Here is a 144,179-nt window from a genome sequence, read left to right on the forward strand (position 1 = left end):
TGCAAAACTACACCTACTCTTACATCTCGAACAATGTACACGGCTGCCAACGGGCCCCGAATCCAGAAAGCTGCATGGGATATTTGGAGACTTCCGGAATATTCAAAAGATATCATGATGCGGAAAGTAACATCAATAATTATAATTTCTTTTGTATTAATATGTTTCTTTTACTTTTTCGTCCTGTAATTGTTAACATTCCAACAAAACGGTTCCTCGATTTTTTAAATTCTTCTACTCCAGTAATTCCATGCTCAGGCAGATAATTTATTCGTGTCTATAAATAAAATATCGTTAATTAAAAATATATAATCTCACTATTTTCGCTAAAAAGTTTTTTTAATACATCAAAAGCGGCTGTACCGTAACCGTTCTCCCGTTTTCATTATTCCATATAATGTTTCTTATCGTATTACGTTTTTCTAAATACATACATGCACCAATAGCCTGAGTGCGATATTTCTACGAGTAATTTCATGTCTTCCGTCAATCAAAACAAGCACATTTATCTCGCAAGAACTCATTAGGGTGTTTTTCTCACCTTATTACTCATAAACTTTCATAAATCATCCTAAATTAGCCATTTTCTTTTTGTTTATTTTCCGATATATGTCATATTGTATATCACCAACATACTTAATTGTGTTTACTTGTTTTACTATCGCGTTTTCTGAAATGTGTTTTAAATTATATAACAATGGATTTCCATCTAGTAGTTACCAACTTAGACTTTTACACTAAAATAAATATACTACTAAGAACGGTGTAAATACCTTCATCTTTTTTATATTTTTAATTATGATCTCGTAATCTGAAGTTTTTTCTTCCATCGAGAAACAATTTTTTTTATAAACATTATTAATATATACTGCGAAAAACTACACGTGATTCTTTTATTTATTCACTTAATTCGTATATTTTAAGAAGCGATGTCCAATGTTTATCAAACAAAATTGAAAACCAAGATGGTGGGCTAAACGGTTTATATTCTATTTGAACTGATATATTTCGCTCTATAATTCTGAAGATTAAGAAAAAATCGTTGTTCGACTTGTTTAATATCTAGAAAAACATTTGTTACTGAATTTGTGTGATAGTTCATTCTTTCTACATTATCCATTCCTAACGTTATCCTTGATCCCTTGCTCCGCATGGTTTTTATATGGCTGGACAATAATAAATTCATGCCGATATTTTAAATACCTGTTTGATTTACTTCGTTCTTAATATGTACTATTTTAATGAAAGCGGCTCTCTACAATGAATCCAAGGATTCTGTCCCTTATTTGATAGGTGTAAAGAAAGCGCAAAGAGGTCAAGTTAAAATCGAGTCGACTAATTTTAATAAATATATACAAAAGTTAAAAGTAGTACTGTTTTATTAATATTTCTTAAATACGAGTGTAAAAGTAAGGTAACATATAAAAGTAAGGTCTGCTTTTTAGTTATATATGGTCTTACATACATAGGCCTATCAAAAACTTAAGACCTTACTTTGTTATATCTATTTAGATTTTCAGCGTATCGTTAAGATTTACAAAATAAAAACACAAAATTTTAATATGTTATGTATACGAGTAAATGCGAAAGTTTGTGAATCTGTCTGTGTATTTTCAACAGTTTCACTCGAGAACCAACTAGCCGATTGCTTTCAAATTTTCAGGATACATATGTGTTTTCGCAGGAAAGGTTTAAGCCCTAGATCGAGGTCTTAGGCTCGTTGGGAGTTAAGATATTAAAGATATTCATAATTATAGTTCTGACACAATGGCAACAGAAATAATTATTATGAAGTAAAATGACTAATTTTTCTACTTTAATGAATATTTTTGAAGTATTTAATATTCTCACAACCTTGAGGATAACGAACGCATCGGAGTCGAAGGGAGCGGACCTTCCTGACGTGCGAGCAAACCGAGCCTTGACCGGCAATTATGTATATATTTTAATTTATCGGTGTTTTATCATCAGTTATAAAAAGTAACTGCATTAGAAATTTCACACGATTATAAATGCAAATAAATTTTTATCTGCAAATTTCGTTGAAAATTAAATAGCCAATTTCCTTTTAATAGACTGATCCTTCATTAATTAAAAAAAATAAACAGCTTAGAAGTTTTAAAAATAAAAAAAAATGAAATCGGTATATATACTTTTTGATTAACATTGTTACTTTTTAAATTTCTTTATCAGTTGCATAAAATATTTCTAAAAGGATAGACAAGAATTATGTTAATAAATTACGGGTATAAAAGCTATTAAATATTACATTTAATTTGTATTTCTGTTTTGGAAATTTTTACTTCTTAAAAATCTCCTCAAATTTACACGAGATGACTTTTCATTATATCACATTCGTGTTCTATCAACATACAAAGACAATACATGTACATAAATATTTGTGTATTTCTTGAGTCCGCAAAGCTTTAAGAACGCCGATCTCCGTGGTGGAGTAGCGCGGATTGCAATCCCGGTCAGGCGCGGCATATTTTCATACCCTACAAAGTTCAATTTCCATATCCCACGCACAAACTTCAACTTATGTGGCGATATCATCAAACAATAAAATCGAAAACGTTATAATTTTTGTTTTTTTAATTTTCTACACATTCAGCTATCTTTATTATTATCTTTTTTGCATATCCCTTTTGTTCAAATGTTATTTTTCCTTTGATCTTTCCTTTATCGTTAATCTTTATTTTGATTCGCTAATCAATCCGATTTGTATTTCTACTTTATTATTAATTCCTCTTCTCTCGTAAAATTTTCTAACTAATTGCTTTTCCTTCTCTGAATTGTTTTAATTAATCTTCTCTTCAATTCACCCTTTACAGTACTGCTTCATCTCTTATCGCGTATATACAACAAACTTTTTCCATTCCTTCATACCCGCATAAGTCTATCGAACGACTTTCAGTACCCCTACTGTTATCTAGTTTTTTCAGTATTTGGATTTTCATATCCGTGAAAAGTTGTATAAAACAACAAATGAACACCACATATCATGAGATTATCTTTAATAAATTACCGAATGAAATATTTTTTTCTTCTTCCTACATGTTACTATAATTACTTTTTTTAAGTTCACTATTTTATTTTCCCATTTAAAACGTTTCTTATAAATATAATTCTTATTAAAATAAAAAAATATTTTCTTTAAATATTTTTTGAAATACATTTTCTTGATGAAAAGATAAATTAACTAAAACATTTTAGTTTTTATTATTCGTAGTTTTTTCTCTAATTTACTTTTGTTTGTGTTTTAACTACGTATATCGTTAAATTTTAAATTGCACATTTGTTTGACTAAAACGTTACGGTGAATTTTTAATATTAACGTTTTTTCCTTCATTACTATCGTTAAATCCAGTTTTCATAACTCTCAGGATCACTTTTCTCTTCAATAAATCCTAGCAGCAAAAAAAGAGACGGAGTTTTTTTAAAATGGCGTCAGATATACTGGAATATTTAGCTTTACGGATTAACTTGCAGCAGCTTTGAAGTTTTTAAAAAAATCGCTTACTGGTTTTTTAACATTTTAATTTGTTACTCACTTTATTTCTTAATTTTTTAGTTTCAGATAGAGAAGACTAATATTATCATCACACACAATACACTTAAACAATTTATTTTGTTTTATTTATTTTTTTTTATTGTTAATTAATTTCTTCTTTTCAATTCATTTCAACATTTTGAAATTAAAAATGAGTTTTATGGTCAATAAAACTTTTCAATACAGTTTTGTTTTTATTACATTTATAAGAAATAACAATTTTATAAGAAAATAAGAATAACAGAAAGTTTCTTACGTAATATACCAACCCATACCAAACTACTAAACAATTTTAACATGTTTTCACGCTGATGAAAGAATTTGTTATTTTCTGTAATTAGAAATTTTCAAGTTATACCGTGTAGCAATAAAATGATTCTGGCTTTTTTTTTGCGATTACATTGCAACAAAACAGATTATAGCCCAAGTTACAGAAAATCTTTTGGTTTTTTTTTTATCTCTGGCCAATAATTCCTAGGAGAGAGAGAATTTAATAATACATAGACTTACAGAAATTTAACTAATGATTTTATTACAGTCATAATTATTTTATAATCCTTTAAGGTTGTAGAATTTACTTGTTATATCATCATTTCAGTCATTTTCGACTGCAGGATGAAGGTCTCTTCAACATATTTCCAACGAGTAAAGCTAACTGGTCTTTTTTTAGTACTACATAATAATGAATTTGCTCATATAAGGGTCGTGTTAAGTAAGGCATTACAACGCTAAAATAGGTTATACTAATATGTAAATATTATCTATTAATGTTGTGTAAATCAAATTAGGATATACATTAGCGGTTAGAACGATGCAAATGTATGCTAATATCATTAATGCTTATAAGAATCATTATCGATGGCCTTCTTTATTGATTAAAATTTTCTTTAACGTTGTATTTCAATAGTTTTGTCTTTGTTTTTAGTTTAGAGGTAAAATTAGATGGCAATGTTAGGACGTAGTTTAAATATGCATTTATTGAATTACTTTAATATTAAATCCATTTACATAATAGATTTATTGTTTAATTCATTTTAAGGGATTAATTCGGAATACATATTCAGTGTACGTACTAACTTGAATATTGTAGGAGGAAAATATATATATATATATATATATATATATTTACTTCTCTTGTCTGTAAACAGAATTAAATATGATTCTTCTCCATTCATTTATGTCTTTTAAGTGGTCTGACTTACGGGCTCACGTATATGCTCTCACACTTCTCTTTTACGTTCATACTCATTTAAATGACCTCATCCTCATCCCTGCACCGTATCTCTTTCTATTTCTCTCTTTATCTTTTATACTTGAAGGTAGAAATTTGCATAGTATTCGGTAGAAGTGGCCATTTTGTAGTAATCCATACCGATATAATAAGCTAGCCAGTTGCGGCTGCACTTTCTGAACAACCCGTATATATTGTGGAATATTACACCCCTTTTACCCATTTTTCATCCGTATAAAGGGGGATAAATCCCTTTATAATCCACTGTAAGGTGGTTTATAAAAATATTTAGTGCGTAGTTTACATTAGTAACCTTTATTACATAATAATTATGCGAAATATCAGCATTTTAAGTATTCAAACAGTTATATATCCAAAGATAAATTACTTAAGATTAAATCCCTTTTTAATCCTTTACGGTATTTAATCAAACTTCTGATCACAATTTGTTTCGTTAGTAACCCCTTTTAAGATTAGATAAGAGTATCAAATTTTATATTTATTATTTAAGCGTATTAGTTTGTACGTAAAGTGAAATGGAAAATATTAATTTGTTTTCTACTTTTGTTACATTAGCGCATTCAATATCCAAACACGACTTTCTTGAAATCTTTTTAAAAAAAATTATTTAAATCGCTTTAGAATAAAATAAATACAATTGTTCATACTTTTTTCACTTGTAAATATTGGTATTTATTTACATGAGTTCACCTCCGTAAATCTTTGACGTCCAAGTGAAAATTTCATCAAAACAAAATTTTCAGTCAGTTGCATTCTGAAAAACCAACGTTTAACACGATGTTTTCAGAACGAAATGGTCACTACACTCATTTTGCTAGACGTGACTTCATTTAGAAACTTTTTTGTTACAAAAAAATTAAAAATACAAACAAAATTAAAAACAAGGATATTCTTCATTGATATGTTTCTAAAGTTAAAAACTCTGATGTGGATACTACATTACTTCCTTGTACACCTATTAAATTACGTATATTTTTTATTATATATTTTTTTCGTTATTATTGAATTATTGTTTATTACAAATTTGTTTTTACAATCACAGGTTAATAATTATTAACAAAACAAAATTTATATAAATTAAAAAAAAGAAGTTAAAAAAAAGGAAATGAATTTGAGGCGATATGCCTTTCCCTTGTAAGATCCGAATATTTCATTAATGAAAGTTCTATTGGGCTATAACTCCGGAATCAATGAAAATAAGTACCACTTATCCCTCTCAATGAGGGATTATTACTGCAGCTAAGAAAAGTCCAAAATCCATTTTTTTTGGATTTTTGGCTTTTTTGGACACTTTTGGTCCAGTCGATTGCAATTAAAAGGGAAAATGCACAACTAGATGTTGCAACAGTACTAAATCCAAAATTTCAACATTCTACGGCTAATCTTTTTGAGTTATGCGAGATACATACGTACGTACAGACGTCACGCCGAAAATAGTCAAAATGGATTCAGGGGTAGTCAAAATGGATATTTCCGTTGAATCTGAAAAAGGAAATTTTTCCCGATTAATACACTACAAAGAAGTAAAAAAATACTTTCATCATACATCTTGCGTCACATAAATTCAAACATGTTCAGCTAGAGTTGCACTCTGTATGTGCCTTATCATTCTGTTTTGATTTTACTTCACTTTGGGCCATGTAGACTTTATTCGATTAGTACACGTACCTGTTGTTGGGACAACAAAAGTTTCTCGATAGTCGACAGTAACATGCATATATCCCGGGTCAGGATTGTTAACCCACCGGGTTTGGTGAACGCGTCTTCCCAAATCAACTGATTTGGAAGTCGAGAGTTCCAGCGTTCAAGTCCTAATAAAGGCAGTTACTTTTATACGGATTTGAATAGTAGATGGTGAATACCGGTGTTCTTTGGTGGTGGGTTTCAATTAACCATATACCTGAGACTGTAGAAGACTACACTTCATTTACACTCATACATATCATCCTCATTCATCATCTTAAGTACTATCTAAAAGATAATTACCGGAGGGTAAACAGGAAAAAGAAAGAAGGGTCAGGATTTTTAGTAGGTTGGCCTCCCCAGATCAGATACAACAACTGTCCCTCCCAAAACCTAACTTTTCAGCACAGATAAAAGTGTATCTGTTGACCGATCTTTCACTGACACTATGATACAACGATTAGTGCCGATTTCCATCCCCCAAATTCCCACTTCTGCTGCACAACACGACAAATATTATACCTCTGGCGCACTAATAAAAACTCATCGATTTCAATACGGATCCCAGGGCCCCAAATTATCAATAGATATCATCAGTAATTGCTACTCATAAATATCCCGAAAAAATGTCCAGTCGACTATAGTAGTACTGTTAAATTTAAATTGCGAATTTGAACGGTAAATTTTCATTTCCCAATTGAAACGGTAAAAACTTTATTTTATCGACCTCATGAGCTCAAAAAAAAGTAAACTGAAAAATCTGAGAAAGGTACTTTTTTCCTTTAAAAATATGTGGCCATCCTGAAATCACATATTTTGCGGCACTTCGAATAAAAACAAGATCAACGGAGACCATCAGAAGACTTGCGTTTTATCTAGCGCATTGGTTTTTACACGTTTCTATTTTGCATTTCCGTTTTTTTTACCTCCATATACAAAGTATTGTGATCGCGAAAATTTTTGAATTTTTATTACTGCAGTGATAATCCCTCATTGAAAGCTTTTCAACGATATACATAAGTGGTAATTTTTTTTATTGGTTCCAGAGTTATAGCCAAATAAAAGTTTAATTAATCAAATATTTGGATCTGACATGGGAAGGCACATCGCTTCGAATCAGTTTTCATCTCTTTTTGTATTTTTTTTTTGTCTTCAGTCATTTGGCTGGTTTGATGCAGCTCTCCAAGATTCCCTATCTAGTGCTAGTCGTTTCATTTCAGTATACCCTCTACATCCTACATCCCCAACAATTTGTTTTACATACTCCAAACGTGGCCTGCCTACACAATTTTTCCCTTCTACCTGTCCTTCCAATATTAAAGCGACTATTCCAGGATGCCTTAGTATGTGGCCTATAAGTCTGTCTCTTCTTTTAACTATATTTTTCCAAATGCTTCTTTCTTCATCTATTTGCCGCAATACCTCTTCATTTGTCACTTTATCCACCCATCTGATTTTTAACATTCTCCTATAGCACCACATTTCAAAAGCTTCTAATCTTTTCTTCTCAGATACTCCGATCGTCCAAGTTTCACTTCCATATAAAGCGACACTCCAAACATACACTTTCAAAAATCTTTTCCTGACATTTAAATTCATTTTTGATGTAAACACTCTTTTTGTATAGCTTTGTTTATTTAAATATACAGATTGTTAATAATCATTAATGTCTGATTGGAAAAAAAAATTACGATAAATAATATTCAATAATAACAATATTAAAAAAAATATGAAAAAATATCGGAAGTTATTAATGAATTAAATGTACTTTTCATTAAAAAAAAAAGTGTGTGTATGTAGTTTAATATGCGTACAAGGAAGTCATGTCGTGTCCACAACAGATGATTATAAATACGGTTTTGCAACCATTCCAAGCAGATTTCATCATTTTTGGTAATAATCATATCGATCCAGCTAATAATATTGTTTAAATTCATTATAAAAAAATCATTAAAAACTATACTCATTTTTGTAAAAAAACTGATCTAAAACGTATGATTTACAAGGAAATAATATACACAAAGAAATTACACGAAAAGATAGAGCGCAAAAATAGATAAGAAGTGATCATGAGGTACTGTTATAGTGTAACGTAGATAACGCAACTAAGCACGGTTTTCAGAAAAACTTTAGATGTACTCTTCTAAATAACTGCCTAAATATTTTTCATAAAGTAATTAAAAGAGAAAAAATTCTGTTTTAAACACTTCATTATTTTCGGTAATCGTTTTGTATAATATTGATCGCATTGACTTCATTCTGATGTAATATCGGGTTTTTATTAAAAAAAGATCGAATAATTACAAAAACCGAAATTTGCTTCAAAGAATAATTAAACTAATGAATGAATGTATACTTTATTACATGACTTATAAAAAATAAGTTCCGTCATATTGTACCTAATAACTTTGAAATTATTTACAAAAGTCCAGTTTTAGTAATTAAATTATTTTAATATGTTCAAACTTCTCTCGGATTTATTATAGATAAGAACTATGATATCCAATATTACCTATAGACATTGCATTTTGTGTAACTATCAAATAGGAAAAACGTCATGTAGGTCGTTTTATAGTTGTCCCTTAAAGAAAATTGTGAATTTTTTAATCCCTTTTGTATAATTTTTTATTTATTTTTTTGGATCTCTTTCAACACGTAATTTTCGTATTTTTTTTTGTAACTACTCTAGTTTGAACAACTTGTTTAGTTCTTTGTACGTTTACATCGATTTCCTTTTCAGCTTTTTTAAATTATATAAATATTTTTTTATAGTTCATCATTAGCGCAATATATCTTTCCCTGTTGTTTTAAAGTAATAACTATCTGCCAATCATAAAAGAAAAATTATAAAAATCTCTTCTTTTTTTGATGTTCGCTATTATGTGGTAATAGTTTGAATTACTCTTATTTAAAAAACTGTTGCAATTCCACTTGTTCGAGAAAGAATTTTTTTTGTTAAATGGAATCTTTTTTTTTTTTTTAAATATTATTATAATTTTTCCAAAATGTAAGAATTAATTCAAAAAATAATTACTATTTCTCTTCCTTTTTTGTCGTTGTCATATCATCATACATTATTGAAAAGACATCTTTTTTTTTCTGTTAAAACTGGGCGGAATACGAGGCTTTGGATTACACAAATATGAATATGTATATAGATATGTGTATCAAACGTCAAAACTGATGAAACAGTAAAAGCAAATATTTTGATAGTTTTCTGAGTATTGATTTCTCTTTTATACCTCGCAGACATTTCAAATCCACAACTGTTAAATCTCTGTCATATTGTGAATGAATATTGCTCACAAAGCGACAATTTGTTTTCTTTTAAATTTTCTCTTCCTCTTTTTTTTTTAATTGATACTTTGGTTTCTATATTTGAACAAACAGTGATAACATTTATTTTTCCTTGATTTTCCTGTATTATACGCACGATATATTTATTTTATGTAGTTAAATTTTATTTAACTTCTCTGAACGGTATTTATGGTAGATTCTACAAACTTGAAATGAATAAACTAATATTTATGTATAATATTGTGTGTGTTTGTTCACGCGCGCGCTCATGCGTATGCAAGAACGCGCACGCTTGTTTATATCAATAAGAGAAAGGATTTTGTAACTAAATAATTTTGGTATTAGATTTACAAATATATTTTATATATCTTCCCTCCCATTATTTGTTACTAATACTGGTATAAGAATAAGAGTAAGGTTAAAAAATTACAATTCATATTATCTGAGAATTCTTTTTCTCAGTTGATAACGAAACGGGTGGGATGACTGATTGGCTCAGATAAGTAACTGGCAGGTTAACTATGATTAAAAACGTGTTCGAAGATCATGTATCTGAAAATATTATCCGGACGTGTTAGAAAATAATTTATTATATCAGGTTTATCAGGTTATTACACAATAATCAAAAATTTATTAATATTAAAAAAAATCTACGATAAAAAATGTAAATTCTACCTTTCTTTTTTAAAAATTCTTTGTTTCTGTTTCTGAATTTTAAAGCTGTATGTTTTATTATCGAGTAAATCACAAAACTTTCCATCCATAGAGGATGATCGACCTTTTAAAAATGTTTTCTACAAAACATTATGCTAATTTTAGTCTGTTAAGATATTAAGTAGTAAACACAAATTTCTTTTTTTGTGTTTTTCAATGGATTTTTTTCTAAGAAAGAGTTTTTTCCTGTGTAGTGATACTTTCGGTATTTTTTGCGATAAGAAAAAATAAAATAAAAATAAATATAAATAAAAATTTTATTTTTCTTACAAAAAGAAGCTAAGAATAAAGTAATCAAAAATTATGTATAATGAAATCAAAAAACATTTGAACAAGAAATCCAACAGTGTGTATTCAAACGAGGACAAGCGCCAAAGATCAGAACCTCAAAAAGATGTAAGCAAAAAGAAAAGAAGCGGCAATAAAACAACTTACACGATTCGGAAATAAGAAGAACCGATTGCAAAATGGACTGGCCCAGAAATTGAACTATAGTGATCCTATGAGATCGTAAAAGCAAAAAAAAAAATCAACCATTTAATCTTTTCACTTATATAAAGCTATTAATAATACTACAAAAAATTTGGAAAGGTTAATTGACACGCAGATTGGAGATAGATTTAATAAACTGGTTTAGCCTCTTACCCTTTCCACCCACTGTACAATTAACAATAGTAACACTACTTCGGCCAGCAGAGGTAAAACTACTGCGCGTCATGTATTTAGGCTTTCTATACTTTGTGATAAATATCTTAGTTCGCAGTACCTATTTGCTCAGTTCATAATGGATATAAAATTTAAAAAAATGATTACCCGGTTGAGCTGGTTATTGCTTCATGCTCTGAAAAATTTTTACTCTTTACCCAAGAGTTTTGTTCGAATACAGTATAACATTGTCCCAATTAAAATATCTATTTTTTATTCAATTTAGAATTTATTAATTAAAATTGTTGAAATGAATACATTTTTCTCGTCTACATTTTGTCATAATATTTTATATAAGCTTAATTTAGAAAAAGGTTATTGTAAATGATTGAATATAATTTTTTATTAATATTCAGTAAATATCTATTGTAACTATTCTTATTCCTTATCTGACCAAGACTTTAACATTTTTTTTTTAAAGAAAAAAAAGTTAAAAGGGTAAGTTAAAAGGAAAAGGGTAATATAATACTTCAGCTTATTAATAATTTTAGATCAAAAAATATAATTATTTAAAAATCTGGATACGATTAAGTATAACCAACTTTAAAAATAATCCATTGAGAAATTAAAAATTGTTTCTCAATTAAGACATTAAGATTGAAATTTTGTAAAATTAATAGATTCAAGGGGACTGACTACTTTTACTTTTGATTTAGATGTTAGTTGTTTACTTGTAACTCTGTACGTTAGGATTTGTTTTTAATTTGTTTTTAAATTTTTGTAAATCTTTGTGACCTATTATGTATTACCTGTTCTTATTATATTAAATATATTTTTCCCACCATTTTCTTCTTCAACATACATTTATTTTTCAATTTATTTACAATAAAATTTAAAGTTCAGCGTAAAGTTATATAAACGTTTTGTAAGCAATCAATTAATTCAAGAAGTTTCGTTCTGGGAGTTAATAATAATTTATGTTGATATTTTACGTAACATTACTTGTTATTCACCTTTATTAATTATTTCCCCTAATATGTACGTTGCAATCTGTTAAGTAGTGAACAATAAGCAACCTTCCCCCAGCCCAATGAGATTAGGATGATAATTACGTAAATGAAGTCTACTTCGCAGACTGTAATCGAGCATACCTGAGATGTGTGGTTAATTAAACCCCGACCACCAAAACACAACCTTATCAAATATCTAGTATTCAAATTTGTGTAAAAACAACTAAAATTTACTGGGATTTGAACCTGAGAACCTTTGATTTAGAAAATCAACTGTTCAATTGTTAAACAATTGATTTGCGAAGATCAATTATCCAACTGACCAACTCGGTGGGGTATCTTTATTAATAAATTAGAACTTTTTTTAATGATTTTAATCTTGTTGTAGTATCTTTGTAGTTAATCTTTGTAGTAATCTTGTTGTAGTTAATCTTGTTGTTAATCTTTGTTGTAGTTAATCTTGTTGTTTACTTTGTTAATTTATTCCTCTCTCCTCATATTACTGAATATTATCGAGTTTTTATTAATAATTTAAGCATGTTAAGTAATAATCTTTTCTAAGTAAAGTTTTATCTTTGAGAAAAGTTTAATATTAATTTCTTTTTAATAAAATTATATGATATATGTAAATCTCTTTCTTCTTTTGTAAGATAATATATTTGTTATGATATTGATGTATTATTATTCCTAATAATAATAATCGAATTTACATTTTAATATTAGTTAACGTTTAGACTATTAGTTCTATTTTAAAAAATTAAAAATAAAATAAATATAAATAAAATAAAAATACGCCAATTATTTCTATGATTTACAAATACTTACTTTTAGTGAAATCACATTTATACAGTAAAAATCATACGGTAAGTCTATTTTACAAACAAAATAAAAAAAATAGTTATTTTTACTCACGAGGGAATGGAAACTGTATATGCGTTTGGGGTAAGCGGTTGTGCGTGTTGTGTCGATTTCGATGCGGCTTTTTTTTATTATATAGGTATCACTTCAGAGCGGATTCTTACATGCTTTCCGGCTGTAGGCTATCAGGCGACACTGCAGTAGATGTATTTCTCTAAAACGGTTGGGCCGATTTTGATGCGGTTTTTACATTATATAGGTATTACCTCATTGCATTGCATAGGTATCACGTCAGAACAGGTTCTTAGATTAGTTTTACGGTTACAAGCCACCAGGAGTCCTGCAGTGAATACTTTTTCAAAACGGCTTCGTGGGTTTTTAAAAATTTTTAATTTTATAGCTTGTTATACTAATTAACATTACATATTTGACAATGAGTTGGTAGTAATAAAACGTATACTATGAAGTATACGTTTTATCAAAATGAATAAATCATATTCCGTTAATTAAAAATTAACACTCTTCAAAAAGGTGTTAATAACAACCTTTATAAATTGCAAAATGGACAAATACGTTTAGGAATATTAGTAATACTTAGTAAAATAAAATTGCAATATTAGTTTTTCAGGTTTTTAAAATAGATTACATTAATGAAATTAATTAACAGTATTTTAATAAGAAGTAATACGAGGTTATTCTCGATTTTTAATTTTTAATTTTATGAGAGAAAATTAAAACGGTTGAATTCCAGGTATAGCTAACTTTATTGGTCGTTAGGCATTCCCACTTGTCGCTGTCCAACAAATTAGGCGATTCTAAAACCGATTTGGATGTATGGCATAGAATTACGGGGTACGATAGCAAAAGTAACATTGAGATATACACGTTTTTTTTAGAATATGTTGGCGAGATTCATTGCAGAGGCACTTTTGTTCACATGGAACGAAGAAATCTTCGTTCCATGGAACGATTATTTGGAGATCTTAATTTGACGAACAGGTCAAACGGTTGGTTCAAATTGTAGACAGTGGTTTGATAACCTGGTGTAATCTTTAGCAACTAATTTTCTAGACAACGACGAGAATGTTCGGCGACTGAAGCACCTATGTGTTAAAGTTAAGGGAATCTGAATGACTCGAGCTGGTTTTTTTTTTGTCTTCAGTCATTTGACTGGTTTGATGCAGCTCTCCAAGATTCCCTATCTAGTGCTAGTCGTTTCATTTCAGTATACCCTCTACATCCTACATCCCCAACAATTTGTTTTACATACTCCAAACGTGGCCTGCCTACACAATTTTTCCCTTCTACCTGTCCTTCCAATATTAAAGCGACTATTCCAGGATGCCTTAATATGTGGCCTATAAGTCTGTCTCTTCTTTTAACTATATTTTTCCAAATGCTTCTTTCTTCATCTATTTGCCGCAATACCTCTTCATTTGTCACTTTATCCACCCGTCTGATTTTTAACATTCTCCTATAGCACCGCCTTTCAAACGCTTCTAATCTTTTCTTCTCAGATACTCCGATCGTCCAAGTTTCACTTCCATATAAAGCGACACTCCAAACATACACTTTCAAAAATCTTTTCCTGACATTTAAATTAATTTTTGATGTAAACAAATTATATTTCTTACTGAAGGCTCGTTTAGCTTGTGCTATTCGGCATTTTATATCGCTCCTGCTTCGTCCATCTTTGGTAATTCTACTACCCAAATAAAATTCTTCTACCTCCATAATCTTTTCTCCTCCTATTTTCACATTCAGTGGTCCATCTTTGTTATTTCTACTACATTTCATTACTTTTGTTTTGTTCTTGTTTATTTTCATGCGATGGTTCTTGCGTAGGACTTCATCTATGCCGTTCATTGTTTGTTCTAAATCTTTTTTACTCTCGGCTAGAATTACTATATCATCAGCAAATCGTAGCATCTTTATCTTTTCACCTTGTACTGTTACTCCGAATCTAAATTGTTCTTTAACATCATTAACTGCTAGTTCCATGTAAAGAATAAAAAGTAACGGAGATAGGGAACATCCTTGTCGGACTCCCTTTCTTATTACGGCTTCTTTCTTATGTTCTTCAATCGTTACTGTTGCTCTTTGGTTCCTGTACATGTTAGCAATTGTTCTTCTATCTCTGTATTTGAACCCTAATTTTTTTTAAATGCTTAACATTTTATTCCAGTCTACGTTATCGAATGCCTTTTCTAGGTCTATAAACGCCAAGTATGTTGGTTTGTTTTTCTTTAATCTTCCTTCTACTATTAATCTGAGGCCTAAAATTGCTTCCCTTGTCCCTATACTTTTCCTGAAACCAAATTGGTCTACTCCTAACACTTCCTCCACTCTCCCCTCAATTCTTCTGTATAGAATTCTAGTTAAGATTTTTGATGCATGACTAGTTAAACTAATTGTTCTGTATTCTTCACATTTATCTACCCCTGCTTTCTTTGGTATCATTACTATAACACTTTTTTTGAAGTCTGACGGAAATTCCCCTTTTTCATAAATATTACACACCAGATTGTTTAATCTATCAATCGCTTCCTCACCTGCACTGCGCAGTAATTCTACAGGTATTCCGTCTACAGCCGTCTCGAGCTGGTTAAATATAACATATGTGATGAGCATTTTTCTATACCTAGATGAGGACTCTAGCCTCTTTCCATATATCTCCGCAAGCTAATTGTTTTACTATTCTTTTTTTTATCTTTGTCAGTTGTGTAATGATGTTATATGTTTTTGTTTGTTTATTTTTCATTAGATCTTTGTGAACTTTTTTACATATGTGATCTTAATTCAGTGCAAATGTGTTATATTTATATATGTATGTATGTACTTTATTTATATCTTTATGTCTATGTACGTTTCATTGAGGATGTTCGTTTGCAACCTCTCATCATCTGTTATTTATAATACAATTTACTTGAAGATACAGATTAATATAATCTGTAATATAATTACTCGAAACAGATTGTAAATAAACAAATATTGAAGCAAAAGAATAAAACTGATGAAGTAAATTTGAAACCATGTTACGATTCAGATCTACTGACATAGGCATAATGCTTATAGTATAGATGAATTTATTTGAAATGAAAATGTATTAGGAATTTTATAAATAAAAAAAAATGATGAGTTATTGTATTTTTTCTGATTTATTTTTTGTTTTAAAATCAAAGTATAATAATGTATTCAATAGTTAAATCAATATGAATTTAACTTACTGGATTCTTGTCTTCCTTCTTCTTACTCAATTATTTATTATAATAACTTTTTTTTATTTTCTAGTTGTTTTCAGCGATTTCGTTCACTAATTACAATTTGAAAAATAACACATTGCAACACTACTATTAAATTTGTTACAAGCTCATTCAATCATTTAATTTTATGTACGATATTTTATACTTTTTAATTAAAATACATGACATAGTTCAGGGGTACAAATTTAGTTGATTGTTTAAGAAAAATATAAGATAAGGCAGTGTTTTGTTGGAATAGAAACACATTACGACTTTACAACTTGATGTAATAGTCTGATTTAATGACTTCTCAACACTTTAATAAAATTCTGTATTTAATAGCACATAAAAACGGTTGAACACGTTAAAAAAATCTATTAATAGGTATGTATCTTTCGTTATACAGACAAAAATTTCTTTTCTCTTTTATCGGAAAAATTTCACTCGAATAAAATAGTATATTTTTTTCTTTTTAATTATATTATATATCTAATATGTACAAAATAAAAAAAAGAAAGATATAATATTTTTTTTTGTAATTTTAACCTAATTTACTGAGCTTTTTCTTTAGTTTTATAAGATTTAAAATAAAAACTTAAAAATAATGCAAAAAATACTACTGCTTGTGAAATACAAAACCAGTTATACATTTTATACGAAAATGGTACTTCACAACTCGTCGATAAATAAGTGAACCAAATAAGCATGCTGACAAACTGGATCTGAAAAAAAAAAAATTAATGTTATTTTTCATTATTATAGTTTTTTAAATGTTATTTAAACTAAGAAGAATGTTTTTCACTCACACAACACAAACACCAATGACAAGTCTCCAAAGGTTCTATAATTTCTGATTTGTGGATTATTCCTCCATTGAGAGTTTTACATTTGTAACAAACTTATTTTGCTATATTATGTATATATCCTTCCAAAAGTTGATATTTTTAACATAATTTTTATTTATTATAGGCTTTTAAGTTTAAATCATTACTTCTAGCTGTATTTAATATTTTTGTTGTTTTCTATATTTTTCCTTCTGTAATTATCTTCGCAAATTTTTGCGAATTGATAAATAAAATTATTCTTAAATAATAATTAACGAACAAAATAATTAACAAACGTGAACGGAGTCCAATTTTTTGATAAAAACTTGGGAATAACTTTATTCATTAAATAAAAAAATTGTTACATAAAATAATAAAAATATATTAGCAATATTAGTAATTTATTTTTATCAATATCGATTTGTAATACTTTTACTCCGGGTTGAACAAAATATGTTTCTTTTTCTACAATTATGAAATAATTGAATGCAGCATTAAATTAATTTATTAGGTTCTTAATAAATTTTTATCTTATAGATATATAAAAACTTAATAAATTAATAAAATTCTTAATAAAAAATTTCCGTCGACTTCTATCCTCACATCCTCCTTTGAAAACGTGTGATGGGTCTTGAGCTAAGAGTGGTGTTGTGTCATTTATAATTGCTAATAGAATAAATGTTTTACCAGCGATAATAACGTTGTACTACCACTGTTAATAACGTTAATGTTTTACCAGTAATAATATTATATTACTAGTGTGTAATTTTTGAGAAGTTTTGCTCAGGATTCCTTATCATGTGATCCAGTTTACTAAAGGTAAAAATAAACCCATTGTAAACAGCTTTGAAACAATAAAAAAAAGGTGATAATGGTTAGAAAAGACCGTGAAAAATCTTATAGGTATAAGATTGATTAAGATCGGTGATGAGTTTTTATAAAGAGACCTTGATGTATAATATATTTATAAATAAAAAAAAACGTACATTTAAAATCGTTTTGTTCCGTTCAACTGGATACTACTCTCATCCCTGACACGGACACGGTACGGTACCTTTGATTTTGTCTAGAACGTCGATTGACCTGAAAGAATCACTTCAGAGAGAAGAGGGGACAACTAAATGCTAAACTCGCACGAATGTACTGGCTCCTTGGTAGACGGTCTCATTTGTTCTAAACTAATAAACCGCTGTTGCCTTGGAGTTATGCACAGGTATCTGGGACTACTTGTAATAGTAACGTTGAAGTCATCAAACAGTCTCAAAAGAAGTGCTCAGGATGGTATCAGGGGCTCCGTGGTTTGCTAGGAACGATGAGGTGCATGGGTATGTTAGGGTGTCACGTGTTCATGAGGAGATACGGAGGACCATACGGACTACATATCTAAGCTAGATAAGCCTGTGAATTGTCTGGCGCTGAATCTATTTGACAATGGTGAGAAAGTAAGACGATTGAGGAGGCTACGTGTACTGCAGTTCGCTGATGTTTGAAAGCATGATGCTTTCAAACATCACCGAGATGCGATTGGGCATCATTAGAGTGCTATAATAAAGCGGGATGATACTGTTCCGATGGGTGGATAAAGTGACAAATGAAGAGGTATTGCGGCAAATAGATGAAGAAAGAAGCATTTGGAAAAATATAGTTAAAAGAAGAGACAGACTTATAGGCCACATACTAAGTCATCTTGGAATAGTCGCTTTAATATTGGAAGGACTGGTAGAAGGGAAAAATTGTGTAGGCAGGCCACGTTTGGAGTATGTAAAACAAATTGTTGGGGATGTAGGATGTAGAGGGTATACTGAAATGAAACGACTAGCACTAGATAGGGAATCTTGGGGAGCTGCATCAAACCAGTCAAATGACTGAAGACAAAAAAAAAAAAAAGATACTGTTCCGTTCCACGTCCAGCCATCCGGTGTTGCGTTCTAGTGGTTGCTGGCGCTAACCGGAAGGTGAGGCCTTACTAGCATTCTACGTTAGAGTCGCACCTAGTGCGGTCGTATTATTCATTTCGTCCGTATGGACGATTAGTGTTAGTTATATTCTACGTCAGGATCCCGCACAGTGCGATCGTGTTTTCATTTCAGTCCAAGGGGACTCATAGTTTCTTGATAATATTCAAGTTCAATTATGACTAAAGTGTCATATACACTCTTATGTTTAATGTAACTATTGTAATTCAATTAAAATGCAAAGGGTGACAAGAAATTAAATATAACGATTCAAGAAGAACATAGCGTTGCTTCATTTAATCGTCTACCATCTCATAAAAAAATACAGTCCAAACCAGCTCTAAAATCTAACAGATACACTGATTATTGTACAAAGGTAGTTCAAAATTTAAGAATCTACACTGGAATTTGACATATATTGAAGCTGGCAGTCTGATCTTTTGGCAATCTGATTCTTTGCTGAGAGTTTGGGGTATTTATTGTTTAGTGACTCTATTGTTTTTATCTGACTTTAATATTCGTGACTTTATTTGGATAACTTTAATGTTTTGTGACTTTATTATTTATCTGCCTTGATTATTTGCTGTATTTTATATTTGTTTTTGTTAACTTGGTGCTTTGTTTGCGGATTGAAAGATGATGCATATTATTATTGTTGTATTTGAGGTGAGCTATATTTGGATGGTCTCTTGACACGTTACTCTTAGCCATTCAATTTTATTTATGGTCGTAGGTCGCAATCCTTTTGACGACCATTTGTAAAAATAGATCGCTAAAAAAAATAAAATAAAAACATTTACTGAAAACAATACCTAAAATTAAATTACCATTTTGATGGTTATGCAATCATCATCACTAGATATTAACTGAATGTATAAATTATGTAGTCGTAATACATTGTAATAGGGAGACAACTCTGAGACTTCGTGGAGTCTAGACGTGTCTGCGACAACTCGCATTCGCTTTTTACTATTTTCTGTTTTTTCTTTCTTGTTTCCGTTTTATTGCTTTATGTTCATTTTCCTGTGTTTTGTTGTGTTATTCGTTTTATTTTTCGTTTTCCGTGTTATTCACATGTTATTTTCGAAGCCTCCTTAGGCTCTCTTTTTTTCCTGTTTAGCCTCCGGTAACTACCGTTTAGATAATTCTTCAGAGGATGAATGAGGATGATATGTATGAGTGTACATGAAGTGTAGTCTTGTACAGTCTCAGTTCGACCGTTCCTGAGATGTGCGGTTAATTGAAACCCAACCGCCAAAGAACACCGCTAGCCTCCTAGAACTAGGCTGATGTATCACCGCTGATGATAAGAACACCGCTGATGTATCTAGCTAGCCTCCTTAGGCTAGCTAGATACATCAGTTGCTCGCTGTTTCTTTATGTTTGGCCTCAGAAACGTTTTCGATTTCGTGAATTTTTTGATTTTTCTGGTGCGCTTTGCACACAATTTGTTCTGATCTACAGGTTATTACTTTATTTTAAAGTTTCTCTGTGGTTCTAGGAACTTTATTTCTGGTAATTGCATTTTTTTGTTTGCTTTACGAACTTCTGTTTATTTATTTATTTTTTTTGTTTTTTTTTGAGATATCTTGTTCTGGGCAAAGTGGTTCTGGCGGTGATCATAATCGGCCCCAGACTGGAGGTGGGAAGTCTACTTGGAGTAGTCAAAGAGTGTATCTTCACGCGGCAGTAAATCTGCATCGACTGGGAAAACTGTTGCTCAAGAGAGGATGACCTCTAGGATGGGATTACGGAGTAGCAGGTGCGGAGTGGTGATCGCCGAGTTTGTAGTCGATAGTTTATCAGAGCTTGAAGACGGCAGTGGGGATGATTTGGGGATTTTTGAGGATGATTTGAGTGTGCTACTCGCGAGTGACTTGCTGTCCTGGTGTTTACAGGCTTTGTGGAAGGTGGCTGTTGCCCAGTGTCTGGCTTTTCAGTTTCTTCTACGTTTTGGCGTTCCGGTTTATTTCAGTACCGTGAATGGTGGGGTAGCAATGGGGTGCGGTACAGCCACTTGTGGAGTGGGCGTCTGTCCACTGATAAGCTGATAAGACCGAGTCCCGGCAGGTGCGACCTGTGGGTCGCGCTTGTTAGAGGCAGGCGCTTAAAAGGCCGAGTCCTGGCGGAGTTGACCTTCGCGTTGCATCCGTTTCAGGCAGGCAATCCAAGACCGAGTCACGGCTCTTGGTGTGGGTCGCTGGACACGACTTTGTCGGATCTGGTGGCTTTGCACACCGGTGGTTAGTGGCAGGGCAAGAAAATTAAGATCCTACCGGCGGGGTTGCCTGTGATGCCGGACATACGTCCGTAAGGCGGGTAGGCTGATTAAAGTGATGGACACTTCCCCGGGCTGTGTTTATGCTTCACGTGGATCCGGCCCGGGGAAAGAGATGAAAAAAAATACATTGTAATAAATTTGTTTATACGAATTGTTGGTTTTATCTGTTAATTATAAATTATTTAAGGTTATCTTATTATTACTTGTTCAAATTTAAACAAACAAAATCATGCATTCATTGCCTTTTGAAGTTACAAACAGTATAATTTTTTAAAAGTAAACTTAGTGAATATTAGTAATAAATAGCATTAAGATTGTTTATAAATTTGGTTTGTTAGAAATGATTGGGAAAGTTCTTTTAAAACGTCTTTTAAAAGTTCTTTTATTGGTAGTTATCTAACACAAAAATTAAGCACATCTATTTCCTAAACTTGCTTTTTATCTCACGTTTTAGTTATGAAAGGAGATAAAACATATTTGTGAGGTTTGAACATTTAGAAATTGTTAGTATTTATCATACACAGTTCGCGGGCGCATAAATATACAACCTTTTTGTTTAACTTCACTAATACATGTAGAATTTTTTAATTTAATTTGTAAGTATAAGTTTTCTGTTATTGTTTAAATAACAATAAGTTTTACTATAATAATAAGTTTATATTTTTATTTGTTATACAATTTTCTTTTATTTCTTTTATATATACTAATGATTGCACTCCGCATATATAATCAGTTTAAATTTAAAAAAAAATATATAGAATACTTTATAATTATTTAAACTGTACTCGTATGTTTATTGTACATGTGGAAGTATATGAATAAATAATAGTATGGTTATACTGATAACTATATAACATCAGTTCGAGACTTTTTTTTTTTAATTTATACATTTTTCGAAACACAATTATGAAGAATTTTTCAATTAATTTTATTCACAATTATTTTTTATTTTCCTATGATTTTTATTCCCGATGACCGGTCCCGATGACCGTAGTAGTGAAGTGAAGAGACAGGAATTAGTGCAAAAAATCATCCGGCTGTAAGATGGCTCGTCGGTTGTAACCTAAAATACTTTTAATTACTGGTTGGATATGAATAGCAAACGCATGTTTTTCTAGGAGTAAAAAGGCCGAATACTTATTTTATATATAATTTAATAAAAGTTAACTGAATTTTAATTATTTAAATAAGTTGGTTAACGTTTTTCATATTATTAATAATTCCTAGGAATAGACTCCAAGTCTGTGACGTCGGATGACCTAGGAAGAGGTGGCGGATGAAATACCAATTAACTAATTACCAATTGATCAGCCCTATGCAAAATCATGCTGCATCCATTTTTTTTTTACATTGCATTTTCCAATGCAAATGTAAAATTAAGAAAATAGAACTATTTTCTGAAATTGAGATATCATTATAACAGACTTTACCTCTGCATCCATCATGGATATAACGGTTTTTTGCGACAGTAGTCTTTTATAATATTTGATAGTAAAGAGAATTGCGGAAAAAATTATAAAGAATCCAGCGGTACAAAAATCTATTTTATTTAATTATTTTAATATACTAGCCGGGTAGATACTAGCAGAATGTGTATATGTGTATAAAACACTCAATTACCGTTATGAATATAAGAGTGACACCGTTAAAAATTTCGATTATTATTTTCATATTGAAAATAATAAATTTATAAGCTGTTATAACTGCACAATTTCCTTTAATAGAAATTCAAATGCTTAAACAAAGTTTTTATTGAAACGGTTAATTATTTTATTAATATTTAATTTAGATTAATTTGTATTTTAAATTAATACTTCCTTTAAAATTCGAAAATTTTTTATCTTTATTAACATTAAAAATTTTAATACGTCTTGATATTAATGTTGACTTGTTCATTGGTTTTCCCTTAATGATTCAGTTTTTAAGTTGTCAGAGGAAAAATAATTTTTAAAAATGATTTATTTAAATCTTTTCTAGGTTAATACTTCAGAAAAAAAATTATATATTATTAAAGAGAAGGGCTACTTATTATTTTTCTCTCATTTATTTACGATAATTTCTTATCTATGTATAAAATTTCCGTTTATTGCTAAGAATATTAAGATTTCATATCTCTTATTACTACATAAACTTATTTGTATATTACTATTTCTCCATTTTTTATTGATGATTTATCACCTTTAGTTAATCAAAAAAGTAATATCTGTATGATTTAAACTCATTTTTAACACTCTACTGAATGAAAATAAAATTGTAATTTTCAATGTTTTGCGCTTTCAGTGCTGATTAAAACGATAATAAATTAGTATAACTATGCGTAACAGAAATGAAACTGACCAGTTGTAACTTAGTTAGGTAACGTTTCCACCAGAGGTATGGCTGTACAGATGGTCCCAGTGCGGCTAGAAGATAATATGTGTACATGACTGCGTGTACAAATGAATTTAAAAATCCTACTGCAACTGATTGCTCCCCTGAAACATATTATACGAATACAACATATGATTAATGTTTTATTATTAGGATACCTAATTATAAACTATTTCGTATCGAGTTGTGAAAATTAATATGAACCTAACTTTATAATTTAATTATAATAATTCATGTTATAATATTGTTATAATTCATAACTAGAAGAAATTTTAATAAAAGTTTCTAAAATGCTTTGGATTTAGCTTAAATATTACAAGACGTTATCATTAATCGATAATGGAAAATGGTAATTTCTTAAAATTTTTATTATTGTATAGTATAATTAAATTATTTTATTAACTTAAATATTTCGAGCTATAAAAACGTTTTTATGATAGATTCTCAAATAAATATAAGAGGTTTTTGAACATTGCATATCAGATCCTTTGCTGAAAATGGCCTAAAAATCTTCTCTTTTAAACCCCAAACTATTAAAAAACATATAAGAAAATAAAAAACGGTCCAAAATTTAGTGTTGTCAATTACTACTAAGAAAACAGATTAATAAAAAGTTTTATATTATTACAAAAAAATTTCAAGGTCACAAATCAAATGAACATTCATTTATTCACTGAATTCAGATTTATTCAGTGGATTAAATTAAATTCTAATTTAAGAGAACATTAAAGTAGTTTGCCGTATTTCTTCCAAATATAGAGACCGTCAGCATCAAACGTAGGATATTTCAACAGTTCACGGGAGTAAAATTATCTTGATAAAATACCAAGATGTAACCGTCTGTTATATTTCCGTGAAAGAAATAAGATCCCGGTACTTGCATTTTTGTGATCCTAAACCGAATATGAACTCTTCATACGTTTTATTTCTTCCTGATAATTTTCCAAAGATTTTTTTTAATAACATATTAAACATAATTACGACCATTTAATTTAACAATGCTTAATTAAATCATATCATTCAGGTAGAGAAATGAGGATGTTCTTCGCAATTAATAATAAATTCCGCACAAAATTCCATCCTTCTATCAAAATCATCAACAAAAAGTGCTTAGATTATTTTTATCGATAGTATTTAAACCTTCTTTTATGATGTTAGAACGCTGTTTATTAATATCCCTGAATTTAATGCTTTTCTTCCAATAAGGTTTTATGTACATCAAAGTTATGCGGTAAAAGTTATATTTAAACTTGCTATTTGATACATTCCAACGCTCATAATTTTGTTTTTGAATTATAATTAATAATAAATTCTTTCTGACAATCCAAAGTTACTAAAAAAATTCATTAAAAAAAACAGAAGGGATGTAACTTACAAGAAGCTCCAAATTAACATTCCTACAGTCTGCACAGGATATCTGAAGACTGCCAGAATATCATATAAAACAATCAATAGATTATAGAATATAGGTATTTCCTTAAAAAAATAAATGGGTTTTTTTATTATTTGCTGATAAATAAAATTATAAAAATTTTAATTATCGATATAATTTATTTTTAATTCGGTTCACATTTATCATTGAATTTTTAATTAAACAATATCTGTCTTTAGTGTTAAAATGATATGATTCATTGTAAAATTTAAGGAGTTTGTATGTTTCTTTTATATTCTATTTCCTGAGCTTTCCAATTTCAATTCACAAAATGTGTTCCAGCATATTATATAAATGAAGAATTTATCATTTATTTACTTATTAATAAGTAACGTTATACACCAATTTACACGTTAAAAATAATATTTTTTTTTTATAAACAGTACAGTAAATTTTACATTGTTAAATTAAGTTTATTTAATATAATAAAACGTATTATTTACCTCTTACATATTTTATGTGAAGCCACGTCGAAAGTACAACCGCTGCGTGATGATAAACATGTAAAAATGTAACTTGAGATTGTTTCTTTCGTAATATAAAAATTACCTGTAAAATAATTTTCCTGTTAAATTTTTATTTTAAATTAAAAATATTATTTAATGTTTTAAAATTATATCTTACTTTACTTCCTAATTTAAATAAAACAATAACGGGCGTATAAAAAAAAAATATTGGAGTTTTAATTTGTTATATCTCTTGGATGAGATGAACAGTATAGATTTAAGGCATAAAATTTCATAAAGGACAATTTCAGCTGCGCGCATGGCTGTATATTAACTGTCTATCTTTTCGCATGACAGCGCCTCTAGCAAAAATGGCGATTTACAGTTTTAATGGTGTTTTACAGTTTTCTTAATGTTAATCTGTAGCTGCTGTTCAACATCCGCAATAAAAAATTAAATTGCGTTCCTGTAATTGGTAATAACGTTAGTCGATGGAATAAACGGTTTGAAACGGCCGGATACCCCTGTAAAAGGAAGACTATGGGACAACCAAGTGTACCTGAAGAAAATGTCGGATGTGTCTGGGAGTTTTTCATAAGAGGTCCTAAAAATAATTATTAGGAAGGCCAGAATTAGAAGAATTATTAGAATGGTGGCAATTATGACAGCTTGGAATTTTTTAGGGGAATTCTTACGTATTTGTTGATGTGTTCTTACATATCTTTTTACACGCTTTGAAGCCTGTGGCTTGTTGTGCAAACCAACTTCAATATGAAAATGTTGCAGCATGATGATGACTCGACTATTGTGTTTAGTAATGAGTCAACATTTAATCGTAGAGGAAAACTTAACATGTATACTATCCGTATGGGGGGTAAGAAAATTCAACATGAACTCCTACAAACAGAAGTGGACTTCCCAAAATTAAATTTTTCTGTGGAATATCCCGACGGCTGTTTACGGGCCGTTTTTTCTTCCCTAAGCAAGCATAACAGGAGTAGGGGGTGACAGGATACTTCACTGACACAAAGATTCGTTAAATGACGTTTTTGTGAACCGTGGATCGGTCGGCATAGACCTGTAGAGCTTATTTGCGTTGGCCTCTAAGAATATCGGATCTGACCTCATGCGATTTTCTTTCCTTTGAGGTTTTATAAGTGATCCTATGTATGCCCCCATTCCTACTGATCTACTCGGTTTGAGGCTTAAAATTGAAGCAGGTGTCGCTTCTGTTACTGCAAACATGCTGGTTAATGTACGTGACGAACTCTCTAACCGATTGATGTGTAACGCGTGACGAAAGTGAATACTTGAATACTTTTAGGGAAAACTGTCAGAGTAAGAGTTTCATTTTATTTGCGATTCATTACTGTAAGTTGAACTTCAGAGATATTAAATGGTTTTGAATTCCCGATTTTATTTTTGTAGACCTGTATTTTATTTATCGTTATAAACCGTTCAATTTTTCTGTTATTATTGGAAAAATATAATGAACAATTTTATATCAGTAAAATGAAAGAAGGTAGGTAATATACATATGAAAATATGAATAGTCGGAAGATAATAGTAATTCGAAAGTCAATCCTGATGACGTGAATTAAAATAAATATCATTTATCAGGAATTTTTGATTAGATTTTACAATAATATAATTGTATTAAAATATTCAACCGCTAAAATACAATTAATCTTTATTATTATAATGAAGATTATCAGTATTATCTCTCATTATAATGAATATTATCAATATTATCGCTCATTACAACTAGATTTGCCAATTTGTATCAAATTGGCAAATGTAAAGAGTAAAATGGTTTTTGACGAACTAAATTTTTTGTATGAATTACACATTATCTTCTCATGAGACGATATTTTATACATGATAATCTTTGCACAATTTCTTATTTAATTTTTTATGCCAAACAATTTATTTTTGTTTTCCAGAAACATAACGCATTAATAACATTACATACAATTACATTTATTTTATTTTATTTCATTAATGTATACGATTCTCACAGTATTGTTTTTAAATATAATCTGTACTGTAATTTTTTTTTAAAATTATTGAAGATTTCAAATTAATAACTAAGTAAAGTTATAAAATTTTATAAATCGGTTCCTACAATTTTTCTGTATGTATGCAATAGAAAGTAACAGTACTATTCTTTACAAAAGTACCTCTCTCTTGCAGAATGTAAAAAAAAAAGCTAGTGGTACAATTTTCGATATGACTAACCCTTACGGCAAGGAATGTCCAAAATATTGGTGGAATTGTAAGATGATGGGGCTTATCATACGCTAAACATGTGAAACTTTATTTCACATGCAATCGTTGTCGTATTGAGTAAATTTGAACTTTTCTTAACTTCAAGGTGGAAATCTAAGGTGGAATTCTTTTTTATACTCTACTTAGCACGGGTGAAATCTACATCCGCCTTCCGGCGTGCCGAAATGGATTATATATATATATATATATATATATATGTAAGCGTTTGATACATGTAAATCTTTTATATATGTGCTTTAATGATAATAAAATAATATTTAGGATTTACTTATAAGGAACGGATATGTTTTTTCGAGATACAGATGTTTCCAAATTATATTAAAGAGTGGTCGAAAATATGCCATTGTTTAGAAACAAAAAAAAAAACGTTAAATACTGAGTGCGTGAATGAAATTTTTTCAGAATATTGATTGAACAAAATATAAATAAAAGAAATGATCTGTTAATCAGATGCTGTTAATTAAAAAAAAGGCTGTTAATTGCTGATAATTAAAATATGTATAGCTTATAATTTTTAATCACACCTTTCAACTAATTTTTATTTATTCACACAGCAATTAATAGGCTGACTCCTAATTTAATTGGCTGTTATGTTTGATAAACCATTTTTGTAGCGTGTAAAACAAAATGCCTGACGTACACTTGAACTAATTATATATATATATATATATATATATAAAACTAGATAAAGATAGAGAGAGTGATTTTGATAAAATATAAAATAAGAGATAAAAGTGTCACAAAATCGTCTTTCAATGAATAAAGGTGAACTCCACGAATAAAGGTGACTCCTTGTCAAGTAAAAAAAGAAATTGTAAACCAATCGGGTACAGTTCAAATCAAATTACTAAAAGTGTTTGTATGTACTTAATATTTTGTTTCATCAATATTTGAGTAAAATTCAAATTAATGGGAAAACGCCAATTTTTTTAGCGAGTCGAGTAATCTTAAGTGTATTTAAAATTCTATGAAACCTATCAGATCGGTTTGGTCTAGTGGTGAACACTTCTTCCCAAATCAGCTGATTCGGAAGTCGAGTTCCATCGTATAAGTCCTAGTAGTCAGTTATTTTTACACGGATTTGAATACTAGATGGTGGATACCGGTGTTCTTTGTTGATTGGGTTTCAATTAACCTCACATCTCAGGAATGGTCGAATTGAAACTGTAGAAGACTACACTTCATTCATACTCATACACATCATCCTCATTCATTCTCTGAAGTATTATCCGAACGGTAATTACCGGAGGCTAAACAGGAAAAAAAATAAAGAATAAAATTCCTATTAATGGTAACGCTAGTATTACTATTGCCCACAAAGCTAAACCTCTTTTAGTAACGATATCATTCTTCTATGACGTAATACCACATTAATTAGTCCGGTCACTCATTCTAATTATTCTACTCTGAGCAATTTATAAATTTGCTTTCTTTATAGATATCTTCAGACATTCATTAGTAATATGATTTTTATTCAAAATAAACCTTTACAAGTGTTTGGTCTTAACAGAGAAAATAAATCGTTTTAATTATTTTCATTTTTTACGAATGATAATTACAAATAAAAGTCCTTAGGACAAATTTTGAAGTTATAGTTGATTTCAATAAATTAGAATAAGCCAAAAGTTACTACGTAAAAAAAACTATTGTGTACGAATATTTATAATAAATAAATGAATTATGTATTTGTTTTGAAAGGTTAAGTAAGAAAACCTGTATTAACAAAAAATCAAAACAGTCATGTATACCGTTAAGAAAGTGTTACTACCGGTATAACTTATATTATTAGCATCTGTTCACTTTAGCAGCTATATAATCTGTAATATTATTTAATTTTTATAATACTTTTTCCTCCCAAACCAATGAATGAAACAGTAACAATTAATGAAAGGTTAATAAACTATGAATTTCGAAAACTCTACGCGTTTCTTTAATATATGTGTTTTGCAATAAAAAAATTATTAGATTTACACAAATATTAATTTTGCCTAACTTTTATTAGGCAAACTTAATTTGGCCGATCCCTACCTGCTTCATACGTTTACATGGCGCTTTTTCCTATGATTTATGTTTGAATGATTACAAACCTAAGGAAAAAATAAACAACCTTTCCTTATATTTATCAGATACAGGATTTTTCACATGGTGTTTCGTGTAAAAGAAACACCATGCTTTATACTGACTTTGCTTACATTGCTTTATACTGACAACATTCTCTATAAAGGTAAGAAAATACAAAATAGACTTAAAGAAATCTCATAGGAAAACTTTAAAAGATTACAGATATAAAAGTAGAAATAATTAACTTCACGTAATCTTTTTTAAGTCCCGAATTTTTGATTTCGTGAATCAATTAAACGTTGCAGATGGTGGGTTTTTAATATTTTACCGGGTTCATAATGTCAAAAATTTGAAACAAGTTTAAAAAACCGTTTAATCTTTTTTACAGTAGTATTCTTTTAAATATGGTTTATTTCTATTTTAATATTTATTTTTCTTTTGTTCTATGTAGGTGAGGGAATAAATTTTTATTCGCTTTTCCAGTTATAATGAATTCTTTATATAGATGTTGCAAATTTAAGGGTAAAGCCTATTTTAAAAGAAGTTTTACTTTACGATGAGAAAATTCAGATAAGAAAAACCGGCTTTTAGAAAATAGAAAGATAAGAACATTTCTTTAAAAGAAGATTATGAATTTATTTATTATAAAACCTTAGTTTCTATCGGTGAAATTTATAAAGGGTTTTTCTTTCTTATTCAAAGTTGTAAAAAACCAAACGTATATTACTTTTGAAATATTAAGTGATATAAAATAAGATAATTTTTTTCTTTTAATTTTAATAATCATTTAAAGAGAGTATATACTTTTCATTACATTTCTATGTAATACAGATTGTTACAAGGTGTTTTTAATTAAGAAAATGACATTCAGGTTTAAGTTAAACTACGTTTACGTACCGTATCGCAGAGGTCAATCACTTTTAACAGGAACCACATCCAAAGTCCTCTAAAAAACTGTAACAGATAAAAAATTTATTAATCATTAATAATATTACGTACTAATTCAGACACTTGCAGGTACGCTTGCAAATATCGGTGTATTTAAGTTACACACATAAAATACCGAATAATTCCCAAACTATTAGATTATTACTAAAGAGAATCTACTTCCAAAATTTGTGATCTGGTTATTATAAAACTGTAAATAAGTTTTTATTAAAAAAGAAATATCAAAATCCATTACGTTTCTATTTTTGTGTTCATCTGGAAATAAATATGTTTTTTTATGATCGGTACACAATTAAACATTTCGTAGATAACGTCAGGAACGGGTAAGATATGCAACTCTCTGAGTAAAAAAAAGTTAGTAATCAACATTTACCGGAACGGTTCAAGGAACCGTTGTAGAAACTCTATGTCTGCAGAGGATTGCCACAATATTTGCAATAAATTTAATATAAAATATCTGGAAAAAGGTTTGTCAAAAATTATTGGGTGTGTATAAAAAAAATTGCAAAGGGTAAGTTGTGCAATTTATTCGGCTTTGCAGATGACAGATTTGTATTTCCAATACGCCGTAAGGTTTTTAGATATTCATTAATTATACAATATTTAGAGTAAAACTGAAAAAAAATTCAAAATGTTTCAGTAAAAAGATTTGGGTGGTTTAATCTCTTGATCAAATGACTCGAATGAATTTTTAAGGTCAAAACCTTAAAAATTATAGATGATTACAAACCTAAGGAAAAAGAAAAAAAACTTATTCGTACGTTTATCTAACGTAAGATTTCTCCCATTATGTTTTTAAAAATATAAATGATAGGAAATCAGATTGTTTTGTAATTAATGTAAAATATTTTTAAACAAAAAATATAATCAATAATATATTTTTAGGAGAATGCAATAATCTTTAATACGTTATTGTTAGTTAATTTAAAAATTTCCCGTCAGCTAAATTGCATATTAAAACTAGCAAAATACTTAACGTAATTTTTTATCGCGTAAAATATTCTCAATAAAATAACTTGAAGCTTATAAAAAATTAAAAACGTTTTTTCATTTACAAATAATAATTTATTTTACCGAATGTTCAAAGAAAGTATTAATTATGGGATTCTTGAATATACGTTTTAAAAATTAAGTTTCTCGTTCGCTGGATTTAGTGAAAGATGCTGTTTTAAGGGTTGAATTGCATGAAACTGGATATCAACTAAATTAAATATAGAAGAACCAAATAAATTCACTTGTAAGCAAATTGTTAAAAAAAATCGGCTTAGATAAGCGTAATGCTGAAATATTACAACGAAATTGAATCAAAATTAACACAATAATTTGAATGTCGCTTATACGGTGCTTTATTGATTACTGTAGATAAACCTATTCATTGAGGCGTAACAGATATTGTGAAGGCATTATCACCCTAGTTATCGTTTGAGATAGTAATAGCGTTAGATGACAGACTTTTCTAAAAACTAAGTTGTACGGAAAGAATAGTTTTATAAATAAATAAATGTTCAACCTATGTTCGCTGTACATTTAAGAACTTTTGGGTAGATCTTAGTAGTAATTTTACTAATGCTTTTCAAATATATTTCATGCGGAAATCTATAAAAGTAACCCCATTTCTTGTGAAAAGTAAATATTAAACAGAAGCTAGCATCATATTTTATACTGTAATTTTTCTTTTCTTAAAATAATGTTGTCGGTAGCGATTACATATCTTTTGACTACGAGTAAATCAGTTTCTGAGAGACGTAGTTAAGTGATTCTTAGAAGTTAAATTTAGAAAAGAGATTTAATTTTACTTTGGTATTTCCTCTATTAAAATGCTATAAACTTTACTCGCGATAACGTTCATTAATTAGAAAATTTTAATGAGTCAAAATTTTCGTAGAAAGGCGAAATATTTAATATTCTATAGTAAGGGACATGTATGTACTAAATATATCTAATTAAGTTACGTCTATATAAAATTGCTTGTTGGTTTTTCTTTCATGTTTACATTCTGTACTAAACTAAAACAACAGAATTTTTTCTTCAAACGCCTTGATTTTTTTCGGCCAACTTTTTATCACGTTTACCACTTTTCTAAGCGCCCGTCTCCTTTTTCCTGCTAATTTCTTTTTAATTCTCTCATTGGCATGTCTGGTTTTGAAACTTCTGCTTTGTTTCCTCTTATTTCTGAGTTTTCTTTTTTTCTTGATTCATTCTCGATTTTGAAAGTACGGAGTTTTTTTTAACTGATTTATTCAGATCTTTCTGAACTATTTCAGAATGTACGCTTTTAATTTTTTTTCTAGTTAAAAGAGGAGGATTTTCTTTTTGGAAATCCTATTATCCGTAAACAGTGGCATGTGAAACCCATACATTATTACTATCATCCGTTATCTTTGTTATTTCTTTAAATTTCTGGTAAAACATTCTGGTGGATGGGAAGTTTATACGTTCTTCGTTGTCCTATGTAGGATCAAGTATTTTCCTTAAAAAATCTTTTTTCTTACTTGGGATTATTTTTAAAAAGATCTTCTTGATTACAGCAAACATTCTGAATCGTATAATACTTCCGGACGAATCCCCGTACTCAAATGCCTTATAATTTTACATTTAAAGAGATATTTTTGCACTTATTTTGCGTTGCACGACAAGCCCCGATTATAATTTGTCCGCTCGATTTCCTAATGATGTTTTTTATTCGTCATTTCATTCTACAGTTTCTTCAAGGTATGCAATTTATTTTACATTTTTTATTCTTCCGTAATTGATTCTTAAGAATGTTAGGACGATTCCCGATATTGGTTTTATATTCCTTTTTTTGCAAAACGTATTTGTAGGACTGTTCTTACAGCTGTTTCATGAAATATGACTATTTATTCTGTGCTGTTTTAGATTGTTTACATGTGCGAACAAAACATCTGCAAAAGGTAAACCGTGGATATATAACTGTGCGGCATCTTGCTATTCCGATTTTGACATAGGAAGCTGTTCTGGTTTATTTCTCCACTAGCGGATAACTTTGTCTAAAACACAGTTGAAAAATCAGTGAGAGTCTTATCATTCTGCCTTACTCCTCTTTTTATGAGGAACGATGAGAAATTTCGCCCATAATATTACAAGTTGTATTCCTTTGATTGTAACTTTAGTTTTATCAACCACACCTAACTCTTTTAGTATTTAAAAAATGGGTAGTCAGTCTATGTATATATATATATATGCCTTATTTAGATTAATTAGTGTATTTACCCATCTCGATTTGTGTTTAGTTTATTTTTTTTATGGGATTACAATGAGAAATATAAGTAACAGTTAGTGTAAATAATTGATGAACCGACTTATTTTTAATAAATAACGTACGTATATACTGGAACGGTATCCTAAGACGGCTTGTTAATTCTACGCCTGAAGTATTTATCAACGGGTGCTTCTTCTACAAAAATCATATTTTTGAGGTATTTAATTATCAGATACTTCTCAGAAAAAAAATAAACAAAAAATTAAAACAGGTTCCTTTAAATAAATTTGTGGAATCATTTTTGCAAAAAGTGTTTAAGCGATCAAGATTTAAAATAAAATATTTTGTAATATTCAATGTTTCAATAAAAACTATTTTACATTTCAGAGATTTTTTCTACATCTTTTGGGGAAATAATTTTGTGAATTCTGTTCTGTGAATAAATGCTAATAAAATATTTCAGGGGACAGAAATTAAACCTAATAAAATTTTGAACTAGATTCATACGAAATATTTTTATTGAATTTTGATCGATTTCACATCCGAGTAAAACTAAATAATCCGGTATTTGTGAGAACTCCGGCAGTTCAACTAGTTATAAATACATTTAAGGATTACCAAAGCTGTTTGATGACCAGGCTAACGGTAATGATGCTTTCTTACCTTGAAATCTCAGGATTTCACAGTTAAGGATTTGTGGTAGTATTGTTTCCATTTAAGTGCTTATGAATACTTTCAAGACGAAATTTTTGATTTCATTGGAAGCTTAGATATAAGTGTACATAAAATATGATATACCGCAAAAACATAATAAAAAACACAAAATTATTTTTAATGTCATTTATATAATATTGTATCATTAAAATGATAGCAAAATTGTGTATGAAAAAACAGCAAAGTAAAAGATTTTATTTTAATTAATTTAAAGAAAAATACAACAATTTTATTGAAGCACCGTGAAATTTGTTAAAAACCATTAAATAATTTAATAGTAACTACAGATAAAACAAAATTACCCACCGGGTTGGTCTAGCGGTAAACTCGATGTAATAAATCAGCTGATTTCGAAGTTGAAATTTTAAGGTTTGATTCCTTGTAAAGGTAAGTTGCTTTTATATGGATTTGAATATAGACTGTGAATACTAGTGTTCTTTGGTAACTGGTATCTGGATATTAACTACACGGCTCAGAAGTTGTTGACCTGAGTTTGTTCTACGAATTTACCGGTATAGTTACATTGCACTGATCAGTCGCTAATAACCTGAACTGCTGATGCGACTATAAAAAAAAACCTCTGAAAAGTGAGGAAAAACCTCTGAAAACTAAGCTTCCAAAAAGTATTTAAAAAAAAACCTCTGAAAAGTGAGGCAAATTTAAAAAAGAGAATAATCTTGAATAATAAATTTTGTTATTCGGTTTGTATTTTGTACATATTTATTTCATATTTCATATTTTTTTTGTACATATTTATTATACTGGTTTATTATCTCAAACATTTCATTCTTTTATTGATTATGTTAAGTAATTATTTTGCTGAAAGTGAATGTACAAACCAAAGCAGAATAAAAAAAATTAAATAACACAACATTCCAATTTAATAAATAACATAATTATATTCTTATATATGAGATAAGAAACCTTTTGTTTTATATATATATATATATATATATATATATATATATATATATATATATAATATATATATATATATATAATATATATATATATATTTGTAGTAATTTATTTTTAAACAACATTTTATCCTGTGTGTAGGTTGAGACTTAAAAAGGTAAATGGAAATTTTATATAAATACAGTGATAATATAACAAGTTCTGTAGTTTAGCATTTATTCTACTTCAGCTTAATTTAGTAAGCTTACGTAAAATGTAAAATGATACTAAACAGTTCCTGTATGTCGACCTACATTTGTTTATTTTATCATTTATTTTTACCATAAAATATAAAAGAAGATAAATCAGAAAACTTTATTTTATTGAGTAAAATATAATCGTTCAATATATAAAGGATATTTCTTTTTTTTCTTTGTACCGTACAATAATAAAATATGTGAAAAAATAACTATTAATTTCCGTATAAAATGAAAATATTATATAAATTAATTAATTCATAGTTATTATTCATACTCGTATTTAGAATACCGGGAATCCTGATCTTGTACAGTAGGTGAACAGAAATTTCAAAAATATGAATTCTATTATAAACTTAAATATAACACTTTTTAGACCCATCCTGGTATATTTCTCTATTATTTGAAATACTAGGAGGTTTCATTACTGATTTGATTGACTGTATTAACGCAAATCAGCCTGTTCCTCAAGTAAAAAGGATTTGTTGACTACACCGGTTATAGTTCATTTTCAGTTATTTACATTTTCAATAATTGTAGAAATGCGGTGATGCTGTATTTTAAATTGGGCTTAAAATCCCACTGCTATATTTAGAAAATTTGAGATTTTTCATTTTAATTAGTGCTTTGTACTCTCTCTTACTGCAAGTTTTATTAATATTGTCAATAAATTGAAGAATTGACTATTTTGGAGATAATGTATCAAAACTAAAAAAAAAATCCGTATATCGGGTGAGAGAAAACTATTTACAGATCAACTAATTTGAATTATTTAAATAGAAATGACCACCACGTATGACTTATTTTTTCAATTCTGTTTATATATATATATATATATATATATATATATATATATATATATATATATATATATATATATATGTAACCTCCATATATATGGAGGTTGTGAAAAGGTTTGATTCTTATCCTCTCTCGGTTTATGGCTTTAGCACTACATACCTAGTAATTAGTCAAATATGAGAACCCTTTGGTGCGTTTCAAAGGTCACACCTGAGTGTGAATATCACACTGATTTTTTTTTATGAAAGCTGCGATTATATTAGTTTATTAATTTAAAAGTTTTTTGCGTCTTTAAAATGAAAATAAGGAAGAAATTTGATATAGTAATTTGAAATTTTATTACCAAAAACTGGAAGAAAGTGAATCAGGCCGTTAAAAAATGTGTTGTTTACGAACATGATATAGTTTCGATACGTGCAGCACAAAGTTTATTCAACCGTTTTTGTTGTGGAAATTCTTTAGTAAATGATGCATCTCTGTTCGGTCAGAAACTGAAAAATTCGATGAGATGAAAATAAAAATTGAACAAAACCGGCACACTAACGCTCTGATAGCAACAAAAACCAGTTTTAACCATTTGAAGATTAGATAGAAAAAAAAATTAGATTTTCAGGTCCTATATGATATAACAGTAAAACATTTAATTGATTGAATTTCCACCTGAGAATTGCTGTTAAAACGGTATGAAATTGAATAGATTTTGAATCGGTAAATTACGAACGATGAAAATGCATATATATTATAATAATGTATGGAAAAGTTCGCGGTCGAACCAAGGTGAGCTCCACAAACCTGATGTCAAAGCCAAAATAAGCGATGCTGTGTATATAGTAGGATTTAAAAAGAAGTGTCCATTATGAGCTACTACCGCCCGATCAAACAATTGGTTGTAACCTCCACTGTCAACAACTAGAAAGCAGTCGAGATAAACCGACCAGAATTGATTAATCGAATAGGTGTCGTCTTCCATCGCCAGTCTCCGCACATTTTTAGTGACCTATCGAAAATTATTAAAAGCTTAGCCGGGAAGTTCTGATGCGTCTATCGCCTCACCGTCAGATTACCATTTGTTTTGGTTTACAGAACTTTCTTAACGGTAAGATTAAATTCACCGTGTAAGGTTTGAAGCCAACAAACTATTTTCTAAGTTGAAGAGCCTATGACAATCATTTGTCACAGTTTTTCGCTCAGAATACACAGATTTTCACCAGAGATAGGATTACGATTTTACCTCAAAAATGGCAAAAGGTAGTAGATCAAAACAGAGCATATTTGTTTTCATAAACTTCATTTCAGATATTAAAAAAATTCTGTTTTACTTCTGGAATAAATACGAAGAAACGTTTTTGCCAGTTCTTACGTTTATATATATGTAATATTTTTTCATTTGTTGAAATATATTTGTATAATAAAAACCAAACGCAATTTACAATTGTTAATCCTTGTTTTGTTGTATGGTTCTTTCTTTCAATCTTTATCTGGTCATAACCGTATGGATGGAACGGACGGTTGGACGGTTGTAGGAGTAAATGAAAAAACCCACCGAGTTGGTCTAGTGGTGAACGCGTCTTCCCAAATAAGCTGATTTAGAAGTCGACAGTTCCAGCGTTCAAGTCCTAGTAAAGCTAGTTGTTATTTTTACTCGGATTTGAATACTAGATCGTGGATACCGGTGTTCTTTGGTGGTTGGGTTTCTTCAATTAAACAAACATCATCTCAGGAATGGTCGTACTGAGAATGTACAAGATTATACTTTATTTACACTCATACACATCATCCTCAATCATCCTCTGAAGTATTATCTTAAAAGTAATTACCGGAGGCTAAACAGGAAAAAGAAATAAAGGAGTAAGTGAAAACCGGGAAAAAAATGTGTGTTTGTATTGTAGATTCAATTAAAGGACTAAACAAAAGTAAATTGTTCTGTATCATAACAAAACGTGGTAACTGAAATTTTTAAATTGGTACAATATAAATTAGTTTAAAAAATTTTTTTTTTTTCTCTGTTCTATCTTTTAATGATAAGAAATTAGTACTATCCGTACTGAAGAAAGTGTTGCTAATTAGGTCCAAATAGAATAAAATATAATCACGATTATTTAGAAAAATGAAAAATACTTACTATTAGACGTGACTGTAAATCAGCGTTCGGATCAGGATTACATGATTGTTTGATGAGAAACGGTAGTATACCTGATGTCGATAGCTGAAACAACAAATTGTAGCAATGCATATTTGTTACAAAATAATAGAATTCATTCTGCTTTTGTCAGTTTACTTCTTACTTACTACTTAACGGTCTACCCCGTTTTATTGAAAATTCTTTTTTTAGTTTCAATTCTCGGGATTTCTATTTTAAATTTTGATTGACCACTAAAACGGAATATTTAGTAGTTAACTAGTCAGTTGTCTGCGACCGTCAACTATCAAATTAACTAGTTAATTTGACAGTTGACATACCTATAATTATAAAACTCATTTGCTAATTCTTTTACGATCTTCTGCTATTTTCGACTTTACGTCGTTCCAGGTAACATCTCCGCATAGCAAATATTGTGCAGTTCTTTAGAATTTTCATTAAATAATTTATTTCTAAATGCTAAGAATAAAATTTATGTTCCTTGTACAGTCACTTATCAATTCATATCATTTACCTAAATAATCTTCATCGATTCTAATGCGCTGGAAGAGAATCCATAGGTTTGAACAAGATTAACCCGAAGCCATACCTCTAATTCCCACCTCCCTTAATTTTTTGTAATAGAATTCCGTGTTGGAGCGTATAAAATAAAAAGCTTCTTTTGCCGAAATATTTAATTAACAATCGGTTCCAATTTATTAGAACCAAAAGTAAATTTAGATTAAGAAATATGACATCAAAACTTTTAGATCATAAATAAATAATTAAGCAGTCTTGATTTCATGGCAGTCTCTACCATTTTGGGAAAAGCAAGTATAAGCGATACATGTCTATAATTTCCCACACCTCTGTGATCATTTTTTTCAGCAAAAAAAGAAACAAATAACAGGTTTCTTAACATTTTACGTGTTCAAAATGTTTTTAATTATATAGGAGATTATTGATTATATCCACCGATAATTTTTTTTTATAAAATTAGACCATTATCCTATTATTGTGTTTGTTTTGTTGGCAGAAAGTACGTTATACCTTTAACTTCCATTTTATCACTAGAAAACATGAAATGAAAATATTAAGGTAACTGAATTCCCTGACTATTTTATCATTAGGAATGGAAAAGTGTTTACTATCTCCATATTTATTAAGACCCTTTTCTCAGCTGTACCAGAGAAATGGTTATCAAAAGTATTAAAATTGTAAATTAAGTTTCGCTTTCATCCACATTAAATACACTTTTAAATCGTCTTATTTTATCTATTGCTTTCCCGTCACGTGTACCTTGAAATTACCACTTTTACTGTCAATTTTTTTTACCGACTTTTCGAAGAAAAGTACGATTCGCTTAGGTTAATTAAATTAAGGAAACATCAGTCTTCTTGCGCAGAATTGTGCAAGATTTTCAAATTTGTCTAAAAAATTGAATAATTGTTTTTCTTGAAATTGATTTTCAAATTCAAGATTAATTTACCATTCTAATGTTTTTACTATTTATTATTTGATTTGCCCTAAACCGTATCAAACGATCTCCGTTGTAATACGTTTAATATAAAGAGTTTTTCTTTGGTAGGGGAAACATTTAATATGCTTTCGATTATTCAGTGTTTAAGTGATTGTACTTTATTATTAGGTTACATTTTCTAGATATTTTCGTTTTATTCTTCGCCAGAATATTTTTTAACAAAATAATAAAATTATCTGCGTATATATACCTGCGTCATTTATCTAGTATAATATAGTCCGATTGATTCTTTCTTTATTCTAGTGTAGTTTAACATAATGTACGATTATAATAGACTGATATAAAAGGTGTCATGAAATTGTATAAATAATACGTGGAATTTTATTTTTATTAAAATTCCATATTTTATTATTTAATAAAAAAAATAATATTTTAATAAAGTTATTATCTTAAACAATTATTTTTAAGTGTCGTTTTTATTACTGAGGCGTTTGGATGCTTATTAACATTGCATTTATTTATTTAAATTTTTCAGAAAAAAAAATAATTTTTTTAAAATAACAATAGTAATGTTTACGTCTTAACTTGAATTAAGAGGGAACATAGAGGCTAGATCAAGAGAAAATAATATGAATTATGAAAATGATTATAGTAAAAAAAAAAAAAAAAAATACTAAGCTATTTAAATTCAAACCATACTTATTTATGTATTCCAGTATTCTATTCTGCATGTAGTTTACATTAATTTATTATTTAATCGTTAAATTTCATAGGTAGTAAAACTGCAATTAAATTTTCGTTTCGGAAATCGTAACTAGCGTTTGATAAATCTGTTAAAATATCAATTTGCTTTGGATATATGTTAACATGTTCAGCCCATTTTATTGAACTGAGGACAGAACCAGCTTCGTTTAGTACTCTATTAAAACAGTAGCATTTAAGTTCCACTTTTAATTTAAGGACTTTTCTCTTGCTTGCAGTTTTTCATTACCTGTTTTTATCACTATTTCTTATTTATTTATCCGTTTTAATTTACTTAACTCCATTTTAATAGCATTTATTTAAAAGAACACACGGTAAATTTTAGAGCAGTTAAATAAAGGCAAAGCAAAAGTATATTTTTAAAAATTAATTCAAAGTGATCGTTTTAATACTATAATTGTTTATTTATGTAAGATCTAGAATTTAACTCGGTCCGTGTTTGACATTACTTTCCTTTTTTCTTCTTTTTTACGTTCATGCTGTGTATCTTAACTATTATATTAAATGATGAACTTGCTTTACTTTACTGCGCTTTTCCTTATTCATCTTTGCTTTGTTGTATATTGTTCCTTTTCTTTTCATGCATTTGACAGTGTCTAACATCATTCTTTTTTGGGGACTTTATGACTCGTCTTTGTTTCTTCTCGTAAACTTAAACGTATTTCAAGATTCAGTTCGTACTGTTTAGATCTGTATCTTATAACGATGAATATTTTATGTCAAAAAATTATTGAAGTGAAGTACCAAATAGTAAATTCCCAAAAGCAAATGTTACGGTTTAAAAATCTAAAACTTGACGTACATTTCGATCATCATAATTACTTATAGAGGACCCACCGCGTTGGTCTAGTGGTGAACGCGTCTTTCTAAATCAGCAGATCTGGAAGTCGAGAGTTCCAGCATTTAAACTGACTACTAAAGTCAGTTATTTTTACACAGATTTGAACACTAGATCGTGGATACCGGTGTTCTTTGGTGGTTTGGTTTCAATTAACCACACATCTCAGGTACGGTCGAACCGAGAATGTACAAGACTACACTTCATTTACACTCATACATATCATCCTCATTCATCCTCTGAAGTATTATATGAACGGTAATTACCGGAGGCTAAACAGGAAAAAGAAAAAAAGTACTTATAGTGGAATTAAGAACATATATATGTATATATACATACAATCAAAAATAAATTTAAAATAAAATACCAGCAAAGATCAACAAAACTTTCCCGGCTATTTCCCCGAAAACAGTTAAGAGCAATTCACTGTTTTCTCTTTTTTTAAATATTCCGTATGGTTTCAAATATTATTGATATAATTATGTCATATTTAGAGCACAGTTATATTTAGAGTACTGTTGCGAAAATAACAGAATACTCAATAACAAATTTGATTCAAATTTGTCATTCTTGATGATGTGGTATTTGTACGTTAAAAATTATGCACTCATAAAGTATAATTAAGAAAAAAGTCTGAAGTCTTAGTAATATATTTTAGATTCCAATGACCCCTTTCCATGAGAGTTAGCTGATGTAATATTTTTAATAATATCCACAATATGGAAAACAGAGAACGTATCAAATTGAAAAGTTAGTTACTTTAATAAGTCGGTTCAACTTGGTGCACTATTGTTCAATAAAGGTAAATAAATTATAGGTAAATAAAAAATAGATATTTCGGTACTAAGATGATGCCTTCTCATCTGATGGAGGATCATTAACATATATATGTCGGAGAATAAAGTACAGTGGAGTATCTTCCGACAAAACGATGAGAATATTCTTTAGAATATCTGTATTTTTAGTAGTTTTAAGAAATGTGCTATTACTTGTAATATTTTGTAGAATAAGGTTTAAATTGTTTTATTGCGGTAGGCTTAGGCCCAGGTAGGCACATGGTTGTCAACGTAGTCGGGATCCCAGGACGATAGGGGTATCATAAAATTAATAAGGAAAGGGAAATATGCAGTAGGCATATTATTTGAGAATATTGAGAAAAGTCAGTCTTGCTTTGGAACCCAGATTGAACAGACGTCCTGGTGATCGCGAATTCGTTATTTCCCTGAGCCTCGGTCTATCGCAAGTTGTTTTAATATTATTTGAATTCTAAATTGAATTAATCTTATATTATAATTCGTGTACTACTGAGTTATTGATGAGTGATAATTATCATTTGTAATTATTTCATTGTACGAGTTATCTACTCATTTTTATTAATTGAACTTTATTATAATCTTATATATTCTCCACTTGTAATAATAAAAATGAGTGAAACACAAAACGTTGAATCCCTGACAAATCTCCTCGCCTCTCCGACATCAGAAGTGGGATCGTCTCTATCTGGTCCATCACCTGATCAGTGGAATACATTGTTTGAGTTTATGAAGTGTTGTATGCAAAAGCCATTATCGACAAAGAAAAGTGTTGCGTTACCACGATTTAATCCAGAGAGTGCGGGATCGGATTCTGTTGCTTGGTGCTCTGCAGCAGAACTGTGTCTATTAGAAAATCCTCTTCATCGCGCAATGTGACGTGTTTCAAATGTGGGGTAGCTGGTCATATTGCGCCAAACTGTACGGCTCCAGGTAGCAGCCGTAGCGGTCCAGGGAACAACAAGGAGACTGGTAGCGTCGAACGCCGTGTGAATCTTTGCACAGTTGCAGCTCCTACTGGTATTCTAAACCATCTTGATACACCCGAGGGCGTGTGATTGTCAGAATGGCCGTGTCGGAGAATAAAGTACAGTGGAGTATCTTCCGACAAAACGATGAGAATATTCTTTAGAATATCTGTATTTTTAGTAGTTTTAAGAAATGTACTATTACTTGTAATATTTTGTAGAATAAGGTTTAAATTGTTTTATTGCGGTAGGCTTAGGCCCAGGTAGGCACATGGTTGTCAACGTAGTCGGGATCCCAGGACGATAGGGGTATCATAAAATTAATAAGGAAAGGGAAATATGCAGTAGGCATATTATTTGAGAATATTGAGAAAAGGCAGTCTTGCTTTGGAACCCAGATCGAACAGACGTCCTGGTGATCGCGAATTCGTTATTTCCCTGAGCCTCGGTCTATCGCAAGTTGTTTTAATATTATTTGAATTCTAAATTGAATTAGTCTTATATTATGGTTCGTGTACTACTGAGTTATTGATGAGTGATGGTTATCATTTGTAATTGTTTCATTGTGCGAGTTGTCTGCTCATTTTTATTAATTGAACTTTATTATAATCTTATATATTCTCCACTTGTAATAATAAAAATGAGTGAAACACAAAACGTTGAATCCCTGACAATTCTCCTCGCCTCTCCGACATATATATATATATATATATATATATATATGTATATATATACCAATTTTTCGAAGAAAAGTACGATATTACTTTTTGTCGTATTGAGTTTTTTTTTTTGGGGTGGGGAGTGAAAATGAACTTTTTTTACGTTTTAAGGTATGAGAAGTGTGGAAGTAACATGTGTATGGGGAGAGATATAGAGGGAGCGATTGAGAGGACTATACATAATCGTTTTTGACTCGAAAATCTTCAAAACTACAAGATCAATTTCATTTAAATACTGTAGTAGTTTATCTAAAGTTGTGCATTTGAAAATGTGATAAATTGATATTAATTGAGTCGTTCTTGAGTTACGATCAATTAAGACCGACAAAAAATGAGCGGAACAAGTTAGAAACGTTGTTTTTTTATGATGTTGCAAGTTGTTGGTGGAACGTTGACGTTTGTTTATCTGTTGTTAGCAATATTGTTTGGCGTATTCGGATAGCTTTTCCTACTTTGTGGGTCATGAAAACTAGGCGTGTGTTTGAGTAAGATAAAAGGAAAGAATTAAATAACGAAAAGTTGATTTTCTTGCGAAAAACTGCACAAAAGGTTTTTGTAATTATTACCGCTTTCCAAAACCAAAGTTTTAAACGTCTTTTATTATGTATACTTTGTATAATATATGAGAAAATTTTACTGGATATATGTTGTGCTAATTTTACAAATTACTGTTGAAATATGCTTAGGAAAAGAAATTAAATTATAAAAATAAACACACGATAACAAATAAATGGAAAACATATAATTTTTATGTGTATATTGAAAAAAGAGCTTAAAGTGTTAATATTTATTTATGATTACATAATTAAAATATGTTTGAATATATTAACGAATTAGTAGTAAAAATTTGTTACTGGATGGTTATATTATAATTCATTTGCCTATACTAATTTATAATATTACTGACTTATTTCACTTTAATAAGATAATATGATGCTTTACTTACCCATGCAAAGAAAATAACATTGTAAAGAACTTGAATTAAATTATACAGCACCATAAATCCTTTTAAATCGTATGCCTTTCTATTTAACATATATTGTGGTCCTCGTTTTAATACAAAATATAGATAACTTACTAATATTACGCAGATTGGCCATGGACCTTCCATTAGAAAAAGGCTGTTGATTTCTGCTTCTGTAAAATTTATTATAAATTATTAATTTCGTAATCTAAAATTTACATTACTTTAAAATAAGAATTAATTTAGTTGTAAATTCCAAATTAACCAGTAATATACTATTTATTCACTTATGATGTTCGTAGCTGCCTTTAGAAAAATGAATTCATCTTTTTTACTCTATCCTTGAGTGGAATATTCATTTAAAATTTACTGCATTTATTTAGAAAAAATAGCGAATGAAATATATATTTATAAATCGTTCAGATCTGGTAGGAAATATATGCCCAACCCATAACCTTTGTTTGAAACGCACACCACTGAAATAAATTATTCTACATTGGCCGGGAAGTCTCAGTACCCCTAAAATTAACGAAAAATATGAGTTAGGATATGTGTTTAGAACATATCTTATTTTCGTTGTGGTCGGTTAGCAACAGTTTTTTAACACTCTGAAAAAAAAAAAACAGTTGTGCTAAAACAGCTGATACGAGTAGTTACAGCTTCGAAGAGCGGTTAGTGACAAGCAATATGCTGGGTTGATGAATGACAACATACGAATCAAACAATAAATCTAATTAGTGATATGTTTCGGCAGCGCTTTAATAAGCCGCCACCACAAAAAGCAACAGTATTGGCTTCCGAAAAAAAAACGTTTGAATTAGGCAGTGTTAAAGGTAGGTCGCGGAGTGTTCGAAAGTTATCGTAGTTAGATACATGGCAGTTTCCATTGAAAAATCCCCGAAAAAATCAACTCGTAAACGGTCAGCTAAACTTCGTATATCGCGGACGACAAGACAATGCAAGACCATATAAAAATGACGTGAAAGATAGGCCATTTTGTCAGATGTTCATGAATGAACTGTCAGATGCACACATGAAACGGCGTGCTGCATCCTGCGGGGCTTTATATGAAAAATTCCCCGTTGAAGTGCACCGTAGAAAGGTGCTTTCCACCGACGAATGTGCAATCTATCGCAGCTCGCATACCAGAAACTTATTATTTTTGGCGAAAGAAATTCCTTATTACGCGACAGAGTTGGAAAGAAATCCACCGCACGACATGTTATGGGCGGAATGACAGCTCGTCATTTGTTTGGTCCTTATTTTTTTTGACGGGCCAGTGAATACACACGCTTATTTAGAGATGTTGAAGGCATAGTTAATACCACAGCTTCAAGAGCTTCAACAGCTCGTGGAACAAGTATGGTTGCAGCAGGATGCTGCAGCTGTAGGTTTCGCTCTATCAGTCCTCGTTTTTCTGAATAAAAATTCCAGGAATTTGAATTGGCCGCGGTACTCTAGTGTTACCAGCTTCATTTCATGGCTACCAAGCTGTACCAAGAAGATAATTATTAAGGTACACCTCTCGTCATGTCGCTAGACCACAAATGACGCTGTGAGGGACGCCTTCCGCAACGAAACAAATCCGTTGCATATCACAGAGAACGTGGCGATGTATAGAATTGTGCTTGTAGCAGGTGGGTGAATACACGAATCTACTGGATCATTAAAATTAATACTATGTTTAATGTGATTAAATAAAATAATTCATTATTATATCGCATTTTTCATTTATAACTCATTATAAATTTTTAATTCAAAATTTAGGGCGTACGGTAACTTCCCGGCCAATCTATATTAAAGTAGATTCTTCCAGTAAATATTCATAAGAATTATCTGATTTTTTAAAAATATGTTTTATTTACTACATAATCTTATAAAGCCTGTTCGTTTGGATGTGGTATAGATTTTTTCATACGTAAAATGCATTCTATTCATGATTCCAATCGGCAATCAACCGAAGATAAGCTGATATATCTTACTGTTAAATAATACGTCACTTATTGTCAATACTATCCTGCAAACACGTAGAGAGTATTATTATACTTTGTAACAATACCTAAGTAGTACCGTATTCGTTTTATATTTCAAGGGTAGAATTAAGCTGGTTTTTATATTTCTGTAGATCACCTGATTGGTGGGTTATCAATGACGTGAATGGCTTAGACAAATAGATTCTGGAGGAAACTGATGACTTAATATCGTGTCTTAAGGTGGAGGGTACTACCTACTCATTTTGCCTATGTGTGTTGGTTTTGCGGTTAGCCAGTCCTGTTTGTTTGAATTTGTTTGTGTAGTTGTATGGAAATAAGTATATGCTCTCGAGAAAGCTTCTGGGTTTAGGTGAAACGTCGAGGAAACGTAATCAATTTTTGTTTGGCTCATTATTTTAAATGTATATTTTAACCTCCGTGTATTTTCTTTGTGTGTTTCTTCTTATATCGTTGTTAAAAGGATAAATAAATAATGAAGATAATACTGTAAAAAGTTGCCTTTTTTCCGTTTGGATTTTCTATAAAATCCATTAAAGTAAATTCACTTTACATTTATTTTAGCCTTAGATTTTAAGACAATATTTTTTCATTCTTTTTTACTTTTACTTCGTCGTTTGTTCTGTTTTAGGTTTGTTTTCTTTTGTTCTTGGTTTGTCTAGAAAACTCTGAAGATTTTTTTTCTAAAGATTTCTCTATTATACATTTCCTTTTCCTTGAGCAGTTCATTTAGTTTTTTCATTTCTCTAAATCAGTTTGGTTTGCTCGGACGTTTTAGGAAGTATTAAATATTTTTTTGGTTAATATGTTTTTTTAATTCTTTTTAAATTGTGAAGAAGCAATATTCCCTTTTTCATAATGTCCGTGCTTTTTTTAAAATATTTGGTATAGATCATCATTTAACGTTTTTTTATCTTTGCACTCTAGACCAAATATTTTTTTAAAAACTTTTCCATTCTTGATTTTTCTTCTAGCGTCATTATTTCAGCTGAGTATAAACATTTACGTTTTAATGTTGTGTTTTAGTGCACAAATTTAGCATTATAAGATAGTCTTTTTTTATTTGAAATGTTACTTAACAACCGATGTGCTAATAGCATTTTATTTGTTTTGCTTTTTACGTTTAGTTTTTCCTTAAGGTAGATTTTTAATATTTGTCCTAGATATTTATATTTCTATATTACTTTAATTTTACCATTTCTTCTTACTAAATACCTTGGATTATTATATATGTATGCCATGTAGTCCGTTTTTTCATAAGATATTGATTTTATGCGTACAATGTTTTTTTTAATTTTGGAAATCTAGTGCAATACGATAAATTTAGGATAGTAATAATTCAAATTAATTTAAAGTTTAATTATTTTTTTAATCGATTATGATTTTCTTTCTAGATTATTTTTTATTTATAAAATAAATAAAACAAGTAAATATATAAGTTAATAAATAAATAAAATATCAAATCAAGTAACTCTTATCTACAAGTAAAGTCATATTAGCGACTGGACTGTATAATATAAATGTAGCGGTAAACTAGTAGTCTTAGACTCAGGCCGAACATTCCTGAGACGTGTGGTTAATTGAACAACAACCACCAAAAAACATTAATATCCAAGATTTGGTATTCAAATCCTAATTAAAGCAACCTTTACTAGGATTTTCGACTTCAAAATTGGCTGATTTATAATGAGTTGTACACTGGACCAACCCGGTTGGTGACGGTTTTTATTTTCCTTATCGAATATGAAACTTCATTTTAATTAAAAAACTGTGGTAATTTTATCATTTACAACGTTCATAATTTCTCACAAAATTTTCTTTTTGTTGCATCTATTTTCAGTTTTGGCAATTTCACCAGTTAATAATATTATGAATCGTACCATCTAGGTGTGTTTATCTACGATACAACTAACTTGAAAATTGCAGCATGCAAAAAAAAGAAAAACGAATTACTAAGTCTTACATAAATACAATGCAACAAAGTTTAACTATTTCGACACCTAAATTAAACCGTACAATTCAAGCAAGTAATGGTTCCAATTAATTTTATTACGCTTATGTTTACATTTCTTTCCATAAGTATATTTATTTCTACCTTAATTTTAAATAGTTATTAGAATATAAATACCATTCGTAATAGCATGATAAATAAAAAATAAATAAATTGTTACGTATTTCAATTTGATTAACAATGGTTAATTAACCGATATTAGATTTTCCTGTGATAATTGGGATGATGTATCAATAGGATAATAGGATGAAATATAACAGAATGAAAGTAATGCTCTAGAATTGATTTTTCTTATTTTATTTTAAAGATAAGGTAACAGACTTAATTCAGTCAGCCTCTGCGTAGATATACAGAAAATAAAGGCATTAAAATGCTTAAAAATTCTAAATATTTATATATATATATATATATATATATATATATATATATACAGCTATTTTACTTCCAAAAGTTGAAAAAAAAAAATCGCCTAAAAATATTACAATACTCTAACATATAGCTGTGTATCGAAAGCAGTACTCCATGTTCTTGTTATAAAATTTATTTATCAGTAACTTTCAATTTATTTACAGATATGATGGCATAGGTTGATCAGACAGACGATAGATTTTCTAAACTGTATCGTTTAACGATACTAAAAATTATAAAAATTACACAGCTTTATTAAGATGTACCACATAATTACACCTTTTTTTTTATAATAGGCTGATATAATTTTCACTATAGTGTAATTAAAAAAAGTAAAATTTATTACCTTCAATTTCTAATTGTTCTTTTACAGTTATGTTTTCTCCCACATTGTAAGATCCAATTCGCAGCGCTCCAAACATTTTTCAGTTTATCTGGAAAAAAAATTATTTTTAAGTATATTGTATACCTTAGTAAAAAAAGTTTCACAACAAAAAAAAAAGGAAAAAAGGAACCTCATGTAGGGATGTAAAATCAGGTCTATATTAGAATTTTAATTACAATTTTTGTTCAGTAATCTCAGAATCTTTACCCACTTATTATAAAATCCTTTCTAAGTGGATTAGCTTATTAAAAAATGTAGTAATAAACAAAATCTATTTCTTTTATTACTTAATAATAATAATTTTGTTTATTCATTTGTTTATTTGTTTTGTTTGTGCAACAGAACAGTTACACAAAACCTTTGTATGCAGAATATTACATAAAATCACATAAGATTAGCCGCAAGTCAACAACCCATATATAAATTAAAAACACAATATTCAAAATACAATAATAATAAACAATCAAATACAAAAAAATAATAATTAGAACTTTAAATACGATAGCTATGGAGTGACAATAAAAACACATAGATGAAAACATACAAAATCAAAAACCCAATATTACTAATACATTCCAAATAAAACAAGTTAAAAGCAATAATCCTTAAAAATACAATAATAATTTTAAAATCATAAAAGTGAGCATTACACAAAGGATAATAATTCATCGCCACGTAACTCTCTCAAATTTTTAATGAAGGTCAACTCATCTTCCCAAAAGCTTAACTTATCCTGGAACTCCACGGCACTGGTACACCGCTCAACCGGAGACTCGGTGGAAGCAACCGGTGTCACAAATTGCCTAAAAGACCTCACTGATCTGGCCTGGTTTCGTAAGACAACATGGTAACGCGTCGGAAGTTTATTGTGCAGAGCTTTATAAAAGAAAACCAAGTCAAAGTACGTTCTTCTATCATATAACCTGGAAAGGTCTAATCGCCTCAACATAACCTCGCTACTAGCGCCAACAGAACAATCTCTAAACTTAAAACGCATCCAGTTCAAGAATCTATTTTGAACACCCTCAACCAGATCAGAGGCAAAAACTCGTGTACTATTCCACACCACGGTCGAGTACTCCAAGCGACTCCTCATTAAAGATTTGTACAGCAGGTTACAAGTGGAAATATTGTTAAACCGTCCACAAATCCAAAGGACAAGACCAAGGTCCCTGCATGCTTTATTGACAATCCGAGCAACATATTCGTGATAATACAACTTCGTGTCAAATAAAATCGCGAGGTCCTCAACCAATGTCTCAGCGACAATAGCGTGCGTACAACTCCTATAGCTGAAAACAGAGCTGGACGTCTTACGAGATAAAGTCAAATGTTTGGTCTTTCGAAAATTTAAGGGCATACAATTGCGGTCAGCCCACTCAACAACTTTGTTAATATTCAATTGTAGCAACAGGTGATCCATACCTGCTTCATTCATATCTGCTTCAATTGTGGAGGCAGAGACCACAAGATTGCTGAATACCGGGAGCATAGCAGCTGCCTGGATTGTGGGAGCCAAGAACACCGCACCAGTGGCTGGGGGTGCTCAAAACACTTAAATGCTTAGGGTGATAATGGTTAACGCAAACAGAAGCACCATGTCTCATGATTTGGTTAGTGAACTGGTCATAGAGCAAAGGGCTGATTTACTGATAATCACGGAGCCGAGCAAGTACCTTGTTGCTAGATCAGGCTGGATGGTGGATACAAATGGTGACGTGGCAATTATGGATGTAAGTGGCAGGATAGCATGGAGATTGACGTCCTGATCTGGAGGCATGTTGGCGGTGGAGTCGGATTCAACACTACCGATCGGTGCCTATGTGTCTCCAAACTGTGACATACATGAATTTACTAGAAGACTAGACATAATACAAGGAGTAGTAAATAACGCTAGGAAGAAAGTCATTATTCTAGGTGATTTCAATAGTAAAGCGATTGCAGCAGGGAGCACATACACCAATCGCAGAGGTGAGATACTTACGGATATGATGGGCGCAATTAGCTGTCATTGTGTAAATGATGGCACCCCTACATATGAGGCGAGAGGATACTCGTCAGTCTTGGACTTACCAATCATAGACGATAGATGGAGTAGGGAACACTGGGACTGGCGAGTGTTACCACATGATGTGGTGAGTGACCATCATGCCACTATGATTACCATAAAAGACTATGTGACTAGAGAGAAAATGCCCTATAGTAGTTTTACAACGGAACAGATCGTGATCATAATCGATAAAACTGCCGAAAGGACGCAAAGGCCACGCAGTTTTTTACAGGTCATGGCAATTTCAATGAGTACCTCCACCGTGTTGGAAGAAGGCCAGGTCCAGACTGTATGTACTGCGAGAGAATTGACAATGCAGAACACACATTTTTCTGCTGCGAGAGGTGGGCAATTAAAAGGAGGAACCTGTGGCATAATAGGTATGAGCCCAGCAGAGGTCCTAGAGCACATGTTGAGGAGTGAAATAAACTGGAAGAAGGTTACGGAATTTATAGTAGCAGTATTAACAGAGAAGGATATAGATGAAAGGCGACTAGGTTACTAGTGTAGAATAGGGTAGGGTGGACAGCCTCAGTGGTGAGAGATGGCACGCTGAGATGTGTCGTTCTCAATGATCCACTGAGGACTCCAAGGGTTTAGATAGGTTCTGATGAAGAAAAAGAGTAAGAAAAGACCCGGTACCACGTTACGGCTATTCGAGGTATGTCGTGGTTTCCAAATGGGCAAACAGAAAATCACTCAAAAGAGCTGACACCGGCGAGCCGACCTGCCATGCCGGACGTTCAGCCGGTAGGCGGAGAGGCTCGTTAGAGTTTACCAGACACTCCCCTGGGTGGCCCAATACCAACCAGTCGGACCAGCCCAGGGGAGTAGAGTGAAAAAAAAAAAAACAAAAAAAAAGGCGATCCATACTATTCCTAATCGGACAATATATTTTGACGTCATCCGCAAACATCTGAAAATTGCACGTCAAAAGATCCCCGATATCATTTATAAAAATAATAAAAAGAAGGGGACCCAAAAACAGAGCCTTGGGGCACTCCAGACTTAGCTAAGAAGGATCCCTTTAGACAACTGTCCACCAAAACGCACCGAAAAACGCCTGTCACGAAGATAAGAGGACAGCCAATCATTAAAACGATCGCTGAAGCCGAAGCCCTTGGTCTTTGATAACAACAAATGATGGGGCATCTTGTCAAAAGCTTTGGTAAAATCAAAATATATCACATCTACTTGACCCCTATGCTCAATTGCATTAACTGTTCATGCAAAAAGGTGGCCAAATTAGAAGCTGGTGAGCGACTTTTAATAAATCCATGCTGAAATGACGATAACATCGGGAGAACATGGTCATAAATATGTCCAAATAGAATCCTTTCGAAGACCTTGGAAAAGGTACCGAGGATAGAAATAGGCTTGAAATTATCCAGAGAAGGGACACCAGGCTTAGCTGTAGGAGTAATAACTGCGTGTTTCCATAGGGAAGGAAAAGAAAAAGACGACAAGCTCCAATTAAACAGGGAAGCCAGGATAGGAGAAACAATCTCATTTAAACCTTTGATAACAAACGCAGGAATCCGATCCAAACCGACCGCCGATCTAGCGTTAACAATGTTTATAGCACTGGATACGTCAGAAGATGAAACCATCGGAATGTCAAGAATCTGATCGTTGTCAATACAGGCGTCGCCAGATGTAGTCTGCGTAGGAAAGTCCTGGTATACTGATTGAAAATATTCACCAAAATGCTGACAACTCAACCGAGGATCAGAAATAGTCCGTCCATCGACAATAGGGGCTGGAGTCCTCATAGAGTTAGACTTCTGTCGAGAAATATATTTCCAAAAATTCCTGGGATTAGAACAAAGGTCAGATTCACACTTCCGAGCCCAAACCACTCTGGCATCCGCTATCGCGTACTTAACATCTCTACGCAGCCGAGATAATAAGAAATCATCTGACAGACCAGAAAATTTAAACCTGCAATGAGCAGCCTTCTTCCTCATCAGAAGATTAACAATGTTCCTATTGAACGAAGGTGGAAATTTGGTTGACTTAGGACAAAAGGCAGGAACATGTTTATCAATCGCTGCAGTAATTATTTTCTGTAACCCCAGAACCGATTCTTCCAAATCGACGGTTAAGAGAATACTACACCAATCAACAAACCTCACATCGTCATACAACGCACGATAGTCACTACGATCATAGCGAAAAACCAGGCCCGTTTACGCCACATCAAGCGACTTTAAGGAACCCAATTTCAAATGGAGGATGGACCTTATCAGGGCAAACAAGAGCCTCAGCATCTCTTGTAAAAATCCTGCAGTTAGTCAAAATTAAATCCAAACCATTATTGTAGAAGGAAGGATCCGTTGTTTCGTGTGTAAAAACGTCCAACTTCATCATGTCAACAAAATAAAAAACCAGTCGTGCCTTACATTCAGCATAAAACCCAATATTTGCAGGAAGACTTCTAGTAGACCAGCACACTCCAGATACATTAAAATCACCCACAATACAAATATCAAAACATAAATTATCTACGTGCCTATACAGAAAATCAAAATATTGGTCTAGGAGACTTGAAGCTAAAAACGGAGCAACATACATAATACAAACCAACAAATTCTTCATGCCTGGTCGAATTAGCTCAACCCACACAGCCTCAGGAAACGTCTCGAGGTCCTTCCTTCTCGTACACCTAATGATTGATTTTACAAAAATAGCCGAACCACCACCACGCTGAAGTAAAGAAGCAGCATAATCCCGGTCAGCCCCGAAAAACATGGTAACAGTCTGGAAACAGATTGACATCACAGTGCTCATCACTAAGCCAAGTCTCAGTCAAGGCAATCACGTAGAAGTGAAAATCAATCAAGGACGCGAAAATGTCATCCTGCTTAGTCCTCAAACCACGAACATTCTGGTAGATCATCCTCAATTTATCCATCGCTACCGAGCTGCAATCCATTCTCCCGTGAACCTTTTTCTACAAACACTGCATCAGGCCTCAACGGACCATAAAATGGAGCCAATAGCGTACCAACAGGCCGGACCTCAGGACGAACAAAGCTGTCAAAATCCGAACCACAAACTTCAATTCGAAACGAGTTATACGAATCTTACCTAGTCTTCAGACGAATACACTGAAGATGTTGAAAGTTGTGTTTCCCAAGCAACTTGGTGATATCACCAACCCTGGTTGAAGAGTTAAATCTCGAAACAAAAAGAGCTTTAGTCTTGGGCTTAACCAAATCGCAGCATACGTCGCCGTTCCCAAAAACAGCTTTTTGAGACCTCACCCTTTTCTTAGGGTTAGACGGAGCAATGGAACCCTCAAGAAGAGACTTTACTTTGGGGCCTTTACGCTTCTCAGAGCCAACAACAGTCCAAGCAGTCTTCTCAGCCACAGCATGGGAGGCTGCAGTCAAAACATCATTCACAGGGTTAGCGGATTTATTTACAGCGTCAACTGTAGCAGAAGTAAGCCATTCAGCATTTTTGAAATCCACATGCGAAGCGTTTCCGGAGCATCTCATTGCATCCTGAATACACCCAGTATCAAAACTCCGCACTCGTGTCATGTTGCCATTACACTTAGCCGCATTAACTACAGAAGTAGCACAGTGAGATGGCAAGGAGAAGTTAATATTATCGTCACCACAACGAGGTCTAACTGGATCAGGAATAAGGTTAGCAGGCAAAAGAGAAGAAGAACCAGAGGAAAGAACATCCTTGTGTAAATTCCTATTTTGAACAACCATGCCAGTCATGACTACACTTCTTATTTCGCTAATCGAAGACTTCAAATCAGAATTCTCATATCGAAGACGTTTAAGTTCAAACCTTATATCATTAAGTTCAGACTGGAGGGCACGAATTATTTCTATAACTCCTTCGTAAATAGAAGACCGCAGAGATTGAAGTAAATCCTTATTAGCAATGATATCGCTCTGCTTATAACAGCTATCACAAACCACCTCGGGAAGATTTATTGAAAGACTCTTATCATTCATAATAGATTCAACACCCTTAACAGACAGCATATCTCTCCAAATAGAACTACTAACAGTACCATTATCAGATTCAATGTTTTGTCCAACAGAAGTGTTATCATCGATATGACATGCTTCTTTATGCAAGAGCCGCATTTAAAATTCTTGCTCTGAGAATACAATTTAACCTCCTCCGCTGAAAGTCCTAAATATATTTGATGATACCGAATTCTGCACACCACACAACGAAAATACTTCTGTTTCCCAAAGAAAATCTCATCACATAGTGGACAACGATTCGCGCTGCCCGGCATCGTGAACAACGTACGAACCAGAGAATTAAAGAAAATCACTTAAAAGAGGTAAAAGGGTCCAGATTTTACACTTCCATACTTCTGTAAAATAATAAAGAGAAATATAAAAAAAAAAAAAAAAAAAAAAAATGTAAACAAACAGATAAACAGTCCTTAGCAACCAGCAAAACCATCAAAATATTGCAAAGAATGTGTTCTTAAATACATAAGATGACACAAATAATTAATCAAAGACTAGATAAAACTAATAGTCAAATAAACACCAGTAGTTAGATGAAAATGAGACTACATTTCCGAGGAAAACTAGGTTACTTGGCAGAGCTAACCTTGAACACACACCACTAACCAACACATCGGTTCGAATCAGAATAAAAAAGTAGAAACATATGTCGTAATTATAGGTTAATTATACATGAAATTTTATTTTATATATTATTTTATAAAACAAATATTTTGTTGTTAAGAACAATCTTATCTTTTTTCTCATAAATGTAGAACTAAAAAAACTTTTCTATCCGTGGAAAAAAAGAGAAAATATTAGACCTCTCTTATTTTTTATCGAGTTTAATAAATTGATTTCTTAACGAAGTTATATGAATAAGATTAGAACTAAAATGATATAATAATGAGAATTGTTATTGCGAATTTACTGTAGAAGGTTTAACCGGTACCAAACATAATATTATTATAATAGCAATACAAGTACAGATTCCAAGAACTAGGAGCAGAATAGAATAATAAATGTCAAAAAGGTACTGCTAATATAACCCAATTTTTTCTGTTATGCAAATATGGTATTGGAAATGAAAAGTATTAAAACATAAGTTCTAAAAATCCATGAAACCTACGTAAGTAAATTGTAAAATGTTACTTCGAATCAGAATACAAATCTGGAAACATATGTCGTAATTATAGGCAATTACAAAAGAAAAATTAAATTTACCTTAAGAATATGTCCGGATGTCTAAGTACACATTTCTTATAAATTTGTACTTATTTTATAATATAGAATTTAAAAAAATTTCTGACCACGAATAACTGATAAATTTATAAGAATACATTAGACTTCGCTGATTTTGTATGGAGTTAATAAATAAAATCCATTTTCCGAAGAAAAATTAATACTAGATGAACCTTAAAATAGAGAAAGAGATAATCCTATCCAATTAACAAAAGTCTAACGTAGAAGATAGTTCAATATTGATTGTTTGGACACTTTAATATTGAAGCTCTGGACTGGTTGTCAAATTTTAGCATTTCTATCTGATTGTGGATACTTTCGTGTATTTGTGTGTGTGTGAGTGTGTGTTTATATATATATATAGTTAAATATTAATTTTCCGATCATAAGATCAGGTCTTAAAGAGTATAGTTTTTGCTAGATTACTGACAAAGTGAGTTTTCCAAAGATGTAACTCCTGTTTATTACGTGGATTTTTTTTAAACCGTATTTTAATAAACTAGTTTTGCAACAGCTTTTAGACAGTAATAGATTACAGCCAATTTCTATGATCTAAATTTGTAATGAATCAAATGCTTGTCTATTTACAGATTTAATCTAGTAGTTTTCTGTAAGCCTGATTTTCAGTTATGGTTTTTAAAAGTGAATATATAATGTCACCATTCTTTCAATAGATTTAGTTTTCTCTTCAGCCTTTCCGAAACTAAACTCGCTGCTTTTTACGAGTGATTCAATAGTAACGATGGTTTAAACGAAAAAATTCATCGTTTTATTTTTATCAGAATCAAAATGTAGGTAAAATTTTAGCAGTACATTTTGACAGATTTTAGTTAAAATTTAATGGACAAATATAATCTGCCAAACTACTTTGGCAAGAGTAGTAATGTATTTTACACGATTTTAAAACAACTTAAAAAATAAAATACATTTATTTTAACGGTGTCAACCTGATTTTTCCCAATTTCTTCTTTCTTTCTTTTTGGAACAAATAAGGATGGTTAATCCCTTAATTTCAAAAGTAACGGTATGTGGTTGAGAAAGACGAGATATTGATAGGAGTTTCGTGACTTAGTTTTCCACTACCAGAAGCATATCTCTTCTTTTGATCAAATAGCCAATCGTACTCAAATATTTTAATACAAATGTACACGTTCTCCTTTATTTCTGTACAGTATTTCTGCACTCATATAATTGTAAGTTACAAGCTTATCCTGATTTTATGAATAAATAAATACTAACTTTTTCAGTTTCTGAATTATTAATCATTTCTGTAAATACTAAATATATATTTAATCAATATTTAAAAAAAATCCCATCAATTATATCAGTAAATTACGTAACTCTTAAATAATTTAAAAAAAAAAACATATTTGACATATAGGCAAGATGTCCATAAAAGAGATGTGACAGTGACGTGATGAGACTAAGCTATTAAACTTAATAATATTAAACTATAAAGTTCATTAAATAATAAATAAAGGAATAGCACTAATAGAAGCGATGAATATGGCGAATGAGTGGTACAGCAGTGACACACGTTTACCACTCAATTACAACGTACATTTTTGCTTGTTCCGTAACTTCTTGTCTAGTTTCAGTTTACTAAAAATTTGTCACTTTTTTGCACAAGTTTCTCATCTCATTATTTGTTATGTTAAATTTAAAATACGTTCTAATAGCGTTACAAAAAGTTTTCAATTTTTAATTTTATTATTAATTTCAGAATGTAAATTTTGAACTAAAATATTGAATGTTTATTTTTAAATATTATTTATAAATATACTCTTATAAGATTAATTCTTTAAAACTATTAAATGATCTGAAATTTTTTTACGCCCGCCGAAAGTGATGTAGGCTTACCCAAATTTGCGTTTTATTTGTTTTAAGTTATATACGTTTGTTAAGTGTACATAATAAAACATCTTTGTTCTGAGGAAGATGACATTGTGACTTAACTGCTTATAGGATTCTGTTGGCGTTAAAATACGCCAAAAGTACCCCGTTCCAGATTACAGTTACTTATTATATGAAGTTCAGCTTTTCCCCCTCCCGCTTCTATACAACACTATGCATTCGTCTCTGTAGGCGCCAGGCCTTATTGTACATTATACAAAAATACATACATATATATATGCATTATTTCTATACGTTTATAAACTCTGTTAATAACTTAAATGAAATTACTCGATAATACATTGACCGCAGATCAAAAGTTGATGATCGTTGAAAATAATAAATTAGATTACAAAAAAATGAACTAATAAATAATATTATACGTATAGTTGTTAGATAATTCATCAGTCATTTATTATTTTTAGTATTATTAATATTTATTTTTATGGCAACAAAAAATGTGTGAATGAATGAATCAAGAAAGAGATTAAATAGAAATTTGAATTCAAATATACATATATATATATATATATATACATTAAATAAAATTAATTCTTTTTGACTGGTAAAACTAATCAAATAGTCAAATAGAATAACTGACTAATAAACATGATTAGTTTTTATTATGACAAAGTAGTTAGTATAATTAGGTAATTTGTCCATTAAACATACATTTAAATTTATACTGATAATTAATGAGCGCAATTATATTTTCTTTTGTTGTTAAATTGACTTATAACAGCTGTATTTTAGAAGCTCCGTAATTATTACCAATATAAAATAATAACATCGGTATAATAAATAAGCATTTCTTTCTTATTACTGATGTCGATTACTCTTTAATATCGCCATTAAATTTGTATAAAAATGGTCAGATAATGAAAAATACATTATTGTTTTTAAATTTATTATTGAAAAAAAAAGGACAAATGCGTTCTTAAATCTAAAAAAATTATGTTTTATTTTAAGGTTATCAAAAAAAAAACGTAAGTTTGAGCCGTAAACGACTGCCAAAACGTAAAATTATAAAAATCACTATGTCCCTTAAATACGTTTTTTTTTTAAGTTGAAATTATTTTCTAGTTATGTTAAAATTATTTTATTAAAACATATTACAATTTTGTGTATATATATATATATATATATATATATATATATACTTTTTTTGTGACCGGCGACTATAAAACCATATTTAATTGTTTATCCCTGGCTGAATTCCTTTTCTCCCAACTCTCCTTCATTTTCAAACTATATTCTTCCTTACTTTCTTTTGCAATTTTGTCAAACATTTTTTCATCCTGACCACTGTAGGGGAAGATACCAGCTTTTTGACGATCCCGGTTGCTATATTACCCTCTCTGTTGCTAGCCCTGATGGGCTTTACGGAAGGTCGACTTTTAAACCCACTAAACCTGATAATATATCCCAGTCATCAGATTGGCATCTATCAGGATACCACCTACGCAAATGCCTCGGTAGATATTTGCATCAGTGTATTTAAATAACTTACTACACCTTCGTATAGCTTCTTCTAAACACGACCATCTACCGTAACTTAACTATCAAATTAACCAATTAGCGGAAGCGCGTCCCCGCGCCTTCCTCTAATACCGAAGGTTTTACACTAAACTCTTCCCATATCTATTTCAATTTACTTCATTACTTGATTGAATATTTAAACACAAAAAACACTATTAACCCGTCATTGCTGGATCAGAGAGCGTTGTGCTCACCCTACATGCTTTTTTTGTTATAGTTCTTAGAAATACGACTGACTATGTACCTCTTGTATTGGACATTTAGAAATATTAGTCATCATTATTTCTTATCATATTTTTTTACTGATGTATACAAAACAGTGAAAGTGAACAGTATACAGTTCGTTCACTGTCATATCGGTGAACGCAACGCTGAGTAACTAATTTCAAATTCAAATTCTTTTATTTCTTTCACATTTAATATATTAATAATTAATGGATTAATCCTAATACTAATTATAATTGTACTCTAAGGTTATCTATGCATAGTCTAGATCCAATATTAACATTGTTTTATAATACAATTTAATATTTATTATTTAACTCAACTTAATTTACATGATTTATAATCGGAAGTGAGTTTTGTAAAAGATGAAAGATTAGGTGTCCACAAGGGTCTTGCCCGTTTTGTGGCACCATCCCTTTTATATTAATCTGTTTAGTTAGAGTAAGGGGCCAAAAAAGAAACAGTTTTATCTTATATAGGAGAATTAGTTTTGGTTCAATTCATGATTTACTCTGGCGGAAACTTATCTTTTCTGCAATTTAGTATAGAGAAGATCAATCGTCGTCAAATATTTATGTATACTAATAAACCGTTCATCCAGTGCTACCCATGAAGTTATATATGTAAAATATCTATTACTATGTTTAGACCAATAATATAAAGCGTTATAATTAATTATATATGTAATCATAAATCATGTAATTACACGGAACAAACTTTCAGCGTCATCAATATTAATTAGCCATCGTCTTAATAGCTTTAAGAAAGTGTTAAGGTTCCTACTCGTCTTTATATGATTAGGAAGTATGTTATACAATCTAGGAGCAGTATTTGAAAAGAACTTCATATAACTCGTCTTATTTGCTCTGGGGACATACATTCCTTTTACTTCTAAGTTCGTACTCGGTTGTCGTACTTTCTCTATGACCACTTCTGATGAAGAAAGTTTTCATTACTTTATAAACATATAAATAACGTAGCGTTAATATAGACAATTCCCTAAATATTGGGAAAGAATGATCCGTAGTTCTTTTTTTACTTATCATTCTAACGAATCTTTTCTGGATTTTGATTATCGAATCTAAATTTGTAAGATAAGTTTCTCCCCAACAGCTGAGCCGTAGTCTAGTCGACTGTGCACAATAGCAAAATAAAGTTTTCTCGTGGTTATTTTTGGGGATAATTTGTTTAAAAAATAAAATATCCTAAGATAGCTTAATAGCTTTTGCTTTACTAGCGCGATATGATTCTTACAGGTTAGCCCAATATCTAACACAATGCCCAAGTATTTACAAATATCACGTTGTTCGATCTCAGACATTCTAAACAATCGTATTTATTTATCACACTAGTAATTGTATTAGGGAAAAAAATCAGTTTTTTCACGTGTATATTTATGCAGTTCTATATTTTCACGTTTTTATACAAGTTTGTGCGTAAAATGTCATTCTGCTATTTGTAAGGAGCATACAGTAACAATCTGAAGAATACCAAATAAAAAGAAGAGACCAAAAACCGAAAGCAATGATTAGCTAAAATATTACTCTATAATAATTGAACTATTTTAGCTTCATGGGGTACATTTTTTCAAAAATTTGTAAAGTTGATTCTTTTTTAGTTCTAGGAAACTTATTAGTTATTGGTAGCGTAAAAACAATTTTCTTATAATTTGTCGCAGTTGTCTATTATCTTTTAATTTTTAAACTGGAAACTTAAAAGTTTGGTTTTTTATATAATAAATAAAAATAAGTACAGAAATAAATTACGTTGTTACGCAAGCACGATCATAAGTGTATCTAAATTCTCCAGAAGCAACCCTAACAAAATACTTCATTTACCTAAGTAAATAATAGTTATTAAACAACACATATCAGAAAATTAATTTTGTATCATTAGTTAGTAATAACGAACAATAAGAAATACTTACTTGCGTAAAATTGACAATAATCTAACTATGGAAGTGAAAAAATCGAACGGTGAGCGGGGCCCTCACTAACCAGTAACGGAATAACATATGGCCTAGCCACCAATGCCGAATTAAAATATAAAAAAAAAACTCACTCGTTTATTTTCAAACAGTTATGAAACCTACTGAGTAGAATAAATTCGGCCTACATTATATTTCTACCTAGAGAAGCACGATTATCGATTTCTATTGTGTGTTCAGGTTCACCAATCCATAGCTTATTTAATAATTGAGGAATGAGCACAAACCTTCGGAAGATAACACTTCTAATCTCTGACTGCTTCCACTTTAATCTCGAATTTATCAGGGCAGAATTTTTTCGTGGCGTATTCCCTACACCAGCAATAAGTAATTGCTACTCCTTAGTGCCACCCAGGATCCCAAGCGTAGATTGATTTCCGTTCTACAAATTGTTCTTTGCATAGCCAATAATTGGACAGTGGACTGGAAATGCCAGAGCCTTTTGATCCCGTTCTGGAACATCTTTCCCTGATGTTGAATTCCGTAATGCTGAAAACACCGTACAGCATTCCTTTTGAGTTAAATTTCTCAGGAAGTTCAAACAAGGACATTCTATTTCTACCGTATTTCTATAAGTAAAGGCGAACAAAGCTAAAATACAACTAAAATACATAATAACGTTGTTAGCTACTATAAAAGAGATTAATCAGAAAAGATAAGATATAATTGAGTTTAAATTTTGTTTTGTTAGATGTTATAAATTATTTGTTTCTTCTTCCAGTAAATAATATTAATTTTGTTAGCTTGTTCCAATGTGTGCTTCGATCTAGTAACTTGTGCATTCATATTCATTACGTTTCTGTGTATTTTTTTTTTGTGCGTGCTAACTTCTTACGCCCTGTTTGTTTTTCACGTTATCTGCACGCTTCATAAAGATTCTGTTACTTTTATATTTCATTTTTTCGTTTCATTAGAGTTCTTCTTTACAATTTCCATTCATTTAAAAATGTCCTTATTCAAACGACATTAAATCTTCCTTTTCAGTTAATCCAAGTTTTTCTTATTTTATTTTTACTTCCTTGTTCGAAATAAAAGAAGTATTGTGACCGCGAAAAGTTTCAGTTTTGAGATTTCAACGGAAATATCCATTTTGACCATTCCTGAATCCATTTGAGCAGTTTCGGTGTGACGTCTGGACATACGTACAAAAAAAATCAAAAACGTTTTACTCAAAAAAAAAATTCGTACTCAAAAAATTTTTGAGTTATGCGTATCTCGCATAACTCAAAAACGGTTAGCCGTATAATGTTGAAATTTTGGATTATGGACTGTTGTAACATCTAGTTGTGCATCTCCCCTTTTTATTGCAATCGTCTGGACCAAAAGTGTTCAAATATGCCAACATCCAAAATAATTTGGATTTTGGAATTTTTTAACTGCAGTAATCAGCCCTCACTGGGAGCTTTTAAACGATATATCATAATTATTACTTATTTTCGTTGTTTCCATAGTTGTAATAAGAAATTATAATTTTAATTAATCAAATATCTGTATCGTATAAGGGGAAGGCACGTCGGTTCAAATCCGATTTTACTTCCTTTATTTTTTAACTTTTTTTTAATTTAAGTATATTTATTTGTTAACTATTAACCTCTGGTTGTAAAAAAATGTGTATATGTAATTTAACAGGCTTACAAGTAAGTCAGTGGTGTCCACATCAGATTTTTTTCTAAGTTTATATTCAAAATAGTACAAAAAGAGGGGTTTTAATTTGTTATAATATTTATTGTAGAGGCAATCTATTGGTTAAGGCTAGAATCAAAGAGCAAAAAGGATACTTTAAATTACACGCATGGCCGTAGATTGATTTCGTATCTTTACGCTTGACAGCGCCACTAGCAAAAATGGCGACTCTTAAACAGAAAGGCTACTGTGTTTATCAGTTTTCTAAATACGACTTTACAGAGTCGTATTTAGTTACAGTTCAGTTACTAAGTTACAGTTCAGGATACGTGCATAATCAGTTTGAAACGACCAAATGTCTGTGTAAAGGGAAAAATACGCGATGACCGAGATTGTCTAATCAAAATGTTGAACGGGCCAAGAAGTCTGTTAGGATGGCTGATAACGAACTAGCAATCCCGGTGATAACAATGTAGAATGTTTTACAGGAACGCTTACATATCTGTCCGTATCGTTTATGGCTGTTGCAGCGTTTGAAGCTTACCGACTAAGCTGTACGTGCCGATTTTGTGATCAAAATGTTGCAGCATGAAGATGATGACTTTTACGATCCTATTGTGTTTAGTGATGAGACAAAATTTTATGTTAGTCGAAAAATTAACACAAAACGCCTGCGTCTAGGGGATCAAAAAATCCCTATAAAAACTTATAATACGAAATGTTCTCCCCAAAATTAAATGTTTCTGCCCTATAACCCGTTATAAAATTTACAAACCATTCGTTTTCGTCGAAGAAAGCGTAACAGAAGTTGTTTATTTGGATGTCCTGCATGGCTCTTTCGTCGACTGCAAGGTGTACCAGAGAATTTCTTTTTTGGCAACAAGTTGGTGCTCCTTCTCATGTCAGCTCCTCTCCACGGGGTTAATTGAATGACATTTTCTCTAATCACTTGATAGGCCGGCATAGACCCAGTGTCAGAGCTTATTTACGGTGGTCTTTATGGTCATCCGATCTGACACCTTGTAACTTTTTCTTTCGGAATTTTATAAAGAATCTTGTGTATTTGCCTGGGCTATCTATCGATTCATCCAACCGGGGAAAACTGTAAGACGTATTCTTTCATTTTATTTGTGATTCATTACCTTTAAGTAAAAGTTAAGAGATATTAAATAGCTTTAAAACCCCGACATTATTTATTCTAAACCCTGTAAATAAATATATCATAGAGATTGCGAGGAAATCTTTTAAAATTAAAAATATAACCCACAAATAAAACATATTATATAAACTTATTATTTTTTTTAGATTCTAATGTACATTCTAGCCTTTAGAAGTGAATGGATGAAAAGTTGGTAACGCTTCAGGCATATCCTGTGATAATTTGTGTGGTGTATTTAAATCACGAATTATTGGAAATTTTACAGTTAAAATACAAAATAAAATTTAGTAATTAAATACTTAAAGCGAAGCAGAATTATTTTAAGTAGTATTATGAAATTCTCTAATGTAAATTTCATAATTGAATAATGTATATTACATATAATAACAATATAAAGAAAAAAATTAGTACCAAATATAAAAAAACGAAAAGAAATAAATATAAATCTATCGATAAATTTTGGGTTTAGAACTGTTGTAACTTCTAGTTGTGCACCTCCCTTTTTGTTGCAATCGTCTAATCAAAAGTGTCCAAAAAAGCCTAAAATCCATAAAATACGATTTTGGACTTTTCCTAGAATGCCGAAATAAGCCCTCATTGAGAACTTTCCAACGATATATCATAAGTAGTACTTATTTTCGTTGGTTCCAGAGTTAAACCAAATGAAATTTTAATTAATGAAATGTTTGGATCTTAGAAGGGGATGGCACATCGGTTCGAATCAGACTTCATGTACTTTTTTTTAACTTTATTTTTAATTTAAAAATATTGATTTATTAATAATTTTTATCCTCTGATTGTAAAAAAAATTACATAAATAATTCAATAATAATAAAAAACAAATATGAGAATAAAATATCAGAAGTTATTAATGAAATAAAATTTGATATACAATAAAAAAAATTATTCTGAAAACCTATTTCCAATCCTTCTGGGGGTTCTGCTGGACGGATTTCACTGATTTTTTTTTTATTCTGCTCTAAATGACTCACAGATGTGTCATCAATGACTCCTAACTTTTATCTCTTGTTGGAAAGTTATCAGAAAAACAAGTTTATTAGGGGGTGAGACGAGTTGTAAAAAGGAATAGGTTTTTAATAGATTTTTTAAATATATAATATTACTTCGTAATAATAAAACTGTCAAGCAGCACAGGTCCACCAGGTTTTTAGCCGATTTTTTAAAATATATATCCTTATTTTGTAATAACGTTACGGTACAGTAAGGGAACACTAGTCTTTTTATACAGTGTAAGGCCATTAAGTAACATTTCAACTTTTTTATGAATGTGTACATAATTTTTTTTTACAAACTGAGATAATTTGTAAATAAATTCTTGGATGAAAGTACGGAATTATGACATTTATTTAATGTTACACAGTTTGATTTAGGCATATACCTGGATCACAGAGCTAACGGTAAATAAAACAACACTAGCGTTGTTTTCACTAGTTTTATAAAAAGTTCAATTTTTTCGCAATTGCTTAAGTAATATTCTTTTAAGAGATAATACTAGAAATATAGAAATTATATCCACGTAGTAAGTAGCTCCGCAATATATTAATTCGTAGTCTAGACTACTCTGTATCGGGAAAAATATAAATTACTATTTATCTCTTTAGAACAAAGATTTGATAAGAAGTAAAACGAAATTTACGAGATTATTCCATATTTTCTTCAAGTTATCTGTGTGAATTTTCCAAGAAGGTTGCTTATCTATAAAAATGCGGAATATATTTCAGAAGTTTCTATAGAAAACAAATTTAATTAAATATGCTTCATTCTACATAAAGTATATTATTTTTCTATTTTTATTTATCGTTTATTATCAGAATTAAAGTTTCACGCACTGATTATTTTTATTTTTGATTTCATTCAACTTTTTTTTTGGTTTTCATACTTAAAATAGCATTTTAATCTTTAAATGTTGTAAACATATCTAAATCATATTTTATTTTTGTAAACTTATAAAATTAATTTATTGGCTTATTCTTCTTTATTATATTATGATCTAGTTACGAATTATAATTTTTTTGTATTTATTGTTACGAATTAATAATAAATGTTTTTGTTATTTATGATACTTGTGTTACTCAAAATTTCAGGAATTATTTTTATATCTAGATCGTAACTCGGTTCAGAGCAGTAAAATAATTTTAGTTTTTAATTTTTGGTTGGAAAGTCTAAATATACATAGCTTTAACATTTATTTATATTGTAAACAATTTTTTACAATTATTTTAAGAATCTTAGAGTATTTTATATGTAGTTCTTATCATCGTGGCGCCATTTCTACTTTTATTTAGTTGAAGCTACAACTTGGTCCAAGAATATAATAAATGTTAATAACATCGCTACTAAAAAAGAGAGAGAGAGAGAGTGATATGTCTGAAGAAAAATACATATATTAATATTACATATAATCCTTGTATATTGCAATAAAGGAGTATATGATATTACCTTACCGAGGTGGAATATATAGTTTAGTCTTATTAATTTGATCATGTTTATAGTAAGACTTAGGGGTGTTTTTGTCGAGCGGTACCGCGAGTTGTGGGGTGTTATGAAATATAGAGGCACTAATGTTCCTCCACTGTGCATACCCGATAAGAAAAGAGAAGATTTATTGCTCGCAGCGGGATATTAATAGTATCCATGAGGAAGTATTTTTAACGTGTAGAGACATGTCGTTTTCAACCCACTTGTGGATTTATCGCTGCTATGGAAAATAATGACGGCTCCTCTCTGCACTTTTCCAGAAATCATGGAGCCCATTAGAGGCCTGTAGTTCTATAATATTAATGTATTGTTCCCCTTTAACATCGCCGAGTTGTGTTACCTACATCATTTTAAATTTCTTTTCATAAAGAATTCTTTTACGTTCAAGAATATACATATATATAAAACATTCAAGATATGCAAAATTTTTCTATTTTCAAACAAGACGTTCAGTAAATATTTCCTATTATGCTTACTATTTTATACGTTACCTGAATATAGTGCTCAGTTGTTTAGGTATATTAGTAGCGTATGAAATCGTCAATTAATTACACATTTAAGTAGTGGTTGGTGGTTTGAGAAAATATTACTTCATTTACTTTCAGGAGAAACGGTCTAAAATATTCTTACAATAGAACCCTGGTAGAAAATGATGTAATATAATTAAACTGATATAAGTTGTGTAAGATGTAAAAGGTATAATTAAACATTTTAGCTAAAAATCAGATTAATTAAAAAAAAAAAAAAAAATTAATCATTTCATATACTACGCTTAATTAAAAAATGATAAAATGTAAAAACAAAACATGAAAATAATTAAAATTTCATTTAAAAATCGTTTTATTTAACTTGACTTTTTTTATTTGGCAAAATAAATATTAGTTTGTACCAAAAATACTTTGTGTAAATTTGTTTTATGAAAAACTTTGAATGAGATCAAATTCTATTTATTTTAATATTTATATACTAATAAAAGGAAATTATTTTTATTATTATTAAGTAAATTATTTTATTTCCGGTTTGAATAACAGACAGTGAAAACCGGTGTACTTTGATGGCTGAGGTTCAATTAACATCACATTTTCAGGAATAGTTGGTCTGAATCCGTAAAATATTATACCTTATTTACGTTATACACAACATCATCATCTCATTGAGCAATGGGATTGCTTATTTTTCACAAGTTGTATTTTTCAAAGTGTGCAGCGTACAAATAAGAACAGAAAACAACGATTTATCAATGTATAAACATGTATATAAACGTATATGATATAAATATTTTGTATTCGTATAAATTTTGATAAAATGTATAAATATATATATATATATATATATATATATATATATCAAAAAGTAATATTACTTCAATAAAAAATTAAAAAAAGTAACCAAATAAAAATTTAGGAAAGAGAAATGTCGTAAAATAATACTTGCAAAATTATATTCGTTTAAATTTGATGAAATCTTTTGACCCTTCATTTGATTGATACGCTTTTTCTATATATATATATATATATATATATATATATATATATATATAATAATAATAATAGTAATAATAACTAAACTCTATTCCTTGGTTAGACAGGTATAAAAATACAAAATAAGTTAGAAAATTATCCAAATTAATAGAAAACTTTCTAATGCAATTGATTAGGTCAACAACCAAACAAACAAAATAATAAAAACAAAAGCATAAAACTTTGACGTTTCGTCCAAGATGATGGACTTTATCAAGACAAACAACAAATGACAAAAAACAGCACCAGCAAACACTAATAAACCCCCCCACTACCAAATCTAAAAAAAAACAAAACCCCCACTACTAAAAATGTTAACATTTACTCCCTCCACAATTCCAATGATAACATTAAGTTACAACCCGAACAAGAAATACTAATCCTAAATTAAAAAACCAAACTACAAAAAAAAACTAAAACCAACAAATAACCAATAAGCACAACTCATACTTATGTATTAATTTAAAACCCATTAGCATATATAATACTTAAATCAGAAGCTAGTCTTCTAGGAAAAATCGAGGATTTATTGGGAGATGATTCACATTAAAAACGATGTAAATAAGAGAACGGTCATATTAGATTGGGAAAATCACTAAAACGGCCACCATCTTGAAACGTTAAAACATTTCGTAACGGTAATAGTCCAATGTTTTTATTACTAAAATTATTTTCATGCAAAATTTCAGCTCATTTGGTTGTTTCGTTTTTGCGTGAAGGAGTACCACCAGACTCAACAGACTCCACTTGATATTTAGGAATATAAATTATAAATAAAATTTATAAGATTGCTTTCCACGGCCTCTAATAGTATTTTTTGTCGTTATGTCGCTGAAAACATTCAAGAGTTGCTTTAGTTAAAATGATGATGCTCACTGTAAAGCCTTTCCCATTAGTGGAATAAAACTGAGTATTACCACCATTTTATTAGGCTAAGCATGATGATACGCAGACTTGTATCTAATTAAAGAAGAATATGAGGAGGTCATTTGACTTCTAGAATCTCTGAAATGGAAAAATTTTTAATCTTGAAAACGGTACGTCGTTTACAGAAGTGACTTGTGACTTAATGTCAGATAGCCTACAATGATACGGTCATGACATGTAAACTATAGAGTGTGTCAAATAGTAAAGGAAAGAATTTCAGAATATGACCTACAAACAAAAGAAAGAAAAAGGTTCATATCAAATTTGATCCGAAAAACTTTATTTCCGAGTTATAGTTTACAAAAAAAATTACCTTGATTTCTATTATAGGGTAAAATGAAGTTATACTGAAATTTTTGGTTACTTAGGCGGTATATATGATGTTTTTTTTATGGGTTTTAAAGTGAAAAGTAGATTAAAAACAGTCCTACAGTTGTATTACTTGTAATGTTTGAATGAATTATAGTCAAACACGAAAAACAATTGTATATCACAGTATCATTTTTAGATTTAATATAACATAACTTCTTAAAACTGCCAGTAAACAAATAAAATTAGAAAAAAAAATTAGAGAATTAATCTTGAGAAAATCTATGTAAGTAACATTAGCTAAACTTGAATAACTTGAATAATTATTAAAAAAATTTGGCTTTTAATAAAATCAAAACAGATCGAAAGGGGCAAGAGAAAATAGTGAAAAAATGAAGTCAGTTTTGGTATTGGAAAAAAAGGACAAACTTTTTTACAAACTATACCTTGAAAACGAAGCGTTCCTAACCTGTAAGAACAAGTTTTTTTCTTTATTTTCATTTAGAAAACATATCTTGAAATTCTTTCCGTTTCCTCGTTAGATACTCTGTATAATAAATTGATGTTATATATTGCACATAGTATTGTTTTATCTTTTAACTAAATTGTAATTATATCACTCACAAACATGAATACACGCGTGCGCGAGCATACACACACAAATATACAGGTGGACGTTCGTCTGTATGTACTGAATTAAATTGTATACTTCTTTTAAATTATCTGTCATGTAGTATTACGATAGACCACGAATATACTCGTAATATATTTAAATGAATGAATCATTTAGACCAGACTAACTATTATAAAAAACACGAGTGCCAAAAAAAATATCGCCGACAATCATTGCTCTTTAATGTAGGATAAAAAATACAGGACTAATATAGGACGATTAAAGAGTTTGCGGTGACAGTTTTCTATATGGTATTTGTGTATAGTATATTTAAGTATTGCTAACATGTACAGGAACCAAACAGCAACAGTAACAATTGAAGAACATAAGAAAGAAGCCGTAATAAGAAAGGGAGTCCGACAAGGGTATTCCCTGTCTCCGTTACTTTTTAATCTTTACATGGAACTAGCAGTTAATGATGTTAAAGAACAATTTAGATTCGGAGTAACAGTACAAGGTGAAAAGGTAAAGATGCTACGTTTTGCTGATGATATAGTAATTCTAGCCGAGAGTAAAAAGGATTTAGAACGGCATAGATGAAGTCCTACGCAAGAACTATCGCATGAAAATAAACAAGAACAAAACAAAAGTAATGAAATCTAGTAGAAATAACAAAGATGGACCGCTGAATGTGAAAATAGGAGGAGAAAAGATTACGGAGGTAGAAGAATTTTGTTATTTGGGAAGTAGAGTTACTAAAGATGGACGAAGCAGGAGCGATATAAAATGCCGAATAGCACAAGCGAAACGAGCCTTCAGTAAGAAATATAATTTGTTTACATCAAAAATTAATTTAAATGTCAGGAAAAGATTTTTGAAAGTATATGTTTGGAGTGTCGCTTTATATGGAAATGAAACTTGGACGGTCGGGGTATCTGAGAAGAAAAGGTTAGAAGCTTTTAAAATGCGGTGGTATAGGAGAATGTTAAAAATCAGATGGGTGGATAAAGTGACAAATGAAGAGGTATTGCGGCAAATAGATGAAGAAAGAAGCATTTGGAAAAATATAGTTAAAAGAAGAGACAGACTTATAGGCCACATACTAAGGCATCCTGGATTAGTCGCTTTAATATTGGAAGGACAGGTAGAAGGGAAAAATTGTGTAGGCCGGCCACGTTTGGAATCTGTAAAACAAATTGTTAGGGATGTAGGATGTAGAGGGTATACTGAAATGAAACGACTAGCACTAGATAGGGAATCTTGGAGAGCTGCATCAAGCCAGTCAAATGACTGAAGACAAAAAAAAATATTTAAGTATATTACATCTAAGTATACAGTTTTACCTAAGAATATGTTTCACATTAATTCCTTGTAACAAATGTAGCTTTGTAAATATTATGTTCGTATGTTGTGCAACGTTAAATTAGGTCCATTTCTGAGCACATCAGGTAATTTTTGTTCAAGTTTGTTCCATCGTGATTTTGTATTATACTAGCAAATACCTTTTGAATTTTTAAAATATGAATATCGGTTGCGAAGATGTAACAACATTTTTGAGTAACCGTGATCTGTTAGATTGAGAGTATACCTGATTCATGTGAAAGTTAGCCTTGAACTTACTAACAAACCCGTTTTGAATTTTGTAAATCGGACGATTGTTTGCAGACTTTATAAGAGCACTCTATTACACCTCCCAAAACAGCACCCCAGGGGCACCCGTTTGTTATCGGTTGATAGTGAGGAGGTGCTCGCATCACCTTACCGCTCTAGCCTCACCCGCAGTCCCCGCGGGAAGCCCATTATTGTTAAACGGGAATTTTTTAAATTTATTTAACATTACTTGATTTAATATAAATTTATTTTTATTATTTTTTTAAAAACCATTCGTTCGATTGATTCGAATCATTCAGTTCAAACCCAGCTAGTACAGTGATAGTGGCTCACAGTTCACAGTCCGTTAATTTAAATCGATAAATTTTGTGCTTCAACCGACAAATCTTTATTATTACATATATCTATCCACATCTATACTCTATACAATGATAAATAGGAACAGGGTTTTGGTATGTTCCGGATAAACAAAAAAACTATTCGATCAACGCAATCAAAGTTTTACCCGTGTTTCTTGACGTAAGTGAAAACGTGTTTAGATATATTTCATCTCAAAAAATTTCGAAAATATATATGCATTTGTATTTATATAAATGTATTTTATTTTTAGAAATATATTTTTAATTAGCTGTATTCAATATATACATTTTTTTAATCAACTTACACAAATTTTAAATGAAAGTTTTTTTTTAATTGAAACAAAGTTTTCTTTAAATACGGAAGCTTAAAATTAAATACGTTTTATTTTTCTCGTTCTTTACTGATTTAGTTAGACGTAAGGTCTGTTTAGATTCTAATTTACCTCTTTTGTAAAGTAGACATTTCATTAATAATAAGTTTCGTTGCCAATCTACCGTTTCTCTGTTTATTGATTATTCATTCACGCAAAAGTGTTTTTGTTTGTTAATGTGTATGTGTTTGTGTTTATTTATAAGTTAGTTGGCTGTAAGGAAACTTTGATTAATTGTGTTAATATAATTTCCATATTTCATTCATTAGATTTCGTTGCTGATGGAAAATTCAGACTTAATTTTTTATCATCATATTTTATGCATCTTTTTTTTATACAATATCTAAAAGAAATATTATTCTTTATGCTTTTGTAATTTTTTTGACGTTATCTCATTCTTCATTGTTATATGTAAACAATGGACCTTGTTTGTTTGACAGACAAACGTTGCTTTCATTAGGCATTGTCAATCGGTAAAAAAATATGTACATCTTGAAAATAGATAGTAAGTAAGTATACTGTACTTCGTTCAAAGTAAAAAGGAAGCAGCTTTAAAGTATTACGCTTTACAATATTCTTCGTTCTTTTTCTAATTTACATGATGCATTGCCGACCCCTTTGTAACAACAGTATTGCTTTATACATATCTTTACTTTTCTTGTACTTCTTAGGTTTTCTTTCTATATTTAAGCCTTCATACTTTAACACCTACACGTTATTTTTTTTTTAAAGTTCTTACATTCCATTGTTATATTAGCATACCTATTTCATTTTAAGTAATATCAAACATATGCATATATATATATATATATATTTTTAAAAATAAAATCCGTGTAGTTTTTAATTTATTTGTCGTAAAAATTTTTTTAATGTCTTATTTTAATAAATATTGTAGCAGGTAGGTTTCATTAGTTTTCGAAACAATATCTTATTTATTTATTTTCTACTCAATACAAAATTTGATAAGAAGATACAAAAAATTGATTAAGGTTAAAACTAAAATTCATTAAAATTTTTATTAACATTTAATAAATAGTAATTAATTACTTGAATACAAGTAATCAATAATAATGTAGAAATAAAAACAATTAATACCTTAAATCACTGATAAAAAAATTAAAATCCTCCAAATCAAAAATAAGAAATAATTCATACAAAAACCAAACAGTTTCAATTTATTTATAAACATTACATTTTTTTTTTTACTAATAAACATTTTATAATTTGGTAATACACTTGTAAATAGAAAAAAATGAAAAGTTACGTTTTTGTTAAAAAAATTATTCATAAAAAATTCTAATTAATAACAGTAATATAACAAATTGAAAGCTACAATATAATACAATGCAATATTAAAACTAAAGCTTTGCCCCATATATTTACAACTCAGAATATACCATTAAAAATAAAAGTAAAATATGATACCATAATTAATACATTCTGATAAAAACAATTACGGTAGGAAAAATTTATTATAAATTAGCTACGTAATTCAGCGGTTGATTTAAAAAATAATTTGGACTGAAAGTATTTTTTTTTAAATATATATTTTTTTAACAAAATATTATTTTAATAGTATAATATTGTTAAATATTTTTACAATAATTTATAATAAAAAATTTATTTTTTTATTGAATAAAATAACTGTCCTAATTTTAATAAAAAATTAATTTTTTTTATAATAATAAATACTTGAAAATTATTTTGAAAATTTTAAAGGTGAATTTAATAAAAATAGTGTAAACAATTTTGGTTAGTTTCTGTTGTAGAGGATACTGTTATTTTTAGTGACTTTACCACGTTTTAATAATTGGTAAAATGTTTCCAATGAAGCCCCTCAATAAAACATACATGCATAAGACAGTAGTTCAAATATAATATAAATGTAACACATATATAAGTACAGAAGACAATAAATCAAATAATATTTGTTTTTACGTTTAAAAATTTCAATCTAATATTTAATAATCGAATCTATGTTAAAAAAAAACTATATCTCTGATAAAATGCAACTTAAAGAAAATACAATCAACGGAACTTTTCATTGAAATTTAGAAATGATTACTGGTGTATCTAAAGTTGTGTATGTAAAAATTTAACGAAGACTGGTTGATGAGTTACGATCAATTTAAGGCTCAAATTTTGTGGAAATTTGAGGTTATGTCGAACTTGTATCGGTATATCTTTCATACGCGCTTACGCACTGAGTAACAAAGGTAAGCGAGTTTAAACTTGACGCTTGTGTGTAAGGTCTACTCGTTATTTTTTGTTTTTTTTTTGTCTTCAGTCATTTGACTGGTTTGATGCAGCTCTCCAAGATTCCCTATCTAGTGCCAGTCGTTTCATTTCAGTATACCCTCTACATCCTACATCCCCAACAATTTGTTTTACATACTCCAAACGTGGCCTGCCTACATAATTTTTCCCTTCTACCTGTCCTTCCAATATTAAAGCGACTATTCCAGGATGCCTTAGTATGTGGCCTATAAGTCTGTCTCTTCTTTTAACTATAGTTTTCCAAATGCTTCTTTCTTCATCTATTTGCCGCAATACCTCTTCATTTGTCACTTTATCCACCCGTCTGATTTTTAACATTCTCCTATAGCACCACATTTCAAAAGCTTCTAATCTTTTCTTCTCAGATACTCCGATTGTCCAAGTTTCACTTCCATATAAAGCGACACTCCAAACATACACTTTCAAAAATCTTTTCCTTACATTTAAATTAATCTTTGATGTAAACAAATTATATATCTTACTGAAGACTCGTTTAGCTTGTGCTATTCGGCATTTTATATCGTTTCTGCTTCGTCCATCTTTAGTAATTTTACTTCCCAAATAACAAAATTCTTCTACCTCCATAATCTTTTCTCCTCCTATTTTCACATTCAGTGGTCCATCTTTGTTATTTCTACTACATTTCATTACTTTTGTTTTGTTCTTGTTTATTTTCATGCGATAGTTATTGCGTAGGACTTCATCTATGCCGTTCATTGTTTCTTCTAAATCCTTTTTACTCTCGGCTAGAATTACTATATCATCAGCAAATCGTAGCATCTTTATCTTTTCACCTTGTACTGTTACTCCGAATCTAAATTGTTCTTTAACATCATTAATTGCTAGTTCCATGTAAAGATTAAAAAGTAAGTCTACTCGTTATTTATAATTATTTCATAAAATTACAGTTATAATAATTAAATTTTCTTATAATCAAAAAATATATTTTAATATTAAAGGGGAAAAAATTATTTGTTTTATTTTTCTCATTTAATATCTATTTTGTACATTTCTTGCGCAAAAATTATAGAAATAATTATACAAAAAAATATTATACAAAATAAGAATTCGGTCTTCTTCCGCAGAGTTGCTCAAGAGTTTTTTATATTCTTTAAAATTTCACCGATCAAATTGAAAAACGTAATAGAATGAATGTAGAGTTCACTTCAGAAACTCGAAATTTAAAGAACGTTAGATAAATCGTTTGTTTATTGAAATTGAAGTCGGTTTTATTACTTTTCTAAGTAAATTATTTTATTTGAACGTTTTATTTTATTTCATTTAAAATATATGTAGGCGTACAAAAATATTCTGCCGTTATACAAAAGGCATTCGTAAGAAATTCAAAAGGCCAAAAGATCGCATAATAAATTAAAATATGAAAATCAATACGCAGACTACTACCGCGAATGAGCTTGGAGTTCCTAGAATCAGTAGGGTACATATAGTATACTTTAATTTTCTAACAATCGTTTTATAAAAATATTTTGAATATCTGCACAACACCAGACTATTATCATTTTGTAACGATAATCCAATACCAACTAAGCAATATTAGCAAAAGATACTAGAACAATATTTTCAAATTTAATTTTCTTATTTAAGACAATAAAAAAAAAATCAAAATTATTACTATTGTCAGTCTAAAGGTAAAATATAAACTTATATATAAAGTAAAAACATCTAATTACACGCATATCGAATTGAGAACCTTTTTTTAAATTAGTTATTAACGGCTCACAAAATTTCTTTATGTGTTTTATTATGTTTATTTATGTCCTTTTATTCTTAAGGTCTATTACACGCATGTGCGAGCAATTTTGAAAATTTTTGAAACATTTTTCTAATTATAGTTTTTTCATCGAGGCGACCATTATAAAAATAAATATATATTTTAAAAAAAATTTACAATAGAAATTCGTTTAGAAAAAAAACATTTATTTCTACAGAAGTTGATAAAGAAAACTCACAAACAGTGATACATAATCAAACTTCTCTAGGGGTACAACTTTTTTTCTCTTTTTACCACTTTCTATACTTGGTGATCTTGAGCTTACAATATCGACTATAAGCTAGAATATAGTATATGCTTAATATTGGCAAAAAGAAAGTCATTTTATATATTCTGTCGGATTAGTGTTACTTGTTTCAAATATTAGAAAGTGACATTTTTATAATACTCGAAACAACACCGTAAGAAATTCATAGAAATAGGAATTCTTGAAATTATTTCCAATTTACGCAACGACTGATGGAGTAATTCATTAATAAACGCTTAATTTGTTTACAATACAACTTCTGTGAAGGTTATTAGGTATTACAATAACTTAATAATTATAGTGTCATATGTATTCTCATTATAAACTAACACGCAAAATACATAATGAGAACTGATAATAGTTAATAATCGAATTAAAAGAAATAATTACTAGAGAGCTCTATTCTGTGGCCGACTGTCGGCCAGAATTTCAGCATTTTTCTTACCATTTTATATTATAGCGAGAAGCGGTGTTTGCTTGTATCTAGACTCAGAGTTGAGGAAACATTTTTGGGTGAAGCCTCATTAGGTGTTACTTGATTCTCCGTGTGTTTTAAGCCATCCTCGTAGATGAATTAGGTCTCGAGTTATTGCAATTTTCAGAATTTTTTTACCATTTTTTATTGTAAGGAGCATATTTAAAAGTGAACTTAAAACGGTATGTAAAATGCAATGATTTCGGATATCATAAAGTATTACATTAATGTAATAATCGTAGTATTGCATTATTTATTTATTTAGACATGATTATTCAGAAACTACTCTATTTTTTTTTTAATATGCAACCTTTCTAAAATAATTATTACTTAAATAATAAATTGATTTAAAAAAAAATATATTTTAGACTAAAACGAGATAGCCTTGATTTTTTTACTGTTATTATTAGGGGTATTTAAATTTCATTCAAAGATATAGGAAGAATAGTATATACGCTTAGCAAGTTCTAAAATAACTAATAGAAGATTTATTTAACTATAATTAAATTTCTTATCTTTTTTAAACGAATAACTGTTAGAACTCATCAATTCTTACTAGATTTTATTGAGTTACAGATGAAACAGTATTTTGGCCATTATCGTTAAATTTGTATAAACTTGGGCGGAAATATTTGTATGCCCTGACACTGTATAAGAACTTATAGTTTTTATCATAAAATAAATAGATATTTACTAATTTTAAGCTCTTGAAATTTGTTTGTAAATGCTTTTAAAATGTTTAAGTTGAAATATTTGAAATTTTAATCGGTTTATGAAAAATAGAATATTATGAGAGGAGAAAGTTTTATTAAAAGAACGCTAGAAGGTCAAGTAGAAGGGTAAAAAGGTAAATCGGAAATAAATTTAACTGACAGATGATCTAAAAGGAAATGGTAGCTATGAGTAATGGAAGAGAACGGGAACGGTGCGAAGAACCTTTCTTAGGTCTGGTAACTGCAATATGATGTTAATGATGGAAAAACATCGAATGTTGTTGTTTACTTATTAATTGAATAAAATCTTTTATAATTTTTTTTTTTGTTATGAAAAAGTCGGCACGAATAGCTACGGTCTTTGCCTGATCCAAATTGGTAGTGTATGAAAAGAAGTCAGCTGAGACGCTGCCTACTCAGCCACGAAGGTCGGCAAGGTATACTTATTATTTAAGTAATTAAGGATTTAATTAATTCCTACCTAATTAATATAACATCTATTAATCCAAATGAATCGTTTAAATATCTTTCAATCGATGAGAATGTGCGTCATTTTTTACGCTGTTAATGTTAATTATGCAATTAAAATAATATTCTGAGAATAATCACACCTATATATTTTTCTTACAAAAATCTTTATGTGAAATAAAAGGCGTGTGAATTTGTTATGTTATGGTTGATTTTTTTTTTTTTAATATCATTCTAGGTATTTGATTGAAAAAGTTCACATCTTTTTTTCTGAATTTCATCACGTGAATTGGGTGGGCTGTTAATAAAAATATTATTTACGTGTTTTGGAACGGAATGTTTTAGTCACGAGACTAAACATCTTTTATGATTACATCTTTTATGATGTAGTATAATTCTTGAAAATAAGAATTATGTCTACTAATACGGTATGAAAATTATTTATTTAATTCATCGGTCTAAAACTTACGTTTATTGAAGTGCGTTTGTTTACGCACTTTGTTTACGACGTACAATTGAATGTTTGTATGTACGCACATTTAAATGTATAATGTGAAGGTTTGGGTGTGTGCGTTGTATTTATCTTCATATAACGATGACATAAAATCATGATGTAATATTTTTTGTTCGAATAAATTGTTCCGTTTATGTGTTTTTAAAATGATGAAATTCTTTTTGCGATATAGAAAAGTCGGAAATTTTATTACATGTCATAAATTGTTGACGACGAAGAGGCTGATGATGCTCTCAGTCATACAGAAATGGCTTTCAACCGAGTAATAAAAATGTCAATGACTTACATCAGCGCTCTTTTCAATTCTGCGGTCAAAGCTCGAGTCATTCTTTTGATTTTTTTTAAGACTCCGGCAATAAAACGTGTTATAATTCATTTAAAATCGATATTTTGTTTTATTTATCTCTGGTAATTTTGTATTATATGAATTTATTTTTTCATATAAATTCATATCCAGCTTATACTAATAAAATTCTTACTGTTAAATAACTTTCTATATTATTTACAAACCTCTGAGTAATAATTAACCGTTCATAGATAAAATGTTATGGTGTTGAAGAGATCCATTCTTTATTTTACAGATACATTATAAATCCGTATTTAAGTGAAAACAATTTTTTGCGAAATTAATTTCAGAATTTGAACTATAAAACTGTCATTAACGAATATTAAACTGGTTTTTAACATCATCTGTTACCATTTAGTTACAAGTAAGTAATTTCTTTTATGAAATAACGATGTCTGAATTAAAAAAAAATTATCAAATATTTTATTCGGTAATTCGGATACGGTATCTCGGCCTACACTTGGATTGTCGCCTGACGTGGAAGGACCACGTGCTAGAAAAGAGAAAACAGCTTAACTTCAAGTATAGAGAACTAAACCGGCTGTCGGGTAGAAACTCACAGTCTAATAAGCTGTTGCTTTACAGAATTATCTTTAATTTTCTTTGGAAGTATAGATTCCAGAAGTATTGAGATTTTAAAGATTCCTAATTAAACTGGTGAGTATTGTAACAGAGAGGTGGTTTGTTAGGGGTAGAGAACTTCATGACTATCTAGGATTACTTTGTATTTACGAAGAGATCCAAAAATTTAGCTCGCGGTGAAACAGAAATTAGACAAACAGGGTAAATTATCTGGCCTTCAATCTATTGGAAAACAGCGATGACATCAGGCGACTACAATGTTTCCTTGTGCTGAACCTGGCAGATTTAACCAGAGGAGTGACCTGAAGAAGGAATGTAGAAGTTCAAACAGGGTGACTTTGTTACTGACTTAATAGTCTACGAATTACAGTTATCTCTATTTACCGATGAATATTTGTTTTATCTATAGTGTTGTTTTCATACATTGGTTTTGATGACATAGTTTTTATTTTTTATTTTCTGTAACGTATAGAACTTTATTTGGTTGGACCACATGTACAATTACTTTCCTTATGCATGAAGTGTTGAATCTTTGTTTGCTTTAATGAGGAGTTTCGTCGTAGACCGTTCTTCATGTGATTTTCATGAATCAATTTTGCTTATAGTTTCCTGTCGGGTACAAATTCTGACAGATAGAAAATAAAATGTTTAATGAATTAAAGGGAATATGTTTTAAATCAGAGCTACATTTTTAGAAGGATTTACAGTAATTTATGAAGTTCCAACAGAATATTCTTACAGAGAATGAGATTTAAAAGTAAATTGATTTCAATTTTAAACCCAATTTTTATTTTTATTACAACTCTATTACAATATTTAATAATGTTAATTTACTTTTACAATAATTTAATTAAGGCACGTTTTGAGAGTTTAAATAAAACCACTCTATTACAGAAAATTATCTGGAGAATATAAACGTTTTAAAAATAATGTTAAGTATATATTTTATGAAGCAATTAATGATTGAAAATTTTAACGGCTACCATTTTAGAATTTTAAAAGGTGAAATGTTCATACTTATTTATGTTTTTGAGTACATATATATAAATTTGATTTAAATGTATCAATTGGTTCTTTAGATATCGATTTTTATAATAGAAAGGCACAAAATAGAGGACAGAAAGGAAATGAAACGAGATCGGGCATTTGTCCATATGTGTTATTATTTTCCGTCCTAAATCAGGTTTTAAGTTTACACACGCTTTCAGGAATATTCTGTATATATATATATATATATATATATATATATATATATATATATATTAAATATACAAACATTATAAAATATACAAGTTTTTTTTCACACCAATAATTATTTTTATAAAACAGTGCCATCAGTTAATATGTTTTTATAATTTTGTCATTAATTAAAATCAATATCTGGTGATAATAGAAACAGTTTTATTTGTATATATTCACTTTGAAAAGTGATATATATTAAATTTTTAATTCTTTAAGACATATATTGTATCATGTATTGTATGATTTCTCTCGTTCATTATATTCGAGAAACTAAAAAATTGAGAATGATCTTTATACTCGAATTGAAAAGCAACATCCCAGTAAGCAACTGACTGATCCTGAAGTAATCATATATATTGTATTTGTTTAGAGAGAACTTAATTATGAAAACATAGCCTGTCAATTTTTTATATTTTTATTTATTTACAATTTAAAACTTATATGATCATCCGTCAGACCTCTCAAGTCTGTCGACAGATATACTAAAGAATTATTATTACATTATTAAGTGGTTAATGCAATAACCAATTTTATGTAACAACTAAAGATATTATTAGTTTTTATAATAGTTATAATAGTAGTACAATTATAAAAATTAATTTAACAAAATTAAACTATATATTTAAAAACTAATGAACAAATTATTTCTTTAGTATTTGAAATGTATTAGATTTAGTAACTAAAACTATATTCAAGAAACAAAACTATACTTAATTACACAATTAATATCTTGTTGCAACAATTACATAAAGAAAATAAATAAATAAGCTTTAACCATTCAACAATACATTATTTATTGATTTACAATAATTATCAACATTGAAATAATAACTATAATCATGTTTTAATTGTCTGGACTGCCAGTATAAATCCAACATGAATCCTGTTAGTACCTATTACGCTATAGTTAATGCCCACTTAATGAGAAGTTTTTTTAAATAATTTTTTTCATTTTTACATTATATATATATATATATATATATATATATATATATATATTACATTATATATATAATGATAAATATAACATTAATTAGATAATAGACTTATTAATCTATTGAAATAAAAAATATTGTGGATAATTCTTTTTTTCAAATCTTCATTGAAATGTTAATAACGTTAGCAAAAGTAAAAATAGTTCAGTAATTTACTGAAAACCAAAGAAAAGAAAAACATGTAAAAATTAATTCATAACATTACAAGTACTGATTGGGAAGAAAGTAAAGTCGATGAAAGTAAATCAGTTTTTTTTTTGTTATATTTTTACGTATCATTTTCCTATAGTTACACTAATGTTTTTGTTGTGTATATAATTATTTTTTTTATTTTTGAGGAGAAATAATTAACAGAATAAATTTATGTAGTTGTGTTTTATTTTCATCGAATTAAAAATAAAATACTTGTTATTATTCATTGCAAGTTGTTGTACAGATACTTTCAGTGATCAGTTAAAAATTTGTTTTAATCATTTCCAGAAATTCAGATTAATATTTTTTAATTGTAAAATCAGGTTTTATAAAAAACAACGTTTACACTGCCGATCTACGCCTATATATCATTATGTGAAAATTAATTTTACAATTCTGAACTTTTCGTTTTTCGATTAAAATATATCGTATAAATTATATTATATTGGAGTTCATTAAAAGTATTTTTGTTTTTTTTTTGTGTTAAATTTCTCTTCCGAAATGATTCTTGAAGTCGTTAAAATAAAAAAAGAAAAGAATGAATGTAAGGAGTTAAATAATAAAATGGGTCTAGTCTTATCCGGTGGATCGTAAAAGAGTAAGTTGGTGTATTTCTCCCTTTTGAAGAGAAACATAAAGAGTTTTACCTCCAGTGAGTTCCATAAAGAGTGAAAAGAACGAGAAACAAAAGTCAGACGAGTTTTGCTATTCTTGTCTTATCCGGAACGAAGTTGCCGGTAACTTTTTGGAGTGAAAACAGCATTGAAGGAACTAAAACTACACACGTATACATCGAAAAGTAGAATGAGAATGATAGAGTGAACTAGAAAACGTTATACTTAAGGGAAAGAGGGATAGAATAAAGTTCCCGGTTATGCGGAGACCAACTCCCGACCTGTTTACATCGAATAGAAGTAAACAAACGTATCAATTATTATTACTCTCATGGCGCCACTTCCGATATGGACCTGTCATCCATCCGAATCCCCTCTTCCACCCTGTCGTATTCTAACTTTGTTTTCATTATGATTTATGGGCTCTAGGTTTACTAAAGTTCTAGCCGTAAAAATTCCACTCTATTATTGTTTAAAAAAAGATACTGATCAAATCGAAAATCTAATCAAGAAAGATGCATAGACTCGCGTAAACACAAACACACTGGTATATATACAATATCTCAAATACGTTCTAGCGAATTAGCAAAGCGGACAATATATTTTAATTTAAAAATGCCGTTGGTCAAAGTTTTTATTATTGTTTATTATACATTAACTAGTTCTGTCTTACGCTTTCCTATAAAAAAAATAAAAAAACCTTCTTTGGTCCTGTTATCGCTTAATTCATATCACGGTCAGCGTAATAAAAGAAGATTTATTTATTTCTGCATTAAAAATAGCAAAAAAATATACCATTTTATTCTATCCTTCCAACCTACAAAGAAATCTCACGATATTTATTGCTTAGTTATTAAAACAAAAAAAAAGAAGCACAGAAGTTAAAGGGTAATTTACTTTCATGACGCGCTTTTATTACATACCACATCATCATCATTATCATTATCAGTGATCGTTCCTCTCATGTCTGAGACCTGTTGACTTGTTCTATATCCGCTGATTATTTCCCGCTGTAGCTCACGATCTTCTGATTCATTTGAATCAATGTGCCTATCGTTTCTCCTGTCGCCTCAACAATTTGGTCTAGCATCTTTCAGAGGTCTTCCTCTTGACTTGCTGTCCTTAATTTTCCTTTGTACGCGTAATAAACGAAGAGTATTCTTCGTTAATAATGAAAGACCGAAGGAGAATTGGTGTCTTCGTAATGCTACCACCTGCATTGATTTGCATCGCATTTCTCCCGCCATACCCCATTCGGTCGCCCTAAAGCATAAGACAGAATGTCTGTGCCACAACCGGCTACTGAACCTCGAATCAGTTTAGCGACCAGTGTCGTAACTAGCTCTTAGAGCTAACCTAATTGCGTGAGCGAACTAAGCATGGTGCCACATACCACTTACTTCGTGACCCACCGCTCACTTGTCATATATTCTAAAATGTATAGGCGCACCCCGTCATCTACTAAAACATATATAAATTAAACTTATCACGTCAGGACAGCAATTCGCTGCCGCGCCTAGGTCGCTGAATGCCAGTAAGTACCTGTCCACCAATATTAAAGCGCTTGGAGCTTTAATTGGCTGATGGCCAGCCATAAATCTCGGGTAGTTTCCCACAGCAGTGAGGTAAGAGTCTTTCCCTTAAACTACTGATGCCGGTTGAACAAAGCACCAGCATCAAGGAACATCCACATGGTCCGACAGTACGGCTCACGCCACATTGACTCGCCGCTTATAAGTGGCCACTTTTCCCCTTGACCTCTAAGTTCCAGGGAGCACCTGAGCACCCGTATCCCTTAAAAACGGAGAGGCATACCATCCCCCCAAGTCCTGTATAAATCTGTACAACGACTTTCCCTTATACGCGGTATGCCATTCTCGCTGCCATGCCTCCATCGCGAGGCTCTAAAGCCTCCTCCTCAGGCGGGAGATGAGCAACTGAACTAAATTTAGAACCGGTTCATGGTGAACACCGTTCTGCTCCGGTACAGGCCCGGTTCGAAACCGCATCTCAAATACCTCGGCCTTCCTGTCTCTTCGCAATTTCCACATGGCCGCCCGAACTTTCACCACTAAATCGATTGGGAGAGCCTTTCCCAATACGATGGTAACCTCGTAGGAGGTTGTTTTAAAAAAATAGTGCATCAATTAAGGCTCTGGTCTGGGCACTCCTTAAATTCTGAATTAAGTGCTCTATTTCTGTCCAACCTATGCGCCCAAACGGACGCAGCATAAGAAATCATAGTTTAGTACCGAGAGACACTTCGGTACACCATGTGCAAATTCTAAGCTTATGCACCAAAGAGTTGGCGTCCGCCGCTTTTTGCCTAATGTGGTTGCTAAACAGCAACTTCTCATCACACAAAACACGTAGGTACTTATGGAACTCTAACTCGGCTGATCACACAGCCTTTATACTTTTTATGAGGGTTACAGCTGTACGATAATTTGTCTGCACACTTGAAAAGCATAAACTTCGTCTTGGGCAAATAAATATTTAAATTTTGCATGTCCATCCAGCCCTCCGCAGTCGACAAAGCCGCTTGCACCCGGTCCTCTAGCTGTGGTCGTTAATTACCACGAACTAACAGGAGACAGTCATCGGCGAAATCCTGGACCGTGATCCCTTCTGGAAATGTCAGTCTCAGAAATCCGTCAAATACCAGGTTCCACAGCAGGAGACCGAGAACGGAACTCTGCGGGCTTCCCCTGGTGACGAACTTTTCCACAGCCAGGTGCGCAACTGTAAACAGAGCCGTACAGTTAGAAAAATAGTCACGCATTACGACCTGTAAGGCTACAGGAACATTGCGGCGTTCCAACTCATAGAGGACAGAACTCCAACACAAGGAAGAAATACTGCCTCTATGTCAATAAAAATTGCCAAAACATATTTAGAGTCGGCGCCTTCCACGTAGACAAGAGCATTTAAAATGCAATCCTCGGTGTCAACCCCTTTCATGAAGGGCCTCGATTTAGAAGTGAGGGAAAGCATCGATCATATCGATGCTTTCCCAGAGCCATTCCACAAACAAGCCTTTCAAGTAACTTACCGATTACCGGAAAGAGTCTGATAGGTCGATAACTGCTGACCTCGCTCTGATCCTTTCCTGATTTTAAGAGTACCCTCACCAAAGCCACCTTCTAACAAGTCGGAAAGCAACCCTAGCTTAGGTACCCCGAGAATAGCCTGACAAGCGGCTCTCTTATGACAGGTAACAGATGATAGAAAATCATTAAGTTCATTGTTTTATCATTAAGGGTTAAGTTCGTCAATCGCCGGTCACTTTCTCAGTGCCATTCTAGAAACCACTCTGTCTATATCTACGGTTCCACAGCTCGTAAGCCAGGTAATGGTGTCTCACATAACGCCGAATTCTGCTTCACCCTCTGGAGCATCTGGAAACAAAGTATCCAGGAACGCCTGGTAAGTCACTACAGATGTTTAAAGTGTGGTCATGACCACCAAACCCGCATCGAACACCGGACAGCACGTGCAATGGCTTTGGTCGGTAACATGAATTCGCGAGGTGCCAGGGGCTGCGCTGCAACATTTCGCTGTTTTTAACATAGAAATAAATAAATTTTCGTTTATTACGTTATTCTTCCTTCTCAAGATCTTCGCCGGGCCTACGAAATTTATGGCCGACTAAAAGAGGAGAATGCGCTGGGAGTATATTGTGGACAATATCCTCTGTATACTCAACTCGTTTATATTCTAGTAGAGTCTTTTATAAAATATGTAATATATTAATAAATTGAAATTGAATTATTATTATTAAGGAAATAATAATGTCAAAAACGATTTATTTTTTGGTTTTATATAATATATTACTGCTTGTTGGTAATGGTAATATGTTACTACTTACTCCTAACTTAATAAAACCAGTTCTTGAAAAAGAAACCAAATAACTGTTAATTATACTACTACAGGTTCTAGGTTCTATGTGAAGGATTTTGAACAGGTATTTACTGTATTTATAAATACTACTTATTAAACAACAAATCCATGTTTGTCTTTTATTATCTAGGTCATTTTAACCTATTGTTCGTTATCTTGTTTACACTTTATTCGTATTACCTCTTATCTCCATCATTATTACATTGGCAAGGTACTCAATTTATATATATATATATATAATATATTTACAATCATGTACAGTAAAGCGTTTATAAAGCGGAATACTTAGAAAACGGAAAAATTCCAAATCCAGATTACATTGTATTTTATAAATTAATTTTAGACCGTTTCAACGTGAATAACGGAAGGATTTTCACTTTTTGTAGAATTTTTATTTTTTTAAACCGAAAATGAAAGTAAATATCTTACGAAAAATGTTAATGGTTGTTAAAATAAAGGAAATATATAATATTTCAGTGGAACATAATTTTTTCCAGCCTTCTTCTAGGTAATTTGAAAAGAACACATTACATTTTTTATCTTGATAGTAGAGAATCCTTAAGTTAGTTATCATTACATATTCATAGGATGCTACCAGCTTTTAATATGGTATTGGAATTCTGTCTTGAAATGAATTATTATGGCGGAAATACTTATGAAACAGATAACCTATCAAAAATTTTATTAAACCTTGTCTGGTAGTTTTTAAATAATATTTATCTTATGTTTAGCCGTTACTGTTTTAGTTAATTCGATATAACAACAATGAATTTTCAGTTTAGAATTTTTGTACTACACTGTGTATTCTATACATTAATGCATTTTTTATTCGTGAATTTTAAAGACATATTAACAATTTACAAAAGTAAACGTTTAACTGTTTTGGCATTTATTATTACTTTGTAAATGTTTTCGACCGAATTTTTTTAAATTTTAGTTTATTAGTATTTTGCATTTTAATTTTCAGTAAAATGTTTTTAATTTATTTACAGAAATTCCTAAAGTTAAAAAGATAATGATTACAATAAATTAAAATTTGTTACTAAACTAATTTTAATAAAAATTTTCAGAAAAATGCAAACATGCAACGTAAAAAGAAATAAGGATGAAATATTCTGTGAACGGTTGAAAGGGAAAAACTAATAAATGATATCCAATAACAGAAATTAACGATACCATTAAGATTGGTTTGTAAATATTAAATCAAAAAGAGTGACTGTTTTAAAACCAGTTATTTTGTTCGATCTTTGACAATTTTGGCAAATAAACTAATTGAAAGTAGTGAAACAAGGCTTACTTGAACGATTAAAAAAAGTAATGCGTTATACGAGAATAAGTTAACGTGAGGTCAGACCGATGTTGATGCAGTGATTATTATGTAAAAGCTAACCTACTGATACTTTTCGAATAAGTTACACGGAAAAAATTATACGAATATAACGAACATTTTTTTCTTGATGTGGTAAAGCTCATTACTACTTTCAATTTTCTAATTTAATTTTAATGGCCGATATTTACAAACAAACTTATTAAACTACTGTTTTATCTTTTTTTTTTTATAAATCCATTATACAAGCACTTCCTCTTTAAAGTAGAAGTCTTCCAGGGCGGATATAATTTTGATTTTCTATCCATTTTAAATCTGGAAAGATTTTAACTTATTTATTGTATTTATTGTTGTAAAATTACATTGTTTTTGAATTATAAAATATATAAATTGTTTCTTGTCTTTTTATTGAATACAAAAAAAACAGTTTTATAACATTATAAATAATTGTTTGAATTCAAAAGATTTATTCTTTTTCTTTAATTAACAATTTAATTTAATCGTATTGTGTTACATAATTTTGGCGTTATCCTTCAAGATTTTAAGTCTATACGTCAATTTTATATAAGATAAACTGAAATAAAAACCATTACGTACGCACGTACTCACACACGTAAGATGCCCACAAAAACGTGTTTTGTATTCATTTGTAGTGTAAGATTCTCCAAGTTTTTAAAAAAAATAGATTTAGTAATCAATAAAAATTATTTAAAAAAGTATTATTCGGTTTTTATTGACTGTAATAATATCAGTTTTTTTTCAGAATTGAATTCTCTATGTATTTTATCTTGAAGTTTGGTAATTTAACATAGAAAACTTGTGTCGAACCTAGAATTATTCGTGCATTTTGGCTCTAAATTTATTGAGTTACAACAGTTATCACGGAAGCTACTAGAAATACCGTTCTGGAACTCATTTTTTTCTCAGCTTATTAGATTTTCTATACACCCGTTAATTTTGTTTAATAATTTCTTTACGTAGAGTTTTATTCAAGTATTATTTGACTTTTAGAACAGAAATCTGGGAGGACCGTAACTGGAATACATTGCTTTTCGTGATCTATATTTATGTGATTATTTTTCATTATTTTAATGAAAGGGAAATGCCTATAAAAGGCAATAAAAATTTCCTAAAACAATATGTATTAAAATTATTTATTTATAATAAAAGATCTGTTATTTAATCACGCCTATTTTATAATTGATATGTGTTTAGATGGTTAAAATATAGAATCTGTTCTTATAATAGGTAATTCTATTTTGAAGTAGAAAATTTAAAAATAAAAAAAAAATTTGTAACCGGTGTCCATTTAAAAACATAAATAGGATTTTTAGAATTTTTTTTAAAGAGTAATAACTGTTTTTTCTGTCTTTAGTCATTTGACTGGTTTGATGTATCTCTTCAAAATTCCCTATATAGTACCAGTGTTTTCATTTCGGTATACCTCCTACATCCTACATCCTTGACAATTTCTTTTACATATTCCAAACGTTGCCTGCCTGCAAAGTTTTTACCATCTATCTGTCCCTCCAATATTAAAGCGACAATTCCGGGATGCCTTAAGATGTGGGCTAAAGTCTATCACTTCTTTACTATATTTTTCCAAATGCTTCTTTCGTCATCAATTTGCCACGATACCTCTTCATTTGTCACTTTATTTACCCATTTGATTTTTAACATTCTCCTATAGCACCGCATTTCAAAAGCTTCTAATCTTTTCTTCTCAAGTACCCACATCGTACACGTTTCACTTCCATATAAAGCTACGCTCCAAACTTTAAAAAATGCTTTCTATGTTTAAATTAATTTTTGATGTAAGAAAATTATAGTTCTGACTGAAAGCTTGTTTTGCCTGTGGTATTCGGCATTCTATATCGTTCCTGCTTCTTCAATCTTTAGTAATTCTACTTCCAAAATAACAAAATTCTCTACCTCTGTAGTCTTTTCTCATCCTATTTTTTGGTTTGATGTATCTCTTCAAAATTCCCTATATAGTACCAGTGTTTTCATTTCGGTATACCTCCTACATCCTACATCCTTGACAATTTCTTTTACATATTCCAAACGTTGCCTGCCTGCAAAGTTTTTACCATCTATCTGTCCCTCCAATATTAAAGCGACAATTCCGGGATGCCTTAAGATGTGGGCTAAAGTCTATCACTTCTTTACTATATTTTTCCAAATGCTTCTTTCGTCATCAATTTGCCACGATACCTCTTCATTTGTCACTTTATTTACCCATTTGATTTTTAACATTCTCCTATAGCACCGCATTTCAAAAGCTTCTAATCTTTTCTTCTCAAGTACCCACATCGTACACGTTTCACTTCCATATAAAGCTACGCTCCAAACTTTAAAAAATGCTTTCTATGTTTAAATTAATTTTTGATGTAAGAAAATTATAGTTCTGACTGAAAGCTTGTTTTGCCTGTGGTATTCGGCATTCTATATCGTTCCTGCTTCTTCAATCTTTAGTAATTCTACTTCCAAAATAACAAAATTCTCTACCTCTGTAGTCTTTTCTCATCCTATTTTTGTATTTAGTGGTCCAACTACATTATTTCTACTACATTTCATTACTTTCGTTTTGTTCTTGTTTATTTTAATGCGGTAGTTCTTGCGAAGGACTCTTTATCCATGCCATTCACTGTTTCTTGTAAGTCTTTTTTACTCTCGGCTAGAATTACTATATCATCAGAAAATCGTAGCATCTTTATCTTTTCACCCTGCACTGTTACTACGGATCTAAATTGTTCTTTAAGATCATTAACATCTAGTTCTATTTAAAAATTAAAAAGTAACGGGAATTGGGAACATCCTAGTTGGACTGCCTTTTTATTACTGTTTCTTTCTTATGCTCTTCGATTATTATTACTGCAGTTGGTTCATATAAGTGTTAGCAATTGTTCTTCCCTCTCAATACTTGAACCCTAAACTTTTTAAAATGCTGAAAATTTTATTCCAGTCTACGTTATCAAATGCCTTTTCTAAGCCTATAAATGCCAGTGTATCGGTTTGTTTTTCATTAGTCTTCCTTCTACTATTAATCTGAGCGCTAAAATTGCTTCCCTCGACCCTCTACTTTTTCTAAAACCAAATTGGTCTTCTCCTAACCTTTCTTCCCTCTCCTCTCAATTTTTCTTTACAGAATTCTAGTTAAGATTTTTGATGCTAGAGTAGTTTAGCTAACTGTTCAGTTCATAAATATTTTTTTTTTTTTTATTATTTTAAAGTAATGTTATTATAACAGTTCATAATATCTGTTAATGTAAGTTAAAATATAACGCTTTTAGTGTACCTAGAAAGAAATATTCTATATTCATAGTGATCGAAAATGATATGTAAAAATGCAAGTGAATAAAAGATTCCAGGAATTACTATTGTCGAAAATGTTTTTATACTGGTAATCATCATTCCATAAAAGGTGTCACATTTACCTTTTATTATTAAATATGACATGAATATTTAATCGGTTTAGTTGAATACTTTCAAACAACATAAACTAAAAGAGAAATAAATGAAATCTGTGAAATAATATAACGGTTTCAAGAAGATTGATCTTGATTTTCCTCATCTTTAACTCAAGTTTTTGAAAAAAAAAACGTTTTATAGTGTTCTTGGTATAAATACCGATTTAACGTTAGGTTACACGCCTTAATTATTTGTTTACTTTGAAAGTTCATAAAATCATACAATATCGTAAAATGTTTGTAATTTATCTACTTTCTAATTACTATGCATCTTATATGAGTTTCAGTGGAAACTAAAAATTTATTACAGTTATATGTTAGACATAAATAACTATGTAATTATGATAATTGTAAGAGAAAATAGATTTAATGTAAAATGTAATAAGATTCGTCATATATTCTCGGGTTGACATATAAACAAATTAGTAACGTTTTGATTACTATATGTGATAATTATTTAAATATCGGTCGGGTGATAAAATATCGTTTTTCATTAATGTGACATAATAATTATAAAGTAAAATTTAAGAATTGTTTCCGTGAATAAATATTTCCTGTTAATGACTAACGCAATTTTAAATATTCATGAAGTTGAATTTCGCTAGCAGAGTTTTTAAACTCATTATTATTTTTAAAAATACCATATACATTATGGTAGCTATATTTATTAATTTGCCATATTTAAGATGAATTCTAACAAACAAAAAACGAATAAACTGATTTGTATACCAGTAAATAATTATTAAACTTTGTTCAACCTTTATGCTAAGAAATGAGTTTTAAGATAAAAAAAAAGTGAAAGTTGTTGGAAGAAAAAATTCCTTATCAAAAAAAAGTTACATGATTTTAAAATATGCATTTCTGTATAATTCTCCTTTTGAAAAAAATGACATATACAAATATTAAAAAAAAAAAAATCATAAAAATAATTCTAAATTTTTAACAATTCTAAACAATTTAAATTATTATTACACGTAAAATGATTTTAAGTTTTTTTTATTTATGTTTCAAGAAATTTTTTTAAATATTCATGAAATTGTCAGTCTCATCTGAATTTCTTTCTACTTTCTAAAAAAAAAATAATGGTTATAATCAATCTTCCTAATACACAAGCTGTCGTGTTTTTGACAGCTTTTAGTATTACTTTTTATTTGTATCATTGTTCTTGTCTTAAGGAGATCTTTAAAATGATGTATCACAAAACAGGTGTTGCCATATTTAATATTTGAGTTACAGCCCTTCATCGCAAATCAGCTGATTTCGAAGTCGAGAGTTCTAAGGTTCAAATGCTAATAAAGGCAGTTACTATTTATTATATAGATTTGAATACTATATCGTGGATACCGGTGTTCTTTGGTTGTTAGGTTTCAATTAGCCACACATCTTAGGAATGGTCGACTTGAGATTGTACATGACTACACTTCAGTTTCATTCATACATATCATCCTTATTCATCCTATGAAGTAATATACCGTACGGTGGTTCCGAAGGTTAATCAGAAGACATGAGAAACAGAAAGCGTGACAATCTCTAGGGCATCCCCCAAGAAGGGGTTGAAATTCTTTTTCTCATCAAAAGGTAAAGTAGTTGACCGATACCTTATCCTGAAAGTTACAGTATTCTTCTATCTGGAACGGTTTTAAAGGTGTTGAGTTTTTGATGAAGGTGTTCTCCAAACTTTTGACTCGCTCTTTATAGTATTTATATGGTTCCCTATATATTTCTACTTTAATATTTATTTGTGTCATAGAAATTTGATTAAAAAATTCAAAGAATTTTATGAAAAGATGAGGTTTTATAATTTTTATATTTATTTAAAGAAAATATAAAATGCAACATCTTTTATGCATGTTTTTTTAATAAATCATACAGTATAAAATTATAATTATTAAAATATTATACTTCTGAATTAAATGAAAAAGAGGATTAGAATTAGTTTTATGTAAATAGAAATTATGTCAAGATAATTAGTTATTTTTAAAATTTTATTATTTCCTGACAAAACTAAAATTATTATTCTAGTAAACGATTAAAGTCAATAAAAACTCATTTCCGTCAACGTTTTACAACTAACTGTAATATTAATTACACAGAAAACAAACTTCTGAGTATAGTATGCAAATTAATTCAAAAGAAAACGTAATTGTTTTAGTGAGTAAAACAATAGAATAAAGAACGAAATAGTTTTACACAATTTATTAACATTGAGAAATAGAAAAAAAAAAGTTATGTTATCTAAATAATAAACTAATCGAAATTTATTAAATCATTAATTTCCTTGATAAATAATGTAAACTGGCATATATGGGATATGATTTTAATTTTAATAAAAATATATATATATTTTTTTTTTTCTGATTATTTTGACGTATTGTAAAATAAAACGAACTGATTTAAAAAGAAAAAAATGAGAGAATATTCGTTAAACCTCTATTAAAACTAAAAATAAAATTAAAAAAAAATTGATTTGATATTTTCTTAAGTACATAAATGAACGAGATATTTATTGACTTAATAATACGCAGTTGAAACTTTTAATTTACATCTCATTTCTGCCATGAGAGACTGTCATTCAGATTAGCACCTAAAACATACCAACTAAAACTACGGCTAACTTGATATTTACTTTCACATCTCCAAGTTTTGAATTACGTATTTCTGTTAATGATCGTTCTAAAAATGCTAAATAAGAAATAAACAAACTTACCTTTATTTATATCGGTTGTTAATAAAGCATGGCAACCTTTAAATTCAAAGGTTAAACAAAAAATATTAAATTTAGCAAACAATTCTACTTTCATAGCTTGGAAACGATATATTTTATTACGAGATCAGAACCCCCCAAGCACACCTAAGGGAGCACATAAAAATGAAACACAAAATATTATCTAAAAAACTATTTTAAGAAAATAGTTTTCTAAATAGTTTTCTCGTAACCATTTTGGTTACGACAAAATTTTCCAAAATGTAACCGTTTAATTTATTCAAGTAATTTCAAAATAGTGTACGGTAAATCCAAAAAAAATCTCATAAAATTGTATCATAAAAAAAGTCGTTTTGAGATAGGAGCATTTACTAAATTTAACTTTTTCTTAAATGTTTCACTGTTGAGCAGGTATTTAAAAGGTACTGTAAACCGCTTTAGAAACTAAATATGAAAAATATTAAATACCACCATTTTGGTTAAAGTTATCGCAGATTGAAATTTTTAAGGAAAAAAGGTTCATTTTTCAATGCCTTTAAAATAATTTGTTAGGATGCTACCCTATCCGTACATTTTTAACTGCACTCCCAGGAGGCCTTCTAGGTGCTTTGAATGCAGGGGTCTAGTAAAAAAAAGATCGTTCTGAAGCAGAAGAATTTGCTAAAATTAAATTTTCTATATTTAACTATTCAAAATTTATTTAAGGTTTACCCCGGTATTTAATTCATTATTATAAAAATGTTGAAAAAATTTATTGACAGAAGTTAAAAGTTTTGATTTTCGAAATTTTAGATTACGAAACAAATATTTGTATTTGAATCCAGAATAAGTAACCCTACACAGGTACAGAGATATTCTTATATAAGGACTAAAAAATTAAAATTTATTATATTTATGTGTCGTTATAAACAAGAAAAAAAAATTATTTTTATTAATAAGAATAAAATGTGAAACACAGATAAATAAGTGAACGTGTAAAATTAAAATTCACTAACCTATTGAAAGAAAAATATCGATGGTCGGTAGACAATAAAATCTAACCAAACAAGATGCCAATTAGAACCAAATATAGTGACTAACAAAATTTCCGTAACGTCTTAACAAAACATGTTAAACTTATTATTCCACTCCCAAGTTAGTAAAAGAGGGGATGTACCAATTCTCACCTGCAATATATGCTAATAATATATATGCTAATAATTTAATAAATGTGAATTTTTATAGATAGATTACGTTAAAAAACAAAGAAAAAAAATTTGCTTTTAATTGTATTGACGTTTTCGTAGAAAAACGATTACAATTTATTTTCATAAAAATCTATTTACTTTAATTTTTTTATTTAGATTCATTTTCCCACTGCCCGCCATTTTAAAATCGAAGTTAATTATTTATATTTTATAACAGCGTAATCGTTTGTTTTATCATATACGTTTTAATGAATAAAATGTTAAGCTTTTTATTGAAAATTAATTGACACCTTATTTGCGTATGAAAACTAATAGACAAACAATTGAATAATTGCAGGAAATTGATGATATAATTTTCTGTCGGATTTTATGTTTGACATTAATAAAAAAATACATTATTAAACTGAAATAAATAAAATCATTTTAATTAACTTTTTTTAAACAATTTATTTTTACAATCCAAAAGGATTGCGAACATAAGTAAACTTTTCCGCTAAGAGTAACGTGTGAGGTTTTTTGGCCAAGATGTATTTAAAGGTAGCTCACCTCAAATACAAAATAATTACATGTATCATCTATAATCACACAAACGAAGCGATAAAAAATATAAATAAATAATAGATAACAAATAATAAACTCATAGAAGTAAAGTCACGAATATTAAGTCAGATTAAAACAATAAAAACACTGATTTTTCAACAGAGAATCAGACCGCTGACTTAGAGTCAACCATCAGTTTTAACATATGTCAAATTCCAGTATAGATTCATAAAGTTTAAACTATCTTTGACATAATAATCACTGTACCATCTCAAGGGTCATTCATTCCAATCATCATCCAAGCTCTCAAATATCAGCGAGCTGTAACCACCTCAATCGTCTTACTTCCTCATCATCGTCTAAGCGCCAGATGATTCGCACGCTTTTCCAGCTTAGATATGTAGTCCCTGAACCACCGGGATGGTCTAGTGTTAACGCATCTTCTCAAACCAGCTGATTTGGAAGTCGAGAGTTCCAGCGTTCAAGTCCTAGTAAAGTCAGTTATTTTTACAAGGATATGAATACTAGATCGTGGTCACCGGTGTTCTTTGGCGGCTGGGTTTCAATTAACAACACCTCTCAGGAACGGCCGAACTGAGACTGTACAAGACTGCACTTCATTTACACTCATACGTATCATTCTCTGAAGTAATATCTGAACGGTAATTCCCGGAGGCTAAACTGGAAAAAGAAAAATATATAGTTTTTACTGGTCCACCGTATATCTTCACGAAAACATGGCACTCCAAGGTACCCTTTCGCTTCATCGAACCGTGCAGCCGCCCCTCTGATACCATTCTGAGCACTTTGTTTTGTAACCGTCGGTTGATTTCAACATTATTATTAAAAGTAGTTCCCTATATCTGTGCACCATATTTCCATACTGTTCTAGAAAAACCTTCTGTAGCAACAATTTATTCATCAAGAACAAATAATACCGTCTACCAAGGATACAGAACATTTGTGCAAGTTTAGCATTTAGTGCTCTTTTCTTTAGCGTAATCCTTCCAGATCAATCGACGATATAGATATAACCCTACGTACCGTACTGTGCCCGCGTCACGGATGAATGTACTGTACACTCACGGTAAAGTTCAATATTTGTATATTTAAATATTAGTTATAAATGATAATACTAAGTTTCTTATCAAATTTAATTAAGTAATAATTTATTGTTTATTAAAATAAAATAAATTGATGTTTTACTTTAAATATTATACTGCAAATTAATATTTTACTACTTTATTAATTGAAATAATAAAACTGTAGTATTTTTAATAACTGATGTATTACAGTTGTATTGAGTACGGTATTTCGGTATAAATAGTTACAGTAATCCCTAAATTTATTTAAAATTTTTTTCTTTTATTCTAATTTCAATTCTGTTATCTTTATTTTTTTTCTAATTTTCAATTGTCGATATCATTTTTTCTTTACTTTTATTTTAATTTCCAAAAATAGAATTTTTTTCTCATTTTATAACGGTAGATATGAATTATAAATATGAACTGGTTGACTACAAAAGAAGTGAAGGACATTGCCTATATGTAGAACATTTTGCTATTCGCCGTTTACAAATTAAAATTTTCTTTTTGCGTGAAAAATTTAGAGAAACCGGAAAATTTGTGAACGTGTTTACACCGTTATTTTTTAATAGAGAAAGTTGATTGAGGAAGTTTTATAATATTTCGATATCAACTTTCTGATATAATTTTATGTTTAAAAAATCTGATCTGGACAGCACATGACTTCCTTGTACGCCTATTAAATTACATTTAAGTTTTTTTTTTTAACTGAAAAGTACATAAAATTTTATTTCATTAAAAACTTATGATATTTTTTTCATTTTTCTTATCGTCCAACTTTTTTTACAATCAATATATATATATTTAAAAAAAAAAAGGAGATGAAGTCTGATTGGAACCGATGTGCCCCCCCTAAGATAAGATCCAAATATATCATTAATTAAAATTTTATTTGGCTATAACTCTGGAACCAATGAAATTAAGTACCACTTATGATATATCGTTGAAAAGCTCTCAATGAGGGCTTATTACTGCATTTAAGAAAAAGTCCAAAAACCCCAAAATTTAGATTCTGGGCTTTTTTTGGACACTTTTAGTCTAGTCGATAGCAATCAAAAGGGGAGGTGCATAACCAGATGTTACAACAGTCCTAAATCCACAATTTCAACATCCTACAGCTAATCGTTTTTTAGTTATGCGAGATTCATACGTACGTACAGATGTCACGCCGTAACTAGTCAAAATGGATTCAGAGATGGTCAAAATGGATATTTCCGTTGAAATCTGAAAACCGAGATTTTTCGCGATCACAATACTTCCTTTACGTCTTCTTAGGAAGTAAACAGAAAAACAGAAAAAAAAAAAAGGGCGTGAGGAAGGAAATTTAAGGGGGATAAATCGCTTTTTTTTGTAGAATATTTCTTTGTTAATTTTTATTCATAAAATCTGAAAACGGTGAAAAAATTGGCAGAAAATATAGCGATTCTCCCTTAACTTTTCTTCTTCACGCCATTTTTTCTTTTTCTTTTTTAAATAAAAATTATATCTCAAAATCAGATTGAGGAAGTATTATTTAAGTTTTGTATTACTTTATTTAAAATTTTTATATATTTTTGGAAAATTTAAAAAAATGTAATTAATTTTACGTAAAATATTATTTTCCGTAAATTTTTCATACAATAATTACTTAAATATATTTATCGTATAATCGTTTAATAAATATTCATAATTATAAATATGAAAATGTTTCATTGTTCTAATAATTGTTTTAAACTAGAATTTACATAATTTATTTCCTGCAGAATTTACAGTGGTGACAGTAAATTCCTATCTAAACATGATAATCTAGAACTTGGAAACTTTTAATCGAATAGTAATCGTTAAAAAAAAAATCAAATTTGGTTTTTAAAGTTTTAACAAATATAAAGTTTTTTGTATAAATTAAAATACTGTTACCAAAAACTTTATAGATTTTTTGAACTGAAGAGAAATACTTTTTTATTTTTATGTTTAGTTAGGAAGTATAATTTTTTACATATATATGTATGTTATAGATGGCAGTAATTAATTTTTAATAAATAATAATTCTAATTCATGTTTCTGAAAAATATACAATTTAATCAGTACACATTTTTCTAATATGCACATCCCTGTATATAGCATGCATTGTTTAAAAAACACCTGCTAAAATTTCGTGACATATTAAACAAGTTAGAATAAAGAAAAAGGTTCATATAAACATTTGTTTGGAAACGTTTCCTTTTTGAGTTATAGATTACGAATACTTTTGATCTAATTTCTTCGGAAAGGCTAAAATAAAGCCATACTGAAACTCGTAGACTCTTAAATTAAGAAGTAAATTTGAAGGTTTCGTATGGTTTTTGATCAGAAAAATTTAATAAAACGTAACAATTTAATAAACGTAATAAATTCGTTAAGTTTCCGGTAAATAAATAAAATTTCGTAAAACCTTTGTAAAGAATTTAATTCGGAGAAAGTGTGTCAAACGCCAACTGAACATAAAGAAGAGAATAATAAATTGACTTAAAAAAATAGACCGAAAAGTGGTTAAAAAATATTGTATTATTATTTTGATGGAAAACGAGAAGTATTTTCTAGAAGTAAATAAATTATTAAAAAACCACATATGTTAATAGCATTATTTAAACTTCATCGGGTTGTATTAAAACCATTAAATAATGAAAGCTCATTATTTAGAAATAGTTTTGAAAAAAACAAGATGAGTTATTTTTTTGAGTTGACTAGAATTTTTGAAATTAAGTGTAAAAATCTTAATAATCAACATTTTATTTAAGGTGGTCGTAGTTCTAAGTATTTTACATCAATAGTTTTCTTTTTTAATGTCCTTTAAAATTATTTATCCCAACTCTATTATTTCAGTTCAATACTTCAGTTCAATATTTCAGTCAATGGAAAACGAGAAGTATTTTCTAGAAGTAAATAAATTATTAAAAAACCACATAAGTAAATAGCATTATTTAAACTTCATCGGGTTATATTAAAACCATTAAATAATGAAAGCTCATTATTTAGAAATAGTTTTGAAAAAAACAAGATGGCTTATTTTTTTATGAGTTGACGAGCATTTTTGAAATTAAGTGTAAAAATATTAATAATCAACATTTTATTTAAGGTGTCGTAGTTCTAAGTGTTTTACATCAATAGTTTTCTTTTTTAATGCCCTTTAAAATTATTTATCCCAACTCTTCTAATATTTCATTGAAATAAAAAAAAGTTTTTTGATTCCCCCTGAGTGCTTGGAGTGTGGATAACTCATGCTGAAAAATAAATCGTTTTCATTTAGGAGCATTTTCTAAATCTCATTTTTCAGTATTCAGCTGTTGAATAGTTATATAAGAGTCGCTATAGTATTTTAAACAAACGTTATATGTAAATTAAATACATAATTTTAAATTGAATTCGGCTTTTAATTTTAGAGATTGAAACCGTTTACCAAAAGTATCCAGACGAGTAGTGCAACACTAATAATTCAGGGATCGTAAGCAGTCTCATTTGTCACAAAGTATATTAATTTCGGTTTTAAATTCATTTTACTTTTGATGAGTATTTAAAACACCAATGAAGCCTTACCTAAAATTGCAACAAATTGTTTTAATTACACTACTTCTAAAATGTAATAACAAAAAATGAAATAAACTAAAAACAAATATTTATTTTGTGTTTATTTATTTTTACTTTAAATTAAAAATGAATGATTTAAAAGGATAAAACTAATGCTCTATTAGAAATTAATTGTATTAGTAAATTTTAGAATTAAGGTTTTTTAATTGTATTTTAGAAAAACGGAACTACTTGAAAAGGAAATTGGTTTTTTGAGATAAATATACAAATTCCACTTAAGATAATCGGTATAATGGTAAAAAATAGATCTGAAAATATATAAGTTCGATATAGAAGACGTAGATGTAAACAAGACTATAAGAAAACAATCTTTATAGTACGCTTTAGAAGTTGCATATAACAATTTAGTAGCGATCAAAATAGTACAGAAGTGGAGAAAATGAAAAGAACATGAGCATTAAAACAGATTATGTAAAAGAAAAATTATATACAGGCCATACATATATAAATTATATATATATAATATATATATATAAATTTTAAATTATATAATATAATTTTATATATATATATAAACATATATATAATTTTATATATATGTTTATATATATATAATTTTAAAAAGTTTTATACGCAGCAGAATGTGTAACTTTGAAGCAAGGGAAAATAGATGAACCGAAACCTGTGAAAGACGAATACTAAAGAAAATTCTCGACCCAGAAAAACTACCGATGGTTGAAAATTAAGGAAGAATGATAAATTTTACCGGAAATTAGATAGAATCAGGAAAGCAATATTTAAGAGAAGACTTTCATTCTACGGACATCTGGCAAGTATGGATTCAAACAGACTTACAAAGAGGATTTTTGACGAATGTATTGGTGACAAGACGAATGTTAAACAAGTTAAGAGGACCTTAGGGAAGCAAACATAAACGGATCTTAGAACTTAAAGGAATCCAGAAGGAGAATAAAGAGTGCGATTATCTAAAGTGGCCGAAAGAAAGCGGTAAAAGAATGAAGGAATATTAGAAAACTAGACAAAAATTTGTTCTAAGTGGCCGTACGATGACTGGTGTCGAAACAACAAAAAATAATTAAAAAAAACAAATTGGATTAAAGAATGCTTTCATTTAAATATTATATTACATTTGTAGAATTAAATTTAAAATAAATAAATTGTAATTTATTATAATTTCAAGATCGACAAACCTTGGAAAGCCGGATTTGAGACACAAATAAGGTGTGAAGATTTCTTTTACAAAAAGAATTTACGACAGTAAGAGTTTTATTACTTTCACTATTGTTCATGAACTCTGAAATTTTAGTTGTTAATTTTATTTACAATGTTTACTACATTATATTGAGAGAAGTAATAATAATAATAATAATAAATAATAATAATCATAATCATAATAATAATAGTGTTTTACATAGCTTTATAAATAAAAAAATTCTTTTCAATTAATTATTTTTAATTATAGAATTATTTTTTTATCATGTGAACTTTATTTTAATATTATTATTCACTGAAAATAATATAATGTGAATTATAAAAACGAATTTAAATAAATAAATAAATTAGTTACCTTTTTTTATTTAAAATACAAATCATACTGTTGGTATTAAAAATAAAAGCTATTATTATTATATTATATTTTATTAAAAACTACATATAAATAGGTAGTCGACTCACCTGAATTTCTTGTGCGTACTCCTTTCTGGTCAACAGTAGAGTGATAGTGCCTAACTTACTGGGAAAGAGAAACCAAATATTATGCAATACTAATTAACTGTAACAAATTATTGAATTTTATTTAACTAATGTTGACTCTTTACTTCCTTGTACGAAGTAAGGGAAGTATTGTGATCGCGAAAAATTTCGGTTTGCAGATTTCAATGGAAATATCCATTTTGACCATCCCTGAATCCATTTTGACTAATTTTGACGTGACGTCTGTGCGTACGTATGTACATACGTACGTGTGTATGTACGTATGTATCTCGCATAACTCAAAAACGATTAGCCGTAGGATGTTGAAATTTTGGATTTAGGACTGTTGTAACATCTAGTTGTGCACCTCCCCTTTTGATTGCAATAGACTGGACCAAAAGTGTCCAAAAAAGTTTAAAATCAAAAACAATTTGGATTTTGGACTTTTTCTTAGCAGCAGTAATAAGCCCTCATTGAAAGCTTTGCAACGGTATATCATAAGTGGTACTACTTATTTTCATTAGTTCCAAAGTTATAGCAAAATAAAATTTTAATTTTGAAATATTTGGATCTTACCAGGGGAAGAAGGCACATTGATTCGAATCAGACTTCGTTTTCTTTTTTTTTACAACTTTTTTTAAATTTATATATATTGATTTATTAATAATTATTAACCTCTGATTGTAAAAAAAAAATTACAATAAATAATAGCAATAAAAGAAATATATATGAAAAAATATCAGAAGTTATTAATGAAATAAAATTTTATGTACTTTTCGTTTTAAAAAAATGTTTATATCTAATTTAATAGGCGTATAAGGATGTCATGTAATGTCCACATCAGTTTTTACAACTATTTTTTAATAAATAAATTAAAAAATGATATCCTCTATAAAACTTTACAGCTACTTATAACCACACCGTCTCATGCAGAAATACAGACGTGTCCATCATTATATAAATTTTGAAATACATTTCCTTTGAAAAGTTAACAAGCAGTTTTACGCAATTCATACGAATTAACAGAAAATATAGAAAGCTTAATTTAACAATTAAAGTATAAAATATATATATATAGAACGTATTTAAAAATTGGTTGTGATAACTCGACTAAGGCGAGAAGAAAACTTTTAAATTATTATTTATTCACAAAATCGAGTAGAAGTAAAAGTTTTATGTTAGGAAGATTCAACTATAAAAACAGATATTATAAATTTTTTCGCTATAAAAAATATTGTAATATCGTAACTGATAAATATTAAGTTCAATATTAATTGATAAATATCATAACTGATATGAATTAAGTTTAAGTTGCATCGATAAATTATACGTGAAATGAAACCAACTCAAACAGTTTTTCCTATTAATGTTCAATGTGAGCATCATTCGTTACAACGCAGACATCCAGCCGATAGGAGAGTTAATCTTATACTCTAATCAGCAAACCTGAAGTAATTACTGCTACAGCTGCTTTAATCCTGTGTTCAAGTCTGGTAAATCAGCCGGTAACGATAGCACATACACTTGATCCTTTATAAACTTCCAAAGAAAAAATCGCTCGGGGTCAGATCGGGCGTACGTGGAGGCCACGGCAAACCGGCACTGTCATCTCATTTCCGGTGATCGATCCAGCAGTCAGGGAGAATTTCATTCGACTAATCACGAACAGCGTTATGCCAGTGAGGAGGCGCACCATCTTGTGGCCAAATAAAGTTCTGTAGTTCGTATTTCAGTTGAAGAAGGAGACATAGTTATAGGATATCAAAATAGTTCATTCCAGACACGCTTGCTTCCGTAAAAATTAACAATCTGTAAATTTGGCATATGGTTACGACAATATTTCGTGACGATTTTCTGATCACCGGATACGCACATTATGCTTGTTTACTTTTCTATTAACGTGAAACGTTGGTTCGTCACTGAATACGACACGATAAAAAAGTCTTCGTCATAGTGAATCATTTTATTTCCGAAGGTAGCACGAAATACATAATCTGTAGGATTTAGAACTTGTAACAGCTGTAAACCATACTGACGCAGTTGTAATCGTTTCTTAAAACCCTCCACACAGACGTCACTAATTCGCGGGTAGCCTTCCTAACAGATTTCCTAGGATTGTGCACAAAAAACTCTCTTACACGTTCAGCATTGTCTTTGGACACACTCGGTCGACCTGTAATATTTCCTTCACAAAAACAGGCAGCGGTTTCAAATTGTTTATACCATCTACCAATGTTATTTTCATTCGGGGGATCACAACTGAACTTAGAAGGGAAGGTAAGTTTTACGGTAATTAACAGATTTACACTTTGCAAACTATAAAACAGAGAACGCTTTCTGATGAAAAGTCGCCATCTTTGCTACTAGCGCTTTCAAGCGGAAGGTACAAGAAACAGTTTATGAGCTTACGCACACCTAAAACTGTTTCAGTTGCACTATTATTAAAAGTGTATAATGAATTTTACATGTATAATGAATCAATCTACGAGAACATTAAGAAATATTACACAGCTTTAAAACTCCTATATTAATTTTGAAACACTGTATAGTAAATTATAATTGACAATAGATGTATTTATTTACGCTTTTTGAGTAAATAATGGATGGCCAATAAGGGTATCGGCACTATGATTTGTATATAAATAAAAAACCTAAAATCTGTGTCATTATTTATTTATGAAAAAGTAACGCACAGACAATGGAAATTTATGAGCTGAAAAAATTGTTGTCTAATGATGTCCGTTGCATTGTATGCACTGTTCAAATCGAGAACGATGATTATTGATAACGCGTCCACACATTTCCCTCGAGATCGATCTTATTTTCGCCTTTAACTGGTTTGTATTAACTGGATTATTCTCGTAGACCGTACTTTTAAGATAACCCCACAGGAAATAAGCAAGAATGTAGTTTCTTATATCTATGATTTCATCGAGTTGTATGGCAAAAACATCCATATTTTTGACTTGAGCTATTAAGTTCTCTTTAACGTTTAATACCGTGCTTTTAATTAAGCAACACGATCCCATTTGGTAGCGTCATCGTATCTAGCTGTTTAGTTGACGACTCACCTAACATACAAGTCACCATTTCTTTTGCAACAAATAACAGCTCTTCACCAATTTTATGAGCTTTTTCTTCCTTTGATATTTTTAAGTTCATTAAGAACGATGCCTCAGCTAATTTTTGAGTATTGTCTTTAAAAGATGGCATAATTTTAGTTAAGCATCTTATTTGTAATAATTTTCGAACAAAATAATCCTTAGTGTTATTTTCTAACTTGAATGTTTAAAATTAATGTGCGTTTTCAATAATAAGGATTTGATGCTTTGATTTGAAAGAATTTCAAAGCACATTACACATCCAAATCGTGACAAGTCGTGATGTTAACAATGATATCCGTGATTATATCCAATATTAATATTTGCAGGATCATATTTTCTTGCAATTTTTCGTATTTTAGTAAGAAAAAGAGATCTTGACTGAAATTTTGAAAATTTGCATTCAAAATTTAAATTCTGATTCTGAAAGAGTACGATGTGCAGGGTTTCTAGTAGACGATGTTTTGTCTGTCGTTCCTTAATTAAGCTAGTTACCCGTGCTGATTTATTCAACTAAGCAAAATCAAATTAATTCAAACAAAGTATTTAAGTAATTATATAAGAAATAGTCACTTTCGAAATGTGAATGCCAACACTATAACTTCAGTTTTATCAAATGAAAAATTTACGCAATAAAAAAATTTTCAAATCAGACTACCACAGATTATGTACAATTCTGGAAACAACTGTATCTATCTGTCTGAAGGAAAACCACAACCGGGTCGCTCATCTGCTGGAGGAATACTATATCCTTTAATAATTGCTGTTAATTAAGAAACCTAAGTACAAGTGCAACGAAGTGCATGAATGTGACAAACCAAAATGTGCGCTGTAGCGCATTTTGGTTTGTATCTCGTTGTAGATAAAGTTTGTATCTCCTTGTAGAGATACAAACTTTCGAAAAAACTACTACAGGCAAACAATGTTTTTTTCTATCTTTTTATAGAATATCATAATTAAAATTAGAAAATAGTATAATGTTTGAATTTTGACCCGCGATGAAGCGTTCCTCCCCGCTTCAGAGATTAGACAATTTAAGATTGTTTTTGAAAAAAGGCAGTTGATTATATGCGGATTGGAATACTAGATCGTGGATACCGGTGTTCTTTGGTGGTTCGCCCACACTTCCCAGGAATAGTCAATCTGAAGTTGTACAAGACTACACTTCGTTTACAATTATACATATCCTCCTCATTCGTCCTCTGAAGTAATGCCTTACAGTGGTTCCGGAGGCTAAACAGAAAAAGAAAGAAAGATGATGTAATGTCTCTAATTGTTCCCAGAATTCTTCTACTTTATCTGGGTTTGCTCTATTATTATCCTTATTCACTGGGGCATGTCCATTTACGAGGGTATATCCTTTATTTTCTGGCCTGAAGGATAGTGATGAAATTCTTTCTGATACAGATGAAAAATTTATTATTCTTCCTGGGATGTTTTTTCTTCCTGCAATAGCTGTTCCAAAAATGGTTACTCCATCGCTGTTTGTGATGGCTGGTTTTCCTTGGTAAATCCTGTAATCTTCTGAGGCTATATGAAGTTAGTTCCTAAATCGAGTTTCTTGTAGTGCTGTTGTTATTATATTTTTCCCGTCTAGCTTGTCGTTCAGTTGTTTTAGCTTGCCAGACTGTTTATGTATGTCGACGTTAAACGTTGCCAAAAAGTGTTTCGTCTTAGTATTTAGTCTAGTAAGTTCGTTTGAAAGTTTTCCAGGAAGCTCCGATGCTTCCAAGCGTGAGGGTCTAGGCTTCTCAGAATCCGAAGTCCTATTTGCACTGCGTAAGGTGAGGGAATATCCTTTAAGATTACTCCTTGCGGTAGTTATGAGATTTTTTAACTCTTCCATTATGTCTAAAGACTGATTTGGTTTTGATTTTAAAGTTGATTTGGAAGGGTGGGTTTCCCCATATCTTCACAGTAAATGGAGTAATAACACTGGGAGTTCTTCCGCTTTAGTTAAAAGATATCCTACGTTCTTCTCCTATCCAGGCGCACCACGTGGATTCTTGAACGTTAGGTTAATTCTTTAATAAAATACAAGGATTTTCTAATTACGTTTTTCCGTTGCGGAAGATTGGCGCCCATGTATATATATATATATATATACACACGAGGTTTATTTTTTTCAAGGTCCGAACGGGACGCAAAAAAATACCGTGCAAAAATCGAATGAACCTTTGCGCATATGTGTTGCGCAGCGTCTCTAGTATGGCCTTCAATCACGCCGCGTCACTTCGTTTAGTTCCGAATACGCAGCTTGTCTACAACAATAGCATCTCCCGCCCAGTGTGAAGTGCGTGCGGTAATTCGATTTCTTCAGGCTGAGGGGTGTAAAGCAGCTGAAATTCATCGACGAATTAGTAATGTGTACGGTGAAACTTCAATGAGTGACAGCAAAGTGCGACAATAGTGCAGGAACTTTAAAGCAGGACAAATGTTGATGCACAAATGTTCATGAACAAATGTTCATGATGCAGACGGTCAGGGAAGGAAGCGAGTGTCAAACGATGATCTCGTTGAGCGAGTGGATGAGGCATTCGAGAAAATCGTCGATTCACAATTTCTGTATTGAATGATTCGTTTCCTTAAATTTCAAGGTCAGCTCTCTACACCATTCTAAGAGACTTCATTCCCGCATACTGTGTTCGAGGTGGGTTCCCCGGTTGCTGTCCGACCATCACAAAACAATGAGAATGGATGCCTCCCTAACGTTTCTCCAGCGCTACCACAATGAAGGAGAAGATTTTTTGGACAAAATTGTCACAGGGGACGAGACACGGATCCATTTCGAAACTGAAGAAACAAAAGAACAATCCAAACAGTGGATGTATTCTTTATCTTCCAGTAAACCAAAGAAGTTCAAACGAACCTTCTCCAACAGAAAGTGTATGGCTACTGTGTTCTATGATCGGAATGGAGTTCTCTTGGTGGAATTCATGGAACGTGGCACGACCATCACTGCAGCCTCATACTGCGTGACTTTTCAACGTCTATGAAGGGCAATTCAGAATAAGCGGAGAGGAATGTTGTCATCAAGCATTGTCTTTCTCCACGACAATGCTCGGCCGCACATGCAGCGGCCGGAATCTCCTGCAGCGTTTTCGTTGAGAAGTGTTTGATCACAGCCCATACAGCCCAGTTTTGGCCCCATCCGATTTTCACCCCTTTGCTCACATGAAACGCTAGCTAGGAGGACAACATTTTGGCACAGACATCGACAAACATGGCTAAAAACACAGGCGGTTCCGTTCTATGACGAGGGTATTGGAAAGTTGGTACCACGCTACGACAAATGTCTAAATCTGAGTGGCGACTATGTAGAGAAATAGCGTAACTATGTAAGTACTTGTTACAAATAACAAATTTTTTATTTTCACTGTGGTTTTAATTTCGTGACCGATCGGACCTTGAAAAAAAATAATAACCTTCGTATATATATATACGGAATATATAATTTTCTTTTTTCTGTATGAATAATCTTTAAATTATCAAATAATTTACATTTTAATTCACCACAGCAATTTTTTTCTAAAAATTAATTCGTCCTTCTATTTAAAACTAAGTTAATTCTTGTTATAATAATATTATGGAAAAAAAATTATATGTTATTACATGATGACCAACAATAATATTCGGACCAATCACTGTATGATGGTGATAATAGCTACATTATATTGACCCCATTATCCGGCCAATGGTGAATTGTAAAATAAATTTGAGTTTCGTTAAAGAGATTGCCTATGATGTATTGATTGCGTAAAAGTTAAAATTCCTGAAATTTATGAAGAGGTTTTGAATATTTTTTTTTTTAATGTATTTATTGCAATTAAAAACTGTGATGCAGTTTCTGTATTGAAAATGGTATTATCATTCTTAACGGTAAATGTGTAGAAATCTGCAAACCGATGACAAAAAATTGCATAGAAGTTTGAAAAGAGACTTTTTTTTATAAATGGATATTTTGTTACGTACTTTTTTTAAACCTACCCCAATATTTTTCTAAAAGGTTCTGCGTTTATTTCTATGAATATAAATTTTTTTTGAAGTAAATAATATGGATTTTTATTTTTAAAAACCTTTTTTACAAAAAAAAAAAAATTATATATCTTTGATAAATAAAATTATTGAACATTTTTCTAAACGTAACAAAACTCGGAAAACTTTTTCTAAAAATAATTAATACATTTTTACAATCAAATTCTGTTTTTAGCATATCTAAATCATAATTTATTTTAAATCTTTGTGATTTTTTTTATTTATTCTTAAATGTAGAAATAAAAAAAAAATTTGTATGATTTCTGGTTGGATTTGGTCTTACAAATCAAATTTATAAAAAAAATACACAATTAAATTCATGAAGCATAAAAAATCAAAGATAAAACAGATTTTAAATCGTATATCAATTTTTACTAATATTAGCCTGAATCATTATGTTTTCATAATCTTGGAAAAAGTGAGAACTTTACAGTATTGCTTCAGTTAACTGGAATGCATAAATATATATTTTCACTAAAATGTAAGGTATGTAAAATAATGACCATATTACAGCCGATTGTTATAAATAATGAAATAGTAATATCGATTAGATTTTTAAAGATTTTTTTTTTTTTAATATTACTCTATAAAAAAATGTCAGTGCATTGAGGCGGCCTTCCTAGTTAGTAGTTAGTGAGTTGGATGACAAAACCAGTAGCTGGTAGTGCGGTCAAAAAGTTTAGGAAACACTGTCCTAACTTATTACTATTTCCAACCCAATTCCTCAACTATATAAGGCGGTTAAACCCTATAATTGAACAACGCTATGGTCAAATGCGTAAAACTAAGAACCGATAACTAATTAATCTTCCTAAGGTAATTTATAACAAGCCAGATTCTTGTCACGAGATAGTATTTTCACATGCATTTACCTCCGTATAAACCGAAATTAGATTTAGGGTACTTTCACCAGTTGTAACATGAATTTCTCACACACATTCACGTACGATTTAATATGTATGCAGGTCTTACACTTAAACGTAAATGGAAGCAGCGGTTGAGGGTCAATCCAGCCTTTAGTGGAGTAACAGTAATATTACTAAACGTGAATTCTCATTAAGTAAATAATTACTATAGGATATATTTATATACAAATATGATATAAATATAATTCTTGAAAACTTTTGCCGGAGAAAGTAGAATGTTAATAAATTTATTTAATCGTATTTTAAAGTTAATAATGAATTTTTCATTAGTTGAAGAAGTAGATTATTTTTAAATAATAATTACCATTTGAGATTACTAGTATGTTTTAATTTATATAAAAATATGCTAATATATATGCTAACGCATGTAGAATTAAAAAAGAATGTCTTTTTAAAAATTTAGAAAACGTATACTCGTAAACGGGTAACTCGGTGTTGTACTTTATCTTCCTATAAAAATTTCAGAGACTTCTGATAAACTTAAGAAAAAGCTGGCAAAGTATTGCATAACTTTTCCGGCATTGCTTTTAACTGATTTTAATTTCAAATACATCTTACAGGTTTCCAAAATTAATGCTCTAAATAGAATCAAAATTAATGACTAAAATACAACTGCAAAAAATAAAAGAATTGCGGAAAAATGTTCAGAAAAACATTCTGGTCTGATTTTACACCTTTAATAAAATGACTTTTTACCTTAAAAATTATGCAGTATTATGCAGTATATCATTAATAAAAATAATATAGTAAATCTTTACTAAATATTTTGAATCTCAATTGATTCCCAGACCAAAAGAAGTCTTTATCATCAAAATTATATTGTATTAAGAGTATTTTTCTTTTGTCTCAAATTTTATTTACAGTCGGTTCCACTTGTACGGAAACCATAAATAGTAGAGTAGATTACAAGAATCGCATGAAGAGAGGATTCCATCAAAACCCCTCGTAAAATGCACACAAAAGTCGTGTACCGGTACATGTAAGAACAGCACTTTGATTAAGCTCAAAGAACAGCACTACGAATAACACAATAAAAAAGTTAAAGTAAATATAACAATGTCAAAAAAACAGTACAGAAGGTAACACAAGAAAACAGGAAACAAGAAATGAAAGGAAACAGTAATCCAACATAGTCAACAAAGTCACAAAAAAGAATATTGATGTGATACAAAACAATCAAAGAGTGAAGTTCTACCCCAAGTATCACAGTGTCCCTCAGGTCCAATATATTGTTATTGTTTCAGCCGTCTAAAATCCTAGCCATTGTCTACAAGGTACACAACTAAATAGGTTCATATGTTCGTTTAGCCTCACTTTGTATTTCAAATCCAAACTTTGGATTTCTTCGCTAACGTGCTCGTATAGTAAATAATACTAGGTAGTCGTTGATCTCGTTGTTCCTCACAAACCACAGCGGCTTCCGTTATGCTCCTAACTATTGCCTCTGAAATCGCTGAATAATTTCAATGATGCTGTTGCTTGTTGTAACCCAAAATCGGATGCCATGGCTTCAGAATCACTGTGTACAGCAGTTACTCGTTAGATTTTGACAACTGCGACTAACTGACCGCCTAGCAGTCAGTGTAGTTCTTCAAACTTCATGTTCAGTTGTTTCCTTTTCCCATCACATGAATTATTCACGCCAGACGACGATCCAAGCGCAGACGTAGTCCCGTACATGATCAGCACGCCGGATGTAAGCACTGTTCAGGTGGACCCGTGGGTAGTCACCTCACCTATCCTCGTTGAGAACGTCACATGATTCTTTTCCGTTGGAATGACCTTCATTTTCCATTTAGCCACGCTTTAATTAGATTGAACGGAGACTGCAGTTTAGCCGAAGTTTGAGTCGGATCATCATCGACAGCCAAGATCGCCGTATCAATAAATGAAGCAACCGTAACATGATTTGAAGTCAAAAGGTCCGCAATGAAGACATAATATGACATATCCCAAAGGTTAACCAAGAGGAACATCCGACTCAGTGTCAAAGAACCCAGACAACTACTGATTATACTTAACCTGGTTCGCTTTCAGCTTATGGAGCAGACTAGGCAGCCAAACTTTGTCGAAGGCCTGCTTGACAATTAATAATGTCGCTAATATTTCTTCTTTTCTAAGATCTAGTGGCAAAAAAACAACCCATTTTGTCTGTTCAATAGTAGAGTGACCACGTTGGAAGCCGAACTGGTTAGAAATAATATGTCCTTGCTTTATCCTTTGTCCAGAGTCTCCAAAGAAATAGCTTCTCATAATTTAGACAGAATAGGTAACACGCTTACATGTCTGTATTAAGACACGATATAACTCTTAATACAGACATGTAAACCTGATTCCGATTATTATTTACGACACCTTCTCACCGACGGGAAGCATGTCCTGCGAAGAATGCCATCGAAAATGTGTATTATATACATGATGGCCTTGAATGGAAACATAAGTAGCATTTTCTCATTAATCATATCAAATGGAGCTTTCTTTTTGTGTTATCCCTTCTTGATATCCTCCTGTACTCTTTTTGAGAAAAAATGCCTAATCGAAAGACATAGTGGAAACGGGCTGTCCAGAAATTCCTCATTTGTTCCTTATGAGAACCCCATACGTCGAATGGGAAAACCCTTTCTCAGGTATTCAACAAATAGCTCGACCGGTTAGGCTTGGAATTTTTCTTACCCTTCAGAACCGATTTCTTATTTAAAAAAAAAAACACAGAGAAAGCAGCTGTAACTGAACAAATTTTTCTAGATTTTTCTAGATCAATATTGGAGAATAATGCATATTCATATAACACACAATTGTAAAACTTGTATAATATTTATTTTAATTATCAGTATTAATATGTAGAAAAAAATGATATACAGACTGTTTCATTGTAGTATACAAAATATTCTCTGATAGAAATAAACTTAAAAATCTATGGGGAAATTATAGGTAAAAATAAATACAGATATTTAAACAAATATACAAACTCCGAAGTTCTTTTACGACGTCCCTCTGCATTTTTTTTTTCTTTTTAATGAAATCCAGGTTTCGGGTCAGTACGTATCTTACCAAAATCTTTTTTTCAGTCAGGTTGCATATTTCTAAGTCTAAAATATTTTGAATAAAAAGTAAGCCTAACAAATATATAATAAATTAAACATTAAAAAGAATCTCGTTAAAATGAAAAAAAAAACAGTAATATTTAATTATTTTCTGAAGTTTTTATGTAAATTATATATTGGGGATGAGTTATTAATTTAGAACCAACGTAAAAAATCCAAAATTTAAATACAATTTATTTGTTTTTTATTTAATTTACCGAATAAATTTATATACGTATAACGGAGCTTAACTTATTTATTTATAATCGTACGCAGCTGCTAACCTGTATATGTACACACCAATGAACCGATCAACAACGAACGTATAGAACTAAATAAAATACAAATTACACGCTAGAATATTCGAAATAGCAAAAGTTTTGATAAATGCGTACCAAAATAACAGTACTCTCATGTCCAAGCAACTCGAGTAAAACTTTCGACATTGTATTTTCCATTAAGAGTTCACAAACCAATTGTTTATAAACAATCTATTTTAAGCTTGAGCTCACATAGGATCACTTTGACAGCACTGTACTTAAAGGAGGAGCAATGAGATTTCAGGAGTATATTGAAGTTTAAGCGTAGAACAAGTTGAAAACTTCTGTTACAATACGTTGGTAAAACACTAACTTTTAATGTTACGGGATTGTATAAATCAATTTATATCTTAAGGCGTAGTCTACATTATAGTAAATGTATTTAATACATATGGTCTTTAAGGAAATGGAAAGGAAAAACGGGTTGCTAGTTAAGAAAATTAAAAAATAATACTTAAGGACGTACAGCAATTTTAATTTTTATTATAATTGTGTATAGGTTAAAAAAAAATATATTTTTATTTTAGTAATTATTATTTTTTTAACGATAAATTATCACATAGATTTCATCTTATCATCATGTTTAAATCAATAGTTTGTTATTTGTTGGAACTTTTTTATATGAAAAATGTATAGTTGATTTGACAGTAAAATATCTAGACTATTTATAATCTATCTCTAGTTTGAGCATTAAAAATCATAAACTTATTTAAAGGTCCGAACATTAAGTACATAATACTTTGCATTCATATTTTCACCTCCCATGTCATCCTTATGTTGAATATTGGCCACTCCCTTCATTATATTGCTTGTTCGTGCGCGTATATAAATATGTTTGTATCACTCTAATTAAGACAACTGCTATCATATAAACAATACGATTTCGGATGAAGGTGTAATTAAACAAATTAAAGAGAATAAATATTCCATGCATATTCCAAATATATTCCATATTTTGCAATATGAAGGTTATGTAGGTTTATCTAACGGGAAAAGTAATCTAATTGCACGGAGGTAATTTGCTAATGATACTCTTTATATACAATACTCAAACTTCCTGCGAAATTTGAGAAATAGACAGTTAAAATATTTTACAGTAATCTAAACGTATCTGATTGGCCATAAAACTTGTAAGCCGGTATTGTTGTCTAAGTAATATATTTCTGCATACAGAGAAAATCTGCATCGTGCGCAAGGGCACAAGATGTATGGGATTTTCTCAAGACTGTTTATTTTTTACAAATAATATTGCATTTAATTGTGAGAAAATTCACTGCAACTGACACAAACAGAGGATTACTGACGTCAGGATACAAGGACATAAAAAATTCTGTTGTAGATCCTAAAAGCGAAACTCTTGTAAAGTAGTTAATTTCGCTGGTTGAGGTGCTCCTGATTCGTATTGCCAGCTCCCGTAGATGGCCCCGCCCCCAATATAACCTAAATACTAGCCCCTTAATAACCTAAATATTAGCCCCTTATACGATTACTGTAGTTTACGTATATGGCTACTATAGTAACGAGCAAAAAAATGTGTATCATGTAACATAATTACAGGGATAATTTCCGAACCAGCTGCTGTATTATTCTCTTATATTACATTAAAATAATTAATAATAAGTTATCCCTTTTTCACTCTTTGTAGACAGTCAACATAGAAAAAACTGACAACAAAGTCGTTATATTTTTCTGGTTGCTTACATTTAAATTGGAGAAATAATGATACATGAAAAAAGTCTAAAAAATTTAAAAATCTATGAGGGTTTACTTTTTTCTTCTCTCCCCCAAAACACCTCCAAGAAAATGTTTTTCGTTCGTGCATGTATGTAAAAAACTAAAAAAATCCACTGAAAAATGTACAGTCATTTATGTACGTATATAAATTAATTCAAAATCAAATTTTTTAAACTAGGTATATATAAATTAATTTTTGTATTAAATTTCTTTTAAAATATGTTAACTAAGATTTTATTTTTTTTGTAGGGGGATGAATTATGATGAAATCTTATTGTATTATTATTACTATTATTAAAAATTCCAAAAAATTGATAATTTTAAACTTGGGGTGGCTTCACTACCGCCAATATTGCCCCCAAAGTTTATTTTGGGGTTGTTTGCACTGCTACTTCACTAAGGGAACAAAATAACTTGTTTAAAAAATATGAAATAATTAAAAAGATAGCTTTTTTAGATTTTTTAGAAGAAGGAGAATTTGGCGAAAAGCTTTCTTAAATGGTAAGATAAACATGCACACATGTACTGAGCTTAATTTAAAGCGAGGTTATTGGTGAAACATTTTGATAAAATTGACCGCAAAGGAACTATTTAGTCCACTTCATGAAGATATCGATCTCAAACTTTTACCGATAAACTACCACATATACTCGGGTCTCTGTACTAAATTTCATCAAAATCGGTTTATTTAATCAAAAGTTATTAAGATTGTAACTCGCCAGCACACGTACATAGATACAAAACGTACATTGCCTTCCCACTTTTTGTTTTCTTTTATGGGTCCCTGAGTAATGAAACGTCGAGAAATATAAAAAAATCTCATTTTTTAAGTGTTACCATACTTTCGTTTTTTAAGCTCAAATCTAGATCTATATGATGCAAGGAAAGTAAAATGACTTGATTTTTAAGATGATTTAAAACAATCGTTAAATAAATTATGGTTTAATTTAATTAAAAAAAAAAAAAAAAACCAAAAAGCCCGAATAAACTGATTATATAATTTTACTTATTTTTTATGTGGACGTTCAAATTCTCATTTCTGACCGAAAATTTCTTGCTAAAATTAATCTTCCCTTTTTTTAGAATTTTTATAAACATTATGATTTAATTATATCGTGCTGAAATTTTAAAGTTACGGTATTCTTAAAAAAAAATCTTTTAGATCAAAGTAGTAGCTAATGACTGCATTATTGGCAACCTATGGCTTTAATTACGTAGGCTGCCGATTAAATTTTTATTGAAAGAGGTTTTTTTTATTTTCAAAAGTTTAGTTGATTTCAGAATTTACGCAGAAAATTTACAAGTACGTGTAGAAAAATGCTTACATAGATTCCCAGATGTGATTTTACAATGTCATGCCATAACAATTGTCTTTATACGGTAGAACGCGAACTCTTACGAGGAGAATTAAACAAAATTTGGAAGCATTTGAAAACCAGTTTTTACGAAAAGTAAAAAAAAGTGCACAACAGAAACGAGGAGGTAATTTAAACACACAGCATGACTTAATTTAGTGTCGTTGAGAAAGATGACTAATATCATAGGAAGTGAAGAGATTTCATTCTAAGAACAGATACAGTAGAATCAATAAAATTATTATGGAAGTCTTAAGTCCAGTGAAAGAAGCACAAACACATCGTTCCTATATTATTATTATTATTAATGATAATCCGTTGTCATTGTAAAGATATTCCATCGTCGAAGCAGGTTTTATAAACCTAACCCTTGAAGAGAGAAGCAGAAGGAAAACTAATCGATGATAACCGTTCAATATTGATTAGAGACAAATGGCAACAGCGGGAAAACTATTATTAGAAGAAACTGAGACTGTCTGACCTTCAGTTTAGCACCCCTGACATAGACGATGTCAGCTATTCGAAAAGAGTTTCCAATGTTATAACCTCTTTTGTATATTTCAAATGTCGAGTCCGTTTGAAAGGAGTCCGTGAAAGAATAGCTCGCTGTGATAAGAGTTTTGGTGTAAAAACCGGTCAAAATTCACTCGCTGATGTTAAAACAGTACGGTAAAAAGTGAACTAACCGTGCAGATTTTTATAAGTGAATCGAACAATTTAAAATATGCAGAACAATTTTCAGTGATTTTTATCGTAGCGAAGACCGATGAAAGTTTCAAAACCCGTAAAAAAGAAGAAAAAGTCCCGGTTCTCCCACAAACGGTAGTTCTTTTAAACGATAACGCCCATCATACATTTCAAAAGACGGGAAAAAATATTCAAATTTGGTTTGACGAGGGGCCACGTCATCCTTATATTCACGATGTCGCACATTTCTCGGTTCTCTTCAAGATTTTTACGTGACAGCGAGTTCGGGGTAAAGAATGCGGGTAAAGGTATGGCTCGGTCAGTAAAGTGAACATTTCTTTAATACTGTAATAAGGAAGCTCAGGGAAAAAACTGTTTCCCCTTAGAAGTGATATGTTTCTCCCTTGTAGTTATTAAATAGAACACGATTTATCTCTGTAACATAACTTTTAACATTTTTTCATATTTATCTATTAAAATAATTATGAATTTTAAACATTTAAACTGTTCATTCTTTTTTTTGTGCTCGGGTGAATTAATTCACTACATAAGCTGGATGCTTGTGCGGAGGAATATGAAATGTAATTTTTGATGAGTATAAAAAATGCCATGCCTGATCCGGTATTCGAACCTGAAACTTCCGGATTATTGACCGAGACGCTACCACTCCGCCACGATCAGTGTTTGTTTATTTAGTAGTAGTTTATGTATCTTATTTGTATATTTATGATTTCTTATGTTGATGTGATCTATATAGTGTGATCAGAATAAAGATTTATTTGATTATTTACTCTACCTAGCTCTTAAAATCTCCTCAAATTAAGTTATTTCTAAAAATTAATAATATTCAATTAGACTTAATAAATCTGATGCTTAGCTGCCTTTTCTTCTCTTTCAAATGGTCCTTCCATATCAAGCGACGATCAAGGTGGAACCCTAGGTACCGCACTCGACAGAATGCGGAATGAATACGCCACCCGGTTGACTCGGGGACCGTCATCCCTACTTAACTTAAGGGAAACTTAAGGACAAAGTTAAGGGACTGATTTCAAATCAAAATAAACAAAAAGTCCATACCTTGTTTATTTTTCCTTCTTTCAATCATTTTGTGTTTTTTTTTTCAACGGAAATGTGTCTTACGAACAAAGTGAGATATTTAAATGAAATTTGGTATAAATATACCCAGAACCATTTACCAATCAATAAATAGATTTGATAATTTTACTTTTTCAAATTAAAAAATATGGCGGTAATTAAAGTATTTTAATCATTAATCGATCATAATATCTTTAACCATTTATTCTGAACGAAATTACACCTCATTTCTTCAAACCAGTTAACAAGACGTTTAGATGTGGCTGAAGCCGTTGAAAGTGGACTGTAAAAATTATGCGTAAAAACAGCAACACATTTTCAGACTACATATTTCTAGTCATCACCCCTACCTGTGCGCGGGTAAGGCGGAGTACGTGTTATATTAGTTTTCTTGTAATATATAGATAATTAAACTATTAAGGCCAAACAAGATAAACAAGTAAAAGCAGAAGGTATTATAAATGTATTTGCGTCATTTAAAACAACAGAAATTATTTTTTGGCAAAGTATTTTTAATTAATTTAATATATTAAAGTTGTAATACTAGTTTAAACGTTCATTTATTATTTGAATTAAAAGCTAAAAGAAAAACATTAATTATATAACTCGCTAATTAAATATTTCAAAATTTCTTTTCTTTTATCATACGTTAGTGTAGGAAACGTGTTTAGATGTTACATATAGGAAACACGATATTGATTATTTCTTATTCACTTGTTTTGGTGAAAGTTTGTTCACAAATCTGTCTGTATTTATATTAATTCGGTTACATTATCTACTGAAATAAACAAAGAATGTATGTAATACATTATAACTAAAAACTGGATTATAATAAAATTAAAACAATTTCATATTTTCGTTATAAATTACAATTTTTTTTCTTCATAATTAAAATAATATTAAAACTTTACATTAAATTAATCTTCTTTTAAATATGTTTACATCAAATCAAATTAAATCTAAATTCACTATAAAACTGCACTAGATCCAATAGAAATATTTTTTGCACTAATTTCTTTAAATTTGCACCCGATGGTAATATTTTATTTTTTTATTAATATAAAACCATTAATTTAAATTTTTACTCTCGACTTGGTAGATTGAAACGCATACTATTTTCAGTTCTTGCGGAAATAAAAGCCTTCTGATACACAAAAAAAAATTCTTCTTAGAACCGAAAAAAAATCAGGGATTTACATTAATTCGTATCCCATAAGTTTATCCTCTGTTCACTGATAAGGAAGAATCTTTAAAACTTAAGTACAAAATACCCGAAAAAAAAAAAAAAAACTATCCATTAGAGGAACGTTTTTCATTATATATGTAGTTTTTACAGTATAAAACTCTTACTGTGTTTTTCAGCATTCTTTAGCAATACTACACTCTTGAAGTAACTTTTAAACAAATTTAAGAACTGCAAGTAATAATAATAAGAAAACGACAACTAAAATTCTATAAACACGTGGTCCGCACGGACCAATAAAGGTTAAAGAAACAGATTTTCAATAAACTCTAGAATTATAAAGTTCAAGATCAAGGTGACTATGTTAAACAGATGAAAGAATAGTTCAAAAAGTTCAATATTTCAGAAAATGACTTGACTGTTTAGATCGAAAAGAATAACAGAAAGAAAATTTTAGAATTAAATGTTCGTGTTGGTGAAAAGATAAAACTTAACAGAGGAAAATTGTCTGAAGAAAGAATAACTTAACAGTCCGAAAGAAAAAAGAACTGGAAAAAAACGAAAGAAACTACATCAAACGATAGATTCTTTCGTTTTCTAGTGAAAAAAAAATGAAATGGACAAACAAATTTTGCTATGCGTAAAATTCGATATTTCACTTTTTTAAAGGTTATTTAAAATTACTTTGAAAAATTTTATTACTATATGAAGTAAAGGAACGTTAACTACAATGTCATTTGCATTTATTTATTTTTTGTTGCTTATAATTAATTTACCAGTAGAAAACAAAGTGGGTAGAATATCGGCATACATTTATTGTAAAAATATTTTTTTTTTTTATGGCTCCCTTCAATTAATCCCCTTTAATTAATTCGTATCGTTAAATTACATTTTTTTAAAAATAGTTGTGTATATTCATTTATGTATTTTATTAATTAAAATTATTTGCGTAAAATTGTAAAATAAAATGTTAGAATGGTTATGGAGACTAGCTTTTGTGCTACCTACGACGTCCTGCCGTGTTTATACTATTCTTTCCACTGTATTACACTACTTTTCAGATATCCCACGTAAAACGTCTGCCCATCTACGTCTTTACGCTTTCACTACCCTTTCGCCTATACCCCTTTTTTCCTATACTCTGGAGTACCCGTAGACTTCCAAAGAGATATAATATTTAATTTACGTTTAAATGTGGAACAGTAGTTGTGATTGCGGCGTGGTATTAACCGTTAATATTAATTTAAGATCTGCTAGTAAATCTAAAATCGTATGTTTACATTATCCGTTTTGTATGAGAGTTAAATTGTAAATTAATGCGGATTTCAATCCGCAGTGTTTAGGAAGAAATAACTCTTTTTTTTTTCTTTTTTTTTTGTCTTCAGTCATTTGACTGGTTTGATGCAGCTCTCCAAGATTCCCTATCTAGTGCTAGTCGTTTCATTTCAGTATACCCTCTACATCCTACATCCCCAACAATTTGTTTTACATACTCCAAACGTGGCCTGCCTACACAATTTTTCCCTTCTACCTGTCCTTCCAATATTAAAGCGACTATTCCAGGATGCCTTAGTATGTGGCCTATAAGTCTGTCTCTTCTTTTAATTATATTTTTCCAAATGCTTCTTTCTTCATCTATTTGCCGCAATACCTCTTCATTTGTCACTTTATCCACCCATCTGATTTTTAACATTCTCCTATAGCACCGTATTTCAAAAGCTTCTAATCTTTTCTTCTCAGATACTCCGATTGTCCAAGTTTCACTTCCATATAAAGCGACACTCCAAACATACACTTTCAAAAATCTTTTCCTGACATTTAAATTAATTTTTGATGTAAATAAAATATATTTCTTACTGAAGGCTCGTTTAGCTTGTGCTATTCGGCATTTTATATCGCTCCTGCTTCGTCCATCTTTAGTAATTTTACTTCCCAAATAACAAAATTCTTCTACCTCCATAATCTTTTCTCCTCCTACAAATAACTCAAAGAAATAAAATTCTCTGTTGGCGTAAGTAGGCGGGTGGGGCACAACACTTGACATAGTAAATTACTGAAAAGTAAATTTTCATAAAATATTATGACTCGCTTGTTCCGTTCAATTAACAAGAGTGATCTTAAAACGTTAAGACATTTTCAATGATATTGTGCATTAAAGAGTACTTTTTACTGATATTTATAAGAATACTTAAAAGCATTATTTAAAATATATCCTTAAATCGACTATTTTTAATGACTTTTACTGATTATGCGAATCTTAGCATTCTCATTGACCTTTTGGATTCATCAACAACTTACAAAATTTGAATCTTGCACAAGATCGGAAAATAAACAAAAGTATTTAAAAACAAATAAAACAGACAATACACGTTATTTTTGCATTACATCACGATAACTGTCTACGTCTGAATAATATTAAAATATAAATTTCACGTTTTGGAAAAAGACACTGAATTGTTTTTTTTGTTCCACAACTAGTATATTTACAATCGGCTCCTTAATTAGAACCATAAGAAAAATGTTTGATAATAAGCACGTGTTAGGGAATTCATAAGGAACTCCCATAATAAGTCAATCCATAAAAATAGTTCCAGTAAGCAGTAATCTTCATTAGTAAAAATAATATACCTGCCAACACTTCATAGTCCATAAAAACAAAAAAAAAATTAACGAATAAAAACCAATAAACAAATAAATATTCAATAAAAAAACAAACAAATAATCAAGCGAAGAATAAATAAAGAAGTAAACAAAAATAACATCACTATATTTGGCGATAGTACTGCAAACTGTCATTCAGTAACCCCTAAATCAAGCACATGGAGACGTTCCAATCTTCGGACGTCTCCACTGTTATCAAGCAGATTGATCGCTAAGCGGTTGAAGTGATTTTCTTAACGTTGTTGGTATTTAACTCAGTGCTGTCTTACAAACTCACATGCTCACAACCATCGAAAACTCCAGATATTCGTGAAACTTAGTATCATTTCGTGTGAACCATGCGCCTCCGCAATTGTCCTCCTTGTTAACGTGTTTTGAAAGCGTTGTATGACATCTACGTTACTGTTACTTACTATCTCCTGCAACCCCACGTCATAAGTTCAGATTGGTCGTAGGATAACATTGTAAATCAGAACTTTATTAGACAACATGTGGTGTGTGTTTCTCCGCCGCAGCAAATGCAGTTCCCTATACTTCGCGTTCGGTTATTTTCTTTTCATCCCCACGTGACACTTCTAGGTCAAACGCCGAATCTAAGAGAAGTTCTAGATATACTCTCTGTTTATGCAATCAAGAGACCATCCGTGTTCACACTTGGATAGTCACCCCTTCTCATGGCGAACGTGACGTGATTACATTTGAATTGGAATAAAAATGTCCTAAATAATGTCAGATTCGAATGACAATTAAAAGCCGACACTACAACGATAACTAATATATAAATTAGTCGTTAAGGCCATTTGAAAATAAACATCAATCATTCGTTAGGAATTTTAAGCAAATCGAACATCAAAATTATTCTGCGTTTCTAGCCAAACAGTGACGGCAGCGTCGATGTATACAAAAAAATAAAAATATTAACAAAGTTCTGCAGTACGTAATTCTGCAGTTGAAGAAGCAGAAAGTAAAAATTTCTCCGTCGATAAAAAAACGCGAATCAAACCGAAAATTATGTAGCAGTTAATCTGGATAATTCGAATAAAAAGATGAGTAAAGTGGAAGAGTTCAGTGGTCTTACAATTTTTATTTCAATAATAGCCAGATTTTTTCTCTCAAAATCCAATTCAAAGCAGATAAGCTGTTAATTTGCATATTTTATTTACTTATTTCTAGTTATTGCAATATAACAACCTATTTAACGATTACATAAAAATATATACAACGTACTATTTCCTGGTGTCACCTTTAAAGGAATTCATAAAAAAACGTTGAGTGCCTAATTACTTTTAAAAATTCTAATTAATAGCTAACTATAATTTATCAAATATCAGGATTTATTCTCATTATCAATATATAGTATTAATTTAGACGACACAATTAAAAAAGTGGTTTTATAAGAATTAAAAAAAAAATTATCATTCCATTTGAACATTTTTTTTTATTAAAGTAAAATGTGATAAAAGCAGAAGAAATAATATATTGAGGTTCGGTTTTAAGATTTGTTTAAAACCATTCAAAAATAAAAAAATATCAGAAAAATTTTAATGTTTTAAGAAATGTTTTCAGGTTTTTTATTATTCTTTGCTATCAGTATATTAGATTTTTTTTTTTATCAAAAAATATTATTAGTTTTCATTTTCTGCACGGTGGACAAAAATTACGTTCTGTTGGTGGGAAATAGAAGTTATTTTTCGCTAGAATTTATAATTTAAGAAAAATAATACGTCATACATTTCAGTTTATTAACATTTCCTCTCCTTTATTTATAACCGTATGTTATTTGAATGGATATAACATTTGCAGGAGTAACGTATTTAACTGTTTCCTCTTTTGTTATAATTTAAGAGATCGATTTCTTGTAGATGAAAAATAAACTTGTTTTAAAGTGAATTTTTATTATGTGATAAAATCTCCATTTTGATATTTACGTCAGTTACTTCTTCTAGTTACTGCCATAAATTCGTTTTGCTGTATGTAAGATGTGAGATTATGTTGTATATGATTTACGTTTACTTATATAACTCGAAAAACTATTGAAAAAATCGAAAAAAAATTTTTCTGAATTAAAAAAAAATTATAATCCAGTAAACGCACAAATTTTTTTTAATGGGCTTTAAAAAAACAATAAATTCCTGATTTGAGTAAGGTTTATTTTATAAGTATTACAGGTAAATGTTTCTATAGAAGATTTCACCACTGATATGAGTATATTACTTATATTAACATTCAAAATTATATTTATGCTTGAAAATTACATATATCTTTACCGCCGAGTTTCCGGTTGAGACTGGAGTCACTGTCGTTCCTTTGCCGATGGCACGGCTATTCTGGCTGTTGATTACAACCCAACTGCGGTCTCAAATCTACAATCCGAATGAAATCAAATCTGCAGGTGGTGGGGTCCATGGAAGATAAGGGTTAGTCAAGCTAAGTCGAGCCATATGACATTCGCAATCAGGAGAGGAGACTGCCCACGGGTCCACTTTCATAGCACTTTAATCACGCATATTTAAAGTGTAAGGTATCTTTGTCTTCACCTTGATTGTCATCTGACGTAGAAGGTAAAGCGACTTTGAAGTTAAAGGAAATGTACTGGTTGCTGGGCAGGAGGTCTGAGTTATTTTTGTTCAATAAACTACTTTTATACTCAGAAATTTTGGAATCAATATGGACATACAGCGTCCAATTATGGGACATGATCAGCAAGGCAAATGCTGAAATTATATAGCGGTTTCAGAATAAACTAGCTAATTGTACAGCTGAAGCGCCGTGGTTTGCTAAGAACTGTGAACTCCACGAATATTTGGGACTACGGTACATCAAGGAAGAAATAGGACGTTTTAATTTGAAGTAAGAATTTCGGCTAAAATGACCACGCTTGGCAGTAAACCTCTTAGACAGCGTTGAGGATGTTAGAAGACTTAAGAGGCTACACGTTATGGACTTTAGAAACTCCAAAGTGTAATTACACCTGCTGAATGTTGTGGATTAATTAATTCTTTATTCCCTTCCTCTCAATTACTGTTCCAACTTTTTTAGTTTTATTTTTATTTTTTTAAATGTTCCATCAATCTGCTGCTTTTATGATTCAAATTATTTTTTTCTCTACTATTTCTCATAGTACGTTGAGTAATTACAGCTTTCAGCCCTCAGAAGTTTATATAGATTAAAGTATAATTTTTGAGGATTTTCAGTGGGGATTCCTTTTTAAGGAGTTTATATGAGATATAATCTACTTAAATTTCTTACGAAAGAATAACAAATTGTAAACAAAAATTTAGAAAAATATAATTGTACACTTTTTCAAAAATTTAAAAAATTTAGGACGTTTTCATACTTTTGTTACATTTTCAATTCTTCTTCATCGTTTTAATAGTAAGTTACTTCTAGATTTAATTTTAAACGAAAAATTAAACAGCCTTTGTTGACGAATTGAAGGTTTCTTTTGATATATCATTGTTTAATATTGGATTAATTTTTACAGTATAATGACATTTATAGCCTGATTTAACTCTAATATTTTAGGTAAATCTTTAAGAAAAATTATTAAAAATTGAATTAATATGACTTACACTCATAAATTATATCATCATTGCCCTTTATAATTTATTTATCCGAATAAAATAAAGCCAAAAAATAGTATATCTCCCCATCTTCCAGATATCCTTACATCGTGCTCGGTAGTAATCTCGTTTTTCTGTAGTAAACGTTGGATATCAATCCGCAGATTTTTTAGTGAGCTTTTTTTAATTTTTTTCTAACAATTTTTTTTATTGTAGCTTTAGAGACCGCATTTTTGTAGACCTTATTTTAATTAAAAATAAATAAAAAATAATAATTATTTAAAAAAAATAAAAAATACAAGTAATTAAAAACAAAAAACAAATTTTTTTTTAACAAAAAAAAAACATTGCTGTTTAATATAGGATAATTACTAATATAAGATAATTAAAGAGCGTGCGGGTAATAGTTTCGGATATTGAATTTGTACAAAATATTTAAATGCAATCGGTTGGCTGTGAAGTGTAATTGTGCTACATTAGAAGAGCTCTGAATAGTAATTATTCTATATTAAAGACCGCCATCGACAAATAGTTTCGTTAAAGGGGAAAATTTTCTCATCGATGTAAGATCTGGTGAGAACTTAATCGTTAGAGAACCTTCCTGTTTTTTCTACAACATGAAAAATATATTTAAAAAAATTAAAACTCCCAGAAAGTTGCTTGATCACCAATTATTTTATTTAATTAAATACTGTGTAGCTATATTTAATCGTTTATTTCCTTGCTTTGTTTTCCTTTTTTAGTTCAATTTATTGTCGTTTTTTTAGTTAAATTTATTTTTTGGTCTTGTTTTTTAATTTGTGCGATTGATTTTATTATTTAATACTTTTTTATGTATATAACGTATTTAACGTACTGAGCCAAATGAGGAAACTGTAAAATTAAATTTTTTTTATTTAATTGGAGTGTATCAGTCTAAACTTACAGATTTCTCAAGCGATTGAGTTCCTCGAGAAACTTTATTATGCAGATCATATAGCGCTTTTCTGGAATCCAAACAACTACTAATGGCTAAACTCGCCAGTTCTCTCACGCGATTTAGTGCTATGTAGGCATGACTCTTGGCAAAAACGACAGCTCTATCTATGGTAGTTCTTTGAAGTTTATGCACTGTCACAGCCTAGCACAATATTAGTGGAAGTATACGCCTTTCCACTTTTCCCTGTCCGCTTAAAGCATAAAATTCCGATAGTAGTGGGCTCGATCCTCAATCCGTTGCCGACAGCATTGTCTCTAATCATTCTGATATCAAACTGTACGAAGACTATTTGTGTCGCCGGGCTCAAGCTAGTCAGGGCGTAGCGCAGGCCACTCGAGTTTTTTTGAGTAATTTTTGTTCTGGTTTGGTTCCGTAGTGATTTTGTATTATACTAGTAAATACTCCGTTTGAATTTTGAAAATCGGACCGTTGTTTGCAGAGATATTATATGAGAACCCTATTGCAATTCTCAAATCAGCGCTCTAGGCGCGCTCCGTTTGTTACCAGTTGATGGTGATGATTAGTATAGCTTCGCACAACGTGTTCCCATTACCTCACCAATTGGGCCTCACACAGTCCCCAGGGGAAGCCCATTATTGTTAAACAGAATTTTTTTCTAAACAGAAATTTTTTTAATTTATTATTAAATTATATTTTATTTTACGTAAATTTAATTGTATTATTTTCTGTAATATTATTCGTTCGATTTATTTGAACCATTCAGTTCAAATCCCAAATTTAATATATATATATATATAGTAGTAATTAGTAATTAGTAATTATATATATATATATATATATATAGTAGTGGAAATTAATATACTACCAGACCCGACAATGCTCTACGCTGTTGCTAGATTTGAAAAAAAAATATATATATATATAGATTAAATGAACACAATTGAAAGTTTGATAAAACATTAAAAAATGAAAATTACGGAATTTTACAAAATTTAACCTTTCCCTTTCCCCTAACTCCCTTTCTTCCCTTTTCCCATTTATTCCCCCATTTATATTTCCCTTATCTCTTTTCCCTTTTATTTTTGTTGTCTTTCCCCTTTCCATTTCCTTTTCCCGTTTTTAACTTTCTCTGTTTTCCCGTTTATCCTTTTTTCCATTTTCCCCTTCTTCCCTTTTTAGATTTCTCTTTTTCCGATTTTTCCCTTTTTCCCAGCGCGTTAATAGGTCCAGTAGTTTTTTAGCTTATAGTGGACACACATTTCGGAAACACTGAAATGGAATCGTAAAATATAAAATATAGCATGTGTTGCTGTTACGTCCAACAGATTGCGCTGTTTTTAAAAAAAAAAAACATGTTTTTACCTGTCACAGGTGTGACATCTTAGGTATATAAATAGTATATATAATATGCGCGTATTCAAATGCAACGTTGTGTCAAAATTTCAAAGCAATCGGTGAAGAACTTTTGGAGATTTAAGAGTTGAACAAACAACGAACATTTCATTTTTATGTAAAAATTTATGTAGCATATGACACTCCCGGTATCGAAAGGATTCCAACGCGAGGTCATATATCTAAATCGGTTCGGGCATTGAGCCGCTACGGTGAAAAAATATACATACATACACCCTAAATGCATTACACACTTTTTGGGCGGTCGTGTAATAAAAATAAAGTCTGCTGATTTATTACAGCCTCCTAAGTCTTTTAAATTTTGTATAAAAATTCAGTGTAAAATAATAAATCTATATCTTTATTCTTTTAATTTTTCTTTCCAGTGCGGGTGCCCAATTAAAAGATTGACAACTGAATGTCAGTCATTCAGTATTTCATAACTGAAATTTAAAGAAGAATTAATAGAAATATTATTTTTGGTATCAATCTTATAAGATGAAAAATGATAAACCTGACTAAATAAAGCCCAGAAATTTCTAGATATTTAAATTATATTTTATTTAGTATTATAATAAATCGGCTACTAATGAATTACAATGTTTTATTCCGGAAATACTATTAATTTACTCGAGTCCTGCCCAATTTTGTTAACTAATCTTTAATACGAATTTATTTATTTTTTGTCGTTAATGTTTACGTTGCAATCTGTTCAACTAAACAGCAGTAAGCAACCCCGTGATTCAATGAGATGAGGATTATATGTACGGCGTGGTGTAATCTTGTGCAAACTGAGGCCGACTATTCCTGAGTTGTATGGTTAATTGAACCCCAACACCAAAGTACACTGGTATCCCCCTTTCTAGCATTTAAATCCGTATAAAAGCAATTTACCTACTAGGATTTGAACCTAAGAACTCTCCACTTCATAAATCAGCCTTTAAAAAGCGGATTTGCAACGACGATATACCACTATGCTAAACCAAATGGGATTGTAATTTCAGCAGCACTGGTATTTAACTAGTTGAATATTAATTTTTTCGTTTTTAAAAGAAATAATAATAGTTATATGTACTGACATGAGTAAATTAATAATTTTACAGTAAAGGTGTAAAAAACGAATTCATTTACACATTAGCAACATCAGGTGTGTTTATTCATTAATGTTTATACTTAAATATAAAAGATTTTTATTAAAATTTATTAAATATATATAATTTATTCAATTTTTTTCTAGATAACACTTTTTTATCATTATTATGATAAATAATAAATAATTTTTGCAATAAAAATTAGGATATCTAATTGTATAAAATACGGCTATTTTAAAAATTTACTGAAATAGTAATTTAAGATTATTTTACCACGTTATGATGACGGAGTTAAAATGTATTTTTTTATTTTACGTTCATTTATTTTTAAGATAAAAGTTCAATTTATTTGTAAAATTTTCAGGGAATATTTTAGAAAATAAAATTTACAATCTTTCGATTAGCCTTATTTTAAACTAAATGATTAGTGAACGCTATTGCTAAAAAAATTACCTAAAACATATAGTTTTTATTTTTAAAAAAGCAACATATAAAACGGCAAAACATGTTACCTTGCAAAGAGATAATTTGGAAATTAATATAGTAAAAAAAATAATTTGTTTTAAAATCATTAAAATGTTTCAAGATGATAATAATTCTGTTTTTTTAATGTTTTAAACAAGATTTTCCTTTCTAAGTAGGTCTAAAAGAAAAGGTCTCGCTGGTTGTTTGACGAATTTTTTACGGTAGTTGTTCATTTGGCCATTCTTTCATTTCATAGATACGTTTTGTTTTCTAAGTAAGAACAATTGTTATTGTTCGTATGTTTTGGGCGTTACACCACTTTGCTTTATTAACACAATTGCAAGGGAGACTCAGGGGGAATTATTCAACCCTGCACTTCTCCCACTTCTTCCACCAACTCATATGGATTTCTTGTCCAACATCTTGGACACCGCAGGCCTACCGTTCGGTTCACAGAAAAGTCCTCGATGTTATTTAAGGAAAGTACACAGAATTTTCTCTGGCATTCTTCCCTATGCTACAAAATCCGATCTAAATCGACTGCGTGTGTCCTGCAGTATCTTCCACCCGCAACAGTCGCATTCCGAAGCGGGTTTCAATGTCCGCGTGCACAGATACGCTTTGAAACACTCTTCACCGACAAGAAACTGGGTCGAATCGTACTCCGTGTTTGTGGTCCAGTCATGTCTGGAGGTCCTAGTTCAGTCTGCAGTTCCATCTGCCCTTCGTTGACTGACCACATACATCCTTTCGCTGTGGAATAACAATGCTTCCGCATCCGCCTCATTTAGTTGTTGTACTTCCGCGTATTTAGTTGATTAATTACTCGATTAATTATTGAAAACATAAAAATATTTGATTTAATTATGATTTTCTAATAAATAGTAAATTGCAATTTAATTAGTTGCCATTAATTAAAGTATTTAACTGATTTAAAAAATTATCTATTTTCTTGATTTTTAAATTATTCAGATTTATTTTATTTTCATTTATTTCCACTTTACTCGTTATTTAATTCAAATTATCGTATCAGTCGTACGTAATATAACATAATTTACATACTTCGTTAGAAAAACAATAGAACAATGATAAAAATAACATAAAATAAATGTTGTTAGAATTAGGGTCTCCAACTGAAAGAAAGATAAATTGATGACAAAGAAAAAATATACGAAATAAAGATGGTAGGAGTAGAGGTAGATAATGGGGAATAAAAATAAATGTCTTGGACATGTGTCACATGGATATAAAGAAGGTGATGTAAAGGCTATGGAAAAAATGAGATGGGTGGCGTAGATAAGCATAGAGAAAATGGAGACGACATTGTTAGAACGGTTGGAACTGATAAATGAAAAAACTGTGAAAGTGGATGCATAAATTTGTAATACGCATTATTACAAATTTAATAAAAAATAAAAAAAAAATTATGATAATTTACCAAGAAAGAAAGTATATATATATATATATATGGTCTTGTATATACATATTTATACACATACATAATGAAAGTTCTATTTATTTTGTTTGTTTTTTAAAGTAATAAATTCACTATTACTGTACCGATCACATGTTGTATGAATTTAATGTGATCCTTTGCTTACGTTCTGTAACATAAAAATAGTTTACAAAAAATTAATTCAATAATTTTTTAAGTAAAAACATTTTATAGCACAATATCAGCTCTGAAATTACTTGTTTACGTTAAAAATGTTTGAACAGTAACGTCTGAAATACAGAATAATTAAATTGTATTTTGAAAGAGCATGGGAAGTTTTACAGATCATGTCTTCGGCAATTAGACTTATAATGCACTGATGGGTAGGAAAAAAAGACATTTCACCACACGGTTTTCCAGGTACCCCCCCGTCTCTACTTGGACATACTAATGGCGCAATACTTTTCTCCGTACCGTTAAACCCAGGGTTAGGAAAGTTTTAGGCCTGACACAGAGATGAAGCAAGAATGGCAAAGGGACTGTGATGTTTATCCGAATATGATTATTTAGATAGAACGAAGATTCAGACTCGTGGGTTCAGTGGACTGTTTCTAGCGATTGAATAAATCAAACAGGTCTTGATATTTTCTGAGAAATGGATAAAATTTAAATTAGTACTGTTATAACGATTTTTTTTTTAAATTTTACACCGACTGACCTACAAAAAGAATTAGATTCCACTTTAAAGGATTCTTCCCCCTCGTTTTCGAAGGTAAAAAGTGGACTGCTAAATTTAAACCTAAGTCGTACATCTATTCAAAACGACAAACGCTTGGAACGCTCAAATCCACTACGACCGACGAAATAATCATAAAACTCTACAATTCCGTATGAAATGATCGCTACCTGAAAAGTACTTGTTTTTTTTTCTTTCCCCCGTCTCCCAGAACCGGACACACACTCAAACAGAAAATCAGCTCCGAGGGGTACCATTGCCCCAAACCATGTTGGGCCGGCTATGCCGTTCCTAAGGTTCCAACCAGGCAGCCGGGACACGGTCTCGTTTTTCTATCCTCAAATAGGGAGACTCCGAGGGAGTATCCTCTCCGAGACTCCCGATTTTACGTTGGCACACCTCAAATGGGGAACCCCCGAAGGGATCCCTCACTAGGACTACGGTCTTAATTTTTTCCCCGGCGTCTGCGGAAGGAGTCCCCGTCCGATCATCGAAAGTGAGACGCTGGAGCATCCCACCCCACCTGGACGGGGCTGTCCCAGACCGAAACCGCGTGGTATCCAAGTTCAGCAGCAGCCGATCCTCATACCGCATGGGTAATTTTGCAACCCCAGCCTCCAGGGGCATGTCCATGAACATTACAGGAAGAACATCTGGCCTCCCGGCAACAGTCCTTCCTGAAGTGGTCAGCCTTCCCGCAGTATCAGCTAGCTGATATTTCATATATATCTATAGAACACTAGATAGACTAGTGTAGATATCGACAGAATAATGTACTCCACTACAATCTAAACGATTTTTTTGATGTGAAAACGTTTTCCGTTCGATGGGTGCCGGGTATGTTAATCCTCGGAAAAAAACATCAAATTTAATAATTTATAATGGTGATTAGACTTATTTAAACGGGGTTTTATTGTTTCTTCCACGTTTTATATAGGATATGAAACATGAGTTCAAGCCAGAGACCAAACAGTAAATGGGAGCTGGTGAAATTGCCCCAAAGATAGTCACAAATATTTCCATCTACAGAAACGTTATCTCTACCGTTTTTTTTTTGTGCTCATCGACTACCTAACAAAAGGGAAGTATTACGCTTCACTTTTGAATCGATTATAGTGCTATTCAGGCTAAACATCCATACATGTGCAAAAGGTAAGAGCTCTTTCATAATGATAATGCGCCTGCACAGACGTCTCGAGTTTTTCTGCAAAATTCCATGACCTACGCTTTGCAGTGCTTCAACGGACATCGTTTTTGCCGGATATGACTCCCAGTGATTGCTTGCTCTTTCCAAATCTGATGAAATGGCTCGGTGTACGATGATTCGCTTCAAATTATGTGTTTTAAAGTCAGACTACCGTTTATTCGGAGGATAGTTGCACAAACCACATTATCCTGAGTTTATTAAACTGTTGGAATGTGATTGGTCTAAATGTTAATGTCGCAAGTTGATTATGTTGAAAAATATAAAAAATAATAACTTTGAAAATCTTGTATATTTGGTCATTCCGAAAACTTTACGAACAGCATTAGTACTGATATAGCGAAGACCTTATCTACACCTGTACATTTAAAATTAAGAATAAGAAAAACGAACGGATATTCAGAAAGGACTTTATTAGCTTCATAATTTCTTCCATAGGAAAGGATCAAACAACACCACTCTTAATCCCCCTGTCAATAATTTTTCTGATAAGACGTGCATTTTTATTCAGGATGAGAACAGATTATTATTGATAACAAAATTTTGTGGAAAGTAATAATAATCTTTATTCCACAAAATAAACAGATTACTAATGAGAATGAAATTATTTATAATTATAAATTCTTAATACATAAGCTTAGTAAATATACAACCAAAAAATATAAAATAGAAGTAAAATAATACAAGTAAACAATTATTACATAATCTTGAGGAACTATGTATTCCCTATAGTAATAACTGTATTGGAGGTTACCAACCAATTATTTTCAGTCCGTAAAATAATAAACTAATCATTTATTGAATAATGGTCAAGTGTGGATTTCAAAATTAATTACACGATACATGTCTTACAGTACTAAGATTTCAGCTAGTGACAAGATTATATACATATATCATATATATACACACACACATACATACACATTAAATAACTCAGAACCATAAATGCTATCCAAGAAAACAGTGAAAAATTGAAAATGAAATTAATCTTAGATAAAATTAGAAACAAATAATGCTAACAACAATAGAGATAATAAAAATTAATTCTCTCTGCTATTCTGACACACGTTGTATTGAATGTGAACAGATATAATAAAATATATCTGGATTAAATTTGTCAATAAATTTGACTCAATTTTTTTCTTGTATATTTAATATTTTTAATTTAAATGTTATATAATTACAATAAAAATGATTAAATCTTAGATTTAAATTTAATTGTTAGAACATTGGAGCTATAAAGGAATTAGCAGATATAAATACAAAAATCAAAATGTAACATATACAAATGTATCTAGAATACTAGATCGTGGATACCGGTGTTCTTTGGTGGTTGGGTTTCAATTAACCACACATCTCAGGTGCGGTCGAACTGAGAATGTACAAGACTACACTTCATTCACACTCATACATATCATCCTCATTCATCCTCTGAAGTATTATCTAAACGGTAGTTACCGGAGGCTAAACAGGAAAAAGAAAGAACATACAAAGCAGTATAAATAACAATTTTGTTGAAGTTACAAAAAAAATAAAATGAAATAAATTAAAAAAAAATCTTAAAATTAATATGATATTGGTTGGTCCTAGCTGAAATTAAAAAGAAATACTATGATATAAAGAGCGTTCCGAAAATTGCTGTGCACTCGAATTGGGGAAGTGTAATGACGAAACTTTCTTAATTATTTAATTTGTATCTTTATTTCATTACTCTATAGAAACGGATATTAAAATAACTGGATTTGTTTATAAAAGTTGTTGAAAGTGACTATCGATTCCAAAAACAAACAATACAAAACGATACGAAGCACTTTCAGTTACAACTTAATGATTGACGTTTTGGTTTATTATTGACCAACGCCCACTGGACGATCGACCTAACGCCGAAAGAATAGAATGCACCATATAATTCTAAAGCATACTTCACAGCGACTTTCCAAACGCATTGTAGTACGAATCAACCAAAATAACATCACATCACACACTACAATATGTTCGATTATACAACGTAAGGCATTTTAAAAAAGTGTTATTATATTCGTTTTATTTTTATATAAAATAGATGTTCATATAACAAAATAATTAGATATTTATTTGAAAAATTTATTACATTAAAAATTGTAAATAAATTTATTTTAGAATAATCTAAAGGATCTACATACAGTAACAACTTTCCAGATTTATAAAATTTATTAAAAAATTTGTAAAACTTTTTCTTTCGACAGAAATTTATATATTTACCATACTTAAAAATTAAAATAAAGATGTATATCTTTTTTCGGGTGAACTTGCAACTAATTCATTTTGTAATAGAGCGTTTTTCTTCCAGTTTGGACTACTCGTAGAAATGATTTTTTAAATTATTTTTGTTTTGCAATTAATCTCATAAATTGAAGCAAAATTTATTTTCTTGTATTGTTCAAAAGTAATGTTTTATTTATTTTATATACTCGTATTTTACTTGAATTCCTTTTTGTTTAATTTTATTTATTTCCTTTTACTTAAATCCTTTATAAATACTTAAGATAACCGATTCAAGATTAATATGTCATTTTATACTAAACTTTTACGATCTTCCGTTCTGTCTTAATTGTTTTATTTTATAATGGAAAAATGCGGGATAGACTAACGTTTTCAAATTACTGGGGATTTAGAGTTTTATATATATATTTAAGTAACTCGGATTTAAATTTTGCGTCTATTATTTTACATTTATTTAAATAAAACGGTTATTTAAATATAGGAATTATAGCAATTGCTTATATCTATTATTGATTATATAAATATAAAGAATAGTCGCAAGCGCTACAGTTGGTAGATATCATTTTCAGAGAAGATTACTACAGTTTCTGCTACGCCGGATCACAAGTGACATCACAAATTAAATCTAGCCAGGTTGCGATCTACAGTGCAATTTGTCGCCAGGAAGTGACGTTGAGTCGCAGAGCGCAATCACTAATACCGCGAAATTGAGTTGCTCCTTCTTCTATTACTGTTACTGCCTGTGCTTCTAGCTAAAATTAATGAATGTAACAAGACGACTGGTTCAATGAAATAATTGCGTCTGTCATTAAAGAAGATACTGGTTTCTTTTCCAAAAATAAGCTACCTTATTTTATCGGTTGGTTTTTTAATAGTAAATTTTAGTTATGATTAAAATTCAGAAATTAGTTTGTGAATACCTGGCTTGTAATTACTACTATAAACGAATATAACTATGTAATTATTTTTAATTAGTTTTTTAATTAAATTATTTAGCGTTACAATTAAATGTAATTTAGAAAAACTAGTCGGTACATTATGTAAATAAATATTTTGTGCTAATTAAGTTACTGGTTTGAAATATAAATAGAAATTTTCTATATGTTAAATAAGTTAAAAATAGGAATTGATTATATACTGTTTTAATAATATAAACCCATAATTTTTTTTTATATGAAAGATTAATATAGATCCTATCGTCTCTTTTGTTAAGGGCAATAATATCATTTCCTAGATTAACGGCTGAGAGGAAAAAAATAAACGGATATATGTATAGAGTAGATTGAAATAGATATATTTATAAAATAAGGAGGAAATACAACACTGTGCTGATGATTTACGTAATATGTAAAAAGGTCTAATAATATAAGATATAAACTATTAAAGGGGAATAATTTAAACATCTTATCTTAAGCTCAATTACCGTGTTATTATCATTACAAGTCTTTTATTTAAACAGAAGAATGTTAGCGTTGTAATTTTCTAACAAATTTTCTCACTTTGATTGATTTTTCTAAAAAAAAAAAAACAAAAAAAAACTTCTGGGTGAAGATGCATAAACATGGGTGATATATGCATAAACTCATTAAGTTTTAAATTATTTTAAATAGCGTAAAAATCTGTAACATAAGCAAATTCAAAATTCTGTGAACTAATATTGTTATAGAATTATCGTTTTCCTTTATTTACTATTCTGGGAAAAATGTAATACGATTATTATTATTCCATTTTTATGGAGTACAAGGTATAGAAAAGTTGATTAAACATTCCTTCCGTAAAAAAAAATAGGCTAAATAAACAACAAATGTTTCATTAATAGTTAGAAAAATTTCTTAAAATTTTTTTCTATGGCTTGATTTTCTCCCCATAAAAAATGATGACGTTCGTTCGTGTGTGTGCTTGTTTCTTTTTTGTTTCTTGCATGTTCTCGTATATTTTAGTTGCTATTGGCACAGAAGGGACCAATGGTGGTGCACCGGGTACAGAGCACGAACAATTCATTCGTTGGAACGATTTATGCTTTTTGATACGAACGATTTATCTAAAATTATATTCTGTGTTTTGGGGGATAAGAAAAGTAAAACATCTGGGTTAGACCTGTATTAAAAAATCACAACTCTAGAAATAGCTGAAAATATTGAAGATTTTGAAGCTTTTTGTTGTTAGTACGCTAAATTCATGAACGTGATTTAGTTACACTTGACAAAACATTCATTTGTCATTTTTTCAACAAACGTGTAACATTTTTTCGTCGTTAAATTAATATTTTACTGTTAACATTAAGGAAAAATATGACTTTTTTTTAATTTTTCGGCGAGTAAATGCAAAACAAAAATTCGGAAAAGTGCTGCATAACTTTTCCAACTGTGCTCGGAACATTACATTATGTATATATTCATTTAACAAATTATGTAAAATAAATATTCTATCACTCTTTGATTGAAAGAAAGGGATTCCACTTATCCCTTTGATCAATTGTAATCAAAATTAATTGGCATCTGTGATCCTTACTGAGAGGTCATCATAAAAATCGGATAATCCTGTCTAAAAATATCAACAAAACGATAACTGTCGGAAAAGAAGTATTTACAACTACCTTTGAATGAAATTCCACGAATACATAACCAAAATAACATACTAATGTAATGGAATCATCTTACTGTTACAATGTAACATCAGTACAGAAAGGACAAAAAAGCATAATTTTTATTTCATTTCTTTTAATAGTTTGAATAAGAACAGAAAATAGCGTAAAAAGTTAGTGCCTTAGCCTTTCATCCGCAGGTCGTGGGTTCGAATCCCGGTCAGGCATGGCATTTTTCAAACGCTAAAAAATTCCATATCACATGCACAAGCTTTAAGCTTATAGGGTGATATCATCAAGAAAAAATAATTTACTAAGATACTTCGGACGTCAGATTATGTGGAAAAAATTCCCTACCTTTTGAGTAAAGTTTGAAATGCGTTACTTGCAAGGTCCGTATCTCTTTACTCTCTAGGCCAATTATGACGAAAGATTAAATGGCAATTATGACCCATATACTGAAATCATCGTGTCAAATTTCATTCAAATCCATTCATTCTATCCAATGGGGAAATATGAAGCATAAAATGTGTACGTACATCCTTCGGGAATTTTTCAATGGTTAATTTCTTAACTGATGTGTTTTTGGTTTAGGGGATTTCATGAAACAACTAGATCAGCAAAAAAGTTCAGCATGCAAAATTTAACCCTAGTAGCAAACTTTCCTTTATGTAGTATGCTAAATGGTATAACAATATTGAGAAATTAAAAACCAAAATTATAGTTTTCCTGGAAACTGTAAGTGGCTGTAAGTAACCACTTTATAATTGATTTTAATTCGAATTTTATTTAATGATTTCTTACACCAACACCAAATAAAATATCTCAAAAATATTTTATTCTAAACTCTCTCTCTCTCTCTCTCACACACACACACACCAAATCTACTTATATTTGTAAACACAAATTTCTAGATCAAACATTTTCCAGTCGATTCTGTACAACAGTGAAAAGAAAAAAATATGCAATAAACAAAAGACACTATGGATACATAACGTCATCGTAATATTTTCAAAAATATAATAATAAAATGTGCCCTGAATTTCAAGATACTAAAAAATAATGGTATTTGTTACAATACATATTATTTCTAACATCTGTTTATAGAAAATTAAATTAGACTTGGTTTATTTTACTTTTACAAAAAAAGTAGGGAAAATTTAATTTGCAGGTTTCTTTTTCCGTTAAATTACTGCTCGCTGGTTTATAGTTTTTTTTGTAGTTTCCCGCAGTAACCGGACACACGATTATGCATAAACTCAGCTCCGAGGAGTGCCTTCGCCTCAAACTACCTCGGAAGGACGCAAGGCCCCGCCCAGACAGCTGGGACGCTGTCGTTTTGCATGCCATGGCTCAAATGAGGCGTTTCCTTTTGGAAATTCCCCACTGGAACTCCTCTCTTGTCGCCTCGTCTCTAGTGGGGAGCCCCCAAAGGAATCCCCCACCGGGACTACGGTCTCACATTCCTCCCAATGACATCTTAAAAGAGTCCCCACCCGATCATTGAAGGTGGAAGAACGAAGCCTCCCACCCCTCCCGGTTGGAGCTGTCCCTCAAAGACACCATGACGTTATTGTGAAGACACAACCCCTGACGCAGATGGACACGTCTTGCATCCTCGACCTCCGGACGCATGACCGTAAAACTTCCAGGATGCACATCGAGGCTCCTGTTTTTAATTTTTACGTATATGGACGGCCTTACCACACGTAAAACATCGGCCACTTCTATCTGCGCCATTAAAGAATTTGTCCCTGTGGCCTGGAGTCCAGCATCTAAAGCAGAGTTCGTCGGAGGCACCCGCGTCACCCGACAAACCACCCAGCCAACGTGAATACGCCCATCAAACTGTAGTTTGTCCGTAAGGATGGGAGGCACAGCTAATTTTACTACTTGTGTCGAGCCGTAAGCCGGCAGCTTTGATAAAACATCTATAGTGACCGACTCACCAGTTATTTTACGAATTTCACTGAGAAACTCCTCCTGCGTCGTGAGAGCATCTACGTCCTTAATAAGGACGTGGACCCTCCTACCGACCCTTCCTGGCAGGGCTGTAGTAGCACTCTCCACTTTTTCGGCGATATCTCTACTCAATTGTTCGGCTGCATCACCATCGGCTCGTCCCAGAAGAACGAAAACGTTTATAAATTTGTTTAAAATATAAGTTACGTATTAATTTTGTAAAATTTATCCGAATAATACGTAGGTGTCTTATGTAGTAATTTTTAAAAGTTAAATATTCTTAGCTTTATTAAATAAAGGTTCTTTAATAATTACTTTGTTTTAATTATTAAAGAACTTTAGTTAATAAAACTAAGAATGTTTAAAGAACACCTTATTCTCGGCACAAAATAAAATAAAAATGATACTAAATTAAGAACATCCTTTTCTTAATCGATTTAAAAATTGAAGTTGTAACAGGGGTAAACATGTAAGTATTATTATGACCAATATTTGTATGCGTGGTGTTGATGAAATAAAAGTTATTTGAAGACGACCATAACTCACGTTCTTGAACAATTACAGATCTAGTATTTCTACATTATTTTTGTATTATTACTGTCAACTGACACTGTGCGAAACTGTCGTGAGATATACTTGGCTCAGCGTTTGTAGTCAGCTGCTCGGAGGCGTAGTCTTTCGCGGTTATATAATTATTGATCTTGTGATCTATTTTCCTATTATCAAAAGTAGGTAGATCTGTTTTCCTGTTATCAGTATTTCAGGGTTTTCATACTGTTTAAGCTAAATCTGTTGCAATAAGGCGACATGTTTGCTTAAAACGCTTCTTTGAAAGTTATTACGAGATGTAATTTAAAAATTTCAAGCGCGTTTGAGTTGTAGCGGGTAGCGATGGCAGAAGGTATGAAATTAGTTTTAAAAAATCTTTTTTTTTTTTGTTTAAACGATAAACAGTTTATTTTTCTAAATTTTTTTTTCATTATTTAGATTTCAAACTCAAATTTATTATGATTTTCTTTCATTTAAATTTTATGCATGCATCTCAATCTTTGTGATAATTCGTAAGATATATTCATATAAAAATAACTGAAAGGCTAAATAATTAACGAAAGAACGTAATAAAACAATTCGAAACAAAAATTACAACTATAGTGCTCTAAAAAAAAGAAGTCTAAAATATTTTCAAAGAATTGTTTGAAACTTCGTAATTTTCTTGTTTTTTTTTTCATCAAACTCGTACATAAAAAAGAGTTTAATTTATATTTTCTGTATCACATTCGACTCGATTACGTCGTTTTACTTGCTCCTTTAAACAATTGGTAGTCTAATTATTAGCATTAATTACTGGTCACTGATAATCTGCCAGTGATTGATTGTAAGGTTCTGTCAATATAGGTCTATCCCGTTCCAATATGTAACCTTTAGTATAAATAATGTTGATACATTCCTATATAACATTTCAACAGGGTGCTAGAAGAAAGAGAATAAATGAAACATTACTCTTGCAAACTATTCCTCAGAATACCCACTATTTCTGATATATACAGTGTAGGTTGTTATAACTTTTTATAAGACATAAAACTTTCTCAAAATAAATTATTTTTTCTACAGTTCTATCAGTATAAGCTGGGTGATGTACGCATTTATTATAAGTTCGTCAGCACGGAAGATTGTAGAAATAAACTGTTTAGCACACGGAACAAATAAACACAATACAGAAAAACGGTTTTGGTTGGCAATTTGTTTATTCCGATACTAATTCTCTTTTATTTCTTCAGCTCTTTCATAAATATAAATTATTTAGATTTAGCTGTTGAGAACGTATGTTGTGAAATAGACATTAAGCCGGTAAAAACACCATAACAATTTATTATGAATTAAATTACCTATTTTCTCAAAAATCTAAATGATCGACACAATTTTTTTTTTTTGTCTTCAGTCATTTGACTGGTTTGATGCAACTCCCCAAGATTCCCTATCTAGTGCTAGTCGTTTCATTTGGGTATACCCCCTACATCCTACATCTAACAATTTGTTTTACATATTCCAAACGTTGCCTGCCTGCACAATTTTTTCCTTCTACCTGTCCCTCCAATATTAAAGCGACTATTCCAGGATGCCTTAATATGTGGCCTGTAAGTCTGTCTCTTCTTTTAACTATATTTTTCCAAATACTTCTTTCTTCATCTATTTGCCGCAACACCTCTTCATTTGTCACTTTATCCACCCATCTGATTTTTAACATTATCCAATAGCACCGGACTTCAAAAGCTTCTAATCTTTTCTTCTCAGGTACTCCGATCGTCCAAGTTTC

General features: G+C 30.3%; 1 protein-coding gene across 1 annotated transcript; it reads right to left on the reverse strand.

Annotated features, from left to right (window-relative positions):
* Positions 1–16,151: 16,151 nt before the first annotated feature.
* On the reverse strand, positions 16,152–97,126 carry LOC142325573 (very long chain fatty acid elongase 1-like). The gene is made up of 8 exons (XM_075367482.1): positions 96,979–97,126; positions 50,168–50,255; positions 45,394–45,584; positions 38,872–38,955; positions 30,810–30,866; positions 25,560–25,665; positions 23,652–23,788; positions 16,152–16,976 (listed from the first exon to the last, which is right to left on the reverse strand). The coding sequence occupies exons 2-8, from the start codon at positions 50,241–50,243 to the stop codon at positions 16,806–16,808; spliced, it is 822 nt and encodes a 273-aa protein (XP_075223597.1). The 5' UTR covers positions 50,244–50,255; positions 96,979–97,126; the 3' UTR covers positions 16,152–16,805.
* Positions 97,127–144,179: the final 47,053 nt, after the last annotated feature.

Source organism: Lycorma delicatula, chromosome 5 (genome assembly GCF_047948215.1).
Source record: "Lycorma delicatula isolate Av1 chromosome 5, ASM4794821v1, whole genome shotgun sequence".
NCBI lineage: Eukaryota > Metazoa > Arthropoda > Insecta > Hemiptera > Fulgoridae > Lycorma > Lycorma delicatula.

Bases quoted from the DNA above. Each gene is read 5' to 3' on its own strand.
- LOC142325573 (XM_075367482.1), bottom strand. From the start codon at position 50,243: ATGTTTGGAGCGCTGCGAATTGGATCTTACAATGTGGGAGAAAACATA. The intron at 38,956-45,393 runs GTAAGTAAAGCA...TTGTTGTTTCAG, and splicing joins ATGTTATTTTCTTTGCATGG to CTATCGACATCAGGTATACT. The intron at 25,666-30,809 runs GTACGTAAACGT...ATTATTTTACAG, and splicing joins TGATTGACCTCTGCGATACG to GTAATTTTTATATTACGAAA.